The sequence below is a fragment of the Aythya fuligula genome, chromosome 25, assembly GCF_009819795.1.
Source record: "Aythya fuligula isolate bAytFul2 chromosome 25, bAytFul2.pri, whole genome shotgun sequence".
NCBI lineage: Eukaryota > Metazoa > Chordata > Aves > Anseriformes > Anatidae > Aythya > Aythya fuligula.
The window spans coordinates 4,172,313-4,310,962 of record NC_045583.1 but is presented as its reverse complement, the minus strand read 5'-3'; the positions used below and the strand labels follow the sequence as shown (position 1 = coordinate 4,310,962).

At 53.4% G+C, this 138,650-nt stretch overlaps 4 protein-coding genes across 26 annotated transcripts in view; 2 read left to right on the top strand and 2 right to left on the bottom strand.

Moving 5' to 3' along the window:
* The window catches only part of RBBP5 (RB binding protein 5, histone lysine methyltransferase complex subunit), an 11,533-nt gene extending 5,926 nt beyond the window's left edge, over positions 1-5,607 (top strand). Inside the window, exons 13-14 of one of the 4 annotated variants that reach the window (XM_032203232.1) lie at positions 132-209; positions 3,671-5,607. In XM_032203232.1, coding sequence (XP_032059123.1) covers positions 132-209; positions 3,671-3,696 — 104 coding nt within the window. In that variant the 3' untranslated portion in view covers positions 3,697-5,607. Of the gene's footprint in view, positions 1-131; positions 327-3,667 lie in introns of all 4 variants that reach the window. The other 3 variants (XM_032203231.1, XM_032203230.1, XM_032203229.1) reach the window with 3 other exon arrangements.
* Positions 5,608-7,075: 1,468 nt separating this feature from the next.
* TMEM81 (transmembrane protein 81) lies at positions 7,076-7,882 on the top strand. Its single transcript, XM_032203072.1, has one exon. It carries the CDS (start codon positions 7,076-7,078, stop codon positions 7,880-7,882), a length of 807 nt encoding a protein of 268 aa, XP_032058963.1.
* Positions 7,883-14,179: 6,297 nt separating this feature from the next.
* CNTN2 (contactin 2) lies at positions 14,180-43,801 on the bottom strand. The gene is made up of 23 exons (XM_032203316.1): positions 43,565-43,801; positions 33,781-33,901; positions 29,938-30,082; positions 29,137-29,312; positions 28,803-28,898; positions 28,312-28,521; positions 27,617-27,716; positions 27,198-27,373; positions 26,412-26,548; positions 25,755-25,884; positions 24,740-24,890; positions 24,339-24,466; positions 23,770-23,945; positions 23,511-23,631; positions 23,075-23,233; positions 22,782-22,931; positions 21,977-22,047; positions 21,516-21,750; positions 21,004-21,119; positions 20,482-20,668; positions 19,908-20,020; positions 19,663-19,831; positions 14,180-19,106 (listed from the first exon to the last, which is right to left on the bottom strand). Exons 2-23 carry the CDS (start codon positions 33,833-33,835, stop codon positions 19,000-19,002), a joined length of 3,108 nt encoding a protein of 1,035 aa, XP_032059207.1. The 5' UTR covers positions 33,836-33,901; positions 43,565-43,801; the 3' UTR covers positions 14,180-18,999.
* Positions 43,802-51,799: 7,998 nt separating this feature from the next.
* Positions 51,800-132,161, bottom strand: NFASC (neurofascin). 20 transcript variants are annotated; one of them, XM_032203294.1, is made up of 33 exons: positions 132,105-132,160; positions 99,793-99,977; positions 97,656-97,673; positions 97,270-97,375; positions 96,847-97,043; positions 96,385-96,507; positions 96,012-96,182; positions 93,493-93,543; positions 88,810-88,921; positions 88,006-88,190; positions 87,607-87,738; positions 87,165-87,308; positions 86,529-86,640; positions 86,264-86,430; positions 85,566-85,713; positions 84,819-84,943; positions 83,883-83,918; positions 83,011-83,112; positions 82,701-82,898; positions 81,639-81,709; positions 80,816-81,038; positions 79,052-79,167; positions 77,660-77,864; positions 75,880-76,002; positions 75,077-75,250; positions 73,239-73,253; positions 66,386-66,598; positions 64,428-64,544; positions 62,875-63,030; positions 58,171-58,302; positions 57,548-57,617; positions 54,486-54,497; positions 51,800-52,161 (listed from the first exon to the last, which is right to left on the bottom strand). In XM_032203294.1, the coding sequence occupies exons 2-33, from the start codon at positions 99,884-99,886 to the stop codon at positions 51,930-51,932; spliced, it is 4,080 nt and encodes a 1,359-aa protein (XP_032059185.1). In that variant the 5' UTR covers positions 99,887-99,977; positions 132,105-132,160; the 3' UTR covers positions 51,800-51,929. The 20 variants fall into 20 exon arrangements, with proteins under 20 accessions (XP_032059185.1, XP_032059186.1, XP_032059188.1 ...); XM_032203295.1 differs by lacking the exon at positions 54,486-54,497 and having other exon boundaries at positions 132,105-132,161; XM_032203297.1 differs by lacking the exon at positions 83,883-83,918.
* Between the last annotated feature and the right edge of the window lie 6,489 nt (positions 132,162-138,650).

The window sequence follows — 138,650 nt, the reverse complement described above, 5'->3', positions numbered from 1 at the left end:
GTTTGCTGGCGTTTTGCAAACTAGAAATGAGAACAGGCATCCTGCAACTAGTTTTTAATGTTGTTTGTATTTAACGTCTGATTTCAGTGTCCTAATGATGACTCCTCTTGGTAACACATTGCTTTCCACAGAAGTCCATCCGCTGCTGGGTGTGAAGGGAGATGGTAAATCCAAGAAGAAGCAAGCAGGCAGGCCTAAAGGATCAAAAGGTAAAGACAAAGATTCTCCATTTAAACCGAAACTCTACAAAGGGGACAGAGGTGCTTTACCTCTGGAAGGAGCAGCGAAGGGTAAAGTGCAGGCGGAGCTGGGACAGCCTTTGACAGGTAAGGACCCAGTGTGAGCGTCGTTGCTTGCTTGGTGGCCTTGCTTTGTACAGACCCTGACTTAATATAGTCATAGCATTTTATCTTCCCAAATGGCACCTGCTCACTAAATGTTTAGCTGCTGTCAAGGATAGGCAAAATTTTACACTTTTTTTTGCAGAAGGACTTTTAATAGTTTTAGTAAAACTGATATCCATGCATGTGGTGTTGCATAATGTAAAGCACGTGTAGGGTTTTTGATAGAGATGGAGCACTATTTCAAAAGCAAAGTGTCTTTGACTTTAGTCATTTAGTTATTAACTTCTTTCAGTTCTTACATTTGCAATAACTGTGCTCAGTTTGGCTGGGTAGGTTTTGACAGCAAAAATGTAAATAGTGAAGGGTTCAGAAGCTTAAATTGATGTTTTGTGCCATCAGTGGTGTAATGAACAAAAAAGTTCTGTAATCAGAACTAGGAAATGAAGCAGGTATCAAAAACTTTTTGAAGGTTAGAAATACTGTCCGTTGACTTAGGAGAGGTTTTATTTCCCTCTTCTCCGGGACTCAGCTAAATGACCTCGTAACTGGGGGTTTCCATTTCCTATCTGAACTAGAATATTGTTGTTTATGGTTTCTGCCAAAATACACACCTGTGACTTTCCACTAGGCAAAGTGTAGTGTTGCTTAAAGGAGTGTAGTAAAAGACTGAGCATTGCCTGTTTGATCAGTGGACCCTAAGATAAAATTTTTCTATACCTAGCTATGCAATAGCCTTAGTTAAATCCCAGAAAGCACAGATGCTGTAATAGAGGACAGGTTTTGTTGGCTCTTTCCACGTTTTTTTAAAATTGTGTTTTGTTGGTTGCTTACTCTAGAACAAGCCTTGCAGTCACCTTCGTTAGGGCCCAGCTGGTGACAGTGTTTCCCATCTGTCTCATTTGCTACTTGAGCATATTTGGGGAAAGTTCACTCAGGTGTAGCAAAGGAAGTACACATTTGGATTAAATGATGCGCGTCCCACAGAGAACGTAGGGCTGATACATAAATGGATTCAAAGATATGATATAATTGATATATCAAATTTTGCATTTCCTTGAACTCAGCAGCTGCTGCTGTGGATTTTAGACTGCACAGAGTTGATTTGATTTTTGTTTTTTAACCCCTTCCTTCCCTCACTGCTGGTCCTACGTTACCCACCTTGCTCATTGTCCTTCCTGCTCTGCTCCTGTTATGTTGCTTATTCCAGTACTGGTAACTGCTATATGCAGAAAAAGGGAATGTGATAAAAGAAACCTGTCTATAAGTGGCAAAACATGGTGAATGTTTTCTGGGCTTCTATTTAATCTTCTCACGATGCACCTTACAAAATCTAGAAATTAAACAAATAGCTGAAAATATCCTTAGACCTTCTGAGCAGCACAGATTAGCTTCTAGTGTCAGGGTTACCAGGCAGGGCAGTTCTCTCTCGATTTCTCAGGTCATGAGGGGCAATCCAATGTGCTTAGAAGTACAATCACAGGGAGTTGTCTGGGTCAATACAGATTCTCAGATGTCTGCTGGCATCTGTTAAACATCCTGACTTCTCTGTTGTCCACCCAGCATGGCACAAGACTAGTCTGAAGACCAGATGAGTATAACCCTTCATCAGCAAGCCTGTTGATTGCTTTCTTTTATCACAGTGCTAATTAACGTGGCCATATGCAAAAGGACATAAAAGAGAGAGAGGATTATGCACTGGAAACTTAACAGTGTGGCTTCCCAAACAAATTTCAGTGGTTAATTGTTTCAAAAAACAAACAAACAAAGCTGAGTATCTTAACTTGTACATTTTTAAGTAACTGTGTAAGCACTTCAGAGAACCGTGTGTAATCACTTTCAGAGAAATGGTTTAAATAGCAGGTATGTTTTTCCTTTTTTTTCCCCAAGGTGTATGTTTCTGTGACTTTCTTATCACTCTTTACTAATTTGCTTGGTCTGTCATTGTAGACAGATCTCAGTGTGCTTTCTTCTTGGCAGCTTGTAATCGTTGTTGCATCAATCTGCTCTACAGAGCTGTAGGAAAACACTCCCATTGCCTCTAACATGTTTCAAATGAAGCAAGATTCTGGACAGGCACCTGTGTGTTTTTTGCACATAATTGGAAATCATATTTGGGAGGATTTTTGTGTGGCTTTGCTTATAGTTTTCTGTGCAATACTTACAGTCTGACTTGCTTTAAGAGACAACTGTGCACTTTCACTTGTTATTGCTGCTGAGCTTCGGATGCAAATAATCATAGCAAATAATCAGTATTGCTGTGGTGGACTTCTCTCTCAGTAGCATCTGTCATTGTGCTCCCTTGTACAGTACCATTGACCAAACAGGTCGTGCAGTAGGTCCCGCCAATTAGTATTGGAAGCATCTGTATGAGGTGTGATGAAAGTAACAGTCCACTGAAAAAAACAAAACAAAACACAACATCACTTGGATCAAAGCTCAGTCATATTCTCATGAAGTTCATGTCTGTCTTCCTTTGTTCTCTTTATGGCTTGTGCTTATAACTTCTGTTTTGGGCAGCTAATTTTTCTTGTCTGCTGACGTTTCACCACTTGCAAACGCGTGCTTGCAAACTGAAGTGGCCTTCTGCTTGCAGTGCTGGAGCCAGACTGGCTTCTCTGGGTCTCTTGCATGAAGCTGTCAGTTCCGCTAGTTCCTTGTGCTGTTGCTTTCTGATGGAAGTGATCGGTCCCTAAACCAGCCTCTCAATGAGCAGTTTTTCTCTGGCAGCTGTTGTCTGAATTGCCGTAATACAGTGTCTTCTGCAGGCTGCGTGGCTGGGACCTGGAGCCTGCTGCAGGCTGTCTCTGTGGCTGGGCTGTGCAGCCTGGCAGTAAATGTCCTAGTGTTAAAGCAGATGTGTCAAAATCAGATTTCAGTAAAGACAAACTGGGAAGTTTGATCTATTTTATGGTCTTGGAACAAAATCGTGCAGCATTCTGATATAACCCCAAATTGGGTAAAACGTTCATTTCAGTTGGGTTTCTGCTTTGAGATTTTGGGATTGATGAATCCAAAAATTTTCTACCAGGTAAGTTTGCTTGTGCCTCTGTGGAATAAAAGCTCAGAGGTTCTTAGCCACCTTGTCCATGCCTACGCACATGATCTCAAATGCAGAAATACCAAAGATCTCAATTTGTCATAGGTACTATCTTGTTGATTATATCTCGTTCTGGAAAGAATAGCTTTATCTAGAAAATCCTATTCTCTTTTTTTTTGTTGTTGTTTTTGTCTGGAAATGCTTGCAACATTTGGTGGTCTCTGGTTTCTGGTCACATCTGTTTGAGCCTGATGATTTATTTTTCACCTGTCTTTGATCTCTTTAGCAGGTGGTGCAATCTCAGAATTGCTATGAAGACATTCTTCCTTATCTTCCCCTGTTCTTTCCTGTATTGGCACCATAATATGGAAAATAGATGAAATGCTCGGTCAGAATGGACTGACTATAATGCAGCAGCCTGATTGTTCATGGATTCAGGGAGTGACTTTTATAAGAAATGAATATTGAAGAGGAAATGGCCTTCATTCTTCCTTAATTGCCTCTTCATCGAACAGTGTAAGATGCTGACTCTCAGGTCATGCGATTTGCAAAGAGACTTAATTGGACTGCCTTTGTGTTGTCATATATCACTATTTCTCAACTGAGCTGGTACCCAACACGTTGCCACTCCAGAGCTTGTCAACCTTTTTTTTTTAAAAAAAGTAATTTCTTTTGTTCCTGGATTGAAGAATACCTGAAGTGTATGGTGTTTATTCCTGATACCATATGGCTTTGCATCCTACAGACTTCCCTTTCTCTGCTGTTCACTCTCATTTCAGCGGGCTGTAGGTCCTTCTCTGCTAGCTGCACTACCTTCCTAGCTTTTCTGTTAGTTCAGTGCGATGTCTTCTGTGCTGACATGCTTAGTGAAACACTGCTACTGATTATGTGCCAAGTTTGATTTCATCTCAAGTGGATAGAGACGTAAAGTGAAGAATCAAGACACCCTCTGAAGTCCACAAAAAATGAATCTTCATAGAGTGGATATTTCAGACATGAAGGATGACTCTGCTTCTGGGAAAAGGAACAAAGGAAAGTAGCTGCAGATAAAATACTCAGTTTATATGCTTTCATCTAGACTGTAATATGAAGAGCTGTGTTGGCAGTTCCTTTCCATCCTTGCAAATGTTTTTATTCTGTTTCTTTCCTTTAAGATGTACTACCAGAAACAATCAGTTTCCTCCTTTGCTGGTGTATACTAGCAGTTACAGAAGAAGCAGAGCCAATATTTATCCTAACTGCAACTGTATTTTTTCAGTAATCCTTCCAAGACGTAAAGATGAAATGAATAACAATGTGATTGTATGAAAAACAAAACATATGGAACTCGAATTTTTAAAAGCAATCTTTTGTTTTAGTTCTCTTCTATTTCTGGATCAAGAATAGAAAAACGATGAATGCTCGGAGCTTCTTCCCAGCTGTACTTCAACCTTTTATTTCTTAATGACATTTGTAATATTTTCTTTGTGGGAATGGCAAGAGACATTTTCTCTATCCAGTACCTACAGCCTGATCCTTCTGCACTAGACCAACAGCTTGCTAAAAGAAAGTTTTCATTCCTAATGCCCCTTGTTTTGTAGTGACTTTGACGGTTCCTATGCAATTACTTCATTTTTTTTTCCCTAGATGTAATTATTGAGATATCTCTATGTATTTAAATTTTCAAAGTACACTGCAGACATTAAAAGCCAAGAAGAGGAGTAATAAAGAGATGTGTTAATTTATGGTCGGAAGTGTGCAGTAATAGCGTGAGATACGAGCATGGGAAGAGAGGAGGCATTTTAAATCGGAAGGATTTTTTAAAACTGGTATTTTCATTTCCGGCTTTGGTACAGTGGTCTGCTTAATGAAATTTGTTCCCACGTGTACAGTATTAATTTTCTTTGTTCTTTCTGCTTATAGTACGATTCACATCTTTTCTAGAACGCTGTCATGTCAAATCCACCCGTATGTGGCGTGGCTGAGCTCACAAGCTTTCAAAGATGCATAGGCAATGGTTCTCTAGATTATTTTAAAGCCTATTATTTGCCACAGACTCCAGCCTTCGTTTCTGTTAAAACTTCTTTGTACAGTGTATATGTCCTTGGTTTATCTTCTTCCATCTTCTATTTTATTTTTTGGTATGCGTAGTTTTGTACAGTACGTGTCAGATACTGGCTTGCTGGTAGCACATAGTGATGTTAGTTTTTGTGTCTGTAAATAAAGATGTATGTTTTATTTCCTAAAGTCAATGGTTAAGTCTTGGCTTCTCCATGCTTCATGATCATTTATATTGTGACAGTGGCTGGGAATCCCACAGCACAGCTCTGGTGCAAATGCAGATGTATTGTACCTTCACCACAGCTGGTGTGTTGTGTTCCTTTTGTTTCAATTTTGTTTTTCTTTTTTTTTCTTTAATGGGGTATTTGGTTGCAGTAGTAAATCTCTAATGTAATAAAAAGCGCTGTGCACCTGAGTGCACATGAGACAGCTGTGCTGAAAGGGGGGCTGAGCACAAAGTGTGCTGCGTGTAGCTGGGGTAACTGGATGTGAAATATAACTGGATTAGATCTTCAAAAGTTATCATTTTAATAAATTAAGGGGTCTTAGAAAAAGAAGCAAGGATATTCATTAGCAAAGCTGTTTAAGAACAAGGCAATCTAGCCCTTCCTGTAATCCATAATTCAATTGCTGGTAGAGAGGCAATTGATTATTGAACTGACTTGACCATAGCTTCATTACTGCATCGAAAGAAACAACTTCGACTTCTTTTTTTCAAGGAGAACTTTAGTAGTGCATTATTCTTTTGGGATGCTTGAACACTTGGTGAGTTATGTTGGGATGTTTCCTCTTTATGCACTCTCTAGCTATGACAGCATACAAGGGATTTCAGTTTTACAAATTCATAGATTGAATGTGGAGATCTTGGCTCTGAGATTGCTCTTTGGAGTCAGTGGCTGTACGTGACCAGCGGATGGGGCTCAGGAGATCCCCGGAGGTCAGTGCTGTTGAATCCCAAGCAGAGCTTGTCTGTGACATCGTCACCTGGGAACGTGAGCTCACGGAATTGCTTTGCCGAGCCCTGTGTAGAGATGAAGGACATCGGTGATACAGCCCTGGTCACCTGGCCTTTGATCCCTGGGTAGTGTGATGGCAGTGAAGTCAAAATCTTGTTTTCGTGGTCTTGGTCGCTTGGGCATTGCCTTGGATTTTTGGGATAGGCATATGTGATAAAACCACAGGTGCTACCTAAGTCATGATTTCCTCACACTGAATAGTGCTCTTTTAAAAGTTCCAGTAATGAGTACTTCTGTTGTTTTATAGCTTCATAAGAAAATTAAACTGGAACAATAGAGTGGCAATTCATTAAAATAGCACATAAAATCTTAAGGAGGGAGGACTTCATCTTTTTTAAATTGTCAAATAGATCCCAGTTGCCGGATAAGGTGAATTTAAACGTTCTGCTGCTCCATTACGAGAACCAGAACTCAGATTCATTCTGACCGACACAGCGATGTGCTGCACCTTCAGCAGTGTTACACTTCAAGCTTGTCTCGTTAGAGGATTTCTCCTAATGGAAGGATTAGGTCTTAAAGGTGATGCTGGTGGCACTTCAGAAACACTGAGTACGGAGGCTTACAGAGAGTGATTTATTTTATTATCATTATTTTTTTACTGCTGAATTTGGGCAGCTTTAGAGTAGCACATCTGACTGATGACTGCCATGAAGACCTTAGGGAGCTGGTGCACCCTTGGGATGTTATCTTGTGCTTTCTACCTTCCACTGGCGGTCTCCTTTCAAAGAGTCACCATCCCGGCAGAGCTGAAGTCGGTGATCGCTAAAGTCGCCGTGAACGCCACGTCCTGCAGTGTCACCTGCGGGCTGGGCTTCAAGCTGGAGGAGATGTGCGAGATCACCCCGGCCGGGGAGAGGAGGAACTGCACCATGCGCAGGTCCCCCTGCCTCACCACCTGGGGCTGTGGTTTGCTCCATTTCACCGTCCCGGTGGGCAAACCGTTCAACTTCAGCTGCCTGAGCTCGGACACGGTCGAGTTCGTTAGCCGAGCCTATACCTACACGTGGAGGCTCGCCCCAGGGCTCATCACCATGAACGACGTCCTCTTTGTACCTTTCAAAAACCCCGGTTTTGTCGTGCAGTTTTCCCCCACCAGGGAGTCGGACGCGGGGACGTACCGCTGCGATGTGCGGATGCTGAAGACATTCAGGGTCATCAAGAGAGTCTACTTCGGGGTGAGAGTGATCCGAAAGGACTTTGTGGATCTGAACTTCCAGAAGTCCTTGACTCACGAGCAGCAGCTAGCAGCGAATGAGGTGGAAGGAATCAAAGGAAACAACACCAGCACAGAAGTGCAGCAGCACTTCTGGCAAAGAAAATCATTTTATACATCCCTGGTAGGAATTGGAAGCGGAGTGATAGGAGTTGTCTTGCTGAGAGTGGCTCTCCGCTCCTTGCAGAAGACTTTGAGGAGAAGTGATGCAGAGACACAACCTGAGTTTTAAGGCAATTGCTGTTCTCTGTCTTGTTTATTATAATAAATCTAGCAATATTAGTATCGACGCAGCATTTCGTGGTGAGGTTTGTTAATTTGGCAGTTTGTCTGTTACCAGACTGAGAAGCTTAATGAAAGAATTGGTAAGTTAGCACCGGAGTGTGGGTCTTAGTGGTGGAGTGCAGGCAGTGTCTCCAGGTGGGGCAAGGCTCTTGTTCCCTGCATGGTGTGAAAGGGTGGCTGATGTTCTTTACCCCTGCAATGGTCCAGACAGAAGTTAAGAGGGCACTGAGCCACAGAAAACTGCCCGACACTCCTCTAACCAGCCTTTATTTTACCTCCAGTTGCTTTCTTTGTTTTGTAGCTGATAACTTGGAATCCTGCTTCTGCCTTGTCGTTTCTTCTGCCTTGCCCAGAGCTGTGGCGATGCGGGCTGACCCAGATGGCTGCTTTTGGTAGGTGGTGTTCTCCAGGAAGAGGCACAAAGAAGCGAGGGTGCAGCAGCTGGGCTCAGAAACGTGGTTTCCAGGCTGCCTGCTGTCCCCATCAAACCCAAGCACTCCACCCTCGGGAGCTGGGTGTGCAGGGACGAGGTGAGCCACCGCTGCCTGCTGCCTCTACAGATGTTTGTCTCCTGCCGCTGGAGCTCAGGAAGCAAGTTTCAAGTGAGAGCTGGGAGCTTCCACTCTCCTTTGTAGTTCAGAACAGCGAGGCAGGGAGCAGTAGGAAGCAGAAGCCAATCTTCAGTTTGAGCACGGCTGCTTGGGAACGTAACGGGGTGTTTTTAATCACAGCTCCGAGCTGAGCTCACTCCTAAAAATCTTTAAAGGGGGAGGAGAGGGAAGAGTTCAGTGGGCTTGTGGATCTTTCATTTGTCCTGGTGACTAATAAGTATAAAACATGCAGCAACTCAGTAGGGAGTACTGGTTCCCCCTTGGTCGCAGAATCCACAGAGGGACCTATTAAGTGCCTTCTCCTTCTAGTTTCTGCCTCAATTTTAGAGTAAACAACTATATTTACCAAGTCCGTTTCCTTTTTTCCATGAGCTAAGGTACAGGAATGCGTAGTACCTCCAATTCTGTGGAAAATAATGATACAGCTCTAATATTTAAGATCAAAGCGTATTGGTTTTTTCCTTTCTGCCAGAACAAAAAAAATGCTTTAATGTAGAAAGAGTTGGGTATACAAGGAAATGCCTTGTTTGCAGAGCCTCCTGCGTAAGGAACAAAAACTGAAATGCAGCGAGCCAAGTCTTCATGTATGATTAAGTAGCTAATAAGTTTATTGAGACAATGAGCTGTAGAGCACGGGGCTGCCTGGCTGTGTCTGAGCGGAGAAACAAGCCCACGATCGGGCTGGAGTTCTCAGTTTGTAGCTCTGCCAAGCTCCCTGCTTCTGTGGGAGGACTTTGGTGGGCACAGGCGCTGCAGAAGTCTGTAAACGTGAAGGGAGCCGTTCAGCAGGGACAGGAGGTGCCTCTTTTCCTAGCAGCCTGGCTCTGGGGGGCACGTGGGAGCCCTTGGGAAGATGCGTGGTCCCCTTCTGGTTTCTTCTGTGCTCAGCGCTGGCTTTGTCCTCACTCCGCTCTTCCTTCTGGCTCTGCAACTCCTTCCTCTGCTTCTGGTCCTTCACCAGAAGCACATGCTGCTTCCTCTGAGCCCTACTCCAGGATTTCCCAGTCTCGAGCTCGCTGTGGGTGTCCTCATCTGTGGTCAGCCTGCTTCCACCTTCTGTGCCTCTCCAGGCCCTGTCTTTTAGCATTCTTGTGTTGCTTCTGCGAGGACCGCTCGCTGCCTTCGTGCAGCAGCCTCCGTCTGTTCCCGTTAGCCCTGCTTTGCCTCTGGGCTTTCTCTGCTTTTGCTGATGCTCCAGCCGGGTGGCCGAGGAGCTCTGCAGCAGCCGTGTCCTGCAGCAAGCTGTAGCGATGTGCCTGACAAGGAGCTCTAAGCTTTTTTTGGGCCATCAGGGGTGGCTGGTGGTGGGCACGTAGTCAAAAAAAGCCCTGCAGGGAAACTAAACAGATGCCCAGGTTCCTCCCTCGGCAGTGAGAGGGGCTGGGGCTGTGCTGGGCATGCTGAGGGTTAGGTGTATAGGTGTTTTTTCATTGAATGGCCAAAGCACAGAACCAGGACCTAGACAGGAGCTGGCTCAGGCTGCTTTAAGCTCAGTAGCTGCTGCTGTTTGAAACGCAGCTTGGAGGAGCGTGGGCTGATGCTGTGCTTTGCATGCCTTGGAATTGCTGCTTTTTAGGGGGTGTTTCCTTATCTCCAGTAACTCGTAGATGTCCATCTAGGCAGGGATTTAAACATGATTTGCTGCACTTCTCTTCCTTGTGGCGTTGCTGCCACAAAGTCCACCTGGGTTGCAGATGTTTGGGGAAGCTTTTGGGCAGACTTCTCTTGGTACATTTCCAGTGTAACGTGGTCTCCAGTGCTCTGGACTATCTCTAGGACCTCCTGTGAGCTGGCTCTGGAGATGTCTTTCCCCTTGACCTGGTTAGAAGGGCAGCAGATGGCAACGAGTCCGTTCAATACTCGCTAATTCATGGTTTTCAATGCAGAATTCCTCCTCCCTGGCAGAGCTCCCCCATCCCCGAAGCTGGTGGTTCTCCTGCCGAATTCACTGCTCCGAAGCTCGGCAACATCTCCCTAATTTGGGGACAAGGTCCATGTAGTTGGGCTTTTACTGGCTTCCTCATTCTGCTGCGGGGATAAGAGCTGAAATCGTATCTTTGTATCTCAAGCGTGCTCATAAGATCAACGTGAAAAAAATATTACAGCAAACTCCGCGATTTGCACTGATTTGCCGTTAAACTTCCCTGTTGATACCTGCTGTAGGTTAAACCGTTTCTTTTATCCTAAAATGGACCCTTGCACCCTTTTAAATAGAGCTGGGCAAGAACACAAACAGTTAATAAAAACTGCAGCAGGCACCTTCTGTGCACAGGATTTAGAGAGCTGTGTTTGCTCGCGAAATAGGAAGAAATGGGTAACAACTTTGTAAGCTGGGGATGCTCGTGGTAGGAGAGAGGAGGCTGTGGGGACCCCTCTGTGCTGAAGAACCCCCTGCTAGCAGGAACAGGCTTGTGCTGGGTTTGGGAGCTGATGGTTAAAACCAACAAAGAGAGGCTGACCCATCTGGAAGGGTCTCCTTGTGCTTTGTAATGCAAATGCAGGGCTTGCTCCTGTGGGCAGCTGTGTTTTAGAAATGCAGAGAGATTACATGAAAGGTCCAGGACAAGCCATTTTCTCCCTGCTTAGCTGAGGAGGTCAGAGTGGGAGCCCAAAGGGTCCTTCGTCTTTTTATTGCATCTTTTTTTTTTTTTTTTTGGCCAAGGGGAGCAGGAAAGATGAATGCATTTTTTAAAGTTAATTTAAAGATGGAAGGCAGCGATGGAGAGCGAGGCTCCAGCATCAGAAAGGATGGAATGAGGTCTCTTATTGATGTGGCTGCTGCCTGAAGTGGTACTTTCCCTGTAAGCTTTTGCGTTTTACAACAATCCGAAGTGTTTTTCCTAATGTTTGCTTTAGCAGGTCTGCTGGGGGATGGAGAGGAAGGGAGGGAGAGCAGGCTGTGCTGCGGGGTAAGAGGTTACAGAGTGGGGAAAAGGGAGCTCAGATGGACAGGGAGGAAGCAGCCAAAGCAAGGACCCTTTGAACCATCACTCTCTCCTCCTCCCTATGTGTTCCCATCTCCTCCCGTGTTCTGCACGTTTTCTGAGTCACCAAATCTGCTCTTCCCGAAGTAAGCATCAGATCTGTAGGAAAATGTTTTTCCCTGCCCTGACTTTGTAATACAGTGCCCAAACTTCTTCCTTCACCGTTTATTTCAGCAATTGTTTGTCTGCCTCACCTGGAGGAGAGGACTGCAGAGGCTGCATGCGAACCCAACGCTGCTTGCTGCCGGTTCCCAGCCAGAGATTTTCTTGTGGTACAAACTTCTGCTGCCTGCTGATGGTCCTAGGTATTAGGAAGCAATTAGCATTGTACATACTAAAGCCAGACAGATTGTGTGAGGGAGGAAGTCAATTTGCTAATGGAATTAGCACTTGGAAAGGAGGAGGTAATAACAGAATGGTGAGGCATAGGCAGCTGTTTAAATTGCTGTTAGCTACTGAAGCTTATCTAAATTGAATAACTAGATTGCCTTAACTGCTGGAATTTGAATGGCAGCAAAGAGAAAAACAACCCCCATATGCTGCTTTTACACCGAGGCAGTGCCTGGGCTCCCATTCTCTGCGCGCTGATCTCTGGCACTCCTCCTGCCTGGCCCTGCAGTTGCCTGCAGCAGTCGGGTGATCTGCTGGGATGCAGCTCTCAGACTTCAGGTGTCACAGAAAGGCAGCGAGCTATTTCCCCTCTGCATTTCTGTCTACAAAAAACCCTCTCCTGGGCCAGGGCCTGCCCAAATCCCGCAGCAGGGGCTGTCCTCGCAGCGACTGCAGCCTTAATACCTGAAAGCCATGCAAGAAGGCTTTCTGCAAATACACAGGTGCTCCTAGAAAAAAAAAAAAACAAAAAACAACACAACAGTGGTGGGTCTTAAATGCAGCTGGTGGTGGGGTTACAGCGTGTGGCTCTGGCTCCATGGGAAGAGCTGGGACGGGTGGGTGTCAGTGGTGCTCACAGCACCCTGCACCCAGCATCGCTGCGGCACGGCGTGCTCGTGTTCCCAAAGGCCCCTCCTGCTCACCAGGGAGGACACGTCTCTGCTCAGTCCTGTGATGCACGGTGGCATTTAATGATGGCTCTCGAGAAAGCAGAAGTGCCCTCGCAGAGGACGGAGCGGGGAGCGATTCATCTCCGTCCTGGCCGCTCCCTGCTGGGTGCTTTAATGACGCTTCCCTGCCCTTTACAAAGCCCTTTTGCTGCCCGACTCCCAGAGCTAATTACGGGGCTCCGGCACCGAGCAGCTCGCCCGTGGCTTTGCACAGCACGGGGCAGAGGGGCAGGAGCCTGCGAGGGTCCAGAGCACAGCTGAGCCCGGCCTCCTGGGGCCTCGTCCTGTCCTCCCTGCGATCAGCTTGTTATCAGGCACCTCAACCTGGGGCAGCTGGGGCTCCTTGGAAAAGAAGTGGCTGCTCTGCACCATCCCCCTGACAGCCCTCGGGGCTCACAGCAGCTCCTGGGCACCCGTCCTGCTGCAGCCACCGTGCACCCAGGGGTGCTGGGGGGAGAGCTGGTGCTGGAGGAGGCTCTGGGTCTGCCTGGGGCTGGGCAGGAAAGGTGCTCACTTGACAGCCTTGGAAATCCTTGGAGCTAGCAGCTTACAAAACAGCTTCGGGGGAACAGTTGGGGTTATTTACGGTGTTTTTGCTGAAAGAGGCCCTTCGGGTTTTGTTCCAAAAATGAGACTTGAATCTGCGGTGCTTTACCCTAAAGTGTATTCCTTTTTTTTTTTTTTTTTTTTTTTTTTTTTTGTGAGCTGTTTTATAGGGTTTTAGCCTGTAAATAGAAATGGTTAAACGTGGTGATTGTTTTACAGGCTGCATAAAAGCAAACGCATCCCGGATGGGCTGAGGGAAGGGGTTTGGGTGACATCTCCTACGGCCGGTGCTGCTGGGCCCCCTTCCTCCCCTGTCCACTCCTCAGCTCCAGCAGGGCCCGCAGGCCTGTGCCATGCACGGCTGCTCCACTTGATCTCTTGGCACCCTTCCTGAAGGTGGAAGGAAGCTAATAGATTTTTTTTAAGGCCAGAAGGGGGGACTGTGATGAATTCATCTGACATAACGTAGACCAGGTGATTTCATGCAGCGCCTCCTGCAATGATGGAAATTATTTTCAGTAATGTAAGTGAACCTTTGCGAGCCTGCTAGCTCGTGGCTGATCTCATGGATATCTTTCCTGGAAGATTTCCAGCCTTGGTTTAAAGGCTGCGATTGATGATGAAGCTTTTTTGGCAAGCTATTTCGAAAATCAATTACCCTTTTTGCTAATAAGCTGCGTGAGATTTCTGACCTGAGGTTTCCAGCATTACTTCCTGGGTGTTGGAATACCAGCCAGGTAAAGCACGTTATGTTGATGTATTTAACCAGCCCCTCAATAACCTCAATTCCTTGCCCCAAGGACAGTCTCTCCTCTTTCCATTAGTTATCACAGCCATGGGATAGAATTGGAGTTTACGATGTCTTAATTGAATTAACTTTTGCTGAGGATTTCAGCCCCACATGGATGGGGTCTCACCGGGCTCCTTGTTTGAGTTCATGCAATGGGCAGCCAGGAAAATACTCCAAGGCCAGGGGGAATCCTGAGCAAGCAAGGTACCCGGTGCATTTACAGCTGGACAGAAGCACTCCAGACTCCAGCAGTTGTCTAAAGTCTCTGAAGGTCTTTATTTATGAACTGCGTGCTACCGTAGCCAATAAATAACCATAATTACAGTAAATACAATATGCCTGCAATGTTTCCCTTTTTTTTTTTCCTTAAAAAAAATAGCGTACAACAAAGTTACGGAGAAGAAAACTGCCCTGCCCGTGTTTAGTGGCGTTGGATGAAAACATTCACAGCAGAGGGCTCGTGCGGATGGGGGAGAGCTCTGCACGTTCAGAGCAGGTGAGGTTGAGAACCCCCAGGCATTAACTGACGTGGGTGAAGGCATGAAAGGCATGGAGCATCTCCCGTTCTGGGCACAACACTTAATCTGTCCTGCTCTACATCTGAGCTGTTCCTGACTCAAACCCACATAGCCCAGTGCTGAATTCAACCTGAAACCACGAACGCAGAGCTCAGTGTGTGACTTCAGTAGCATCAGGTAGATTATTGTGTGTTAAATACAAATAAATCAGAACTGTTTAGCTCCTCATTTGGGAGTCTCAGAGCACTTCGCCCGTGTTGCTTACTCCTCGCAGCATCCTCGTGAGGTTGGTTTTGCTGCCAAGAAGTGAGGCGGACCCTGTGAAAGGAGCTGACTTTCCTTAGTGAGCCATCACAGCGCTGAGAGCAGAAAGCAGGCACTTAACTCATCCCTGTAAGTTAATCCCTAAAGTAAATGCTCTGAGCAATTACATGTAGGGGATTCTTAATGAGACAGGAAATTGATTTGCAGCTTAATGCGATGGTGTAAATCCAATGAACTCGGTTAAGATGTTGAAATCTAAATTTTCTCCCCTGGCTCCGAACACCTTTCCTTTCTTTCCTTTTAACCCCTGTGCTGCGTTTTAGGAAGCTCTAACTGGTGTCGCGGGAAGTTTTTCACATCTTTTTCTCCTGTTGATGGCTTTGGTTAGGCTTTGCATGTAGGGTTTTCTTATAGCCTGGATAAAGTTTAACTAGGTGCAAACGCTGCCTTGGCTGTGCCTTGCTAAATGGGTAGGGGTGTGCGCAAATCCTCTGAACGTCTCCTAACCCCGATGAGTAAACCAGAAAAATATTCTGTTGGAACGTGGCTTGTGTCTATGTACAAAAACTGAGCTGTCTGGTCTGGAAGAGGTTTAGCCTGCAACCGCCCTGGCCTGAATTTGGCCTCTCCCTGCAGGTGGAAAACCTTCACCATCCCCTCCCGCCCCTGTCCTTCACCCAGCGTGTGCCCCTGTGCTCACCTGCAGTGCTTTGTAGCGTGCTGCTATCTTTTCCTTGGAGTATCAGCAAATCCCTCCAGCATCCCTGGGGCAGAGCCTGCCCCGTGACCGTGCACAGGTTTTGGAGTTTCTTCGTGATAATGCTCGGGAAGCGCTGGGGTCAGCTGGGCTGTGGCTTTCTGGGTTAGGTAGTGGCCAGGTACGGCCAGCACAGCGACAAGGGCACATTTGCCCCCAGGGACTTGGCAGTGGCTGTCCCACCTCACTGAAATGTTCCTGCTGCCTGAGCTGGGCAGTTTAAATCAGCTCTGACACCCTCCGTGAGCTCCGATCACGCCTGTGGCAGGGGCGTGAATACACAGAAACGTGCAAAGAACTTGGGGATGCACGGTGACCTGCTCGTGCCTTGCTTTTCGGGAAGGGAAACTGAGGCAGCAAGTGGTGAGATAATTGCTTGGAGCAGTGGGTGGAGAACAGAGCATCAGAGCTGGGCTTAGAGCAGGTGGCTGGAAGGCTCTTGTGTCTATCTCCAGCTCATACCTTTTGCTTCTGTGCGTAATCCTCAAAACACTGCAAAAACCAACCAGCCTTCTGGTTTCAAATGCATGCTGAGGAGGCTGTGTGCGCTTCCCTTTTCAAAACACAGAGGCACAGCTGAATTCACGTTGAGAACCTTTAACTTTGAAGGGGACCTACGTGTCACTTAAAGGCTTTAGGTAATACTGGGCCACGAATTTACATCCTAGAATATATTCAGCCCGTTTGCAACGCCGGGCAGTGCTAACTGCAACACTGGAAATCCAACTCATGAAGTTTTCCACTTATATAAAATGTGTCTGTGGTCTAGTTTAACAAATAAACACGTGGAAGATGTATTCACCTTCCCAGGGAAAGGGTGCAGGTAGCTGCTATTTCAAACCCTGTGGCACTGCAGCGTTCAGACACTGCTTTTACCGTGCTATAAATCGTCTTGTTTTCCAACACCGTAAAGTTAAATATAACAGGCAGAGCCAGCAGTATTTCCAGACGCGTTTGGAAGCACCTGTTGAGGCCAGGTTCGTGTAAGAGACATCTCACAGCCCGTGTGGTTGCACCTAGGCTGATGCTGAACCTCCGTTCTTGAATTTCACAGCAGTATTTAGCTTTTCTTTGCGGACTTGTGTCAGTTTGTCCATCCAGGTGCATTCGTTTGCCCTGCAGGTGCCAAGTGTGCACCTCCTGAGGGGGCTCAGCTGTGCCCGTGGGTAAGCAGGCAGCGTGGTGAGGGCATCACGGCTTCTCTCACACAGTCTGTACCCGAAACTGGAGGGGACCTTCTGACCGCAGCCGTGCACCAAAGCAGCTCCTCCAGCTCGGCGATTCCTCCCGAGGAGCACAGAAGATGTCTTTGGGGTTAGGGCTTTGATTCCAGTCCCAGCCTGCAGTGCTGGGTGCTCCCCAGGATCCACCCGGAGCGCCTCCAGCCTCTGCATCTCCGTGCGGTGACGACCCTTTGGGCACATCACTTCATTTTTCTTCTTTCATTTGCTCTTCTCCCAAACCAGGCCCACGCTCTGCAGGGCTGCTGGGGGAATCGTTCTGCAGTGCTCTGAAGCTCCGTAGGTCTGGTCAGATTATGCCTCCTAAATATTTTCCTCGTGGCTACCACTAGTGCTGCATATCGATCAGGTTACTAATGCCCAAGCCCTAATTTGCTTTGCTTTTGAGCTAACGCTGAATTCCTCATTTTCCTTTCATCCCATCTTTTGTGGAAGAAAGGTTGAAGGCCCAGCAGGATGGATGGAGGTGGTAACAAAAATGCAGAATTAACAACATAAAATACTTTGCCAACAAATAAAAGCTTCCAAATGTCAATAGAAATATTTTAAAGTCTTCAGGAACTTAGATCATACAAAAATATAATTTATATTTGGCCGTTGTCCTTAAAGAAGCGTTTGAACCTGCCAGAGGAACCGAGGGGGTTCTTGATGGAGAGCTGCAAAGGAAGGTGGAAGCTGTGGGGCAGGCTCAGGGGGTGGAGGGTCCCTGCCTTCACTGCCTGCCTCAGCCCATCACGGTTTTTGGGTTTTTGGACGTTATTCAAGGTGTTGTCTATAAGGGAAAGTGAAGTGCCCTTTCTTTTTGCTGTAGCTGTCCTCTAAATGTTTATTCTATTTATTAATTTTTTTTTTTTTTCCTTGCTTGTTCTTTAAAACCCTTCTCTCTCCCTGAGCACCTAGGGACCTACCTTCCTTGCACCAGACCGTGCTGTTGGTGCTGCACACCCCGACCCTCCCGGAGCATTTGCCTTTTCACTTCCAGGGTAGGCCAGAAGCAACAAAGCTGTAAGGGGATGCTGTGGGTGTATGCACTAGGGCTAACTCCTCCGGGAGGCCAGGGATTTATGGCTGTAATCTCTTAAATGCTCACTAAAGCCTAGGACACGTTAGGTTTGAGATGATTAGCTGGAGCGAGGAGTTGGCAGCTGCATGTCAGGCCCTCCCCGTCGCGTGGGATTTTAATAAGCAACAACGCTTCCCAGTTCAGTTAACGGGGCACCCCAACAGCCCTGTACAGCTTGGGGGTGTCAGTCCCCCCACATACATTCTGTGCGAGCTTGGACCTGGCAGCCAGGTGGCTTATCCAGGCTGGAGCTCCAGGTTTTCTGTGTGGTCTCAGTGATGGCTCGAGTCTCCAGCTCTCGGTTACATTAAGCAGTATTCCTTCCTCCTCCTTCTTTAAGATCCTCTCCGTGTTGAAACTAAATCTGTTGAAATCTTCCGTACCAGGCAGAGCTGTCTCTCCAAACTGGTGGATGCTGGAAAATATCTCTTTGACTTACCCCTTCTCCTCCCCAAACGGAACGGACGGAAGCAAATAACAGAACAAAAACACCCCCAACACCACGTGGGATATGGATAACATTGAGCATTGCACCTCACAGCAAGGCAGTTGATACAAACAGTAGGCTGGGGCTGCAAGTTAACACCAGTGGCATAAAAAAAGATCCTCACCATCTAAGCTCTGTGCTCACCCATCTCCTCGGGATGGGGCAGAGATGGATTTCTCTCGTGGCTTTATCTCCTTGGGCTGGTTGCTGCAGAATTTGGCTCCTGTTACGGGGGAAATGATCCCGTCCCCTAATTCATTGGAAATGGCTGTGATGGGGATTGGTGTGGAACATGCTGAAATCCTGAAACTCATTTTGAAATCCTCAGTCCCCGTCCTCCCTTTCCCCTCCCACAAATACACTGTACGTATTAAAAAAAAAAAAAAAGTCAAGTTTAGCAGTCTGAGTATTTTAGTACATGGCTTCATAAGGCAGAAAACCTACTCGATACAGTGTGTGGGGCAGTTGGCTGTCAGAATTCACGTGGAATTCCTTGTTTTACTCAGTTCTTTAAAAAACCTTTGCTTGGTTAAAGACCCATGTCTTGTATGAAATCTTGTGTTCCTCCAAAGAAAAAAAAAAAGCCATTTCTTTTCTTCCTCCCTTAAAACATCGTTGTCAAATCCTTTCTCTGTGAAGCTGCTGGGACACAAACGCAAAGTTTCAGCAGCCCAAAATGGAGCAGTTCCCCGCTGCCTTGGGAGGAAGCGTGGCCAGGAGTCCTCGGCTGCGCTGGCCACCATCAGAGCTCCAGGTAGCCGATCAGGGCCAGCATTACGAGCGAGTTGGCGACGATGACAGCGTGCGGCACCGGCCTCGTCACCGAGTCCTCCACCATCATACTCGTCCCTGAAAGAAAGGGAGCAGGGAAGGAGCAACCTGGTGGTTGCAGTGCCAAAAGCTGGGGCTGGGCTGAGACTGGGGGCACATAAGAGGAGTCAGGATTTCACTCTTAGGCAGTGTGATTTGGGTGGGAGTGGGGGACTACAGGGCTTTAGCAGTAAGTGTTAATTCTGGGGTCAGACCAGACTAAAAGGTTGCTCGGAGTCTGGAGGGAGGTTACTTGATGCGGTGCTGGAGAGGGACCCTTCAGAAGTTCCTTTAAGCGAACAACCAAAGGGAACCACAGATCGGTTCCAGAGATTTGACATAAAACACCAGGGCAAGGTGTTCCCTGGGCTCCTGGAGGGGAAAGGGGGATTTTAAAACATTACGGTGCTGCTGTGCTGCGTTGGCCGTGGCGGGGAAGAGCGGTGACAAAGTCATCGCTTGTCAAAGAGCCCTGGCAGGAGATCATCATCCCCAGGAGGCAGTCCTGCAGGTGAACTGGGCTTGTTTTTTGGTGGTCTGGGATGTGCCCTGTAAGCAGTGCACGGGGTACGTGTGGTCAGAGAGGCGTACGTACCGCTGTTCCGCAGGATGTGAACTTCAGCAGGGACCCCATCTCCCCCGGGCCCCGTCACCCGGATCTGCACGAAGGCGTGAGTGAAATCTTCAGGGACCGGGATGTCGATCCGGCTCTTGCTGGCCAGGTACAGCGTAGGAGCAGAGTGGGAATCCTGCCGGTAGAGCATCTGTTGGGAGAAGTTTGTGTGTTCACCACGATTCCCTCGGGGCCACGTGTAAGAGGCCGGCTGCGCGCTGCAGTACCTTGTACCCCGTAACCGCAGACTCATCTGTGTGTGCCACCACGGGGTCCCACTTGATGCTGACTGTAGACCCCGAAAAAGTCCAGGAGATGTTGCCAGGTGGCCTTCTTGGAGCTAAGAGACACAAAAGGAGGCAGATTCAGCAAGGCAGGGGGCGAGGAGGAGCTTGTGCTGCCTGCAGGAATCTCCTGGGACTCTAACTGATAGGGCTGCTGGCAACACCCTGGTTGGCGTAATGGGAAGTATCCCAGCAAAATGTACAACGTTCTTGCAGAAGAGAAGGAAAAACACGGTATATATATATTTTTTTTTTCCAGGTGCTATTGGTAACAAATGATGTTTTCTCCCTGCAGGGCTCAAGGTATTTCTTTATGACTGTGACTCTGAGCACGGATCTCAGAGCGCAAGGCTGATCTGGGGACATGCAGGGAGCTGTGCTATTGACCAGCTGAAATGGCTTTAGGGCACCGAGAGGTAAAAGCTAATCGATTTGTTGATCAGTGGGGGTCCACTGGAGGAAACAGCTGATGGGGAGAGTAGGATGCTCGGGCTGGAGGTGCTCAGGGCTCACTCACGTGGCTTCGTGGTCGTGACGTTGGTAGAGGGGCTGGGGGGCCCGGTCCCAGCGCGGTTGTAAGCTCTGACCGAGACGTGGTATTTCGTGTTGGGGTTTAGGCCAGTTACGTGAGCTGATGTGACCAGCCCGGCTGTTCGCACTCTGTCAGCTGCCTCCTCCTTGTCGCCATCCTTCCAGTACCGGATCTAAATGGAAAAGCGTTCGGTAAGGGTAGAGGCATCTGCAAGTCTCCATCCAAGAGCAGTGCTGGACACCTTTGGTACTTGTTTCTGAGCATTTCCCCTAGCGTGTGCCCAGCAGGAAGGTTACAGCCTGTGAGCAAAGGCAAGTACCCTTAGGAGTACTAGCAGTGGCCCCATAAGAGCCTCACACTGTCATTATCCCGTTATCCCTTATCCCGTTATCCCGTCTTTGGAAACAAAATGCTGTTTCCTTTCATCTTGCTTAGCCTGGGAGAATTTCCCTTGCTGGGCCCTCCCTGTGCCTCTCAGCATCCCTTGTTCCCAGGGCAGTCTGGCACCTCGTAGCCCAGAAGCACGCCGGTCATGTCTCCCTGCTCCACCGGCTCCCAGGACACGTCCATCTCCGAGGACAGAACAGCCTTGGCCGTAACTCTGGACGGAGCCACTTTTGGTTCTGAAAAAGACACAAAAAGGGAATAAAAGCCTCCTTCCACCTCAGGGCAGCGTATTCAGTGTACTGAAAGGAGGGATTCGCCTGCAGCACCGATAACTCGCAGCCTGACAGCTGGCATTGTGTGTACGGAGCAAAGAACAGGGAAGGGATTTAGGGACTTAGTAGGTCAAGGAGACCCACAGCTGCAGGCTGTGAAGATCTCTGTCTGCTCTCGGTGTACGGTCAGGGGTGTGCTGAGGGAAACATCTATCTGGGTACTTGAAGTACGAGATAAATTCGACGCTTTGCTACCAGCTGCTCCTTGAGCAAAAGAAACCTCTCCCACCGGGGAGCTCCGACACCGTGGCTGATCAGGAGAGGAGCTGTGAGCTCAGAGCCACCACAGCCCTGCATTACCTTCTTCTGCAGAGTACACGATGGCAGTGAGGCTCTCGGGGCCCTCTCCTTTCCTGTTGTATGCTTTGATCTTCACTTCGAAGGGGGTGTAGGGCCCGATGCTCTCGTTGCGGTACACGTAGTGCAGGGACTCTGCGTGAGGCACCCGTGCGGTGAGCCACCCCTGGGTGCCCTTCTTGCGAAAGGACAAGATGTAGCCGAAGCCGTCCCCGTTCTGGTAGTCCCGTAGTGTGGGCTGCGAGGGGTCGGAAAGAGAAAGGAACGTGGAAAGGGGCTGGGCACTCACACCCCTGTGCAGATCCCATTCAAACGGGCAAGGCTTTGGGGCTGCCACTACACGCGGTGTTTGGCACGAGCGCACGTGGCAGTTGTGTTGCAGCACTGATTTCCCCGGAGAAATGCCTCGTGCTCCTCCCCCTGGCCCTCTCCCAGCCTCCGAGGCCGGAGCAGCACTGACTTACCGTCCAGTTGATGATAAGCTCGTTGGGAGCCCCTCCGCCGCCGCCGAGCCCAGATGGTGCCACAGTGGGTGCTGTCACGGCCCCAAACAAAAGCAGACAGCGCAGGTTGGGTAAAGAAAGGATAGCGGGGAAGACAAGCACAAAGACAGGGAGCAGCCAGGCTTTGACAGCTCATTAGAAAAGTGCTGGTCTCCTTTTTTAGCTCTAAATGTTTCAGATGTCTGTGGCAATGAGGTCTTGAACACTGGTTAGTCCCTGGTGTGCTTATTTGTAGGCAGCACTTCTAAGAGGGGATGAGAATCAAGCTCAAAAGCAGGGATATGTGAGAGAGCTTAAATTAGAAAGGAGTTAATATGCGTTCATTATGTTGAGAGCGCTTCTCCTGCTGGTCTTACATCCCTTCTGCTTATGTGTTCGAGCTACAGAAGATAGAATCAACATGCACAGCTGGGAAATTTATCTCGTGTTTGCACAGTTGTGCTCTGTGATATATATAGTAGGGCTCTCGTCCTCTTCTAAGCTTTGCTGCCCAGACTGCACAGCATTTGAAGCTAGGATTTATAACGGTTTAATATATTGTAACTAAGGCTGGGGAGGCTGGCTGCCAGTTCTGGCACTGCTTTGTCTTTGATGTGTAAACGGGCAGAAAGGCAGAAAATTTCATGGTGGGTTCACCTCTAGGAGCACTCAAGGAGAACACTAATTGCCAGGGCCCGGGGGTTGTTGCAAGCCAGCCTTCCCCTTCTGGCGTGTAGGGTAGGTGCCTCTGATTCCCCTTTCCTCCTCCGAGCATATCTGCACGTACCTGCTTCTTTGGTGCGGATTTTGCTGGAGGGTAAGCTTGGCTCCCCGACTCCCAGAATGTTGCTCGCTAGGACCCGAAACTCGTAATCCATCCAGGGGATGAGGTTCACCACCTGGGCTGTCTCGGCGTTGCCCTCAATGTTTACAGGATCTATATAATCCAATAACACGAGAGGGGAGCGACCAGAGCGAGTGGGCAGCGTGCGAGCACGGAGCAAGGACTCGGCAGGGAGCTGGCGTCCCTGAGCCCGACCAGCAGGGGCCACGCTGCAGCCGCTGCCCCAGGACACTTACTGGTGCGCATCTGCTTCCACTTGTTGGAGAGCAGGGTCCGGGCCTCCACCAGGTACCTGGCAATGGGGCTGTGGTTGTCAAAGCCGCGGCTCCAGCTCAGCTGGACGTTGGTGTCACCGATATCTCTCACCACCACGCCCCCGGGGGGACCTGGAGGTCCTGGGATGGTGGGGACAGACGAGTTACTAAGATGCCAGCGATTTGGAGGCTTATTGCTCTTTCTATTCTGCACATCATAAATTAAAATCAAGCCCTTCTTTTCCTTTATTTTCTGTAGCCTGGGAAGTGTCACCTCAAATTTGGGTTCTTTTAAAGCTGCCAAGACTTCACCATCTAATTCAAAAGTGAGATCACGACGTGACTGCAAGGGAGGAGCAAGCCGATCCCTGCAAGCACCGTGCTGCTGCTTCAGGCTAGCAAGGAGCAGGGAAATTACCTCTGACAGTCAGCGTGGCTGACTCCGAAGCGCTGTCCACGACAGTCTGGGCTGTGCACGTGTACCGCCCCGAGTGCTTCAGCTGCGTGTTGAGGATGGTGAGGTCCCCGACGGCTTCCTTCTGCGTGGGGAAGAGGAGACACGGTGGGGAAAGCGTTTGAACGTGCCCCATCTCAACCCGGCATCTGACGTGCAAACGAAGAGGCTGGTGTTAGTGCCACGACCTCGTTGGTGGCACACAATTCCCCTTTCTACTCACCACGCTGGCGCGCCGGTAGTGCCCCTCCGACTTGTCGAAGTCGATGGGGAAATCATCCAGCGACCAGGTGAAAGTCAGGTCCATGGTTGGATCGTGGGACGCGTGGCATTGCAGGGTGAGGTTCTCACCGACGTTGATGTCGGCGCTAGATGGTGCCAACGTGATTTTGGTGGCATCTGCAGGGAAAGAGGAGGGAGGGCTGTTAGCTGCAAGTGGCCTCCGTGTGCCAGAGTTACGTTAACGGGGTGGAGCATCCAAATGATCTAACACTTCCTAAATTGACGTCGTCCCTCTCTAACAGGAGCTGGCTGTGGTTTTGTCAGAGGAAGATAAGGGATTAGAGTGAATGGAAATTAGAAATGCTTTTCCCAAGGACCCGTTGGTGGTAGGTGTGATTTGGTGGGTCGGGCAGAAGCTTTGGTGCTGTACAGGCTGAAATGTCTCTGATTCCCTGAGTACCATACTGCTTTTGGGGGTGTAAAGAGAGGAGAAATAAGCTTTAATTCACATTGTGGCATTCTTAGGCGTTTCCTGCTTGATTGACCCCAAGTCAAGCCAAACATCTCTACCTCGTACGGAGAGGATTCCCGTGCTGTTGGCTTTGCCCATGAAATTCTCAGCAAAGCAGGTATACTTCCCCTCATCAGATTTGCTTATGTTCTGCAGGATCAAGGTGCCGTCTGCGGTAATAGTCACCCTGGAAATGAAGAAGAACCATAACAAGAAAGAAGGTTAAAAAGCCTGTTCACTCTACCCCTGCCAAACACTTTCCAGCTCTTGTTGGTTTCGGACAAAATGATGATAGAGACAGGACCACAAATACTATGGAAGAGGTGTTTTAAAGAAGGAACTAGAACAACAAAGCGTGTGTGTCGAGGGATGTAGCAGCACACTTGGATCATCGAGTCCAGTCTTCTGGCAAGAAAAAAAGCGATTTTAGCTATGGTTTGTGGGTACTCTGTGCTGCTACCTGCTACTGTTGATCAGAAGTTCAGTCCCTTTGGTCCAGAGCACAGTGGCTTTTGGTGCTGCTCTCGGTTGGCACGGGATGATGACCTTCCCGCTTCGGGCTGCAGGTATCAGTCGTTTCACTGGGTTTAGTCTAAAATCTGGTGCTAAGGCTACGGGGGGGAAAACAGAGGATTAAGGAACGATTAGAAAAACCCTGCTCTGTAAGCATTTTAACTGCCGTGTAGCTAGGTATTGATTTGTTGTTAGATGGCCTGGTAACAAAGCATGGCAGTATCTGGAGCGGGATGAAGGCGCGATTCCTCTGCTGCCGGCTGTCAGACGCCTGCCAAGGCAGGTGCTAGGTGGCACGCATCGTACTGAGCGATGGCAGTGTGACCCTAACCAGTGCAAGGTCTTTGAGAGGCACAAGAACAGCTGCTTCTGAAAATGTAGAGGATGTTCCCTTCAGTGTCCCGATCAAAATCCCCTGGTGTAAGTACAGACACCCAGCTTGCCTGAAACTCCTCCTGGAATTGGGCTTAATTTGATGCATTGCCGTGCATTAATGTTAAATAATTGCAGCTTAGGGCCTTTAGTTTGTCTCTGGTGTTACTGCCCATAAGGAATTAAACTGTCAGACTCACGGGGAACAAGTTTGGCCTCAGCCCAGTTCCAGTCCCCATCCATCTAAGCAGTCAGGATGGATACCGAGCTCTTTTTTTGACATCTTTCCTCCCCAAAAGGGGAAGGTTGTGTGATGGGAGGGAGCAGGTCGTGCTGCTGTCTGTCCTGTACACTTTCTGTAGCTAAACAGATGTCCTTGTGCTCTTTCAGCAGTACTGAGCTTACAGGAGATTCAAATGTTAAGGGCTTGTAGAGCGTCTTGCTGAGCCAGCAGCTACATTTCAATGGTGAGTGAAGCAGGATTTGTCTGCTCTCATCTCACTGAGATTGCCAGCAGAGTATATCAGGAAGAGATCTAAAATGCTTCAGTGTCCCATTGAAACCCAGAGCACTGGGGAATGAGAAATTACCTTGCACTGTTAATTCAGCACTTGCATATACCGTGCCATGCTTGTTCTCAGCCACACACTGATACATGCCAGAGTCCTCCAGGACTAGCTTGGAAAATCTCAGCTCTCCACCGCTCACTTCGATGCGGTTCTGTACAGGCAAACGAGAGGACGAACCCATTAGATGAGAAAAACACAAACGGAACTCAGGCCTCGTGTGTTCAGGGCTGAGTTTCATTACAGACTCGTGTGGCAGTTTGGAGCCAGCCTGGTTTTCTTTGGGAGAAAACGTGGGCCGTTTTTTTTTTTTGCGTCCAGCCGGCACCACGCATCCCTGTGCTGCCTGCTGAGACTTCTGAGTGCCTGAGCAGCAGCTTGCAGGTCATACAGCGGCAAGTCCAAGGTGCTACTTATCCGCCCCGAGAACTGGCCACGAGCTCCTGCAGCTGCATGAAACAATGGCTGGGATGGCAGCGAGACGGGAGGAGGAACCTGCTGCGGGTAAGGACCATGCCATCGCTTTGCAGCCTCATGGGGGCGCATGGAAGAGGGGTGATAAACCGGGGGGGGTCGAGATGGATTTGCAGCGAGGCAGAAGGGGCTCGAAGTGTGGAGCAGCAGCTTCGGTACTGCGAGGCCTGGGGCGCACGGAGGAGTTGCTGCTGCCCGTGCTGGTACCTGGGAGGTGAGCGGCTGCCCGTCCCGCAGCCAACGCACCGCCGGCCGGGGTTTGCCGGCCGCCGCGCAGCTCCAGCGCAGGTCGGACCCGATGTCGGCTTCCGTGTCCGTGATCACCTTCAGCCACTCCGGCTGAGCTGCAAAGGAGCAAGAGAGGGTGGCAGAGCCAAGAGGATCAGATGAGAGGCGCACCGTGCCAGGCAGGCAGAAGGACGCTCATTGTGTCATCTCCGCTGGCAGATGTATTTATCGCGGCGCGTTTCACCATGGGAACAGCCTTTTGCCTTTTGTGCAGCGATGCAAGGCTGAGTCCTCCGTGGGTCTGGCTGCTGCTGTGCATGTGGGCTGCACGGAATTATGGCAGAAGCCAGATCTGAGGAAGAATAGTGTGATTTCTCTTCCTAAGAATAAACGCGGCCATTCCTGACCTTCAGGAACGACCGGATTCGGACTGGGAGAACCACGTTAAGTTTGCAGCTTGTCTAGGTCTGATGAATAGCTCCAAGCCCTAACCCTTGTGAAAAGAGCCCAGGCGTGGAGAAGACTTTGGGTGAGAGCCAAATCTGCTTTTACTAACGCTGCGCTCCCGTCCCTGGTTACCTCATTTTTGCTACGATTATTTTAGGCCACGTTACGAGGTCTCTGTGCTTGCAATAGCCTTTGTCAGGGCTTTGCGATGGGTTTAGCTGGGGCTGATACAAGGCAGGAGTTCCTCTCCCAGAGGCTCACTCTGCTGCCCGGGCCATCTCGCTGTGCCCTGTACGGCGTGGGGTTTGTCTGCCTTACCTTGAATGATGATGCGGCCTTGGTAGGTGTCCCTCCCTTTGATGTTTTCAGCCTCACACTCGTAAGTGCCTTCATCCTCAAAGCCAACGTCCTGGATCTGCAGGAGGGGCTCGCTGGAGATCCACTTGGAGGCCTGCGAACCGTCCAGCTTCCTCCACTTTATCCGAGGAACGGGGCTACGGGAAAGCAAACCCGGTGAAGCCCAGCCCTGGGCTCTGGTGCAGCAGGCTGCCCGCGCTGTGCAGCGTGGTGTGACTCCAGCCCCGGTCAGCCAGCTCCCAGCCCAGCTGGGCCTCGGCCAGCAGGACAGCTTGGTTTCACCCCTCCATCCCTCCTGCTATTCCCCCTCCTGGCCTATATCCCTCAGACAGGGGCTGTGATGCCCTCCCCTCCCCGAGCAACGCGGTCGCTGCACTCACTTTCCAAAGGCAAAGCACTCCAAAGTCACCATCTGCCCGGCCAGAGCGTAGGTGTCCGCAGGAAACCTGGCTTTTATGCTGGGTGCATACTGCCTGGCGTCTGTTAAAAGGAAGGCACTGGTGAGGAGTTCTGGATGGCTTCAAAACCGCACGCGTGAGGTCTTAGAGGGCAAAGAGACCTGCAAGGTTTCACTGCTTTGAAGAACCTTCATGGGTACGGGTAATTCGTGGGTGGGCAGAGGCTAAGTTTCATTTTTCTTTTAAAAGAGCTTCTACTAAGGACTCTAAAAACCTCCATGTACAGCACCTCAAGACCATTTCTCCTTGATTTTCTACTACTTAACTCCCTTCTCTCTGACCGAGAGGTCTCTTTAGCTGCACCTCTGCGAGGTCACCAAAGGCAGAAAGTCACCTGCGGTTTCAGGGGTACAGGAGCCTGCCCAGGCTGTTCCTGGTGCTGTTTCTATTTTACAGACAAACAGAGCAACCCCACTGGTGGCAGCAATAGCAGCGAAGCCATAAGAGAGGGCTGCTTCCCCCAGGCTCCAGCCAATTATTGTTTTCATAAGCTCTTAAACTCCCCCGAGAGTCTGGTGGGTGAGTGCTTAGGGCCTCGTGGAGCCCGTGTGCTTTGAGGCAGTTTGTTAATTTTTGCATTTCACCCAGCCCTCGTAGGACACTCCAGGAGCACTGACCCTCTGCGGCCAGGCTGAGCCGGGAGAACTTGCTGAAAACGCTCTTGGTGATGAAGTCGATGTGGCTGGTGGCAAAGCACGAGTAGTTCCCCAGGTCGGAAGCCTCCGTCTTGGCGATGTAAAGGTTTCCTGTGGTCTGAGAGACGAAACGCCTTCCGTCGGCTGGGATGAAGTTGGGAAACTCGTTCAGAAGCCATCGGTAGGACAAGCCTGTGGGGAGCAGAGAAAGGAACGAACTGCACGCGTTGCCAGCGTCCTCTCGGGTGGAATTAAGCCAACCAGGCCGTTTTCTAGCCCAGAAACCGCTCCTTGGATGGCACTTATTTTCTCCCCGTGCTTAGTCTTATCTCCGCTTTCTTGCTTTATGGAGTCTGAATTGAAAAAATATCGCTTCCCTAAAATTCCCCCAGAAACCAAGGAGCGAGTCCCATGTCTGGGAGCTGCTCGCTCTGTCCCATCTCTTCCCCTGGCCCTGGCCCCGCCGCCCTTACCTGGGTAATGGGGCGGGGGGCTGCAGGCGAACATCACTCCCCAGCCTTCCGTAATCTTCACGGGGTCTCGCTCTTCGGCAGAGAATTCCTGCAAAACTAAACATGCAGAGTGAAACCTGGCCTTTATTTGATCTCCTCTTTATTTTATCGGATTCCTACGGCACCTCCTCGGCCATGGGAAGCGCCTGGGGACCTCTCCAAGTGCCGCTGCTGGTACCAGGTACAGGAGAGCTCCCCTCCAGCCTTTATTAACGGGGTACGGGGGGGCTCAGTTCACCCCAGTGTCACCGTGGCTGCGTTTCATTTACCTCGTGGGGACAAACATGGGACTTACAGCCAAAGCGCAGGGAGGCTTCCCTGCTCACCACCGTGCCCCTGGAGTTCGAGGCCACGCACTGGTAGGAGCCGGCGTCCTTGGCTTTTACGGGGTTGCTTATCACCAGGTCGCCTGCAACCAGCCGGTAACGGGAATCTGGCTCCATCTTCAGCTCCGTGCCGTTCATCTTCCACCTGCCAGGAGCATGCAAAGAGAGGGGAAAATGAGTACAGGGAGCTGTGCTCGTTCGTTCTTCCAGCTGTGGTGTTGGGATTGGAGTTAGATTTGTGGCTGGGACCTGGGGGCATGGCACACCGTGTGTAGGTAAGGAGGCTGGTTCCTGCGTGGTGATCTGCTTTATGTGAAAGTGGAGAAGAGAAAACGGAGCTCATGGTTGTGTCCTAGTCCTGGTACAGAGAGGGGAGAGGCTTTGGCCTTGGCTTGGTCATTCCTCAGCAGGGAGCAGCCCCGTCTCTGCTGGGACCACTGGGCTGGAGCCCTTTGATGGGCAAAACTCTCCCAGTGCCAGAGCTTCAATCTCAGCATTATCTGAGGAGCTCTGCTGGGATGTTGCCACCTCGGGCTGGGTTCAGGTGCGGGTGTTACCGAGCCCTGCACTGCCAACCAGACCTCCAGGACTCCTCCTGGGACAGTTTCTGGTTCCAACACACCCTGCTCCCTTTTTTTTTTTTAGTGCCAACCTGCCAGAGCCATGCTCACTTCTCCAGAACGTCTCCACAGGAGCTTATAGACACCCGTTCACACCGTGTTTAACCACGCAGAGGTTCAGACTTGGTGTCTGAGAGCAGGCGAGCTCACCTGTAGGTCGCAGGAGGACTGGCTCTTGCTCGACAAGCCAGCGTCACTTTCTCTTCTGCCGAGCCTTCAGGGAAGAGGGTGTGGGCAGGCTGCTCCTCGAACACGGGCCCGTAGGTCCTGCTGCTACTCTGGGCTTGGCACCAAACTGCAAGGGAGGGGAAAGCAGCTGAGCAAAACCGAGCTTTCTCTAAAAATCCCGACGTTTGGTTGCGTAGGGTGTCCCTGGCGGCATCAGAACTCGATGTAGAATAAAAGAGGGAGCAAGGTGCAAGTCGCAGCCCATCTGTCGCTGCGGCCCAGCCCCAAGCAGGGCTGGGGCAGACCGTGTGTGCCTCGCAGCGAGCATCTCACACCGACTCTGCTGCGCCACGGGGAGCAGACGTGCTGGAAGCTGAGCACACGGAGGAGCGCTGGCACGCGCCTCTCGCACAGCCCTGCACAGACGGGGCTGGGGCTGGGAATGCCTGGGTGCCCTCGTTGGTCCTGGCAGCGAGGACGTGCTGCTATCTGCTCGGCACAGACCTTGGCTGCTCGGTTCCTCCTTTGTCCTCCAGGACGAGGGAGGAGAGAGAAGCCTGGATCTTCGCAGTAAGCTCTTGGCTCTGCCGCTGCCTCCCTGCGCTGGGGTCTGACCACCTCCATCCCTGCCTCTGCTCTCGGTTCGACTCCAACCTTCTGCTTTCATGTTCAGACATGGGTTCGGTTCTGATCTTGAGCCTGCCTCAGGCAGAGGCACGAGAGGAACCTAAAAACCTGCCCGCTTTCTGGGGTGCTGTGCCCAGGCCGCCCTTTGGCACGGTGTTTCCCCGGGAGGTGCCGGCTGTCCGCGGTGACAGCTTCTGCATCTCAGATAAAACACAAACCCTAGCAGGCTCCCTTCCACGGGGGCTTCGTGGAAATGACAATGCAGAGAGGCGAGAACAAAGCAGAAGCCGCCTGGAAATCTTTGCCTGCAAAAACAACCGGCGAGATAATCGCTGCCGGGATGTTCTGTTCCCGGCACCTGGAGGAACGCCTGTCCCCTCGCGGGGACGGAGCCACCTCAAGGCTCTGTGCTTCCCAGCGCGGTCCCCTCGGTCTGCAGCGATAAGCCAGGAGATGCTCGGCTGCCCCCAGGATCCTTCATTGCTCTGTAATTGCATTAATGACCGCCTCCAAGCCGCCGTGCCAACCAGCAAGCTGCTTCCTTCCCTACCGTACGCAGCACGCTCGGCGGTTAAATTAAGCGACTCCAGCCAGGGTGATGTTTTATGCAGGAGCAACTTCCAGCAGGGAGCGGCCAGCTCAGCTCTCCGGGGCTCGGGGGAAGCAGCCCTGTACCTGTAGCTCCCGGGGTTTGTCTCATGTTCCTGCTGCTCCTGCGTGCGGAGACGAGGGCGAGAAGGGAGAGGGGCCCAGCTAATTGGCTCGGTGGGTTCCCAGCAGCTGTTTGCTGCCTGCCTCTGCTCCTCCTGTCCCAGCCTTGCCCAATTACCGGGGCTCTCTGCTCCTGCCAGCGTGGATGAGCTGCTGCAAGGGAGCCCCACGCAGGCAGCAGCCTGCTGCTCCCTGCTGGCACCCCAGGAGGGGGGCTGCAGCCTGCGGCTCAATCTTTGGGATAAGAGGAGTGGGGTTTTTTTGAGGGTCGTATTCCCTCCAGATCCGTGTAGGTGCCGTTTTCCTTCACTAGTAGCTATATTCACAAAGGAGAAGCTTGGCTAAGCTGGAAATGGTCTCTTGGCTGGTTCAGCAGAGGCTGTGCTGAGCAGGTCTCAGCTGGAAATAGCTCTCTGCTGACCGGCACTTAAAATAATCATGAGTTAATGGAGAATTAATAAGAACGTGGTGAGTTCCTTGTGTCCTGGTGGGTGGTGGAGAACGGATTAAGGATTAACGGCTCTGCATTCTGAGATTAATTGGGAGCGTATAATAAATAATTTCGACTTGTTTAACAAATAATCTGTATATTACTGACACTCCCAAGCATGCCTCTTCTCATGGGATGCTCTTTCCCGATGAAGCCACCTTAACTAACCAGCCCTTCTGGTTCCACCCAGAGCCTGCACCCCGCTGCTGTCCTCTGCTGTCCCTCTCTGCCTGCCAAGGTTGTGGACTCCAGCAGCCGGGCATTGATTTTCTCACGTGTAATCAATGCCACGAGGCCGGATGATTTTGTGTGGACGGCTCCAAGGTGCCCGGCTGGTGCTGGAGGTGAACTGCCTGCATCTGCCCCGTGAAGCTGAACAAGCGGCAGGCTGAAGCAGTAACCGAGCAGTTACAGGTTCGGGATAGAGTTAAGAGCTGAGGATTGATATCATCCAGGAGATCTGAGCACCTCCGAGGCTGTTCAGCTGCTGGTTTCTGGCCGTGTGGCTCCGTGCTTTTATTGTTAGCGTTTGGGGTGTGCTGGCAGCCAGAGCTGGAAGGCTCGGGTGTCCAGGAGGCTGAACACCGTGTGCCGAGCCCCACGCTGGCTTCAGAGACCAGGAAATGAGAAATGTCTCAGCTGGACGTGTTCCAGGATGGATTCCAGTTCACGAGCACAGCAGCAGCAATCCTTTTGCCCAGCCCAGGCAGCACACCCTTAGCTCCGGCACGCTGACCACAGCCTGAAGCCTGGCACGTGAGGGAGCCCGGCGATTAATTGGGTTTATAGAAAGTCTGAACAGAACACGTGTGCACAAAATCAAAGTGGTTATTTTTAAAGAAGCCTTCTGAGGAACAAAGGGACAGCGGTTTGGGTAGCCTTCAAGGGTTTTTTTTGTGGCCTTTAATGAATGAAGAAAGGCCAGAGAGATCTTTAGACTTCCCTAACAATTCATTAGACACCTTTCTATTCACTGTAAGCTTTAAACCTCTTTGCATCCTCGGGAAGTCATTGTTTTGGGGATGAGCAGAGGCACGGGGGGTGTTACCAACCCAGCCCAGAACCTTTTGGGTTCTGACTTCACCCTCTCCAGAGGGTTTCCCTGAGCCTCATCTAGAGCTGCCATTATTCGGTCCCTGGTCCCTCGCTCATGTTTCCAGTGAGGATTTCTCTGTCCCAGCTGGTTCCCGAGATCCATGGCATCATCAGCCAAAGGTCGAGAGAAAACAACCCTCGCAGGGTTTTGCTGCGAGCCGCTTTTTATGGGCTCAGCTTGGAGCAAGTTGTAGGAACTCAGCTGGTTAATGGGAGAGCCCAGCTCTGTCTTGCGGCCTCTACCAGATTTGGGTCAGAGTGATTTCCAAACAGGCTAATTGCCTCCCAATCTAGGGCAGCCACCCCTCCCTTTTCCTCCTCTGGGACCCACAGAACATTAAAAGGTAATCAGATATTTATAAGGACAGCCAAGCAGTCTCTTCCTGGGATGATGAATTAGCTTGAAGACATTATCTAATTCTCAGCTGTCTGAAATGAAACATCTCCCTGCTGAAAAGGGGCCTTCAAAATGTAGCCTGAGACTCCCCAAGATCCAGGAACGGTCCCCAGCGGATGCCAAATGGGAGAATCTTTGCAGCCGGGGCAGGGCAGAAGAGGCACCCCTAGAAGAACCAGGAGGGGAAGCAGCTTCACCGCGAGCGAGCTCTGCTGGCAGAAAGAATTCATCCCGGTGCAGAGGCCAGAGTGAAGCCGAGGGAACAAAGCTGGGCGACCACAGACACGTTCCCTGGCTACAAAAACCACCCGGGAGGCACAGGCAGTGCCGCAGCCACGAAAGCTGAGCATGGAGAGGTTTGTGCCCGGTGAGCAAAGCACCACTGCATCGTGTGCCCGGGGTTGTGTCTCATTTGGGACCCCCTACAGGGTCTGAGCACCCTGCTGAGCCCCTCTCGGCCACCCCACGACAGCTCCAGCCCAGAGGGGCCAGGGGCTGCTCTTACCCACGCAGGTGACGACAGCCAGGGACGCGCAGACAAATCCCACGGCGCCTCCCATCCTGCGCCTCCGGCCGGGTTGTGGCCCCTGTGGCCGTGTCTCTACGGGCGAGTGGGGACAGCGGCCCTAAAAGAGAAACACAGCGATTGTCTGCGGGCTTCTGTGGCTCCCCGAGGACCCCGTGTCCAGCTGCACGTCCCCACGGGCCCGGCACCAGGGTGTCTTTTCCTGGTGAGGAATGCAGAGGTCTGAAGGAGCTTTTTTCCTTGGGAAATTATTCCCCCTCCTCCTCCTCCCCTTACCATCCGCTCTTCTTCCTCCCTCCTCCAAAACTAATGCTTTCTTAGCATATTTTTCAACTTAAAAAAAGCCAGAAGCATGCAGGGTACTGGGGGGAGAAGGGAAAAATGATTTCTTCTTGTTATTTTGTCAGAAAGTCGTCTCGAGTTGACTCTCTCCAGGCAGGCTGTGGCTGCCTGCAGGTGTCCTGCCTGCCCTGAGCCGCTCCCCTGCTCTGGAGATCTTGGGGGGGACCCAGCTCATCGCTGCAGGCTCCCGGGGGTGCTGGGGGAGCAGGGGGGTGCCCAGCGAGGTGCCCACCTACTGGGTAATTTCCTGCCTTTCTTCAAAGTAAAAAGCATTTGAATAGCTAAGATGAGATAAAGGAGCACCGAGGCATCTCTGGTGCCGCGGGGGGGCACATCAGTAGGTGGAGGGGTGTTTTCCGGCCCCCTCCTCATTCTCCTGATTTCCAGGCTCTTTCTTAAAAGCAACCAAAACCAAACCAGAGCTGTTTGGGCAGCCCAGTGTCCCTGCAGCCAGCGTGGACAGCCCCAGCTGGGCCGTGTGTGCCCTCCTCCTGGCTAAAAACACCACGGGAGCAGCTTCAGCGCGCGCACCCCTTTCCTTGCAATCCTGACAAAGGCGCCGCGGTGCTTTTGCATCTTATCTCCCCCCCTTTTTGTGAACAACGGCATCTGAAGTAAGGCACGGAGGAGCCCCGCGTTCCCTGGTGCTCTCCCCAGCCGGCGGCGCTGCCAGGAGCCGGGCTGCGAGCTCTCCTTCCCCCCAGCTCCAGCTGGTGCCGCTTCCCCTCACTCCCTGCCCATCTGCCTGCCCGAAGCAGGCCGGGCTGCCCCTCGCCCCCCGTGGCTAGGGCTGCCTTTTTTCTGGCCCGTGGGACACGGCGAGCATCGCTGCTCCCCAAAATCCAGTGACCTGCTCGCTATTAGGAGCCCTTGAGATGCACCCGAGCAAACACGGGGACAGTTCTGCGTTTGCTTCGTGGTTCTGGGGGCTGGGGGAGCCACCTGGGCTCTGAATCCTCGCCTGTATAAGATCGTGCTACCCACACTTTAAAGGGAGGAGACGGCATCCCGCATCCTCCTCGATTTGCCCGTGCTTGGGCTGGAGCTGGCCCAAGGGGAGCAGAGCCCAGCCTGCCCCCGCCAGCTCACGCTCCGGCCAAACACCTCCTGCAGCACAGACCCCAAAATAGGGCCAGTGCTTGGCACACGCCGCAGCTGGGCAAGGAAAACCCTGCCCCAAAGCAGGGGCAGTCGCGGGGTGGCAGAGGGGAGGGTCTGGGGACGGAGCATGGTTTGCGCCAGCTGCCCTGGAGTGAGTCAGCCCTATGAAATCACTCGATGGCACCGGGAATCATGCCCCAAACGGCGTCCTGAACCCGCGGCCTTTCAGCTAACACTGCCTCATTGTTTCCTGGTGTCCCCCCCACCCCGTGGCTGCTTCCCCCTCGTGTGTTTGTGCGCCCGTCCTAAGCGCCCTGGGACGAGCAGCAGCCTCCTGCTCGAGTCGTTTCAGTCCCAGCTCCTCGTTTCTCTTTTCCTCTCTCTTTTAAAGCAAATCCGAGATGAAGAGGGGAAGGGTGCTGCGTGAAATGCAGGGGCTGTGTGTGAGGGGGAGCAAATCGCATCCCGCTTCTCCCAGGTGTCAGCTCCTTCAGGAGCCCCGTCCTGGGCAGGGAGAGGAGGGCTGCTGTGACAGCCTCCCCCTGTGGCTTCCTTCCCTGCGGCTGAGCAAAGCTGTTACTTGTAAGAATTAAGCTGATCTGAATTATTTAATTAGTTCTAGATCAATTATTTATTGGGTAAACTACAGCTTTGTTCCCCACTTCTGCAGCTGGCTTTGCGGCTCGCCTCTTTCAGCCCGGACCTCCACATCTACTCTGATCCCCAATTTGCACATTTTCTTTCCTTGCTTCCTCGTGTGCGCTACCTCTGCCTCTCCAGGCTCCTGCACGCTCAGATGTGGGTGCTGCGAGGACCTGATGCAGGTGGGCACCTTTGTAAAAATTAGGAAAGCGATACCCAGGGAGAGCTCCAGGCGTGGTCCGCATCACAGGAGAGTGAGAGAGAACAGAGTCATGTCTACGAGTGCTGAGGTTGTATCTGTTTGCAGCTGGACCAAACATCCCTCCCAGGCTCTTTGCACGCCCCTGGTTGTTGTAGTGCCCTCGTGCCACGAGCCAACGCTGCCGGGGGCCCTGGTGCTGCAGGAGCACATCTGGGGCTGCGGTGCTGAGTCTGAGTCGTGCTGCACACCCTGGGGCATCCCCAGGCACTGCCCCCGGCCTCCTTTCCTGCACCTGACTCCGAACTTCTCCCGAGCGTGGCCGTGCACTTTGCATCTGATCCCTCGGTCCCGCTGCCCGTCCTTAATTAGGAGAGGGCCCGCGGGGACCTGTTCTTTCCCCTCTTCGCAGGGTATTTTGACAGTCACTTGAGAGCCTGCTGTTGTACTGAAAGGGGATCTGTCAGCCCCGCTAATGGATGCTGTCATTAATACCTCCAGCAGCAAGGGAGGCATGGGCACACCAGGAAACATGTGCAGGGGCTGCATTAGCACTCTCCGCTGGAGCCCCTGGGAGCCGCGCGCGATCCATTATCAGGGAGGCAGAGCTCTCAGGAAAGAGCTGCTGAGAGAGTTCGAATCCCCCGGAGCCCCTGGGAGAGGAGGTGCTGCCTCATCCTGGGCTCGCTCGGCACCGCTCCTGGCTCTGGAGGAGCATCGATGGATGCTGAGCGCCGAGCCCTGGCGTGGGGCACAGCGCTGGCACCGCCACCTCCCCGCTGTCACCGGGAGCTGGCCTTCAGCAAGAGCTGGCACGGCCAGCACAGCCTCAGTGCAACGCGTTACCGGGATCAACGAGTGCCATTTAATCCCCCACGGGTATGAGAGGAGCAGTGGGGTGTAAGCGGGGCTGCTCCAACGTTTCCCAATGCCGGAGAGCTCCGGAGGGGCAGCGATGCGGTTTGTCCTGCGCTCTGAACGTCCCTTTCACTAAGGAGCGTCGCTGAGGCTGGGAAAGGCACACTGCTCGTCTTGGCTGGAGGCTGAGCTGCAAAACCTGCCCACTGTTAGGCACATTTTGTCCACCTCCAGAACAGCGTGTTTCAGCAAGCTGGAAGTGGTTTTATCGGAATGGGTCTGTCCTCCTGTGCAACCCGGCTGTGCTCAGGAGAGGCAGATTTCGGTGCCAGCTCCGGATTCAGCCTTTCCTGAGCTTCTCGGGGCTGACAATCTGCTGGGGTTGACAACCTGGCGGCCCCAGGACACGCGGCAGCAGAAATCCAGACGCCATCCCACAACGATCCTAAGCAGGGAAGTCCCCAACGCCCGGTGGCCAAAGCACCCCCAGAGGGGTTTGGCAGCCCCGTGGGGGATTTCAGGGGCTGGATGCATTTCTCGTTGCCCCCTGGGCTGCGGTGGTAGCACAAAGGGTGAAGGTTTGGGGTCAGCACGTGCTCTGCAGCACCCAGCCTGGCTCCTTCTGCCTGGGGAGGGGGTGAAGGTGGCACCTGCAGACTGGGAACTCGCACCCGGGTGGGGTGGATGGAGCCAGGTGCCTTCAGCTGAGCCTCAGCCAAGATTTGTGCCCGTGCTGTGGGCAGGGGAAGCGAGGTGCACGGCTGAGATGTTCATGGGGACGAGGGGAACGGCTGGAGGCAGAGGGAGAGGGGCCCCGAGCTCAGTCCCTCTCCCTCTGGAGCTCCCCACAGAGCTGAGAGCTGCCATGCGGGGAGCAGGGGGGGCTTGGAGGCTGATCCCGAGCCCCCAGAGGTCGGGGGTGAAGAGCCTGGCTGGCCCCGTGCCCCCAGGTGTGAGCGGATGCCATCAGCCCTCGTTAGTGTAATTGCACAGAGGGCTGAGCTCTGCCCTCTTGGCTCAGCACAGAGGCTGGAGAACGTGCTGGAAGGAGGTAGGAGAGGAAAGCAGATAAAAGAAAGACATTTTGGGGTTGCTTGGGGCTTTAGAGGAAGAGAGTGGGTGCTGTAGGGTGGCAGCTTGGGTTACCCACTTGATGTGGCTGGGGAGCCCGAGCTCCCCTGGTGCGGTGTCTGTGCCCGTGTCCCTGCCCTGAGAGCAGCCCCAGCATCCTGCCCGTCCCCTGGAGCTGCTGCCTCGGCCGTGTTATGCTTTTGGAAACTAAGGTGAGCAGGAAAAAAAAGAAAAAAGGTAGTGCAGCCTGCAAACAGCTTTGCTTGGGGCTGGAGGAAGAGTCAGTTGTGGTTGCTGGGCCCCCAAACTGGGCATCTCTGAGGCTTGGGGATGGGGTTTGGGTTTGTTTGGGGTCTTGGTTCCTGTTGCTTTTTGCTCCGTGGGCTGGGAGCTGTGGTTCCCCCCTCGTGCTGCAGGGCTTGGAGCAGTGCACCACGAGCTGATTTACATCTGGAGTGATTCTGAATCACCACATCCATGGAAACCAAGGCGCTTCTCTCCCTGGCACCCGCGTTTGGAGAGGTGCTGCCCTGCTCCCCTCACAGGGCTGGGGCTCCGAGGTGTGGGGCAACCCCGAAGGCAACTTTTGGGGTGGTACAGTTGGCTGTAGGATCTGGTCTGGGAGATGGGTGGAGGAAAGAGCCTCACGTGTGCATGGGGGCACCTAAAATAACCCCCAGCTGTGCAGCCTACACGGTAAATGAGGTGGCTGCTGTGGGTACGTGCACCTGTGGGGGTACCTGGGTTTGTACAAACTTTTTTGGGGGTAAGGTGCCACGGGGAAGGATCAATAACTGTTCTAGTGCTCTGGTTTCATTTAATAACCTCGGTGCTGTGGCTAGGAGGAGGCTTTGCACCCTCTGCTCAGGGAGGAAAGGCTTTGGGCAGCTCCTCTCCGGAGCTGGGGGACACAGGATGGGTGCTCTCCCCCTGTGCCTGCCCTTGGGCTGTGCTGCTGTGCCTGATTATCATTGGTTAATTATAATGAATTGATCAGGATCAGTGTTTGATCAGCAGCTTCTGCTCTTGAGGAGCTCGGAGCAGAAGCTCAGCTGGGTGCCAAACACCCTGACAAAGTTGGGAGAAAAGTCTGAAAAGGGAAGGCGCCGCTGTGGGGTGCAGGAGCTGCTCCAGCGTGGGGCTGCCCAGCGTGCAGCTCCTGCTAACGCCGGGGGAAGGATTATTTTCACCTGGGGATGGGATAAACCCATCTAGTGCTGCTCAGCCCAGGGCAGGGAACAGCAGGACTTCCTGATGGGATCCCAGCGGTGTTCAAGCACTGTTTTCTGTGTTTAACTCCTTTTTCCCTGAATAATTGGACGGTGCCTTTGTGTGCACCGCAGGTCACGGCACCCCGATGTAAGAGGGTCTCAGTGGGAGTTCTCTTTAGTTCAGCCCCTGTCCAGCAGGCAGAGCCTGGTGCTCGTGCACAGCTCATCCTCTCTTTGTGCAGAGGACAAAGCAGGGATCTGCTTTTGGTCAGGAGGCGTTGATTGAGAGCATGTGGAGGCACGGCTGCGTGCAGGCACACGGCTGAGGGGTAATGGCTTTGGGACCGGAGTCGCTGGCACGGTGAAATCTAATTGCCATACGCCAGCCAGCGCTATGCGTGGCCCCAAACAAATGCTTGTTCCTGCTCTTCTGGTGTGTCAGGCAGCTGGAGTTAAAAACCTGAGCTTCACAGTGAGTTGTTTTTTTTTTTTTAATTGGACCGGATCACGTCTCTGGCTATAATCACCCCAGAGCCTTGGGGTGCTTGGAAATCCAGCCCCAAACTCTGAGCCCCTGCTTTGCTGCAATCACCCCTGGATAAATCCTGGGGGCTGGAGCTGCTGTGGCTTAACCCTGAGCTGCCACAGGGGCAAGCTCAGTGCGTGGGGAAGTGAAGCAGCCCCGTGCAAGCAGCCAGCAGAGCTCCCTGCACCGGCTCCAGGCAGCAGCCGAGGGCGGGGAGGAAGAAATCTTGCTGGATTTCCCCTCGAGCTGGACGTGAGCGTGGTGTTCGACCAAGGCCGCCAGCATGCGGCTCCTAAGCTCTCCCCGAAGACTGGTATTTCAATCGATAGCCTGAGTCGATAGCAGCTGGAAGGATGCTCAAAGACTTTGAAAACAAGGCCACAAGTGACTCCAGTTTAGCACGTGGGTGTTGGAGAGATGATGTCTGCCTGAGATGCTTGTTAATGTGCTGAGTGTGGTCGCTCAAGTTCAAGGTATGTGGTGCTCCTTATGGAGGAGCAAATCCATGGTATGGCAAACCACGGCGTAAGCGCAGCGGGGTGCAACCCTGCAGCATCTTTGTGTAGGAAATGCGGGTTGTTGGGCTGGGGTTACAGCAGAGGAGAGGCCTGATTGCCCTGGCAGAGGGGATGGGAGTGGGGTCGGGATGTGTTTGTGCCCTGCGCCTGCTGCCGCAGTCACCCCAAACTAAAGCTTCCCCAAAATAAAGCTTCAGATCCCAGGTTTCCCTTTCCTATATCAGAGCACGACACCACCCACTGAGCACGCACAGCCCCGGGACATCCTCAGCCCCGTCAGCCTCACGAACTCACCCACTTCGTGCTGTCAGTGCTGCCGTGGCGTCACCGGCAGCAGCTCTTTGATGTGGCACCGATATAAATAGCTGCCTACCTGCGCCCGAGCCTATCCCCTCGCTGCCTGGTAAGTCACTTGGTGAGAGCTGGACCCCAGGAGAGGCTGGAGCAAGGGACGACAAGGTCCCTACAAGGCACCGTGCGCCTGTCCCAGCCCCACAGAGCTCCTTGGCCCTGCTGCACTGCTCGGTGTTTGTGCCGGGGTGATGGGGATGCTGGGGAGGTGGTGAAACAGTGCCAGGATCCTCTCCCTCTGAGCTCCTGGGGGAAGCTTGGGATCTCCCCTGTAATGATGGCGTGTTCATCCTGCTCCTCTGAGAGCAGCATCCTTATGTTCAGCCTTCTCATCTGTCTCTGTTAAAGTGTTGCTTAACATTCAGCCTCTCCAGCTAGTGCCAAGCTGCTCTCTGCCTTATAAAAACAAGCAAGAACCCGCACAGAACACATGTCCCACTTCCCTTCCCGAGCAGGGGCTCCCTGCTTTTACAGCTCTGCTGCGGGACTGACAGCTTGGCTGGGTGTGCAAGAAATGACACGGGGTAATTTAGGACGTAGGCTGCTCAGCAGGAATAACTCCTGCGCTCACTGAGCTCTTGGGGCATCTACATCGGGGTCATGTTGAAGGTCCCTCTGGTAAGGTCCTGGACCCTACAGCTGTGTTGTGGCAATGGGACTAAGGGTGTGTGTCAAAGGGGAAGGAGGGGGGGGAATTATAATCCTTTTTGGGTTCAAGGAAACAGCTTTTTATAGCTTGAGGTTTGACCTTGCTTCCTTGCCTGCCAAGACACCTGGTCTCTGTCTACAGCTCACCAGGTACCCAGAGCCATGTAGTGTCTGGAAACCCCAAAATGAGTTAGATTTGGTTTGCTGATCTAAAAGGAGCCTGAGAGCGCTCGTTAGGGCAAGTTTTGGTCATGTTTCTTCCCTTCCACCTGCACTGCCTGACTCCTAAAGGACTCTAAGGAAGCCCGTTACCTCCTCCTGTGCGTCTGGGCTTTGGTGCCATCCCTGGGTGCCTCTGACCAACACGGGGTTCAGCTTCGGTTCCTCATCCCTGGGAAGCCTGATGTGGTCAGGAAGGAGAGAAATGCCCTCAGCTGTGTAGGGAGATGGCAGGCAGTGTTACCTGAGCTTCTTCTCCCCTTGGCAGGTGGCTGCAGGGGCTCGCTTTGTGCCCAGCACCTTCAAGGGAAACCCTCAGAGAGCTTTCCATAAAGCTTGGGATGCCCCCTCACTGCCACGGCTGGGTTCTGCTTTCCACAATTTGCTTGTGGTAAGCCTGCAGAGGCAATAATCCTACAGGCTATGAAATTCTCTGCAGAATGACTTCCAGCGACCGAAGTGGTGGTTGCTGTGCTGGGCAGTAATGGATCAGGTGAGGCAGAGGAGCCCTGCGGTTCCTTTGTCTCAGTCCCTCGTAGTCGTGCTCCGGGGAGGGCACGCGGCTGGGCTGAGCACAACCTTGGCATCTTCCCTCAGGCATGGACCCTCCTCGCCTCTCCCTGGGAAGTGCGGTTATTTCTAGAAAGTTTGGGAGCTGTGCTAGCAAAGCAGGCAGCTTTTGGGGTTGTGGTTGTGCAGGTGCTGCTGTCAGGCACAGTCACACCTCTGCTTTCCCTCGCTGCCCCAAGCAGGGTGCTCAGCAAGGTATCCCCCAGCTCTGGGGTGCGTGTGGTGCCCTGCTCTAATTTTCCCCTGCCCCTGGGATCCTGAGCTGCCCTAGAGGGTGGCAGGCACGCTTCTGCCTTTACTGAGGTGCTGAGAAGTCAGGGACCGTGCATGAGGAGATGGCTTTCCACGGTTTGCTGCCAAATACACGGCCTTGGGGGGTTCCCCTGGGGCTGCAAACCTGCTCCTAAATCTCGTGCTTCAGCTTTGTGCCCTGCGAGCTCCTCGTGGATGTGCCTGGAGGTGGCCTGGGAGGAGCAGGAGCTGTGAGTCCGGCCAAAGCTTGCTGCTGGGGAGGGTTTGAGTTGTTCCCAGCCCTTGGATAGAAGCTGCTGCTTCCCCCCTCAAAGCAACCAGTGTTTCTTTAGGGAGATTACAGTCTCAGGAATGCAACGCCGAGGCTCGTGGGAGGGGTGCAAGCCTTGGGGGAGCAGGGAGGGATTGGTGTGGATGGGGTGCAGAGGGAGGGGGAGCTCAGGAAGTTTAAAACAGGGACCGGGAGCCCCCCCCAGCCAGCCCCGAGTGGGGAAGGAGCCACGTCAAACCCTGCTGGGTGCTCCCAGCCATGGGCGAGCTTCTGTCCGTGACTTTGCACTGAGCCCTCCCCGCTTCCAGCTGCAAATCCCCAGCCAGCCTCGATCGCAGCGACACCCCCTGTGCCCAGAGCAGAGCTCCCACCCCACCCGTGATCTGCAGCCCTCGTGGGAGGCGGTGGGGGGGGGGGGATTTGGGACACCACGCTCATCCTCATCCTCCCTGCCTGAGGAGGAAGCTCGGCTCCTCGGGCTGCGCCGCTCTGGAGGAGTTTTGTGCAGCCGGAGCTTTGCAGCCCCCCTCCGACCCCCCCCAGACGCAGCAGCCGAGCGAGCCGGGCTCTCCGAAGTGCCACCGGCCAGAGCGCACCAGGGAAGGCACAACTGCACTAATTAATAACTAATAATCCCCGACCTGCTCCAGAACGGCTATTTCCGTGCCGATCTCGCTCGGCTCAGCCCCTGCCACAAGTGACACCGCCGTAGCCCCCCCCGTTTCCTCCCAACTCCACCCCCGGCTCCTCTCCAGCTCAGGCAGAGCCTGCGTCGCTCCTGCGGAACCATCGCATGGCGAGAAACGCCCGAGCCCACCCCGCGCTCTCGCCTTCCCCGGCCCCGCGTGGGACCCAGCAGGATGCGGCCGCTTCTCCCGACCGCGGGTGCCGGAGGAGAATTGGCCGGGCTGGAAAACGGAGCCCAAAAATCCGCGGCCTCCTTCCTCCGGGGGCGGCTGGAGGAAAGGATGGAGACGCTCTTACCTCGTGCGGCTCCTCCGCTTGTGCATGAGCCAGGGCAGAGCGGGGCCCCGCTGCCTCCGGAGCCTGTGCTGCGAGGCAGAGCTCGGTGCTGCCTGCCCGAGCGTGGCTGTGTGCGCCCAAAGCCACTGCAGCATCTCTGCATTAGGATGTGCTCCTCCCTCTCCTCCCTCCTTGCGTGCGCGCTCCCTCGCTCGCTGCCAACCACCACGCCGGTCCCTGGAGAGGGTGGTTTTTTTTTTTTTATCATTATTTTTTTTTCCTTCTGCCTTTACCTCACTTGCCACAGTCCAAGGACCAGTCAGAGAGGCAGAGCGACTCGCAGCATCATGCATAATTCATGGCCAAGCTCAGCAGCCGTGGCTGCTGCTGCTCCTGGCTCCGGCAGAAACCCCCTCGCCTGCGCCCATCGCCTCCGGCTCGCCCCGTCCCTGGGGCCGGAGCAGGTGTGGGGCCTCGGGGCTGAGCAGCCCAGAGTCTTGGGGGGTGGGAGCATTAAAAAAGGGACCTTTCTGAGCCGGGGGAGTCTCAACGGGGACGCCCACCCCTGTGCAGCGTGAGCGTGTTCTTCTAGATACGCACGCCCCCGGGGCTACATGGATGTGTGTAATTATGTACGTACATAGCGGGGCTCGTGTGTGTGTGTGTGCCCCCCCCCGGTTAAAATTGATGCGTGTGGCTGTGTGTGAACACCGCCAGGTTTATGTGGGTGCCGTGGAAGTTGCTTTCTAGCAAAAATTTGGGGCAGCTCCGCTGAACCAAGCGCTGCCGTCAGAGGTGGGACCCGATCCGTGCGCTGGGGGCCGGGGGCTTTGCAGAGCTCGGCTGCAAAACGAGGGGTCTGCACGGGGGGGGGTGACGCTATGAGACGTGGCAGGGACACTCCAGGCCCTCCTCTGTGACACCCTGCGGGCGCTGAGGTCTGGGAGAAGGAGCCGGTTCCGATCGTATCGGGCCGAAGCGGGAGCAGAGCGGTGGGGAGGTGGCACGGCCGCCCCGAGCCTTCCCTCCCTCCCGGCCCCGGCACAGCCCTGCTAATGACGGAAGGAGATCAATGGGCACCGGGCTGTCCACAGGTTAATGGGCTGCAATTACGGAGGAGTAATTAAGGCATTAGTATCTCTATTGATTGGCAAAGCTCCAGCGGTCCGGGCTCCTCCAGCCAGACGGGCACAGGAGGGAGCGTGCCGGGGCGCACGGCGGGGAGGACGCCCGATGGTCCGCCCTGTCCTTCCCTCGCCCTGCGCTCCCTCCTCTGCTCTCAGCTGCTGTTTTGGGGTGAGATCAGCAGAAACTGGGCACGGCAACCTCCTGCAGCCCTTGCTGGGGTGGCCGGTGCTCCGTGCTGGGCACCAGCGCCTGGCGGAGGTGTGTGCGTGAACGTGCCAGCGGGCTCCCAGCCCTCCCTGCATGGCACACGTCGTTTTTTCCACTCACTTTTGGTGGACAGAAAGGAAGAACGGGGCGAGATCCTGCACGCTGCTGCCTGCCCAGCAGGACTGGTGGAGGCACCGAGCGGAGGGAACCCGAAGGAGGTGAAGTGCCCCTGCCCACGGATGGAGGGCAGAGGAGAGGGGGGGATCCTGCTGCTCTCCTCTGATCCTCTCCTCCCCTCTCCTCCCTCTCTGCTCTCACAGCTCCTCAGGGATTTCTCTGCTTCTTACGAGGGCATCGCTGCCCCTCGGGTGTTTGTCCTGATGCAGACAGACACCGAGACCACAGCGATGGCAGCTGGGGGTGAAACAGCTCCATAAGGGCTTCCTGGAATATTTTCCAGAGCTGATGGAGGATGCCTCTTAGCTACAGTGACGGGGATGGGTGGAGCTGGAGCTGTCCCCTCCGAGGGCAACGGGGGCAGGCTGACAGCATCGATCCAGGCCCTGCTGCCCCAGCAGGCAGGCAGAGGTCAGGGGAGAGGTGGGTGTTGTCAAATGCCATAAAAAGGGCCGAGCACTAATGCGTGCGGGTCTCTCCCTGCATCGATCGTGAGGATGAGGATGGGTCCCGTTCACTCACTTCAGGGCAATAAATTTTTTTTTTTCCAACGTGAGCGATGGGAACGGGCAGCGTCTATTAGGGAGTGAGCAGGGTGGGAAAACGAGGGGATTTAGGTTTTATTTAGGGTCCTCCTGGCTGAGCCCCCCTGGTTCAGAGGGGTTTGGTTGTGAGTTGGTGGAGCAGCAGCGGGTGCCCACGGGCAGCAGAGGTGGTGGCCGCAAGGTCGGTGCCTCTGCTGGGACAGGAGACACCGGGGTGTGGGTGCTGCAGGATGGTTGGAGCTGAAATCAAAATCAGGCCAGTTATTTTTTGGCAGCTGCTAATCCAGGTTGCCGGGGGGGCCGTGTTGGGCTGAGTCCTGGTGTCGCTTGGGGATGTTTTTAAAGCCCTGTTTGGCTGTGTCACCACCCGACACCCTCCTGTGATGCCCCAGAGCTCTCCGCCTGCACAGGACTTGGAGGCTCAGCCCTCGGTTCCTGTTGCTTTGGACACAGGACAAAGATTTTATGGGATTTCAGGGATCCCCAAAGGCTTTAAGGGATCCCTGGGATCCAGCTGGTGTGAACTTCTGCATCAAGGCTAAGTGCGACTCCTGCTTTGTCCTTCCACATCCCAAAGGACTTTAGGGTGGGGACCGAGGACGTCTGGAGCCTCCACTGCCCCAGTAAGTGCTGGGGAGCTCTCCTGGACCTGCAGGGATCCTTTTCTTCCTCAGGGGTTGGGCAGGGGGGGATAAAGCCTGCGCCGCAGCTCTGGAGCAGGAAGCATTAATACTCTCATCCTATTAGCGAGGACCGCAGCAATTACATCTTCATTAGCGAAATAGCCTTGCGTTTCCCCCTTCCTTCAGCCCATTCTCGGCAAGGCTTTGCACGAGGGAGCTGCTGCTAAGAGCACTCCGGAGCCTCAGGGGCAGGCAGGGAAGGCCGGGAAGTGCAGGAATGGCCCCGGGGAGGGACAGAGCTCCTCTGCCAGGAGCTGCCGGGTCTGGAGGGGGGCTCGAGTTAAACCCTGATGCTCCCCCATATGTTTGCTGGGCCGTGGGGGCTCCCTGCTCCAGCTTCTCTGGACTGCTTGAGGGTGTTCGTGCTGTGGTCAGCACTGGGAGGGAGGCAGAGCTGTGGTTTGCAGTGTGGTTGGGGACTGGATGTGGCTGCTGGGCTGGCTGCGTGGAGCAAGCTCTGGGCTTGGCACCCTCACACCTCCGTGCCTCGGTTTCCCTGCCTGGAAAGGCTGCTGCTGGCTGCACCTCATCGGCCTCCGAGTGGTTGGGGAGGGTTTTGTGCTCCCGTGCAGCCCGCAGAGCTGCTTCTGTGCTCAGCCCCTGGGCATGAGTCCTGGCACAGGGCTTTGCCGAGGTACCACAAGGGCTGGCTGTGCAGGGTAGCAAGGAGTAAGCTGAGGTTTTCAAACTGCTCGGTCTCATTTTCCCCAGCTGGGCCACCGAGACGTGGGAAGGACGCGGGGCGCTTCGGGCTGGGGCCCAGCCCCGTTGTGCCACCACCTCCCCTTTCAGACAATCGTAAAAACATTTAGGCTGGAAAAGACCTTCAAGGTCATGGAGTCCAACTTTCAACCTACAGAGTCCCACCACAATTTCAGGGCTCTGGTTGGGCTTCTGGGGAAGGGCTGGGGGCGTGGATGGGGCCAAGCTGGGTGGTGACACCGGGGGACAGCGTGGTGCCACCGGCTGCCTGGGGCTGGAAGCTGCTGGACACGAAGCGCAGGCTTAGCGTGAGTTTTGAACAATGTTTTATTATATGTTTAGTGTTCTCTATACAAAAAAATCCAGTCTTTTCTTTTTACAGTGATTCAAAAAAATGATATCTGAGTATTTTGGCCTTCTTTCACCTCTCATGCAGTCAGTTTATAAGTCCTTATATTAAACACTTTTTTTTTCTGGAGTCCATAAATCTTCTGGCTGTAAAGTGTTAATTTTACAGCTTCAGATACACATTTCTCATTGGGACGAGTGGGTTAACACAAAGGTGTTTGGGTGTTTTTTTGCTTTAAAAAAAAAAAAAAAAGGCAAATAAATACATAGAATACTTGAGACCAACCAGGTGGTTTTACAGAGAGGATGGATGGAGAGATATTTACAAACGAAAGAAAAACAAAACAGCCCAGTATTTTCTTTGTGGTGTGAGCAGAAGAAACAAACATGGAGAACTCTGAGCCGCAAAGGAAGAGGTTTGTGGTGTGTCTGACACGGGGTTAGACTGCGTTGGACAACCAGAGCCCGATGCCCACTGGCGAAGGACACGGAGAGACGGGTGGTGCTGGGCAGGGGGAGCTACTGACGCAGCGGGTGCTCTGTTAGGACCAGAAAAGCAGTTATTTCCCTCAATAAAACAGGTCGTAGTGCAAGAAAGAGAAGGTGGGTGGGGTTTTTTTATTATTATTTGTGATGTTTACAAGGTTGGTTTATTTTTTATTGCTTAACTGAAACCGTTTGCTGCTAGTACGCGATTAAGCCTGGCACGGCGACGTTACGCTGGGGACCTGCACCAAGGGGAGGCAGCTGCTGGAAAGGGATGGGAGGAATGGGATGGGATGGGATGGAGGGGACGGGATGGAAGGGATGGGATGGGATGGGATGGACAGGATGGGATGGGACGGGATGGAGGGGATGGGGATGGGACGGATGGGATAGGACAGGATGGGATGGATGAGGCAGGCAGGGGATGGATGGGGCAGCTGAGTGGTGCTGCTGCCTGGCTGTCCCCTCGCCCCGGCCCCATAGCAGGAGGCTGCCTCTCACCCAGAGGCTTAAAGCAGCTCCCCGTGGCCGGGTCCATCTCCAGGGGCAGAAGTGGCCGCTCTGCGTGGGCTTGGGGCTTTCCTCTGCAAGAAGGCAGTGCTGGACGGGGTGTGTGAGTGTAGGGGTGCTGGGACCTGGCTTGCAGACGGGTTGGGTGTTTCCATGAGCAGGGTTTTGGGGGGCTCGTACTGAATCGTGGTGGTTCCCGCAGCTTCTCTGTCTCACTGCAACGTCACTCCAGAGGGGACAGGAGCAGCCTCAAGACCACAGCAAAGCAGCAGCTGCTCTCTGCTGTCCCGTGCTCGTGCCCCTGTGGTCGGTGCCAGCTGGCCGTGCGCACGAAGGACGTCACAGAGCCACGTGCTGTGTTTCGGGGGGGCCGTGCCTGGATGCTCCCAGCAGAGCCGGTCTCCAAATCCACGGCACGGCTGAGGTTTGGGCTCAGGCTCTTCTAGAAACAGGCTCAAATTTGCTAGGTTGGAGTTGGACCCAAATTACTTTTCTCCAGCTTCTAAGAGTGCTTTGATTTGGGTCTGGCTCAACTCTCTATATTTTTACATTTTTTAAGTGTTTGCTCCTAATTCAGCTCCTTAATGAAGACGCATCTTATGCAGAAGAGGTCAGAGCGTGCCCTGCTCTGGAGCAGCTGTGCGGGTCCTGGTGAGGGACAGGGACCCCTCGATGGACATTGCGGGAGAGTCTGAGCCCTCCTGCACCTCCCTGCTGATCTCTGCTGAAACTTTAGGGGAAGTTGCAATGAAATATAGTTAAAAAATCATTATACCTTACAATTTTGATGTAATTTTACATGCAGCCAATACGAGCCCATAAGTAATTCACGGGCCCTCTGCAGGCAACGCCTTCCTTGCCTGCGTGCTCACAAGCAAGGCGATGCTCAGAGCCCGTCGGTGTTTCTGTAAGAGCTTTCTGGGGCTTGGCCAGGCCAAGCCCAGCTCCTTCCCTGCTCGCCGAGGCTGTGATGTGCTGGGCACGCATGGAAAGCCCATGTGGTGAGCGCTGCTCTGCTTCCAACAGGACCCGGAGAGGTTTGCTGAGTAAAGCTGTGGTTAACGGCAGGACACAAACGGAGGCTTTAGTACAGATGGCACATAACACAGACACACGGCACAGACCACCCTGCTTCCAGGGGTGCCTGACCAGCTTCCTCGAGGGTTGGAGATGTCGTGTGGTAGCCGAGAGATTCCTGGTCCCCGTGAGCAGCCGGTCTGCTAAGCAGAGAGACAAAGCAGGGAGAATTTCTGCGCCCAGAGCCCGCTGCTGGGTGGCGAAGGCTGCAGGTTGCTCTCTCCACGTTATGCAAACTCAGCGCCGCTGTAAGGACAGCCGTGGGCTGTCACGTTGGCGATTCCCGTGACCGAGAGCCGCGTTACATCGAGCTGAACGCATCTGCTTAAAAACTGAAGGCGACTGCTGGGTGGGCTGGGGGACGCACGCCTTAAAGCGCATCGGCAGCAGCAGTGGGGATGGGATCGCATCAACCCTGGTGGATGGCTCCTGAGCAGCCCCAGGGCAGCAGCACCCCAGCTACAGGGTCTCTGCCTCCCTTCTTAGGTGGTGCACCCACCTCGCCTGCTGCTCCCTTCCCTTCCAGCTCTCTCCCGTTCTCTCTGCATGGTGCTGCCCCGGCCCAGGCTCCCTTCCCCGAAGCGCAGGGTCGTTGTGCCGTTAGCAGCTTCAAGAAGGTGGCAAAGTACACGTGAGCAATCCATATTAGTAGAATTATTCTCGTTAGCAATACGTCTTCGTAGCAAACCAGCTTTTGCGAGCTAAAAGAATAATTGCTTTAATCCTATTGCATTTAATCCATTAAGCTGAACAAAACCCTCCTCCGTAGGAAAGAAACGAAAGAAAAATCCATCCTAACATCATTCGACGTCCGTGAAATGGTCCGAAGAAATCCGATCTCTCTCCGCGAAGGTACCTTTGGTTTCGAAAGTGCAGGAAGTGGGAGGATACACACGGCGTTGGCCACTACGTGCTGGCTGTTAGAAAACTCTACCCTCTACAAGGATCCATGCGGTCTCCGCTGGGACGGCTCCCAGTGTCCTACTCCTACGGGGCCGGCGGGTCGCCCACCGCCTTAGGGGCGCGGAAGCGGTGTGTGTGTGTGGGGGGTTAGGATCAGTTCGTTAAAACTTCCCGGGAAGTTCGAAGCTGTGTAAGGCATGTGAAGGAGCACTCCTACCCGAGACGCTTGGGTTGCGGCGTGCTAACGGGTTTGACCTAAATTGCGTTTTCTTGATATGTAAAAATAACGGAGCGGAGGCGGGGTCCGCGCGCGTGGAAGCGTCTCTCAGGCTGATTGATCGAGGGGGGGGGGGGAAAGGCCACTGTAAGACGGGAGGAGGAGGGCTGGGCTGGGAACACACGGCCTGGAGCATCCCCTGCTGCTGGGGGGGACGAGGAGCTCGGTGCTGTCCCCAAGGGACGCATGGCCATGTCCCCACCGGGCTCCGGAGCTGCAGCGCAGGGCGATGGCAGGGATCTGCCACCCGGTCCCCGCGGGTGCTTCTCGGCCTGACCGGGTGGTTGGGGCTGTGTGTGTGTGTGTTTGTGGTCATTTGTCCTGATTTTTTTTTTTTTTTCCCATAAATAAGCAATTTCTGGTCCCCTCGTCCTTTGTTAATACCGGTCCTGCTTCCACTCCCTCTTTGCTACATAAGGTTTATGGAGTCGCCTTTAAAAGAAAGCAGGCATGGTCTGGGGGGCGCTTTTCCCCCAGCTTCTCACAAAGCAAAGACTAAAAGGAAATGGTTTGCCTGTGGTTCCCCAGGCAAGCGGTACTGTTACCCTGGCGAGCAAGCCTCACCCGGGCTCGGTGGGCGAGCGGCACCCGGCCATCCTCCAGCAACCCCCCCCGGCTCGTCCGCAGCTCCTCGTCCTCCCCGAGCCACCCGGAGGTGGCGCGTGGCCCCCAGGGGACACGGACGTGGAGGCTCAGCACCCACACGAGGTACGGCGCGGTCCCAGCGGGTTCCCAGTCGAGGTGCTGCTCGGTCTTTCAGGAGGGAGGCTCGGGAGAGGCTATGGGCAAGGTGCTGCGTGAGGATGGACATCACCGTAGTACTGTGCCGTGGCGGTGGTGCCCAAATATCGACCGCTCTCCTTTTCGTTCATGCCTTCATGACACTCTCAGTGCTCTACTCAGCCCTCTTCCCTCCCCCAAATTCCCTTTTTTTTCCCAGTTATTTGGAACCTTCCTATAAATATTAAACAGAATTTTTGCTCCCTCCTGAAAGAACAAAAAGGACCTGGGGGAGCCAGCTGCGCCCTGCTCCTGCACCCCACACCCCGCGCCTCCTCCAGCCCCGCGCTTCAGCTCCGATTCCAGCTCCAGCCCGTCCGCGCCTCGGGAGTCCTTGCCATTTGCTTGTTTGCGAAGGATAAGATGGCGTTGGCAGCCACCTGGTCTGCCTGTTTGCTTGGATTATTTTTTGTTTTCTATTTTTTTTTTTTCCTTTTTTTTTTTTTTTTTACTGTCCTCGGCTGTTCACACGGTTGTGTCGGAGGTAGCGGCGGCGGCGGCTGTTGGTGAACCCCCCGCCCACTACAAACCCCTCGGGCTGTTCGTGGTGCCAGTGTCCTGCGCTATGCCAGCGAGTAGATAGCATTGACTGGGGACGTGGCTTCCGAGCTCTCGTTGCCTTCCGTCTCCTCCTTGTCCTTCTTCACCGTGTACTGCCCGATGAAGGAGCCGTCCTCGTTGAACTGCCCCTCGCCCCCCTCGCCGTAGTCCACCAAGCTGTCGTCGCTCTCCTGCTGCTTTATCGTGCCGTCCAGGGACGTCTGGCTGTTGGGCAGGGGCTTGTTGTCTTCGTCGCTGGTGGCACAAGACAGACAGACAGACAGAGCCAGGGTTGAGAACGGGGCTCGCAAGGGAGGTGGCCACAAGCCAAGGGCTGGATATTCACACCTACACCCAGCGGGCGGCCGTGCTGAGCAGGGGCAGGAGGAAGGTGGGCGCCTCCAACCACCCCGGGTGGTGGGGACAGGACACAGCCACCTCGCTGGCCAAACCTCACAGCTGCCTTTTGGTGCTTCTGCGAGCCCACCCTCCATGCTATTTTCCTTTTAAAAAGCAATTTTTTATGCCCGGATGACATCGGTTGCTCAGCTCAGCCCAACTGGGTGCGCGTTGTAAATACCCTTCCCTTGTTGTCGCTGCTTTTCTTTCTTTCTCCTAGCATTTTAGCTGACCTTGGGGTAACCTCAGTTTAGTGTGCTTCGCTCCCAGCCTTCCCTGCACAGCCCCGCTCTGCAGTTTAGGTAGCTCCATGCAACGGGGAGAACTCTCAAAGCACTGCGAGGGGGCACGCACGGGATGCCAAGTTCTGTGCAGCGTCCAAAACTCGTGGGAATTTACCTTTCCAGGCTTACTTCAGAGCATCTGAGCTTGTTTGCTCAATTCTTTACCCTGTTCTCTTTTTCACTTAGAAAGATTAAGGCAGGTCACTGAAAAATAAATAGTCTGACCCGCAGGAAAAAGCAACCTTTTAAAGAAACCTTTTAGCAAAAAATTGGGGAAAAGCTGTTTTCTCTCCGGAGGGCAAGGACTGGTACCTCATAAATAAAGATTGCATCGGGGATGAGTGGGTTGCTTTGTATAAAAATTAATTTTCATATCAATTAGTCATTAGTTCATGTCTGAGCTTGTTCAGCATGCAAATTGTGTAATACACCTAAAGAGATCACTTAGGTATCTTCAATGCTTTTTCCTCCCCACCGTTGCTGTCTCTTTGTGTATTTCATTTTGTTTTAGTCCTGGCCTCGCCAGGCTCGCCTCCCGGTGTGGCACTCTACCCTGCTCTTTGCTTTTCTCAAAAGTGGTCAAAAAATTCTATTATTTCAGCGCCGTATTAGCAGAGTCATCAATCACAAAAGTAATTCAGCCTCCTGTTTGTTTGCTTTTTGAGAAAAAAAAACAAGTCTCCTGTAGCCTCTTGAATTCGGGGCCATTTTTCATTAAAAGAGCATCTCAGGACTCTCCCCTTGGATCTCCATCACCCACACCAAGGTCTGTCTGATGGAGGCACGGCTCACATGCAGCCGGGGCCGAGGAGCAAAAAGCTCTTCAGCCACGGGAGCAGCCCGGGGCAGGCGTTACGTCTCTCCCTTGCCATTCCCTTAATGGCAGCAGCTCTACAGTGGGAGAGGAATTCGGTGTCCCACAGCACAGCCGGCAGCTTCGTACCGCGTTTCCTTACATCAGCACTTTGGAAATTAAGCCGTGATACAAACCCAGTCTCGGAGACCTCGTGTTAACTTGGCATCGCAATAAATAATAACTCATTAGCTTTGTAAGCGGCTCCTTCTGGAGGGCGGGAGGGGGGAGAATTCAGTCTGCAAGCAGGACTGGTGGTTAGAAAGTCCAATTAATGTCAAGCAGAGAGTGGCAAAACCCAGACCCCTTCATTTAAACCATCCTTTCCCAAGATTTGGGGTGGGTTCAGTCGAAACTGGAGCTAGAACCAGGTTTTTTCCCTAATGGGGGCTCTGCAGTGCCAGACAGCCCGGCACTGCATTTCCCGCACCTGCCCCTGGTTTTACCTCTCTCCAGCACCGCTCATCCTGTTAGTGCATTAGGAGGGCGAAGCAGATCCTCATCAGCACAGTGATGCGACATAACCCTGTTAACATGGATTTCTGTGGGATTTGCTGATGGGCGCATTAGAGGACCAGAGCACCCAGCTCGTGACCATTTGGGAAACGTCATCCTGAGTGCCATAAATCATTGGGATGGGAGGCTGGAGCCAGGGGGAGGATTTTCAAGGCTGAGGCAGAGCGTGCCGGGCGGTTAGGAGCCAGCATTTTCGCTCGTGTCCCTTGCCACCATCCCCAGGTCCCGCTGCACGTGGAGGGACCGGCCCGAGGGGGGGCCTGGCTGGTGCTCGGGGGTGCCCTGGAGCATCTCGGAGCAAAATGCAGCTGGTGGGGCACGGGGATACCCCCGAGCCCAGCAGGAGGTTGGGGGGGGGAGGGCTTGTTTAATGTGTTAGGTGGAAGCGGGTATATGGGGGTAGGGAGGGGAAGGGAGAGTTTCAGCTGTGAAAGAAACAAATTGCAAAAAGGAGTAAGGAAAAAAAAAAAAAGAAAAGAAAAAAAAAAAGCTAAATGTGCCGGATTTCTGGCAGCACGTGGTCCTACCTTTCAAGAGACCTTCATGGTCCATGTGGATAGACCAGGTGAAAAGGAGAAGAAAGAATGGGAATAAAACAGAGAGAAGCAGAAAGAGCCTGATCAGAGAGAGATATGATGAGGTATGCATTCACAGGGGCAGTGCTAAAAACCCAAACGAAAAGTCACTGCATTCCTCATGGAGCCGACTGCCTCGTTATACCAAATGGAGCCGGGTGAAGGGTCCGAGCTGGGTGAGCCGATCCGGAGCAGCAGCGCATGGCAGAGGTGGCCCACGAGCTCTTTGGGTCGCCAAAAGGACCTTTGGCTGCCCCAAAGGGACCTCCCGGTGTCCCCTCCATCCCTCTGCTGGGTTCCCGCACCGCGGTGACGTTGGTGCCCCTTATGGGGCTGGGGACAGCACCGTGTCCACCGGGCCTGGTCGCTGCTGCGCCGGGTGCTGAGCTGCCTGCGGGGCGTGGGACTGTGCCACAGGTCCCTGTCCTGAGCCAGAGCCGAACTGGAGCCCAGAAGGTAAAAAAAAACACAAAACTTTCCCTTCCTGGCAGCCCGGGTTTCCAGCCGGCTCCCCCACGTGCAGCCTTTGAGCATTTGGTATAATGAGGCACAGTCACGGGCACAGAGCATTGTCCAAGGATAATGGTCTCCTGCTTTGAAAATAAGCTTCTCAGCTTAGCCTCTGCCCAGGAAAACCATTATTCTGTTAGTGGAACAGAAAGATGTGACAGTATCTCTTAATTATAGGCTGCAGAGATTTGCAAGTCGCATGCACGGGGCATTAAGGACGTGAGATATGATGAGAGCGTCTCAGACATGCCATGTGGAGGTGGGGAGGGGAACCAAGGCAGAGCTCACGTCAGCTCAGATCCTGTCCTTGCTTGAAATACTAATTGCCACCCTCCTCGAGCCTAGCACTGCAATCATTTTGAATCTTAATCAGCCAACAGCGTTTCCTATCAATCCTCCAAGTTCACCTTCCTTTCTGCCTCCTGGCTGGGAGCCTCCCGGCGTTCTCCCAGGAAACCTGGTGGTCCTGACGGGGGGCAGAGCTCACGGACATGGTGGTGGTTTTCCTTTGGCTGCTTTTTCCCCCCGTCTTGTCTGTGGGATGGGGATCAAAAATGCTGGAGCATCTTGGAGGATCTGTCCCAAAAGCTGAGCCCCCTTCCCCCTCTGATGGGGGGATCTTGCCCTGCTTTAGCAAGTCCATGCCTCCCAAGGCACGTTCCTTGTGTGATATTCTGTGATATTCTGTGATATTCCTTCTCCAAAACTTGTATCCACTGCCAGTAACGTGGCAAAAAACCCACACCTGTGGGTAATGACCCCAAAAACCCAAAGCCAAACCCTGCAGCCTCCTGCACCTTGGTCACTACTGTGGGAACCGTGCCCACGTTCCCTGTTGGTGCCCTTCCACTGCCTGCACGCGGCGGGGCTGCCAAGAAGAGGCTGAGACTCGGCCCAGCAGGAGCTGCAGTTGTAGGATGAAGGCTTCACCCCACTCCTTCCCACTGCCTGCGCTGTTGTGCTGCGGGTGTCAGCCCATCCCACAAACTGGGGGGCCAAGAGGATCCCTGCCATGACTCAGGGATTTAAGGGGAGCTGCTTTGGTCAAAGTATGGAAAATAGCAATGCATTTTCTGTGTTAAATTAATGTTTTTCTGTATTAAGGAAAGCCGTTGTATTCGTGGCTTGAAGGTTTTGACCCCACAGTGTGGCAGGCGATAAAGAAAGGTGACCCATTCCTGCAGCGTGCTTATCTGGGTTCCCACTGAGGGTTTATATCTATTCTGCATCATTCCCGTCACAAAACTGGGGAGCTTTGGGCTCATGACTTCCTCTGAAACAATCAGTCCCTACTGAAATCTAGTTAACACTGCTGCCCATACAAACGGGGCGGCGTGGAAGCCTGCAGCTGTCCCATTTCCCTTTATGCCCTGTGGGCAGGCAGGTACGTTCATTTTGCTCCCCCCAAAGTCTGGTGGAACACGTGCCCCATTACATCCCTTCCTGAATCCTAAATAACTTCTTCCTTACCCTGGCCGCATCAATTTGGGTAACGCCACGGCGCTTAATTAACCCCTGCTGGAAGTCAGGAGGGAGAACTCCCACCAGCCTCACTGGGCTTTGGGCTTTTCCAGCTCCCGTGGAAAGGCTCCTTTTAGTTCTTGGAGGAGAAGCACAGCACGCTGGGGGTGCTCAGAGGCTGCAGAGCATCCCTGCTGTCTGTGGGGTGCGGGCAGTGCTCTGGCGTTCCCCGTGCCTGCTCCTGCAGGATGCTACCCCCAGCAGCGGAGGCACGAGAGCTGTGTGGCACTGAAAGGGCTGGGAGAATGCTGGTGCCTCTCTGAAACCTCCCAGCAGGTTTTTATCCTGAAGGAGAAGTGGCTGCTGCCCTTCAGAGGATGCCGTTTGGCCTGAAAGTGGCTGCTCAGGGGCAATCAGAGCGCTTTGGGCAGGAGCAGGGCTAATCTCCAAGCTCTGCTTCCGAGGGGTTCCGCCGGGACCTTGCGGAAAAGCCTCGATATGAAGTCAGGCAGACCCCAAGTAAGCGAGCTCACGTGCTTTCAGAGCTGATCTGAACACAACTTTGGGCGTTTTTCCCCTGGATTCTGCCTTACGAATAGGAGAGTGGCTGAGCTGTGGGGCGATGCCCCCGAGATCTCCTCAGGCTGCTTCGGGAGCTGACTTTTGTGGTTTGTATTTTTTTTTTTTTCCGTGTGTGCCATGAGGGTTGATCTGCACTTCCTAAAAGCCGCGTCCCAGGTCCCAAAATCCCAGCTCTCCGCCAGGGCCGATCCTGCCAGGCTGAGGGACGGGGCAGAAGGAAACCTTGCAGCAGGCTCTCGGCTCGCTTAAAGCTCCGGGGCTTCGGGCAGGACCCAGCCCCTTTGGCACAGGACTTGCGGAGAGAAGGAGGCAGGAGGAGGAAAGGGGGGAGAAACAACCGGGGAGGCTGCGTGGCCCCGGGGGGCTGCGGAGGGGTAGCGTGGTGAGGTCTGTGATGGCTGGGGAGCGGGGCAGATGGGGGGACGTGGTGGCGGGGGTCCGCATGCCGCGCGGGAGCGTACCTGTAGTCGAAGGAGCCGTCCTCCACGTTCTTGTCTTCGGGGTTCAGGTGCTCGTCTTTATTGTCTCGCACTGGAAGCAAGCACAGCCCCGACACGGGCGTTACGAAGCAGCAGGGAGGGTGAAAGCTTCACAGGGGAGCAGCAGAGGCTTTGTGAAATGCCCACAGGGCTCAGGGACCCGCTAAAACCCCGCAGCCTTGCGGGCTTGTCCCCAAAAGCCACTGCCGCGGTGGCACCAGGGCACGGGCACTGAAGGTGGCCAGAGAGGGGTGTGTAGGTTGGTGGCTTTTCTTAGGCCTTGGCTGCGCTTGGCAAAAATGGAACAAGGCTTTTGTCTGAGAAGGCCTCTTTCTAGACGGGGACAAGCAGATTTGCAGGATAGGGGTCAGGTCACGCAGAGCAGGGGCGTCCAGCTCCGCGACGTGCCTCCTGCGCAGCCCAGAGCCCTCGCTGACCTTTAATTAACTAAAATGCTTCCCACTAATAATAATGTTCCCACTACGGAGGGAGGAAAGTGCTTGTAATCACAGGCGTGTATCTGAGCCCAGCACAATTGCATTAGCCCCCGGAAACCTGCGGATATTGAATCCACGGGCACAAAAGCTGCCATGTGGTGCTCTTACCTGGGTACTTCCCTCCTCTGCTCCGCTTAATGAAGCAAACGATCAGCAGAATGAGGACCAGGAGAGCGATGGCACACATCAGCCCGATGAACCAGCCCTGGGTCGCGATGTCCACGTGGTTCTTGGTGTAGGCTGGGAGGAAAATTGAAGGGAAAATAAAAGCTATAAGGGAAGACCCGGACAATGGAGAGAAATAAATGAGCAGAAGGATTCAGTCCACGGGTTTGAAAAGGACCTGGCTTTAGCACTGCGTTTGTGTGTGTGCTGACTGGGTTATTTGAGACTGTAGCACGGGGATCTGGGGCTTTTTTTTTAATGGTAGGCCAACTCAACGTTTTAGCAGGAGCTGCAAACAGCAAAGGGTCACGGCGTAAAGTAAAACCTAGCACAGACCAGTGAGAAAAGGGCGTGGAAAATAATGGCAAAAGAAGCTGGGTAACAGATTTGATCTTGCGTCCCTGTGCCTGAAAGCCGCCTCGGAGGCAGCTTCTGCAAAAAGGGCAGAAAGAAAAGCGCCCGGACCGTAGCTCAGGATGCGATCCCTGGTGTGGAGTGATGCTGAGCAGCCCTGAGGAGCTCAGCAGCAGCCTGGAGCTGGAGAAGCCCGCATTGCCACAGCGAGGAGAGCTGCAGAGGGCACGGGCACCGCGTCCTGCCGTGGGCACGGGGTCCCAGCAGCCACGGGAGGCTGGGCGAGGAGACGGGGAGGCCAGCGGGACGTGGCCAGACACGAGCTGGGACATGAGGTGGGCACAGAGCCCTGGCCTCAGGTCCTCGAGGGACGTCCCAGCTTGCTGCGCCGCGGTCTGGTAGCGCGTGAAAGTCTTTAGAGCAGCTCTCCATCGCCCCGCCAGGCTGCCGGGTGTCCGCGGGGCTGACGCCAAGCAAGGAGAGGTGTCCTGTCCCCGAACGTGCTCTGCCTTGTTGCGTGCAGCTCCCGTGCACGGTCAGCCAGACAAATCTGTGTCCTATAAATAGCACCGAGCTGCCATTTTCTGGCTCTCATTGACATGCGCTTCGTATTCAGCAAGACAGAGCAGAGGAGAAAATAACCTTCAGCGCAGCGGGGGGCTAAATTTAACCAGACCGCGCAGCAAACGGAGAGAGGTCGGCCTGGCATGAGCAGGGGAGGTCAGAGCTGGATGGGATCGAGCTGGGACTTAGTCGGGTTTGTCCAGAATGGGAAGGACGGTGCAGCGAGCATCCTTCATGGGTGTCCATGGGGCAAAAAACTACTTGAAATGAGCTTGCTGCTGCTACCCGAATTGGCTGCTTTGGCGCTGCGGAGTGCTGAGAAGGGCTGTGCTGCTGTCTTGGATGCTTTGCCTTGTTTAATTAATTAAGTCAAGTCCAGCCAACAAGACCGCCCAGGCAGAGCTGAGGCAGCACAAGCCACCATCTCATGTACCTGTCTTGAAATAATCTGATTTTAAACCCACCACCTCCTATGGATAGCGGAGGGGCGGCCCTGGCAGACAAGGTTGTGCCCGTGTTTGGCTGATCTGACACAGACACAGCTCGAGAAGAGGCTGGAGAGGCAGGGCAGTGCTTGGGAGAGCTACAACCAGAGGTGAGGGTTTGCAGCTGGTTCCCATTGCCAACCCCAGAGTGCCAAAAACCCCGGAGTCACCCCCGGAGGGTGCCCAGCACCGCCTGGGTTGGCTCAAAACAGCCCCAGAGGACAAGGAGCTGCTCACACAGGGAGCAGGAAAGGCAGCCCCCCGGTGATGTGCTGGGAATGGAAGGCCCTTGGCACAGAGACCACGACATTAAAAGTGGGTTGAATCAGTAAACTTCCCAAAGAACAGCACTCGGGGCTGCACTTGGTCCTTCAGACTGCCCCCAGGTACCAGGGGCTTTCCTGAAGGTGAAACCTAAGCCCTGCTGTCAGGAGGGACTTGAAGTCAAAACACAGCCTGGGGACACCCCCAGGTAAAGGAGAAGGACAAGGAAGGGCCGTTTGCTAAAGAAATGGTGTCGGATGCAGACCGCTCTGAGCTGGTGTTGCTTTTTTGGTGGGGGTGGGCTGCCTGGGGGTACCCCGGCTCTCCTGTGCTGCTTTTCCTTTTAACGCTGCCCCGCTCAATATTTGCCTTTAAACCAACCTGAGCTGCGTGGTGCAGGAAGATGCGCTTTTATAAGGGGGAGAATGAGATTAGAACAGAAAGGAGCCGGGATCTGGATTCAATTAGCTGAGTGCCCAGGGAGGAAGGGGGAACGAAGCTCTAATGGAGAGCTTGGAAACGGGAGGAGGTCGGGTTAGCAGGCCTGGTGGGGTGGGATTTCTGCATAAAGCAGTGCTAGGGGACAATGAGGGGGGTCTGCAGGGTCTGAAGCACCAAAGCAGCCTGAGAGGTACGCTTTGTGCCACGGGGTCGGGGCTGAGTTGTGTGCAGGGGGGCGGCTTCAAGGTACCGAGTCCCCAGGGGGCTCTGCAGCAGGATTGGGGCACCGGTAGGGTAGAGGTGTAATTGCCATCCTTCCCAAAAAAGCAACACATGCCGACAAAATTATAGGCACAGCAATCGTGTATTGAGAGTAAACGAGTGACTGTCATTGCAGCATTCAGCACGGGAGGATTAAGGACCTGGCTGTCAGAGGGGCCGTTTGGATTTGCTCTAATGTAAGGCCAGCGCCGAAGGTAAGCAGTGGAAAGCAGCTGCGCAATCAAACAGCTATGGATTTGGAATGCAGCTGAGGTGACTTTTTAAAAAGTAATTACAATCTCGTGGCAGAAAAAAAAGGGTTACCTAACAGTCACAGTTTATATGCCAATTGCAAAGCTGCCTGAAGAACAGCAGCAGGTCAGCGACATCGGGTGTTTATTGTTGGTGTGTGAAGTCTCACTAGCTCCAGTCCCTCACGGCTCCCCCTTCCAGTGTTTTACCTTTTTTTTTTTAAAGAATATATCTTTACATTAAGCTCTATAAGCTATATTTGTACTTCTGAAGTGTCATTTACTGTTGGGAAGAGCCCTGTTGGGAGATGGAGCTGTCAAGTTAAGCAGAAGAGAAGTGGTGGTGCACACGGACTGCGTATTTATCCGCGTTCACGCTGAAGAAACCATTAGAAGAGCTATTTGCAAAACATTAAAAACAAAAAGCAGAATGAACAGGGCTTTTTTATCGACAGCATTCCTGACAGCATATGATTGTCAGCGGGGGCCGAGCGCTCGTGTCAGCAGAATCCAGCCAGCGAAGAAATGGATCTGCAGCGCTTGTGCCTGCAAGGACGGCGAGAGCTCTGCGGCTCCCACGGTGCCGGGGCTCAGGTCACCGCTCAGCCTCCATCACGGGGACAAAGGCAGCCAAGGCTCTAGTTTCAATAGTAGCAGTAGGAACCCCTAAATTACAGAAAATAGACACGCCGAGATGGCCAGCATCAATCAGCCGAGGATATTGCTGCTTTTTTTTCCTTCCTAATGATTCCCTGCCCCTTGGTGCCTGTGGCGCAGGGGGCTGCCTCCTCTGCCCCGGCTCCCAATGTGGGGGAAAGCAAGAAAAGAGAAGAGACGGGTCCGAACCGGGGAGCAGCAATCCCAAAAGATGCTGCACGCTGTGGGTGAGGAGGCTGCTGGTGATTTCTGAGTCAGGTGAGGGGCTGGAAGCAGACACAAAATGCAACACATCTCCCCGGAGAGGCTGCGTGCCGTGCCCAAGGTCAGCGGGCGCTGGTTTTTTTATCAATGCTGGGCAGCAGGAGGCAGGGAGGAGGACTCGCAGCCGCCACCTGTCCCTGTGTCAGCCCAGTGTATCAGAGAATTATTGCTGGAGTCACGGCTCCGAATGCGTGGGGTGGGGTGGGGAGGGCTGCTGCTCCCACTGCAGCCCCCCCCACCAAGGACGAACATTTTGCTTTTCAGCAAAGAGCCCAGGAAGCGCTGGAGCTTTCCATCACCACACGGCTGGGGCTTAGCAAAACAACTCCAGTTCTTTGCAAATTGCAGCCTCTACCTACTGCATTTGTCAGCGTGGGCTGCTGCGGTGCCGCTTGCTCCTTGGCTTTTCAGCGTTCAGACCCCACTCTGACAGCAGCGCGCACAGATTCCTCCGGCAAAACCCGCCGGTGGCACAAAGCAAGTTCTGGTTGTGATTTATTGAACCTCGAGTGTGAACAGTGGAGCTCCAGAAATGCAGAAAGCCTGATTCAGCGCCTGTGCAAGGCGGTAAGGGCACTTCTGTGGCATCCAGTGGGCAGTGTAGGAAGCCCATAATTAGGGAGCTCTGAAAATCACCGAGGTGATAAGCCTGGCAAATTGCTTGCGCAATTAAATGCAAAGTTGCCGGGGGAAGCAGACCTGCTTGGCATCTCGCTGAAAAGCCCTGTGCATGCGCCGTGCGTGGCTCTAAAGGAGGCTGCCTGCAAAAACAGCACCCTGGTGCTGCCCCTCACCTCTGCGTGGCACTACCCTGGGGTCCGGCCGTGCGCCGAGGCACCAAGAGATGCGATGTGCGCGTGCAGCTGCGGGGCTTCAAACGCAGCAAGGTGCTGACCCCAGCGTGGTCCCTGCCCTCCTTCCAAGCCCTTCCTTGCGCCCTGACGGGGATTTTTTGGCTGCTTGGGCAGCTGCTAAACCAGGGCAGGGACGGGATGGTGGGTGAGGGCTGCGCCGTGCTCGATCCCCTCCCACCACCACGCCGGTGCCCCCGTGGACACGCAGTGACATGCCGCGGACACGCGCCCCGGGGCTGGAGCCCCTCTCACCTGAGCTGGTGGTAAAGGTTATGTACGAGTGCTCGCTGGGGCTAGACCATATGGGGAATACCCACAGCTTGTACACCATCCCCGGCGTCAGATTCGCCAGCTGCACAGAGGAGGGGGTCTGAGCTTTAACGGGGATGGATTTCTCTGTCTTGTTACCTGAGAAACAGAAACCGCACATCAAACCCAGCCGCGGGAGGCTCGGCGAGATTACCTCGTTGGCACCGCAGGTGATGCGTTGTGCTAGCCCCAGGCACCGAGCAGAAATAACACGGCTGGCTGGTCAAGGAGCTATTAACGGCGCCGTGATTAGTACTCACTGGGAATAGGATAAAAACAGCAGTGCAGGAATCAGGTGGGGGCTTGGCTGCATCCCTGCTTGCCGTACTGAAAAATACACCAGGAGCTATTGAGGAGATTGCTCCCTGCCTTGAAGTCCTGACAGATCCTTTATCTGCCCAGCCTCAGGTCTGGATACTTGGGGTTTTACAGCAAACGGGCTGGAATTTGCCTGGTGCCTCTCAGCTGATCAGAGGGTTTTGCCTGTGGGTTGAGGTTGGTGGGCAGCTGGACGCTGCAGTGAGCACATGAGCCCGCTCACCCCAACTGGGATGTGGCTCAGGGGCATCACCAACATCCCACGGGGCTGGAAGGGAGCCTTGGGAGCTCGGGACTTGGCCTGCAGGCTTTGAAGTGGAAAATAGTTCAGAAGGGGGAAAATGGTCCCCTTCCCCAGCACATCCTGCTCTGTCTGCAAAGAGACCGGGCACTTGCTGTGCCGTCAGAGCTGTTTTAAGTCATCAGCAAGGTATTTCTTAGCATTGTAAACAGCCAAAAGTGGTTCACTGTTGATGGCTAGGTGAAGTTGGCTTATTTTAAATGCCAATTTAAAGCCAGCATACCAGACGATAAGACTGAAATGGCTGGGAAATAAAGTCAGAGATAAGCAGCGTTCATCGCTGCCTATCTATTAAAAAATAAAATAAAATACAACCAATAACATGTAAATGCCTTTTCCAAACAAGTACTAAGCAGAGGCACTGACTTGGAGTTTCCAGACTACGTACAGCCTTACAATTGCAAGAGACAACGATATCCGATACGCCAGGAGGTTTGGGATCAGAGGGGATTCTGCCAGCTCCAGGCTCAGCAAGCCCTTCAAGGGTATATAAAGCCCCTCCAATTTGTGTCATTTGTTTGCTGTGAAAGCTTTGTCCCCGTTCATATACACACGTTTATATTTTCAAAGGCTCTTTACGCTGAGCCCACATGGAGCCCAGCTCAATGAACTAAACACATTCGTGGTTCGTACATACGAGCATCTCATGGCCATCAGCTCAAGGAGGGGGAATCTCTTGTGAGTCACCAGGAATACTTCTGGTGCTTTCTAAACGGCTACGACCACATCCTGCCACCTCCTCTCCCCTCCACGTGGCCACAGAGCATCTTTCAACACTCAGTAATTAAGACTGAGTTACAGATTGCAGCCTTGAGAGCTGGCAGGATCTCTAATGGCATCACAACCCTATAGAGTCCCCACGCGATCTGATGCTTACTGGTGATATACTTAACCACAAAGTCAGTTCCTGCAGAGTAATTGTGGCTCCAGGTGATGTTTGCCCAGTTACTATTAGCCAAAGCTCTTATGTCCCATATGGACGATCCATTGGTGTCTGGTGGACAGGTTAGAAGAGGAGTTAGTATTGTGGATTAGACAGAAATGAGAGCTCACCTAGCGTCCAGTATCAGTAAAATCTTACAAAACCATTCCTAAAGTTAATGCTTTGACACCTACAGACGTATCTGAGGCCACATTTGTTTCTTACAAGAGCCTTAAGGTCAAAATTTTGGGGGGTGTTGGCTACCAATAGCTCATTGCTTGTTGGCATTGAAGTCCAACTGCATCCGGTTTAGCTTGGAAGTCTGAAGCCCTCCGTGGCACTTCTCTGAAGACCTCGGTCTGCAGGGAAATCTCCTGGCTAAACCCCTGCCTAAACGAACGCAAGATGCACGCATGAGCGGGCACGGACTCACTACCAGAGCGGGGAGAGAATATTTTTATGTTACTGGGTCTAGAGACAGCCAGTGGGGCAATGAAGTCACTCGTTTCTGATTTTGAAGTTGAGGATTGTCGACATTGCTTTGGAGAGTGGATGAACTTCTATTTCTGGCGAGGTGGAGCTATGCCACCAGCTCAGTGTGCTTTAAGAGCTTCCACACAAATTGCGCCTCGATTTTAGCGTTATTATTTGCCTTGGGACGTAGCTTAGGATTTGGTTTGACAAAACACCAATGAGTAACTTCCGTCCCTGGAAGGAGGGCAGCTATGCGACTTTTGGGAAAGGGCAACGGAGCCCCTAATGCCGGGGGGGGACGGGGACGTGACCTGGAGCCCTCCCTGCAGCCCCAACCTGCGCTGCCACGCAGGCCCCCTGTCTGCCTGCATTACAGCTCGGGCTCTGGGCTCGTGTCCCCGGGGCTGTTCGGGCCCCGTGCTGTTCCTCGTGCCGCTCCCCGACTGCTTTTTGCTTCTCTGCCTCTTGTCCTCCCGTTCCCCGTGGCTGCAGCGCGCGCAGGTAATTGCCCCTTTGCAATTAGCAGCGCTTCCCATGTGCTCGCTGAGCTGTGACTGCGTTGTGGTACCGATCTCGTGAACCTGCTTCATTACCGAGCCCTCGTACGTGGTGCTGAGGCTGCAGCTTGCTCCCTTGCACCAGTTTTTAAACTGATTTTGCTAGGGCAGCGCTTGTGAGTGCGTCCTATCCAGCTACGTAACTGAACTCCTTCGATTGCGTTCCCTTTTGCTCCGAGCTGGGTTCCTTTCTGAATAACCTGCCTACCACTCCGCAGTTTATTCACTGCAGGTCCTGTTGCTGCAGTGTTTTTAAAAGCTCTGAGGGCTGCCTCTCTCTGTAGCCACCAGTAAAACACAGAGCAGGGACCAGCCTGCACCAGACCCGCTGGATCCCCTGCTCCAGCTGACCGTGTGCTTTCTCTGGCCCTGCTGAACCCCAGGAGCAGAGCTCCTGTGGCTGCCGACACCCCCCCAGGTTCCCTGGGGGCTCTGACGGGGTCGCGTTGCAGAGAGCGGCAGCGCCACGACCCAAAGGGCTCCTGTGAGCCCTGACAGGTCTCTTAGCTAACAGACGATGGGCTAAATCTGAAGTGACATCTATGGGAGTAACCGAACCCCATTTTAACGGCAAAAATAGTACTTTGGTGGGTCTTCTACATCTTTCCTGACCCTCACACTAATTCAGAAGCGTGACACCCCAGGGAGAGCTGTGTTTGCCCAGAGTCGGGCTGGGACCAGGAGGGTGGCACAGCCTCCCCACGTCTTAATCCCCGAGTCTGTGCCACCTCCGGCTTGCAAAGCCATTCCCGGAGCACGGGGCGCCTCTCACCGTGTGGGTGAGACTTCTCCTGCACCCGTTACCAATCCTGGCTCTGAGCGAGAAGCGGGGAAAGCCCCCGGAGGTTTTGTAGGGGAGAGAGGAAAAGGAAAGCTCAGTACCCAGCTCCTGCTTTGTGGTGGCTGCCGGAGCCCTCTCTGTAGTTGTTGTGGTGCTTGCGGCGGTGGTGGCGGGCAGAGTGGTGGCGGCTGTAGTGGTGGTGGTGTCGGTGGTGGTGGTGGTGGTGGTGGTTGTGGTAGTTGTGGTAGTTGGAGTGGTTGGGGTTGCCGTAGGGCTGGCGAGATCGACTGCGGTTGGAGGCAACCAGGTGGCGGCTGGCAGAGGGAAACGCAGACACTGGCTGTGGAGAAGCGGTTACGTCTCCTCGGGCTCGCCCTCGCCATTCCCAACGCCGAGCACGGCACCATGCAGACCTGGAGGTCTTTCCCCTTCCAGAACCGGGGCGAGCGGGGAGCAGGAGGGAGGTGAGCAGCACCCAGCCCCTGCTCCTGCGCCCGCCCGGCGTGCACCAGCCACCCAGCAGCTCCGCCGCCTGTGCTCTGCCTCCCAGCTCTCTGCCAGCTCCTCCTGGGGCACCGAAGGGCAGCACCAAGTGGGGTCCGTCACAGGGATGAGCAGGGTGGGCTGCCCAAACCCATCGCCCCCTTCAGCTGAGAGCTCTCCAGGCTTTCCGAAATGAGGAACCGGACCAGACTCTTAAAACACCGCCGTCCAATTTGTGGTGGAGCAGGCGAGCCCCGATTACACTAATTCAGCAGCCCCGGGACGACACCTCCAGTGTCTCTGAGCTGCCAATTTGGCCTGTGGCTTAGCTGTGTCCTTCCCTGCTGATCTCTGTGCTGATCCTGCAGCCGGGTGATGAAGCAGCCTTTACACTGCCGGGGCCTTAGCTCTTTGGTGGGTGCTGGATGCTACCGTGCCATCACCGCCCCTCGCCATTCACATTTAAATTAGGACAGAGGGATTGGCACACCCTAAGCTTTCTAGAGAAAATTTCTGCACAATTTGGTTTCTTAACAGCCCTTGTTTGCCCCCACCCACATGGGTGAGCCAAAGGGTAGAGGTGCACATTGCACACACCTCTTGGTGTGGTTGCACAGGGTCCTGAGCGCCACCAAAGGAGGGCGCAGGGCTTGGGCTGGCTGGAGGAGGCAATAAGGAGCCCGATCTGCCTTTTGGCTTTGGCTTGGCTCAGGACTGCAATCCTTGCTGTGAGCAGGAGTGCTTGGGGCTGTAGCTGGCTGTCACGAATGGGAAACAGGAGCCAGCAGCAGCACCAGCCTCGTGGCTGGGGCATTGGAAACTATTGCTGAATGCCCTCAGGTATGAAAGGGCATCGCTCTGTAAAAACTGTTTGCCCTACTGCCTGAAAAGCTGCCAGCAGAAAATGCATCTGGAGAGCTGCTTAAACTGCCGAAGGTAAATGAAATCCTGTGGTGCTCGCATTAAATTGTATTTACTTACTCTTCTGTAGATCAAGGGATTACAAAGCCCCATCAGGCAAATGAAGATGGCTATTGCAAATATCACCCAAACAAGAATAGCTCCAGGAAAGTGTTTTAAAAAGTGTCCCAGAGCAAAGCCATGCCCTGCTTTATCACCAAGCCAGTCCCAGCTCAGCTTGCACGGGAGCGAGCGTCCCTTCAAGGCTACCAACACACCAGAGACCGTTCGGAAAGGCCAGAGCTAAGGCCCCAGGGTGGCTCCCACAAAATCCGAGCCCTTCCAGCAGTCCCAGGGCAGAGGAGAGCAGCAGGCGAGGCCGTCCAGCTCCCTACCGCGCGCGGCTGCAATAAAACCACGGTTACCAGCACGTCCCCAAGGCATGGCCAGCACGACCCCGTGGCGTGCCCGGCACCTCGCCGCCACAGGGACCGACCGATGGCACCTCGCAGAGCCTCATGCAGCAGCACAGCGCCCGATGGAGCAGCAGGGGGATGGAGCAGCCGCCTCCCTCCCACCCCGGCCTCGTGCGACGGAGCCAGCCCGCGACAGACGGCAGCGACGGTGATGGGAGCCAGGCTGGGGGGGGGAGAAAATTGCACGACTTTGTCCCCCGGGGGTGCACGTGGTGTCACAAAGCCGGCCCTGACCTGGCTGAGCCGTGGCAGTGGGGGGAGGATGGGGGGGTGCTGTTGTGCATTGCTTTCGCTCACCCAGTTTTTACCAAGCCTTCGCTTTTCTGTGTCCTGAGGCTTGAGTCTGCTGATTCATGGCATTTTTTGGGAGGTTAAGTGATTAGTGGGGCTACTGTGAACGCGATCGTGCTGCAAGTCCTCTACTTGGGCTTGCAATGCCCACAACAACCCTGCACAGTGGAGACTCCTTACTAGCTAATGCAGCTCCTCTGTGAATCCTCGATTCACAGCGAAGGAGAAGACGACCCACCGAGGCACCGAGCACCTTGCTGAAGGGCAGGAGCTGCAGGAAGAGCTGCTCCAAAGCCCAGCTCCCAGCCCTGGTGCACGTCACTGTGCCATGCTGCTCCCGTGCAGCACCCCAGCAGGCTGTGGGCATTGCCTGGTGCTGCTGCAAAGGCTTTAGCAGAAGGCGAGAGCCCTTGTTAATGCACCCCTAGAAGGGCAGAGATGATCTGGGGTAAGATATCCCTCATAGAGGGGAGCATCATCCTGCCTTATGTGCAGAGCCACGCTGCCTGCAGGATGTATCCCGCTGCATGGAGCTCTCCTGGGTGCCACGGTGCCGGCAGCCCCCCTGTGGTTGCCTGATCCGGGCACCTCAATCCTGGCTGATGGTGGTGCCAGGAGGGATTTGCCCACGCTGCTCCAGCAGAGCACGAGCTCTCCTGGAAAGGCTCCCCACAAGCAGAGCAATCTCAGCTCATCAGGGTAACGCGGGCTCACCCCCAGCAAGTCCCAGTGAGATCGGCTGCGTGCGTCGGCACCGGGATAGGAAGGAGCCTGGCAGGACTAGGAACGGGTACAAGGTGGGAGCTTTGGCTCCAGAAAGCAAGAGGTCAGCGAGGGGCAGGAGGAGAGCCTGCCTGCGGGCAGCACCGGGCAGGATGAGGCCAGCCCGGGCAGCGGGGCTCCCGCTGGGCTGGGGGATTTGGTCCTCATCTGCCCCGGGAACCACAGCTGCAGCCTCATTTGTGTTTGAATACAAAATGTATGCGGAAGAAAAAGCTCAGCTGGTAGATTTGGGGGAGAGAAGATAAGGGGCATTTACCGGCCTTTGAAATCCATCCCCTAATGAGAGCCGAGTTCGGTCTGGGGGATGGCAAAGCCGGTCTCCGACAGAAGATCAGAGCTCCCCCCAGACAGCGAGGGGCAGGGGCCCCAGCGCTGCGACCAGGGCAGGGCTCATTAAGGATGCTCCTGGCTGGCAGCTCCAGACCTGCTCGAACCAAGTGCTCGGTGTTACAAGATCATCCCCAACCCGAAACCACGCGCCTCCTCCTAAAAACGCAGCTCTGACACCTCCCTGGCTGCAGCAGTTCGGAGCTGTGCAGAGCTGCTGGATTTATCTCCCTGCATTCCCCCCTTGCAGGTTCACTCGGGGACTTTGGCAGCGTTTGCCTCGTGTGCGGATGCAGGACCACGCACCCAGCCTTCACCCGAGGGCTGGGGGAAGAAAATTTCTCTGATACCTGAAGGCAGGAGGTGCTGCAGACAAGGGGCGGCCACTTTTCAAACTGCAGGGCAGAGCAGCACCCTGAAAACTGGAGCATCCAAGGAAGGAGGCTTCAAACAGCCCCAGCGTGCCCAGAAAAGCCAGAAAAAAAGCCAGCAGCAGCGATGTTCATTCTCTGGCTCCCACAACAGCTGAGCCCCCCTCTTCCTGGAACACACAAACCGCCGCTTAGCTCATAAATCGGCCCTGGCTTTGCAAGGCACAGATTGCTTTTTCTGTCTGCAAGATACATTAGCCTCTCTGGTGGAGGAGACTGAGGGGCACGGTGGGGAGGAGACGCTCTCGTAATGGGCAGGGGCTGCAGCAGTCTGGCTGTAGCAATTAATAGGCTAAGTAATGAGGGAGATGCTTGCAGCAGGAGGGCTGCTCGAGAGGCTCCTTTTTGCTGCGCCCTGGCTTCTCGGGTTGGGAACGGGCTGGTAAAAAGGAGCCCGAGCCCTGTGCAAAAACTGGGGGATGCTCAGAGTGAAGAAATCTGCGGATAAGAATCGTAAAAGCAAAAATTCGAGGCATGGGAGAGGGAGGGAGCCTGCTCCGAGACGGGCTCGAGCCCTGCTCCAAGCGGTGTGGGGTATCACCGAGCAGTCGCGTGTTTTTGCAAAATACAAAAACCAATGCACAGCCATACTGCTCGTTAATTATTTAAAGATGCTTTTAATGTGTTGTTAGGCTGCAGTAACAGCTTTCCCTTGGGTGTGTCTACAAAATAATTAGGCTTGGAGAAATTTGATTAATTTTTCATGAATTTAGATGATTAGCCAAATACATTTTTGGACTTTTTTTTTTTTTTTCCCATCTCCCTCTCACGGTTTCTAGCAACAGAAGGAGATTGTTGAAGTCTTTATCAAAAAGAAAAAAAACGGCTCCAAATCTGACAGCTATAAGAAATTTGAGACCAGAAAGAAGCGATTGAATGGCATCTAAAAGAGAGGGGTCAGCAGTTCTCCGTATCTCTGCTGCCGCCCATTTCCAAAATGAACAATTGAGCCTTTCTCCTCCGCTTCCTAGCTATGGAGCGACAAGAAGGGAACAAACAAATCAATGTTTTCAAAGTCCAAGACCAATGCTGTTTACGACCCTGACAAAAGGACATACACAAGGGTAGTTTGGGATCCCGTTTTTGTTTGTTTCATTCGTTGTGCAGACGAGAGCCCTTTGCACGGCACCTGTTCCCCAAAGCACCTCTCCCTCCATCCAGCTCTGGCTTAGGAAACGTAAAGGCTTCCTAAGGTAAAGCCTCTGCCCTTCACTTTGATTTCATCAAGTTGCTCCAGTTTCTCACATGCCTACAGAACAGCTACGACCCCACGTATGTAAGGTTTCCCCTGGAAAAAAAAAAAAAAAAAAAAAAAGGCCATTTTTCAGTGCCAACAGCCGATGGCAAATAGCGCTTTACTGCAGTTTAAGACAACTTTCACTGTGAATCTGTAAAATCTACAAAATCTAGGTCACTGAGCGGAGATGAATCTTTAGAGAAAGGTCAAACTGCATTTTGCTTGAAACCCCTACGTGTTTGGAAGAGGAGCAGCCTCCCAGGACCAACACTGCTTCAGCCGCGGAAGCAGCGCCCGCAACCTGCCCACGCTGCCTTGCCAGGACGTGCCCTAACACGATGCGACATCGGGCTCGATATCAGGATGAGGATTTGTTCTCTGTCTTGCTACAGCTTACACTGCCTCGATTCCTCCCGAAGAAGCGTATTGCAGCCAGAAGGCTCTGAATGCTGAGAGTTAGTGCTTAAAGACCTGCTGCTCCGCTTACTGCTCTCCAGCCTCCTTCCAGTGCTTGCGTGTCTTTGCTCTTTGCCATTTCTCCTAGCAGAAGGGAAAAATAGAGGAACAGCCCCTATTCTTACAGAATTTAATGAACGTGTCCTTTGAACGGCAACTCGTCCATCTAGCTTCCAGGAGCTTAAGAAATTATTCCTGAATCGATACGATGCTGGATGGATAAAGAGATCGCGCCGCACTTTCAAAGTTCAGCAATACCTGCTGAAAGCAGAAAACGACTTCAGAAGCTGATCCCGATCCACAAAGAAAATCTGGATTCTTGTGGGTGGGATAAACCCTGGCTAAGGTACGGCTGCAGCAGCAAACCAGCCCTCAGGGGTTCCCAAAGGTTTCGCTTGTTTTCGGTTTCCCGACAGCCAAAGCAGACCAATCTGTTACCCCCTAACGTTTGTAGTTTAAGGAAGAGAAACACAGTAAGGAGAAGATTGGCAGCTCTTCAGAAAGGGAAAATAAAAAGCAAAATAATGTTGAGTAGAGACGTCACGGCAACAAAATAAAAGGAGGAGAAACGCCTTAGGAGATAGGGAAGCACAACCTAGAGGTGCACAGAGCGGGTCCTGCGCTTCGGCAGCGCTCCAGCCCTGGGGCTGCAGCCAGCAAGGGCAAAGCACGACCTCTTCCAGCACCCTCGGTGCAGGGCAGAGGGTCCAAAAAGAGAGACCAAAAGCTTTTCTGCAGCACTAGGGGTGTGCTGTGGGTGGACACATCCCCTAGTGCTGCCCTTGCCCCTCGAGCACTGGGTTACAGGGCTGTAACCCCTGTGGGAACGCCGCATCGGGGGGGAAAAGTCGTGGCTGCAGCTCTTGGAAGAGGTGGGCGTCCTCTGGGCACCAAGTTATGCTAAGGCTTTGCACTGTTGACCTGGATAATTGGACGCTGGATTAATTGGGGATTCAGGTTTCCTTGAAGCAGGTGGATACCCTGCCCCCGCTGTCACGAGGAGGTTTCTGTGTGCTTCAATGCTGCTGGAGAAATGTGCGATATAGAGGGCAAAGACAGCAATAGCCTCGCATGCAGACATGCACAGCTGGGGCACAAACATTGTCCTTAACCCTTTCAATGGGCTTGGAAGCAAAAGGATTGTCCTGCGTTAGAGCCCTGGCAGCCCTAAAAGGGAGAGGTTTGGAAAGGTTTTGGGGTGTTTCACAGGGCAGCGATGCCGAGGCTTACAAAGGGAGAGGGCTGGAGCGAAAAATCCTCATTAACAGTGCAACTTGACTCTCATTTCTGCTTGCACAGCCCGTGGCAGCTGCGCTGTTTGGCCGTCATTAGGCATCTCGGAGGCTGTTAAGGCTGCTCGGAGATATTTTGATCCCTGCAGACCCAGCCCGGGAGCCTGCCGCTGGTCCCCATTTCACCTGCACTCCTTCCACGTGCCCAATTCAGGCCCCCGGTGCTTCACCTTCCCATTGAAAGGGTTAACGGAGTGCATGCTTAATTGCCAGCACGCGCGAGCGAGCGTGGAGTGAGCCTTGCCCCATGCCTGTTACCTCCTCCGCTGGTACGGTACCTGGGGTTGGCGTGGCTTCAGGGTGCAGTGCCAAGGATAGAGAGGGGAATACGAGGACAGCATAGAAGAGAAGGGAAGAGAAAACAAAGGAATATATAAAACAACCAGCACACACCAACGGGAGACTGGGGACCACTTGCACACAGTCACCAGAGATTCGAGAGAGAGAGAGGAAATAAATGCATTAGCTCCAACCCATTGCCCTCCTGCTTGCACGGGGCAGAGAGCAGGGACGAGCCCTTGGAGCTGGAGGTTAACCACACACGGGCTCAGCTGCAGAGATGCCAGCGGTGCTGATTAAGCAGAGCACTGAAGCAGGTGCTTACACCTAATCCCTGCAAGGACTGGTTTTGACACCAAATTTTGCCTTCGGTTTCCTGGTGGGACTCTAACATCAGGTCTTAGCCTGCGTTGTGTGGGTGTGAGCCCTTGGCACAGGGCAGCAGAGAGCTGGGTTTTATTCAGACTGCTCAGGTGAATGAGCCTGGCAAGCAGAAAATAACCCCTGAATGTTAATGGGTTTAATTTTCTTAATCTCCTTTTTTTTTTTTTTCAGTTCCAGATTCCCCTTTCGTGCAGCTTTGCAGCGGGTTCCTCCGTATCAAACTCATTTAGAGCTGCTAATTGTGCTTGTGCGCCTGGCATTGACACCACTCGCCTATGCTGCGTTGTACCTCAGGGCTGCACGTTTTGAGGTCAAATGCTGTATTTCTGTAACTTTGCTTGGGGATTTGACATTTCAACGTTTTTCTCGGAATCAATGCCGGCTCCTTGTCCTTCTGCTGAGCCCCAGCAGCTCCTGGGGCCGCTGCAGAGCCCGGCGGACAGAGCCCCTTACCTTGGCACGTGGACGTTGTCCTCAGCTGCTGTTTGCTGACACAAACCAGTTAAGCACTACACAGGAGCTGGTGGTCATGGCTGTTTGTCAGCAGTGCCCTAACAGGCACCGCTACCCGCATGTAAAAGCAAACCCAGTAAAAACACGTGTGGGATAACCAGAGCTGCTGTCGGCCCTGATGGCTTCAGCCCCATCCCTGTGCTCCGAGCAGTTCGTTCAGCAAAGCCCCTTTTTTTTAGCACTGATGTTCCCCCTCTCGTGTTTGCCAAGGTGCAACCTAGCTGCTGGTGTCTTTGTGCAGCCCCATCTCGGATCCCGTCACAGCAATTAGCGCTGCTGGAACCCACCTAAGACATGCCAGGAAGCATTTCATTTCCTCTGGGCCATCAGTAGGAATTACTTTTCCTACTCAGAGCCATTAGCTGGGGAGGGGGAGATGGAGGAAAGGAGACAAAAACCCCATTAAATCATAGTGCTAACTAAATCATAGGTCTTTTAGCAAATGCTGAAGAAAGGAAAGAGCCAGCTTTTGTCTCCCCGAGTTCCCTCAGGGCTCCTGAACTTTCACTTAGTTTGATGAATGCCTCACAACGGGCATTTTATCTCGTTAGGGAGCTGGGGCTCTGCTTTGGGTCAGGTCAGCTGCTGGCTGTGGGGTGATGGGGCAGCCTGGAGGATGCAGCTGCAGCACCTCCTGCCAGTGCCCCAGAAATCATCTGCCCCGTGTCCAGCTCTTACCGAGGAGCTGCAGAGGTGGTGCCTGGCTGTCCCTACTGCTCCCGCAGAGCTTTTACGGGACGAATTTGGGGTGATTTAGCAAGAGTGCACAAGGCCAGTCGTCTGCCCATCTCCGCAGCAGGTAGCAGATGCGCACCCATCGTTATCTCGCACCGCTCGCTCTGGGGACCTCCAAATTCCCTGACCTGCAGATTTTGGCTGACACGTGCACATCGCCCCCCCAGCCCCGCAGCGAGGCCAGCAGCTGGGGCTCTGCACATACCTTCGTTCAGCAGGGCTGGCGACTCCTCCACGATGGTTTCTCCGTCCCCCACCTGGGTCCGTGCGCGCAGGAAGAATCGGTAGCGCGAGATGGGGTCCGTCCTCTGCAGGGTGAACCTTGTCTGATTGGGAGAGAAGTTCTCTACCAAGGTCCTGCCCGTTTTGGATCCGTTAACTGGGGAGGAAAGGCAGGCGGTGGCGGCTTCAGCTTGGGTTCGGAGGTACGCTGTGCTACGTCACCTGGCCCCAGGGCAGGACCTGGGGGCAGCCCGGGGCCACTAGGGCTCCGAGAGCTGGATCTGGTGTTGGGTACGCCTTGTCTAGGGCAGCGGGTGGCTTACTGGCTGGCTGACCTGCTGCTGGTGACACTTGGTGGTGTGCACGGCCAAGGAAAGCCCTAGCATTAGTGCCAAGGTCTCAGACAGAAAGTTGTCCTCCCCCCAGCATCGCGCAGAGCGTGCTGCGCTCCGGGCAGCATCGCTTACGGAGCCGGGAGCTTGGTTTGAGTGAGCACAAAACACTCAGACGGTGCTTAAAGGGCTTTCTAAACCTGAGGCCAGACTGATTTCCCTCCTCCTGTGCCTGGCTTGAGAACTGCTGAGCACCCCCAGCCCTTTGGGGCCAGCTGCAAGCTGCAGATGCCCAGCACTGCTCCAGGACCCCCTCCAACACCAGCGGTGTGGTTTGGTGATGGAAGTCTCCTTACGGAGAGCTTTCTGTGTTAGGCACGGAGGTAACTCAGCAGCAAGGAAAACACTGAATGACTTAGCTGTTATCACTAAGAAGATAAGATGTGGCACGTACAGGCTTGATATCTAAGGTTGTATCCTGTGAGGACTCCATTGGGATGCTCTGGGTGATCCCACTCCAGATTGATGCTTTCCAGGTTTGGCTGTCGGATCCTTAAATACCTGGGGGAGCTGGGCACTTGGGAGGGGGATGGGACCAGGGAGGAGAGGGAAAGAAGAAAAAAAAACACAAGATAACATACCTTACAACACCCTACACATCGCAGGCTGACTGATAACACCCAAGACACTCAGAAACACACGCGCCAAAGATCAGATACCCACTGAACAAGAACCTGTGCCAGGAACCATGCACCAGCCAGGGGGCTCAGCAGCGTGTGCAGGGACCCGAGCAGCTCTGCATGCACCGCGTTTACCTCCCCTCTATTTCTCTGCTGGAATGGTACAAAAACTTCTCTTACTGCAGGGCGGCTTTGTGTTAGCAATGTCTGGGGACCTGCAACAGGGATCTGGTGGATACAGTGGTCCTTACCCCGAGGAACGTCTGCTTTTATGGCTGCTTATTTAAAGCTAGTAAAGGCAGGGAAGCATTATACCTTCTGGAATTAAAGGATTCTCCTGGTTTACCCCTAATTGCAGCGTCTAGCTGGGGAAAGAACTTGGCTTACTGATCTAAGACATCAATGATTATTTTTTAATGCAAATTTCGCAGGATATCAATCCCCTAAGCATCAGTATAGAGCCAATAAAACAGCTTAGTGGTGTAGGAAAAAGAAAATCAATAGTTTACGCATGACCAGAGTATAACCTGCTGTGATTGTTCAGTGCCACCCCATGGTGCCACACGCCTCCAGCATGCAGGAAAGGAGCTAAACCAGGATGCACCCACTCACCAAACTGCTGGGCTGGAAAAGAGTCCTTGCTTTTTAACAAGCTGAATTGTAGCTGGTCAAGGAAAGTCACCCAAAACTGGTGACAGAGCATCCAGGAAAATGTTACGGAAGAAAGAGAAAGGGCTGAGAGAGATGCTGTTCTGGTGCATCAGGAAGAGGAGGAAGAGAAAGACGACCCCGCGGTGTTTGTGTTAGGTGAGAGGATTTGCTTCCAGCCTCTCCTGTTTCCTCCCACTGCATTTCTGTACCGTGAAGTGCCAAAAACATCTGTGCTAAAGAAAGATTCAGTGGCAGGCACGGAAAGTGCAGCTCCGACAAAAAGTTATTGGCGTGTCTATAAATAGCTCCTGTGACAGCAAGAAAATTAAAATCTCAAATTCATCCTTGACACAGGCTCTTCAAACAGGAGGAGGAGGTGCTCCTGCCTTAAAAGCCCGATAGGAGCACTAGGGACGGCCTCCCAGAACAAAAGCACGGAGGTCTTGCAAAGATTTCTCCACTTTTTACCGAGCAAGAGGAACTCCTCCACCCCTATTTCGCAGAGCTGCGGGGACACTTGGAGGTGACGCAGCCATCCAAGGGCACAGTGCTGTGCCTCTGCAGGGCCTCTGCAAGCCCTTGTCTCATTCAGCCTGGTCCCAGGTGTGCTAAAAGTACCAGAAGTGGGCGACGATCAATGAAGACGGTGCCGGGAGTTGGCTCCAGGGGTAGTGGCAGAGATGTCACCTGCCCCGCGGGGACAAGTGCACAGAGCAGTGCCCTGTGACAGTGCCTCTGTCTGGCTGCTGCCGTCCACCTGCAGCTCAAACCCATCCCTGGAGCCTCTCCCCAGCAGCATCACGGCTCCACACAGCTCCTGGCCGACCCTGCAGAGCTGGGCTGGGCTGCCCAAAGCCATCCCAGCCCCTGCATGAGGTGCCGGGAGCCCTGGCGAGGACGTACCTCCTTCTGGGGTGGGGAACTCCTTAACTTCGCTGCGAGGCCCATCTCCTCTGCCGTTGGTTACAACCATCTCAAGCTTGTAGTTGCTGTAAGGAAACAGCCGGGACACTATGCCCCGGTTTCGGTCTCCAGGAAAACTCACATACTGCCGTTTTTTGGAGACCCACAGGTTCTTCAGCAAACTACTGTCTCTCCAGAAATAGGCCTTCAAGAAACATGCATGGCAAGTGAAGCTTTTCCTGTTTTAAGTTCTTTTTTTCATTAACAAAGCACAGCAAAACTTTGCCTTTTCAATGAGAAGCCTTTTAGAGTGATTAAAGAAGCTCCTCGCCCCCCGGGCAGGTACCCGAGGAGGAGGCTGAGGCACAGGGGTAGGAGCTTGGTAAGGGGTGCAAGGTGAACCCAGCAGAGCTCAAATTGCAAAGAGCTGCCCCTGGCATCCAGCTCTCAGTGCTGGGCACCCAGTGCTCCCCCTTCCTGCCCAGATTAGTGGCTGTGGGTTAGGCGAGGTGCGACACGTCCGGCCACAAAGGAAAGTCTGAACTCGGAGAGCCTCCGACGCGGAGCCCCAACTGTAAATCTTATTTCATGGAGAAATAAGATTCATTCGGAAAATCAACCAGGATAACAGAGCAGAGGCAGAAAAAAATGAAAGTGGCACCCGGAGAGCTTCCTTTACGCTCTGTGAATGATTGGATTTGAAATGTTATAACAGCCTGCGGGACACACGCCTTTGGTGGAGTCATAAACCCTGCTAGAAGGGCTCAGTCCAGACTTTTGCTTGTTTTGAACAGGGTCTATCCTTTAGCTTTTACCTTAGCAGAAAATCTCAACATTAAAAGTAAAAAAACAGGATCAGTAAATCTCAACATTAGAAGTAAAAAACCAGGATCCACGCTGCCTTTAGTTGCCAGTTAGTGCACAGGACTGGGTTTAGACTTTGCAAGGCTTGGCGTCTGTTAGAAGGTGATGTAGGGACTTTGGGGATGACACAAAATCCAGCCTGTTTGTACCTCTCCAAGGACGTTTCCCCCCAGAGCCAGCCAGTCTGCACTTCTGAGCAGCTGTAGGGCCAGGGGATGCCTCTCTGCACGGGCAGAGCCACCGAGGGCAGGTCCCTTGGTGCTCAAAGGCACCCCAAGGTCTTGGGGAGCCAAGGAAGATGTCCCCAGCCCACCCAGACCCTGCACAGAGCACCCCAAGGCTCTTCATCCCTGGTGCTGCCCCAGAGGGGGCTCAGCCCCTGCTCTGCACCCCAAAAAGGGTCAGGGTGGCCAGAGAGAAGTTTTCTGTCATCCCCACTGCAGACGGCTCCACCAACGGGGCCACCTGGGCCGGCGAGCAGGTTAGCCGTGTTAATAGTCCACACCGGAGAGATTTGCTTTTGCTCACTCTGTACTCCTTAAGCTGTCCCTGGATGGTGTCCAGGTGCACGCGGGTCCACGTCAGGGCAATGGCAGTGCTGTTTAAAACTCTTATCCTAACATCCGTAGGCGCAGCCTTGGGATCTGGGCGGTCGGGGACAAAGCAGAGCGCGGTCAGCACACGGCGCTCCCCGCTGCCAACCCGGGCGAGCGGCTGCGCACGCCGCCTCTGCCATCTGCTGGCACCCCTCATCTGCTCCAGGAGTTTCATCCCTGGGAGATGTGGCTGTTTTCTCCCTCCTTCCACGTGGTTTTGGAGGATTTCCTAAAGCAGCAGGGGCAGGCCAGCTCTGGGCTGCCCTCCTTTAGGTTGAACGGCCCCATGAGCACACATGCCCGCAGCACACCACCACTCACCTCCATCCCCACATTTTTATCTGACATTAGTTTTTTGTTTTTTTTTCTTTTAACCTCCTTTTCAGATCACCTGCCTGCATGTAGAAATCTGCTATTACTTGTGAAGCAATTCAGACATGATAGAGCTACTTCTGCTGTGTTGGTTTTTTTTCCTACATGTCCCACCCTTTGGGACATGGGCAGGAGCACACCTGTGACCTTCTGGGGTGGGAGACACAAGTTTGCTCTCCCTGGTTCACCTCTACATAAAGCACACAAGTACAGGCTCTTACAGGTCTTCCCCCAAACCTCAAGGCCATTGCACGAGGTTTCATCTGAAACCTCCCCCAAAAACACCTCGTAAAGCACAGGGACAGCCGTGCAGTCAGGTCATGGTGGAGCTTCTCCAGCAGCAAGCTCTCAGCTGGGCACCGCCAAGTTTTGGTGCTCATCCCCAAGCACTCACCCCAGGTTCCTGCCCTGTCTCCCACCTTTTCTGCCCATCCTTCCACTTGCCCCGTCTCTTCTAGGAGATGCCCAGCATGAGGATGTGCTGGGTGCTATCTCAGCACCACAAACACAGAGTTTCTTGTAAGTGCTGCACTCTTCTTGCGTCCCCTTGACTTCAAGCCTAAAGTCACAGGTGGCTTGCTGGCTTATCTGCTTTACTTCTTGGTACTCCCTGAGTCGTTTGGCCAGGTGATCCATTGATCTGTGGCACTGAGAGGAGCTCATTTATATGTCTTTAAAGATAAAGGTGTTGGCAGCAAACCACATGTTCCTGGCAGGATAAGGATCATAGGTTGGAGTGCTGGATGCTACAGGCAGAAGGGGACACCAGCAGACCAAAAAGAAAGGGAAAAAGTTAAACAAGCTGGCCACTGCTGTGCACGACCAGGTAGAGAGGTTTAAAGGAAGATGAGCTGAGCCAGTGGTGTGCTGCAAACAGGAGCCCAAGCTGTGGCTTAGCTGGGGCTGCATCAGAGGCACAAAAAGCCAGTCCAGGATGAACCAATTGAACCAACACCGTCTCAGCCAGTGGTAGCACCTCTCATCCAAGATGGACTTGGTGCTGTGCGGATGTCAGGGACAAGAAATTTAATGCAGGTCACTGGATGACAGCCAGAGTTGTTCTTAAGGAAATTTTACCACCTTCCAGACTGGAGGTATTATCTGTTTTTTACAGAAGGAGAGGCTGAGTGGTTTGGGTCCTGCAGGTAGCTGCAGACAGCCCAGAACAGACCCAAACCTCTTTCTCCCAATGCTTGGAACTGGATTTTTGTACCAAATCAAGCAGTGCCGTGAATGTAGCTGGGGCGTGGGTGCCCACCCCTGCTCTTGGATGGGCTCTTGCCCTCAGGAAGCACTTACGGGCTGCGGCTGAGAAAATACTCACAATCTTCCCCCGAGTAGCCGATGACGGTGTCAGGCTCTGGTGCTCTGCCGAAGTCGTTCTCTGCCTGCACTTTGATCTCATAGGGGACGTAGATGGGGGTGTTCCAGACCACGTGCCTCGGGGTCTTCACCGTCTCGTTGTACCAGCTCCCGCGCGGGTCCCTGCGCCTCCATCTCACGATGTACCTGAGGTTGGGCCCGTACGCCTGCGTTGCGTTCAGGGGCTTAATGGAGCAAAACAGAAAGAGAAAGTGAGGGGGGGGAAAGCAGCTGCATTTCTCTGCTATGGGGCTCCAAGAGGTTCTGCTGGTTCTTGGTTCATGCTCCAGCAGCAAGCCTCAAGGAGGGTCTGTACTTCTGCTCCCAAAAGAGTTGTACCTACTCCCAGCCCTGCAGACCCTAGGCAGAACCCCAAACCATACCCCCACGCCTTATTTCCCAGCCCATGCTCCCCCGGCAATTCCTAGCCTCCCTGCACACTTTGGCTTGTTCCTGGATGACACCTGCTGGTCGATGGAGAACAGCAGGAGCTGCTCTGTAAGCCCGGTGTGTATCAGGCTCCTGAGCATCCTCCCCAGCCTCTATCTGTGGTCCTTCATCTTTCCTTTGTCTTCCATTGTTGCAAATTATTTTTTCATCACAAGTCTTCTCGCAGGCACTAGCAATAGCCTCTCTCATAGGTGTATCTTCTGCTTTTTATTTCCTTTATGATAATCAGGGTTAGGGGATTCTGTGCGGTACATCGCATGTGCCTGAGTCCCCTGCATTTGAGGATTCAAATCCTGAGTCCCCTACCTCTGGATTGCTGTCAAAGGCAAACTCACCGTCCAGGTTATCTCCATGTTGTTTTTTTGGGTCCCTGCTCCTTGAACTCCTGTTGGGTTAATTTCAGGTCCTGATATTCACAATAGGGAGAAAAAGAAAGAAAAAAAAAAAAAAAGCAGTTTATAATGCTGAAAAATGACCATTTGTGTGGTTAAAACCCCGTTGCTGCTCAAGCCCAAACCGCTTCTGGACCAGCAGCTAATGGCCTGCTTTTTCGAGAAGTTTTAACTTCCCATTCAGGTTAATGGAACATGAGATTCTCCGCACTCCTGAAAACCAGGCCATTTATTTAGGAGCCTTTTTTTTTCCCAAAAAAATGTCGTCCTAAATCTTTAAAAGATACCCATTGTGAAGCATCCCCGGGAGCCGAGCCTGACACTTTTGAAATCAGAAGCAAGCAGAGCGATGTCACAGCCCAACACTAGGTGCCAGTAGATGTTGCAGAAGCATTTCTGCAATGGCCAAGAAATGCAGCAAAACTCCTGAGCTTCCCCTCAATTCCTCCCCTGACTTCTCCCAAGTTTTCTACAGCGCACAGGGCACTGGGCACACACTGCAGAGCCAAGTCTCGTTGTGGACTGGAGGACACTTTACTCCAGCATCAATCTGGGCCCCTGCCCAGCTCTAGCAGTGGACAGTGAATTAGCAGTTTTGGAACAAAATCTCTTCTGCTTGGGGCCACTTTACACTTGGAAGTCTAATTTTCCAAGAGACTTCTGAGCTTCCTGTGGCCAGAAAGGATGAAAGATTTTCTTTAGAAAGCTTTCTTGACAAATGGCCTGCCTTCAACAGCTTCTCCCAGAACAACCACTGCAGGAATTTTTCCGTTCAGGCTCTGCTGCTCTGCACAGCACCGCTCAGAGCCTCGGGGATGTGGTTTAAAAAAAATCACAGCCCGGCACATGACTGCATGGCGCAGCTCATTCACTGTGTGAGCCCTTCGTGTTCGAGGAGCTGGGTTCCCACCCCATGAGGGACAAGTCTGGCATTGCCCAAATCACTATAAACCATCTCCAGCACACCGGGGATGCTGGTGGCCAGCTGCTGGGAACGGTACTCACGTGCCCCGTTGGTCTGGTATCGCTCGGAGGGCACGCTGGGCAGGCTGCTGCCCACATCGTTCACGGCAATCACCCGAAACTGGTAGTTGACGTACGGGGAGAGGCTCAGGACGGCTGAGTTGACGCTGCCGGGGTACCTGGAGTGGTTGTGCCAGGTGCCAGGCTGGAAGCGATCCTCCTCGAACTGCACGATGTAGTCTGGGGGGAGGACGGAGGGCTCAGCCCGGTGGCGAGGCACCCCGGGCAGCTTGTGAGGACACCTCCCTCCGTCCACCCCTCTCCTAAGAGACAGGAGAGCCCGGCCGCTGACCTGTGATGGGGCTGTTGTTGTCATCGCCAGGAATCCAGGTCAGCCTCACGCTCCTCTCAGCCAGGTCCGTCAGCTCCAGGTCCCGCGGCCGGTCGGGGCGCTCTGCGGGCCCAGCAAGGAGATGGGTGAGGCTGGGTGGTCCCGGGAGCCCCCGGTCCTATTCCTCCTTTGGGGCAGGGAAGCCCTGGCCATGCCAGCCCAGACCCGCAGGAGGACAGGCTTCATGTCCTTCTGCTTTTATTAGGCCAGTGCATTTTTATTTATTTATTTATTTTTAATACAAACGTGCTCACGTCCTAATTGCGCCTCGCCTTGAAACCCAACCCGCATGCACTGACATCGTCTGGTGCTGCAAGCACAAAGGTGGCTTAGCAAGGGGATAGATGATCTTACAACAAGCTACATGCCACCGTTCTGAAAATAATCGCAAACAGAGTGGAAAGGACACCAAACCTAACCGAAAATACACACTTGGTTAGAAAACACCCCGGGCACAATCGTGGTGTCTTTATGCTATCACAAATCACATAATCCTACAGATCCAGCTCATGCAATAATAACAACACCTTTTCCAGGTAAAAGTCAGGGAATTCAATGTGATTTATTTTCTCTACCCTCAGGGCTCACCATTTCCAGCTAGGGGTAAGGTGATTCGTGCACTCAAGAATCGGCACTGTGTGACACGAAGGGATGCGTCCTTCCTACCCGTGCCCATCTGGATGGGACTTCAAGGACAACTTGGGCAGGACTTGGAAGCATCAGCTCCCAGCTTGGTCAACCTCTACGCCTAGATTTCTGCTGGAGTTATTGACAAGGCAAAACAAAAATCAGCTTACAAAATGAAATAAACCAAATGAATTAGTGATGATTACCTTTAGGTAAGTCTCTCAAGCGGTTAGCAGGGACTGCTGCAAGGTAAGACATTGGTTGTTAACGGGGTTAGTTTAGTCATTAAGCCTGGGTGGTGAAAGGAGCACCTGGTAAATATAAAGTCACACACACGGTCAGATTTCAGCAGGATCCAAACCTCCCTGGGGACCAGAGGAAGCAAGTCCTGCCCGAGAGACCCCCAGCACTCTGCACGCCTTTCTTCCTATTTCTAATACACTGCGAAGGGGAAACATCAGCCCGGTACAGAGTTAATTAGCTATTAGGGGATGAGGAAGGGAAATAAGCCCAGTCAATTTATTAGGGATATGGGATTTATATCACACTCCTGCCTTTGTAGGGCACGGTGGGTCTATGCCAGTATTGCTGGTGGGGTGGGGCGCTGAGATGAATGGGGACCCTGCACAAGAGTGGAGGGGGCCGAGAGCAGGAGCTGCTAAAACTGGGTGGCTTTTGGAAAAGATCTGTCATAAATGAGTGTGGAATGGGTTTCAGTTTGTTGCTCCTTATGCTGCTTCACTCACCCGCTGGGTGTCACACGGTTCTCAGCACCCTCAGACTCGGTTACGTTGGCTCCCAAATGTAGGGCTGCTCTCTCAGAGCTTCCACTACCACCTGGATATTTTTAGCTGCACATAATAAGTACTTTTTATTTTTTTTTCCCTCTCTCAAATGCAAGTTCCCTTCTGCTCAAATCCGGTGGCATTGTCTGAGTGAGTCTGAGGTCAGGTTGCGTGTCCTTGCTGAGTCCTGCAGCAACGCAACAACTGCTCTGCCAGCAGCTCCCTGAGCACCACCCCTGCGTTAGAGGCGAGCTCTGCGCCCACTGATCCCCCTTTCAGCCCGACCTTGAAGTCAATCTATTGCAGGGCAAGCACAGCACCTAGCTGTGTGTCAGCACACTGCCACAACGGCTTTACCTAGGACAGTGAGGTAGGCTTTAGCTGAATCCTTGTCCAGCTCCGTGCTGGCTACGCAGGTATAATCGCCTTGGTCCTTTTCCGCCACGCCATATATTGTCAGACCGTCGTCTTCTTTCTTCATCCTTAAAGGGTAGAAAGCAATAATACAACAGTTCCTAAGAGCTTTAGGCAGCAGGATTGAAGCCTAACTGTTCTCTGATAAACCACACAAAACAGCCCAAAGAGAACGGGAGCACTTCACCAATCTCAAGATTTTATCAGCTAAGGACGCATTGAGTTATTCTTGGAAACCTCATTTCCGAAGGAATCAGTGAATCTGCTCTGGGTGTACATCTGGGAGAATCACACCCTTAGGAAGCCTGTGTCCTGGGATCAGATCTCATTCCACGAGAAGCAGATCAGACTATGGAAAGGAAATTACAACTGTACCTCTCACAGCTGATAAACATTCATTTTGGAGTAGCTCGTTATTAACCCATGCATTTTATCAAGGTGTCCTAAAATATCTGTAAATAAAACCTCAGCTCAATGCCTTGTTTTACTGGCAAGTCAATTTTAACTGCTAGGCAGCCTCTGTTGGAAGGAGCTAAGAACATTGAAAGCACCAAGAGCAGCAGATGTTGCCTAGGTGGGAACTCAACATTTCTCCTTATTATCCCCAGTGACTTCTGAAGCAGTTTGCAGCGGGGGGAGTAAAAATCCCAGCGATTTTGGAGAGCCAACACAGGAATGGTAAACATGAACCTGTTTCCAATGTAGAGGGGCGCATCGTCTTTCAGCCAGGTGACCGTGAGCTTCAACGTGGGGTCGTGCTTGACACGGCAGTGGAGGCGAGGCATGGAGCCCCTCTTCACCACCTGGTCCTCGGGGCCTCGCACAATCCTGGTGGGGTCTGCAAAAAGTCACAGAGGGGCTGTCAGGGGCTGAGCTGCGGGGTCTCAGCTCAGGAGCTCGGTCAAAGCTTAACTGTGGTGTCCCCTGGAAAGGACAAGCGTGCACGTCAGCTTCCTAAACCATCTCTGCTACAAATGCTTGGAAATAAACTCATTTAACAAACCATTAATTCATGCCGACCCTTTAACAAATACCCACTTTTCTGACTCAGCAAACAGCTTTGCTGAACAGGGAAAACCCAATCCAAACCTGATTCTGAAAACGTTGTATTGCCAGCGGTTATTCTTGATGCGCTCTTGGTGTTTCTTTTTGCAATGCTCATGGCATCCTGCAGCTTGATATCCACACCAAACCCTTCTACAGCTTCAGTGTACCCATAGCCTTGTTTTCCCCATAAAGAAGGGATCTCTGCCCATTTCTGTATCCCAGCTCCAAATGTCATAGTGCAGACTGCTGGAGCAGACCATCAACCCTCCCTTTACATAAACATTCATTTCTGCTGCGAGTTTCGGAGGATCCAAGAGCACATTTTGCTCCTGAGCTCCCACCTTTCACTTCCAGGCGAACCTGGGCCTCCGCTTTGCCCAGGATGTTGGTGGCGACGCAGGTGTAGATGCCCTGGTCCTCCTTCCGAGCCATGTTCATCTCCAGGCTCCCGTTCTCGTGCGCCTTGTAGTTCCCTCCGTCCAGCGTGTTCCCCTGGCCGTTCTTAAACCTCACAGCCGTACAAAGAACTCTTGTAAGGGAAGAAAGAGCAGGACACCGCCCCGTGCCAGCCCTCCCCGCCAGCAGGGGAAGCGCCGCCGTGCTTACCAGCGCAGGGTGGGGATGGGGGAGCCGAAGAAGGGGCAGTCCAGCCGGGTCCTGTTGTACTGGATGACTTTGATCAGCTGGTTGCGAGGGGCCAGGATCCGTGGTGGCACATCTGCAAGCACCAGAGACCCAGCTACCGAACGAGAGCTCAAACCAGCCCCTGCGCTTCCCAGTCCACCCATCTCCTTTTTTTGTTCACTGCTCCTTATTGAGGCTTTCAAGACTCAGCAGAGCTGCTCCATTCGCTCCTGTTTCTCTTTCCCTTTCCAGCTTCACCCACACAACAGCTCATATCTCAGCTCCAGCAGCACTTGGCTCACCCTTTGCCTGGCTTTGCAGGTATATGGCAATGGACTTTCAATCCCAAACCCAGCTGCAGAGGTCGTGTATACGCGTACATTAATCTCAGAGCAGCTAACAAAAGAAAGAGGAAAGCAAACAGGGAAAACCTGCAGGGTAAACTTGTGCGTGGGGTGTTCGCCTTCCTTATTTACAGAAGCAGGAGGCACCGTTCTGCAGGGGACACTTCCATGCCCTGGCACCCTGCGGGGTCCTGACGGCCACTTCTGGGGTTTTCCTTCCCCAGCCAGGTGTGGAGCAGCTGCACGGGGCTGCCCTGTCCCCATGAGCACCTACCCAGGACGCTGACGAAGGCGTTGGCCAGGAGGTAGCCGTGCTCGTTGGAAGCGTTGCACTGGTACACGGCGCTGCTGCCGATCTGGGTGTCTCGAAACACGATGGTGTCTCCAGCCACCTCGCGGCTCGGGTTGGGCGGAGAGGCTTCAAAGAGGACAGGCAGAAGGGACGTGTTAAATTCAATATCAAATTAGAATTCACACGACCCTGTGTTTTATCATGCTTCTTTCCTTCTCAGCCCAGATTAAAGGAGATGGTGGCACATGGTGTTCCCAGCCTCCAGACGGGGTTCAGCTGGCCCTGCCCCAGCCGAGCAGGTGGTTTGTGTGCTGCAATGCCTGCACCCCGCGCAGCGCCCGGCGGGTGCCTGGCACCCTGATGGCAGCTCTGGCTCGTGCTGGGCTCCGTTTCTGCAGAGGAGGTGCAGACCCCCCCAACTCACCTTCTATGGGTTCCCCGTTCACCAGCCACTGTATCGCGGGCTTGGGGTTCCCGTTGGCTCGGCAAACCAGCCTGCCGTCCTCACCAGGGGCCAAAATGAGGTTCTGGGGCTCGTCCAGCCAGTACGGAGCAGCTTTAAAACACACAAACGTACCGGTTACACACGTAGCAAACCGGACCAGATGGTCCCCAGAGGTTCCAACCCAAACCATTTCGTCTGCTGCGAACAAATGCAACCGGAGAGCGGAGCCCACGGCTCCCACTGCCCGTAGGGCGGGTTGGAGGAGATGCTGGTGGGGCTGGATGCAGCACAGCCCACGTGGGAAGCCCCCAGACCACGTTTGCCCCCCTCATTTCTGGCTGTGAGAGTGAAGAAGATGGCAAGGTAAAGGCGACGTACCCTTCACTCTCACCGAGATCGTGTGGCGGATGCTGCCCATCTTGTTGGAGGCCAAGCAGAAATACTCCCCGGAGTCTTCCTCCGAGACGTTGGAGATCCGAAGAGCCTTGTTGAAGTTCTCCAGCTTGGTCTTGCCTGCGGGGAGCTCACCTCCCTTCTTGTACCACATGATGTCTGGTGCTGGTCTAAGGAGAGGGAAGGAGATAAACGCACTTGCAAGACGAGAAAAACCTTCCTAAGAAAGCAGGAGGTGATCCTGCACGTGGAACCTCTCGAGCCCAGGGAGGAGGACTGCTGAGCCACCCCCCTTCCTACCACAGGCCCTAAAACTGCACCTGAGCTGGTGAGGAGTGGGGTTCGTGTCCCCCCCTTGTGCCTGGGGATGCTGGAAGGTGTGCAGCATGGTGCAGCACACCACGGGAGGGCTGCCAAAGTCCCACCCTGTGCCCAGGACACTCCTGCAGGCCCATGGACCCCCAGCGTCCTCACCTGCAGTTATACAGCGTGGTAAGGAGCACCTAAGAGACCTGCAAATAGCTGCAAGGACAAATCAGTGGGAAACTATCCTTGCTCAGCAAGTACCCAGAGATGCTTCCTTTTCCGAACAGTGCTGCAAAACTCAGCTCTGTCCCCTTGCATGCTCTTATCCCTCCTGTAGGTTACGGGAGCACTGTCAACAGCAGTTAATAGAAAAGGGAACGCTCCCTTCTCGTAGCCAAAAGCGTTTCCAGTGGCGATTCAGCATTTGAGCTGTAAGAGCACTGGGGCTGCTGGTGCCCGCCCGCTCCCGTGCCCGGTACGTACACTCCTGAAGCGATGCACTCCAGCAGCAGGTCCACCCCCCTCAGCACCATCTGGCTGCTCGAGGTCCCGTACGGGTACATGAAGCTGGGCGTCGTTTCCGTAACCCCTCGGGCTGAAATCAGCAGGAAAGAAAAACAAAAAAAACAAAACCAGGGTGCTTTTAAATTCTCCTTCTCTTGCAGCAATAAGGAGGGCTCAGACAGGGCCAGCGACGCACGGCGCTTTTTTGGGGAAGCTGGCAAGTTCCTGGCCAAGCCTGGCACACAGACCTCACCCCAAAACATACCTGGAAACTAGAGAAGAGCTTAAAGTCATTTCTAAAGGAAAAAGACTGGGTGTAGAGAGGATGCTGGGCAGACAGAGGGGTGAAAGAAGGAAGAGAGGATGGGCAGGGGGAGCGGGGATGGTGCACCAGGAGAGCCTGGTCCCCGTGGGGCAGCACCCATCCTGCCCGCCCCTGCCTCCAGCACAGAGACGTGGGCTGGAGTCGGATGAGAGGTGGAAATGCCAATGGACAGAGCACTCAGTGGAGGACAGCCATGAGAAACGGGCACGAGAAGGGTGTATCGGGCAGCTGAGCTGCTTTGCCACGGAGATGTCCCCACCACGGCGGATCCCAGCAGTGCCGGGGGCTCTGGCAGCACCCCCAGGTTCCCACTGGTACTGGGAGCTGCTGGGTGGAAGGACCAAACCGTCTGGAAATGGAGCTGGAGGATGGCAGAAGACCAGAAGGACAAATTTGAGGACTGGACAGGAAAGTTTAACAGGAAACAACCGGGGGAAGAGACAAGACAACACCCTACAGACACACACAGTGGGGGTCTCTTTGTGAGAGAGAGAAAAATATATCAACGGAATAAATTCCATTAATAACTGGAATTATTAAACTTGGTCAGTGAGGGCAACACAGGATGAGATGGGTTTGAAAGCAGCAGTAGCAGAGACAGAAGTTATGAGATTAGGAAATGGGGCAGGACAGGCAGATTTGGCACGGGACCACTGCAGATAGGGGGGGAAAGCCCACCCTGAGGTAGGGGCAGGCTCTTGGGGAGCAGACCTAGCCCTTTTCTGCTGGCCCCGAAAGCTTCGTTAGCCAAATGAGCCGGTGGCAGCCTGGCTGTTCCCTCACCCACACCGGGAAGCCCCCAGCTATTTGGGAAGTCTCTGCTTGGGCTCTGGCACAGGGAAAGGGCTGCGAAGGAAAAGGGGACAGAGGGCAGAGATGATTTATGGAGTTCAATCGGGAAAAGTTTGTGGCCATTTTCGAAGGAAATGGAACAAACCAAGCAGGAATTGAATCAAACCATGCCTTTGAAATGGCTCCGCACCCCCCCGGGGCATGGCCACACTCACGCATCACGTCGCTCCCACGCACCGACAGTTAGTGGCCAAGATGGGCTCGTCAGAGGGTTAATTAATTATTTGGTTACTGGATTACCAGGACAGACACATCTCGAAGGGACAGGGTGCCGGGCAGATGTGCTGCTCTGTGCTTGCCTGCTTCTGGAGGTGCTCGCTGCCCGGCTAAAAGCCGCTCGCCCCCGCCAGAGCCCTGCGGATCGGTGGCAGAGGCAGGGGCAGGATTTCTAATCAGCATTTATCAACAGCTCTGACTGGACCCGTGAACTTCTCTTCTATGTGATCGGGAGAGGGGATGTACCATTTTATAAGTCAATATTGGCTTTTATTTGCCAGCAATCTGCAGCCTGTTTGGACAGGCTGGGTGCCTCACTGCGATGAACCCGTTTGCTCGGGAGCCCAGGGCGTAACTGGAAGAGAGAAGCAGCAGTGCAAGCCAAATTTTACGAGCCGTATATTAATGATGAACATTAAAAATAAGGGAGATAAATTAGTATGCTATCCACTTGTTTAATAAACCTAACAACGACACTGCGTAGCCAAGAAGCTTTTGCCTTAGCAGAGGTCTACAGAAAAAGGTTTTGCTGTTTCTAATAGGGCACGGCCAGAAATGATCTCGGGCAGAGGTACCAGCTCTGAGCTCCCGGCAGCTACAGCTGGGAGCTGTCAGACAAATAGCAGCGTCTCACTCCTCTGCTTGGATGGAACAGAAGAATAAATCCCACGGCTGTTTATTTGTGCTCAAAAATAGGCTCTGCTTCCGATAGATTGCTGCTGTTGCCCCCACTTCTATGACATTGGCCCCGTTCAGCTGCAAACAAAACATCTCAAAAACAGCCACTTCTTGCCGCAGAGGAGCCAAGTGCCCCCTCCCCAAAGTCCCGACCTGACAGCACTTAAAAACTGCGCATCAGCTCGCAGATCGTTCCCACTTAGAGGCGATAACAGGAACGTGCACACCCGGACACATCCCATCTGCTCGCCTCCCGCACAGCCAGCCAGCTTGCAAACATCCCCCAGGTTTGCCAAAAAGAAGAACAAAAGGCTTTCGCTTCCATTATTTAAAAAGGTGATGAACTCCTGCTAATAAAATTCTCAATTAATCCTTGGAGATCCCTTTTTTTTTTTTTTTCTTTCAGAGCTGCAGACGGTTTGCCAGGGTAATTCCTCTTTGCAGGGGGGAATCGACTGCTCCCAGTCTGAGCTGTGGGGTGAGGGGGCTCAGCCACATCCCCACCATCAGCCTGGTCCCATGGGTGCTGTCCTGGACATCACCCACCCATATCCCCAAGGGGTATGACAGCTCCAGGGCAGGCTGCAGGGGAGGGGACGGTGCCTCCCAGCTTGCCTGCATCCTGCTCTCCAAAGCCTTCAGCTACCCCAAAACCTCCCACATTCCTAAATACCAGGGGGACAGAGGTTTCTGTCCCATACTGCCCTTCCCCCTAAGGCTCTTTGCCATGCTGCGCTGGGTTTTAGCAGCCCAAGAGATCATTGTGGACAGAAACATGGGGTTATCAACAAGAAAAAGGGCCGAGGATCACAATTTTTCCACCGGCTCATGAATTATTAAGACGTTTCTGGTTTGCAGCCCATTTTTACACAGGTCGTTGAGAGGGCTTGGGTTGGGGATTTGAATCCACCAGCCCCATAAAATGTTCCAGGGGATGTTAAGTGCCAACAGCCCATCCAGCGCCAGGAGCAGCTACAAAGAGACATCAGTAGAAATCTATCAGCCAGTGCAGATAGGGTCTCTATTTCCTACCTGACTGCTACCTTCCCTTTTCCCTGAGCACACATGTGCAGCGGGAGGTTGAGGGACCCCGGCCAGCACAGGACTCTCCCCCGAGCCCACAGGGGCTGCAGACACGGAGCCGTGCGTTCCCTTCGAAGCGCAAACACCGCCCGCGCTGCTCCCGTCGCTCGGGGAGGCACAAGCTGGATTTACGGCTCTCGCCACCGTGCGCCTCCCAGGGAGACGTCTCCTCCCACGGGCCCCTATTAAACGTGATTCAATTTGTGCTCTTCCCATTGAAGCTGGTTTTGCCTGCAAGCCCCTTTCGCAGCCGTTTCTGCAAACGCTTTCGGACCGTGCCCAGCCCGTTCGCTGCCCCCACCTCGTCCAGGTCCTCAGGTCCTCAGCACGCTCAGACCCCTCAAATAAGCCTCCCACTCAGACCCAAGCCCCATCTCCAGCCAGAAACGTTTTCCTTTTGCTGCCTATCAGCCATCTCTGCCTCTCAGAGGAGTATTTGCAGGGGGAGAGAAATCCCCCGTGGCTGCGTCACTTGGCAACACGCGCAGGAGAACCTCGGATCTGGCTCAGAGTCAGATCCCCCTCGCCCCAACCTTTGGTAGGCAGCAAGATCCCAGTTCCTGTTCCCAAACCGAGCATGTGCTTCTAGCAAAGACAAAAGCCAGGAGGCAAATTGCTGCTCAGCACCATTTGAACTCGTATTTATGCTCCCATGGCACCGAAGCATCCCTGGCCCGTCTCTCCTGCCTGGCACAGAGCAGGAGCACAAAAAAAAAATGAGGCTCTGGGGGGGAAAACAGAGGGAAGGGGACGAGATGTGGGCATAGCGGGATCCCCAGCAGCCCCTGGTGATGGCTGCGCTCCCAGCATCGTGCTCAGCCCCATCTCCCCATTCTGCTTCCCAAAGCCCCAGCCCGGGCTGCTTGCCCACCTCACCTGGGTTGTCCCATCGCTTCCCATCTAATTTTGGGGACAGGATCGTGCCCCAGGGAGCTGCACAAAAGCAGTCTCCAAAGAGAACCTCCCTGCTCAACACCTGTAACCACACCGCACAGACACCACGCGCTGAGAACACCAAGCACTGCTTTTTTAACTCCCAGCCAGTGCCCGTGTTTGGCTGCCAGTGCAATAGATGCTCGTTCTGAGCACAGTGAAAAGAGGGATTGTGGGTCTTATCTTTAATTCAGGAGCCTTTTCGAAGAACAAGGCGCTGGACTTGCTCACCCCCTGACATTTCCACTTGTGCCAGATCCTATTAACTCAAATACCTCTCAAGCTGAGCTCTGCGTATCCAGTTAATTAGCTTAAACCTCGATCATTTCAAGATATCAAAACTTGGAGGGGATTTGGTCACCGCTGGGTTGCTCGGCTCCCTTCCTCGCGTTGGTTTTTGCAAAGTTTGGGTGACAGACGACAGAAGGGACCACACGCATCCAGCGGGGGCGCGCACACGGGAGGCACAGGGATGCTGCTCGCAGCCAGCCCAGCGCTCGGTTAGCACGGGGTGAGTCGGGTTAGGCACAGGGGGGTTAACACGTGAGGGGCTCCAGAAGCCAGTGTAGACTCACCACTGTACATGTCAGTGTGATTTCGTAAGGACGTTTCGTTATGGGGTTTCTCTGCAATAAACAAAAGAGCGTGAGCATACCGAGTGGCACGGAGCGTGCGGCGGTGTGCGGGGGCACGGGGCAAGGTGACACGGGGACCAGAGCCACGGCCCCAGCACAGGGACAGGGCAGCAGCAGAAGCGATAGAGAGGCACTCGGAGCACGGCTGCCTTGGGAGACAAACAGCAACATAACACAGCAACACGGGAGAGGAAAAGAAGCTTGTTTTCCTCCTAAGAAACGGAGAGACAGTTAAATATATGAATAATGCCACCTAATCGTATCACAAACATTTCCTCAAAGTGTTTTTCTCTTGGTACAACGGCATCTGTATCTTCGCAAAAAAAATCAGTTCAATTTTGAGAAGAAAATGATTTTTCTCTCAGGGAGGTAAGCGTGTTCCTGCTACTTTATTCCAGCACAGAGCAGGCTGGACACAGCTAGGCAGCGGCGTAATGGTGCAGAGAGGCACGGAGAAGATGAACAAATAAAAAATAATAACAACAATTAGGCTTCAAAAACATAATCTACTACAAAATCCCTTTTAATTACCAGACAATTAAAGTAGATTGAGTTCCATGTGAAACCACCAGGCCCTCAATAGCACGCTGCTCTCATTTATTGCCAGCCACTGCCAGCCCATCCGTGGGCTCCTATGCAGGAGGGTGAAGGAGCCCGGCAGCCACCCGAGCCCTGAGCCACCAGAAAAATGCTCCACAGGAAAATAGGCAGGGGCATGTCGCTCACCCCAGCCCTTGTGTTTTTCTCTCCTTGCATCAAGAAGACAGATAGCAAGCACATGCGATTGTTTTCCAGCAGCCTGTGACTCTTTTAAGACAGCTGATGCTCATGGCTTAAAGCAGAGATCACCGAACAGCTTGAGACAAACTCATCTCCTCTGAACGCTGTGCATATAAAGATTTTTTCAATCATAACAGACAAAAAATCGGAGCCTCGGTTCTTTAGCTTGCAAGGGTTTCTTGGAGGGGTCTGAGGTGGCATCTGCATCTGGTAATGCAGCAGAAATTTCCAAAGGAAAGCTTACAGAGAGGGCCCGGTGCCACCCAGCTTGGGAGCTGATGCTGTGGAGGCATCAGGGTGTAGCTGCTTGTGTCTGCCTGCACAGAAATCCCCCAGCATTTCTCCCTTATATTTTTCTAGAGCTAAACCAATACATCAGGCTGAAAACCTCAGAGGCCCCAACGAGCACCGATCTTTGTTTGCTGGAATTTCTGCAGCTCCTGCTAACTCAGGACTCAGCCCTTCAGCAGGTGGTAAACGTTGGCATTATGCGGCCAGCTCTGCAAACGGACACGCAATGTTCAGCGTGAATTACATGCGCACACTCCTCGCCACCAGCAAAATGCCTGCTTACAGCATTTATATTGCTGATTCTCCACTTGTGCTCTGCACGGAGGGCAGGGTGTTACGGCACAAGTGCCAAACGCTCCCGGCCCTGTCTGTGTCTCACATCGTGCTTCACTCCCTGCTCTTGGGAGGCTTTAATAATGTTACCTCCAGCCTCAGTTGCTGCGAGATCGGGTTGAGCTCCTAAAGCTGAGGCTCAGGAACGATCCCCACACCAAAAGCAGCTCTCACACCACTCGCAGCCGAGGTTGTGCCGGTGCTGTGCATGCAATGAAAGGGCCATCACAAGAGCTTCGTGCCCTGCAGCACTCCGCTGGTGGCCCCCTGCCCGTGTTCCCACCAGCTGGCTGGTGGAAAGTGCCCTGGCATTGGGAACCAGCCTCCTCCCAAGCAGTCTCCCTGCTGGAGGGGAGGCTACCAGGGCCCCCTGCCCGTGGAGGGGTCAGGGGGAGCCGTGTGCCTGCTCCTCCTGCTCCCCAGGGATGCTCCTCACTGAGCATCACTGGCCATCCCGAGCACATCCTGAGCATTTCTGGCCATCCTGAGCACATCCCGTGTGTACCCACTCAGGCCCAAAGGCTCCAGCCCTCCTGTTGCCACGTCCCAGAGCTGAGCCTCAGCTCCTGGACAGCCGCTAAGTCCCGAGCCTTGTGTGAGGCTCGTTGGTCAGGCAATGGACACACACTCAGTCCCCCCTGTGCAGCACCACCGTGGCTGGGGGTTCCCCATAAATCTAAACCTGGAACAAACCAAGGCTATTTCCAGTGTTTCAAACTAGGGAAAGATCACTCGACATTGTGCTTCTCCCTAAGGATGAGTGAACGCCCCATCTGAACTGCAGTGCTTTCCAGTTCATCCCAGTTGCACGGACACTGCGGTACCTGCACCGAGCATCTCCCCTGGGCACTGGGAGGGAACCAGCTTCCCCTCACTATGGGGCAGCAGCCCAGGTCTTACCAGTCCTCATCCCAACTTCTACCACCCTGAACAAAGGGAAGGAAGCCACTCTTCTAGCTGGTAGGCTGTCAAGGACTGAAACGGTGCCTGAAAGGAGAACCCTTCCCGAGGGGGGCTGGGGAAGACCCACCCGCAGCGATCGCCGTGACACTTACTGGTTTTCACCTTGAGGGTGTAGGGGTTTTTCTGCTGGATGGTGTGGGTGAAGTGGAAGCGGGCGTTGCAGCTGTAGTCGGTCTGGGCGTCCTGCAGCATGACGTTGGAGAAGTAGAGGTCGCCGTTCTGGCCCTGGGAGACGCGCTTGTCCTGGTGGATGGGCTCCATGGCTGCACGGGGGAAATTCGGACAAGTCAGAGCCTCCTGCGGGTGGGTGACCCCATGAGGGCAAAAAGCAACCCCCTGACCCAAGCCATGTGTGGGTGCCGCCACGCTCTGAGCTAGCGATAATGACTCTAAACATAATTAGGGTAAGTAAACCCTGCAGGTGGGTGATGGAGGGGAGCAGGGGTTTGGGCTTCCCCGACTCACAGCTGCTCATCCAGAAGATGACGGGAGAGGGCAGGCCGGGCGGCGGGTTGCACTGCAGGCTCAGCGGAGCACCTTCATCGACCTCGATCACATCCACCTTCTCCTTGGGCCACAGGGGAGACTCTGCCACGGGAAGCACAGGCACTGCGTGAGGAGGGCAGGGCGGCCGCCTTGCAGATCCCTTCCCTCCTCCATCCCGCTGGGCCCGGCCTGGTTTCAATGGAACAACCCCGATGCAAACTTAATTTCTGTGCCTGCAAGCTTCTCTTAAACCTACACCGAGCATTTGCCATTGGCTACAGCCCTAATCCCTTGGGTTTTATCTCTGCCCTGTGGCTGGATGCATCCCGATGCAGGCAATAGATGCAGCAGGCTGAGATGTCTGAGCACCAGGTGTTGTCCACGTATCCCCTACAAAGCAGCCCCTGCTTTCCTCGGACCAGCCTCGTGCCCCCTACTCACTGGACACCTGGAGGTGGATTTTGCTGGAGAGCGCAGTGCCGTAGTCATTGCGGGCGAAGCACTGGTACTCGCCCTCGTAGTCCTCCGGCCGCCCCCCGCTGTGGAAGTCGATGACCAACGTCCCCGACCGCCGCCGCATCGACACCTTGGGGTCCTTGGCCACGTTGAAGAACTTCCCGTTCCTCGTCCAGGAGAAGCTGGGAGGAGAGGGGAGAGGTTTGCTCAGTGACCACAGGCCGTACGAGGCTGCTGAGAGCTTGACCTGTGCTACACAACAGCTAAATCAGTGCCAACCGGTGCCAGTGGCACAGCTCTGCTGGCTTTGGGGACAACGTGGCCAACGTGGACCTGCCCTGGCTGGAGCCTCAGCTGCTCCAGGGCCAGTGCTAACAAACTTCAGGGGTCCAGCACAGAGGCACTTACGTGGGAACGGGGTTCCCTTTGGCTTCACATTCAATGAAGATGTTGTCCCGCGGGTCCACGATGTAGTCCTTCACGGACTGCTTGGTGATCGTGGGGGGCTGAGGCACTGCAAAGCAAATGACAGTGGTGAGGAAGGTCGTGCCGAGAGGGAGAAGCCTCTTCCTGCTGTCCTGCAACAGATCTGGGCATCTTCCCCAGGCCAGATATGAAATTTGTGGTTCAGAGCCCTCCAACACCTGAGGAAGCCACCAGGAGCATGCGTGCAGGCAATGCCCCAGGCACACCTTGCACCAAGCCACAGCCAGCACCAGCCCCGACCCCTCATGCCATTCCGGACATGCAGAGGAGATTAAAATGCACAGACAGAAGACGAGGGCAGCACTTACATTCACTCTGAATATTTGCTGTTATTTCCAAAGTGCAAGCGTAATGAAAAAGAAGAAAAAAGGTTAAGTGCAGAACAAACATTAAAAGAACATTATGCACACGCACAAACGTAATACTGTTACTGGAGGCTCTGCAAATATCACACACAATTCATTTTACAGTTCCAGCATGTTCTGATCTACCTACTTACTGTTATATGGGAGAAGCTGCTGCCGAGCATCCCATGAGCTGCTAACTGCCTCGACAACCTCTGTTTTTTTTGGCAGGGTTGATCAGAGGGCACAAGGCACTGGGTGGGCTCACCTGGGGAACTGGTGTCCCCATGGTCCAGCAGGTCAGCCGCAGGAGCTGGCAATGTCACCCCCTACCCTCTGGCTAGGCTGAAGCCAATTTCTCCATTTCATCCCCCTCAAATCAGAGGCTGATAAACCCTGAGCTGGCTTTTTAAGTGATGGTCAAACTTGGAGAAGGTGCCTGTAAAATCCAGCAAAATAGGGATGTACGTATATCTGGGACAGCAGCAGGTGAGGTTATATCCTAAGAATAAACCCTGTTAGGGATGGGGCAGGGAAAAAGCACCTAGGGAAGCTTAAAAAGACAACGATCTCCATGGAATGCCACAGAGTCTCTGCAGGTTTGGGGCTGTGTATTTACCAATAGCAGCCCCTCAAGGCATGGCAGGAGGAGGCTCATTAAGTGCTGGAGGTGATGGTGCTGGGCAGCAGGGAGGAGGAGGCTGGAGAAATGGTGAGCTGCAAAGCAGGACTGCCTTGAGCAGTTCTCCACCAGCTGTCAGCACTTCTCTTACTTTTCTAAGGTCACATTACATGCAAATATCAAAACTACTCCGTGTCTGATAGGAAGCACAAGCAGCAGCAGCATTGTGCTGTTTGTAAATGCCGTCAGTTTTGGCCAGCTGCACTGGCCCCTACTTCCACGCTGGCTGCCTTCATTTCTGAAATGTTATGGATGTGAACAAAGCCAGGCCTGGAAGGAACCGCCGGGCTGTGTGCACTGCATAAATTCTCACTGCTGGGAACAAGAGCGCCGTGCTTCTGTCCCAGTGACCCCAGGACCAGATTTGTTCTTCCACAACCATCTGGAATGGAGCAGAGCAGGAACTCGGACTCCAGTCGTGCACAGACAAGTGACTGTGCTGGGACCCCCACCTTCTGCATTTAAGTCCCACAAGTACCTATTCCCCTCGGCAAACCTGAGCTTTCCTATCCCTTCTCTTCACTAATTTCCAAATTGCAGCCAAAAGCCACTGCCTGAAGACTTTTCCTTCTCCTTTCGCTGCCCAGCAGAGGTACCCCGGGTACAGCCAGCACCCTCAGGGCTCTGCAGGCAGCAACCCACACAGGAGAAATTTCTGCCATCGAGAACAACCCCGGCACTTCAGCAGAAAGCTGGGCTTTTTCTGCTAATGCACTGCTCGCTGGAGGATTTCTGTACATTGCGCTGTCAGAATAGATTCCCTGCAGCTACAGCCTGATTGTTATTAACTGCCTCTACAGGAGGAAGCTGGGACACCAAGAAATTATGAAACTGGTTTCCAGAAGAGTAGCTGGACCGGAGCCTCTGAGCCATGACTTAGCAGCACGCTCTCGGTACAAACCCTCGTCCCAGGCACATCCAAACAAGTCATCCATTCCCCGTGTGCCGGCTTGAAGATGCTCATTCAGCAGAAACAGCATCCCATGACCCCCTTCCTCCTCGCTCCATAACCCCAGCTCCTGTGCTTCTGAATAAAACATCACTCCTCTTACATAATTAACCAAAAAGTCCCAACAGAGAGAGAAAAATCCTGGGATGCTCCACTTAAACCAAGGGGCTAAAGGCTTGCCAGGGCCTGGTTTGCTCCCCAGCGTGGCCCTGCTGCTCCGTCCCATTTCGGTGGGCGGCTGCAGGTCCTTTGCTCAGCTGTTGAGACAGACTGACTGCAGCTGGCAGTGACCGAGGTGACTTCCTGAAGGGCATGTGGTTTAAAAGGAAAAATACCCCAAAACAAAAAACAGAGGGAAAAAAAAAAACAACTTAGGCTGGAGCAGAAGAGCTGCCTGCTCCACGCATTTCTCTGCTCTGCCTCGTATCCCATTCAAGCAGAGGTTATTAGAGGGGTAAAATGTAACTTACAATCCAAAGGGACTTCGATGGCGCTGACGAGGTGCTGGAGGTACAGGGCGAAGGCTATCCCTGCGCAGGTGAGGTGGGGTCTGTGCAAGACCATCTTGGACGTTGGGACAAGGCCACGACCTCAGCTGCGTCCCCCGAGGCGAGCTGGCCGCTGGCACGTGCAGGAGGGCTGCCTGGGTCCTCAGCTGCAAAACACACAGAGCAGAGGTCACCGCGCTTTTACGGCCCCATTTCCTGCCTTCCTCCTCCTGGCAGCTGCAGGGAGAGAGTGTTTGTGATCCAAACGCGTTTGTGCAGAGGGATGGGGCTGGTAAAGGTGCCAGAAATAGTTCCCTGGCTCTGGTGAGTCAGGTACCAGCCCATGGTTATTGTCCTCCCAAGCCCTGCTTTGTTCTGGGGATGAAGTCAGCCCTTTGGGGCTCATCCTTTTCAGCCTTATAGCTCTCCCTAGGGACTGAAGGAAAGTTACCCAGGGCAAGTGAAAAAACCACTGACCACTTTTCCAGCTGGGCTGGTGGTGGCACTAAGGGGCAGGAGGCTGCCCGGGGTCGGGCACTGAGCTGATGCCTTCACCCTTGTGTGTAGCATCCCATCCTGGCTCTGCACCTGTAGGTTTGGGGCACGGCAGGCCCTCTCCTGACCGAAATGAGCTCATTTTGAGCCACTCTACAGCTGCTTCTCTCCCTGGGTGCACCAGGCACTCATCCTGACCCCTGTGCTCCAAGGACTCCCCAAAGCAGCCATCCCAACTCCTGGGGATGGGCAGCACATCACTCAGAGTCTTCCTGCCCATTCATTTTTATTTCGCTGTTGATAAACCCATAGAGTCACTGCAGATTAAAAGACAGCAGAAAGGAGGATAAATCACCCTTATCTGCACGATAACAATCCCCTTAGAAAGGCGACCGGAGCGCAGAGGTTGCGTCGTGGCTGAGTTACAGCCCTGTCCGTAACGGAGCTATAAATGCCGGGCAGCAGACGTGCAGACAGCTCTCTCGGCTAAGGACAGAAATAGTGCCAGGGCAGCAAGCAGTGGAAAATCCCCAGCCTGGCTCCTCGCTGCTCCTCCCCGTCTCCGCGCGCAGCCTTGCGCCGTGTCGCCAGGCAGGAGAGCGGTGCGCTGAGGCCATTTGGCAAGCACGAGGAGCCCGTCTTCATGAAATATAAATAACCCGACACGGCTCGGGATGCTGCTGCCCCTTCAGCTGTTCCCGAGCCCCAACCGGAGCAGGAGCAGAGGGGAGGGGGGCCCGGCACGACAGACAAAACCCGGCGAGCACGGGGCTCTGGGTACCGCGGGGAAAGCTGCTGGGGGAGCCGGCGAGGAGCAGATGTCACGGCAAATAAAGGGCCCTGACACATGGCTCTCGCAGCTCTCCCGAACCCCAGACAGCATCAAACCCGGCACGAGACAACTTTTCAGGCCGCTTTCCCTGTTACCCTTCCTGGGGACTGGCAGTGCTGTGCTGTTTCTCCATTCACCCCGGGTTTCGCTCTCCCTAAGGGAGATTCTGTTCCTGCGTCGCACCCTGGAAGTGCAGCGAACGTCTGAAAGCCATCACATTTATCAGATTGGAAGGGATGGGGAAGAACCGTGAGCATCCTTCCTACCCCTCTGCAGACCAAACATGCAGGCCAGGATTTTTAAAGCATTTTTAAAGAGAGCAAGCAGCTCAGCTTCCAAGGTTTCCCGTGCAGCATTCCTGACCCTGCAGAGACGCCTGCGTTTCAAGGACGGGTCTGAGCAGAGCCTCCTCGCTGCCCTGCTCAGATGGGCCCGGGCCATCTGTGTCCCTGCTCCTGGGCTGAAGCCCAAACGAAGTCGCCAGCCCGCTGCGTCCCAGTTACACCAGATTACAGACCACAGGTTGCGAAGGGGCCGGGAGGGGGAGTGTTGCTTTGATCTTTTTTGCTCATTCAAAGGATTTTCCAATCCAGCTGTTGCAATAAAAATAGTTGAAGGACAAAATAATTATAGGACCGGGCCAGTAATTAAAGTCATGTCCAGGACTTTCGCAGTCCTCAGAGACCAGGTCATGCTGAACAAAGCTTTTCAAATTACTTCTTTAGCTTTCTGTCTAAGGGAAGACATCATTTTGATCTGTAGTTTTCATTATTTGGAGCGGTTCATTTCTCCAGTTACGGCTTACACTGAGTAATGGATAAGCTGGTTTTATGCCTTTCTGTTACTAAGCAGAAGTTTGACTTAGGAACTAAACCAGCCAATACTGCAAACAGAGATTTAGCAGGACTGAGATTCTTCGTGTCCTTACTCTGCTTGCAGTGTGGCGTTTCACAAGATCCCAAAATGCTTTAAAACCTGCTTTGTTCACCAGATACAACACGGGAGGGAAGGTGCAAGGCAGCAGGCATTTAGGTACCTCTACAAACTGCTTTGAGACTGCATTGGCCAACGTGAAGGAAATGTTTGTGATATAAAATAGAAGATTCCTGGCACAGAGACTTAGGAGATATCTCCATACATGTATCTGTGGGTGATTTTGCATTAAATGGCAATACCGAAAGGACTGAGCTTCAACACTGACCCTACAGGGGACACAAAGCAGGGATCTGTGCACCCAACTGGTAAAAAAAACACATATCCTACCCACCATCACCACACTCGAACTGGAAATACAAGCTGTGTGTGTACCAGAAGAGAAGTTCACAGTGCTGCAGTTTGAGTGGATGGGAACAGCGGGGACCCAGCCGCTCAGTACCCAAGGACGTGGGCAGGACAACGTGGGAAGGACCCGGACACCTCCGGGGGGGACAGCCTGTACGGCACGAGCAACCGCGCCGAGCAGCACCGCTACCCGAAGGAACACGAAGAAATATTTAACCCCACAACGAGGCACGCACAAAGCGCATCCCCGCCTTTGGAGCAGCGAGAGCTGGGCTCCCCTTTGTTCCGGGGCAGCTGTGGGTGCGACTCGCCGCGCAGCACGAAAGCTGCTGCCGTGCCTGAGCGTGTAGGTGGGCTGCCGGGGCCGGGCGGTGCTGCCGAACACAGCCCCCATTGTCGGGGCTGCTCCACAATGGGATCCACAATGGGATGGGACGTGAGGGGACTGCCCCAGCACAGAGGGATGGGGCACAAACCAGCGTGCTTCTGGTGATGCTGGTGGTGCTGGGAGACATCAAAGTGGGAGTCCAGGCTGGAAGTTCACGGAGTGCAGGGCTCTGGCTCCTGTGCAAAAGGGGAAGATGAGATTTCTTCTTCCCAGACGTGGTGTTCAGTACTAGCTGCTCCTGGCCCTGTTGCACAGAGAAAAGACTTGATTCACGCCAGAGGAGCTCTGCAAGCCTCTCAGCCTCATGCTTGCAGCTGTCTCCTGGGGTGGCTGCAGCCCCAGAACTGGGTAGGTTGGGGCTAGGGCTGCACCAAAAGCCTCTGAGCTGGCTGGACCCAAAACCCATCCGAAATCTGGACCTGTGGTGTTCGGTAAAAACACAACACAGCCTGAAATGTCACACAGATCGTTGTGATTCCATCAGACAGGAATTTAGCTTCTTAAACACAGCCCTCATCCAGCACTGAGGCTGCAGCCGAGCACCAACAAAACCAGCTCCCTGCTCCACTTTCCTCTAGCTACAGGAGACAGACTTGGATGCCTTTTCCCCCAAATACTCCTCCAGAGTTCAGAAGCTTTCTGGCCCGGTGCTTTCCATTTCCCTGATGACCTTCTGCAACGCCGCTTCTCACAAGCTGCTAGACTGGGTTGAGAAATACATCCCCAGTATTGCTCCAGACCTCCTCCCAGACAAACCAGCTGCCTGCATAAATACATCAGCTTTCACTGCACAAAAGCATAACAGACCCCAGGACAGGACCTTTAAACTGGAGACTGCTCCTCCTCTTGGCAAAACCCAGCCCAAGGTCCCCACCAGCAGGGACAAGCCCCTGGGACACCCTGAGCACCCCCCAGGAGGACGCGCGGTGCTCATCCCAGCGGCCGTGCTGGTGAATCGGATGGTGCTGAAACACTGCCCGGCCCACGTTACGGGTCATTGCCCTGATGTGTTCGGCTGCAGGTTTCACACTCTCGAGTTTCTCCTGATGCAAAGACAATACTCGCATATCCATAATTAAAACACAAAACATATCCAAGCACGGCGTTGCCCTGCGTGTGTTCGGCTGCGAGCTTCATGCTCTCAAGTGTCTCCTGATGCAAAGACAATGCTCACATACCCATAATTAAAATACAAAACATATCCAAGCATTTTGCTCGTAAGCCACTCAAAATCTGCAATGAAAGGGGAAAAAATCAGCTTTTAAAATGCTTTTAGGTCCTTCTCCATCTCTTAAAGGCTCTGCTCCAGCAGCAGCACTATGGATGATTTCCCCAGGGAGTGATTTCTCTCTAGACACCACCACGTTCTCCCTCTCCCCTTCACAGCTCCTCAGAGGTTCCTGTCCTGCTCTGGCCAAAACCTGGCCCTTCAAAGGACTCCCAGGACCCCGTCCCTGCTGGCTGCAGCGCACCCGACGCCCAGCACCACTCGAGGAGCCCCAGCTCTGCTTCACCGCTGTCCTTTGCCCTCATCTGGAAGACAGCTCATCGACTTCCCCTGGGTACAAATAACCCCGGGAAAGGGCTGGAGTAATGAAATGAGGGCTCTCAGAGTGGCCATTGAAACAAATTCCTCCTCCTTGGCCCCAGTCCTGCAACTCGACCCCAAACCTGGCCTCTCACAGGCAGACAGAGCATGGGCATGGTTAGCGGTGGCAGGGGGAGTCTCTGGCTGGAGTCAGATACAATTAAATAATTCCTCAATGAGGGATTGTTTGTAATCAGCTCATTAGGTCCAGCAGGACACTCTCAGTAGCAATTAGGCATTTATCCTTATTTACGGTTGTAAGAGGAGCAGTAAAACTCGAGCAGCTAGTGTTCCCAAGAAGATTCCTACAGCACCATTTAATGCGTTGCAGTCACTTAATTAAAACTGATTGAATAGTGCAGAGCAATGTTTCCACAACGAGAAAACCCTTTCAGTTTCAGATAGTGAAAAACATTGATTTAGAGGGAATACATGCATGTGATTCCCTAATTTTGACTCTTCTTCTCCCTGTCCAAAAATCCCCGTAACCACCCACCCCATGCTTCAGACCCACGTGTCCTCTGCTCACAGGCAAGGTGAGAAGCCAGGCTCGTCATGGGAAAGGAGTTTAAGATTTTTGACAGTCTGTGCCCACTGCAGCCCCAAAGGAGTCCCCGTGGAGATTTTTGCTCCCATCCTCGGAATAAAAAGTTAATTTCTCAGTGCAAGACCTGGGGCTGCAGGGGTTTGGTGCACGAGGCAGGCACCTCCTGCAGCATCCCCGCCAACCCTCCCTGAATGCTGCAGCCCGAGTGGTTTGGGATAACTGTCCTCATCCTTCTCCTGTGACATTCCTGACACATCTTTAAGGAACACGTCCATGGGCCGTTTCTTTCAGCTCCTGGCTTCTTGCCTCACCGCTCCGTGGGATTTTTGCCACGTGCTGCATTTTCCTTCCACTCCCTGCAACTCTCCTGCGGCACACGTGGGTGACTTCTCCATCTCATGCCCCGCAGGCAGTCTGCATTTTCAAAGAATCGAGCAAACAAACAGGCATTGACAGAAAGCGTAGTGATAGCACCAGAAACGACGACGGCTTCCGAAAGTCACCCACCAGCAAATGCCAGCAGGAGAGGCGGCAGCATCCCTCCGGCTCCGCATAGGGCAGGACGTGGGAAGTGGGAACAAATCCGTCAATCCCCTGAACTTTAAAGCCGATGCTGGCGGTAAGGAGATTTGTGCTCGGCTCTGTACCTGCCGGGCAGACAGAGCTCACCCCACCTTCCTCCTGCAGCCCTCCGGAGCCAGGGCCAGCCGCAGCCAGGCTCCCATTTCAGGAATATTTAGAAATATTTTAAAAATTACAGGAAAAAGGGGATAATTGCACTTGCTGCTACTCGGAGCTGGGAATTGCAGGTTTTGGGTAAGGACCATGCTTACACTTCCAGGAGGTAATTCACTCCCTTGGAGAGCTGTGTAATGCTGCTGAAAGCGCAGATAACGCCAGGGAGAGGATCTATCACAGTTGTATCTCAGCACTACATAATGTGAATTAATTCATCATCCTGTCCTTCTGGTACCGTAAGGAAATGCTGCAGTCCTATTACACGGAGGCACTCTCGTCCAGAGAGGTTAAGTGCTACCCCAAGGTCACACGAGAGCTATGGCATGAGCGGGAAATGAGCCAAGCTCACCAGAGTACTAAGTTTAATCAGAAAATAGCGTTCCACCTTTGCAGAACGGTCACTGAGAGGGGGGAAAGAGAAAGGTGGAAGCATGAAACTCTGTGGAAGGTGACAAAGTGACCTCCAGCAGCCTGCCCAGCACTTGCGAGCACTGTGCAGGGCAGCAGCTGATCCTTTCGCTAGCGAAAGGAGAAAACCAAGTCCTAGAAGTTATCCTGGGCAGGAAGCAAAGGGGCTCTGTGATGCGGCACTTCAGGCAGGTGGGGCAGGGTACAGCTAAGATGAAAAAGCAATTAGTTTTACTTTGGGGTTGAAGGGGAGGTGTATTCATGAGCCCTCCTATTACAATTTACTAGGAAAAATGCACGGTTTGCTTAACTTCGATATTGTTTTGTTTAAGGAGAGGGACAAGGAAGTGAGTTAGCATGAAAAATATCAAAGGAAAAGGAAAAAATATTCAGGCAGGGAAGTATCACCAGGAGCAGCTTCAGGGCACACAGCACCAATGACACTGATGCAGGCAGCCCGTTTCCATGCTGCACAGAGCCTGCGGTCCCTGCTGTCCAGAGGCTGGTCCAGGAGCTCCTGGGTCACCACTGCTGACCCAAAGCAGGACCCACGGCCACCAAGCCCCATCCTGCCTACAGGAGTCAACCTGGGGCACCCTGTGCAAACCCAGTCCCAACAATGGCCCTGCCAAGGACCCCAGAAGCCTGAGGAGAGGCCCGAGAGCAGCAGGCACCAATCCCCCCCACACAGCAAAGCTCCTTTCCACGGGCATCCATCCCACACTGCTCGGCGTGGCGGAGCAACGGGGGGCACGCGGTTAATGCTCGCCCTGCTGTGTCCCTTGGCCACCCATCCGAGGGACACAGCATCTGTCCCCTAGTGATTAGCCAACTGCTAATCACGCAGAGGGAGAGCTATAAATAGCAAGCGCTTGGGAAAAGCTGCCTTTCCCCTGCTGGCTCTCCCACCACGCCGGCTTCCCTCTGCAGGGTTTGGCCCCGAGGAGGAGTGCAGAGACCTGGGGCTTTGCGCCAGACACCCACGTGTGCATTTGGTCACATCAAGATCCTGGGTGGAGAAGGGTCCTGCATGCTCCCATGAGCTAGGAGATCTGCCCTGCCCATGTTAAAGGGTGTCCCAGAGCCCACAGTATCCCCCAAGGCATAAAGAAGTGACGGCTTGTGTCCCCAAAGCCACGTCGGGATGTGCCACAGGAGCTGCCTGCGCGCCCCAGCATGTGGTGTAAGTGACATGATGCAAATTGTCACAAAGACGCACACCCTGACACCCCAAGAAGGGTTTTCTCTTTACGCAGAGGGAAAAGGTTAATGAAGCAAAATGGCCCGACTGGCATCATGTGGATGCCTAGGGGTTAAAAGGCTCCTACACCAGGAAACCACTTCTGTAGCTAAAAGACTTGGAGAATTGGTGTTTACGTCTCACGTTACCAAAGCTCTGGCCACTAGTGATCACTGAAGAACTTGGGAAGATGCCATCAGCCCTTCCACCATCCTCCAGTCCCAACCCAGGGACCCCAGTGCCTGGCTGAGTCCCGAGTACCACAAGCAGAAGGAAAGCAAACTGGATTTCGGAGATAAAAGGCAGACGTGCCCACCCTAGGGGTCTCTAAGCTTTCCAGCCCTACACCACAGCAGGATTTGCCTTCAGCCCTGAGGCCCTGCAAGCAATGGGGCCAGGCAGGGAGTGGGGCTTTTGGACCCATTTGTGATGGTGGCTGCAGGATGCGCTCCGAGGGGGCGTTTGTCAAGCGCTGCACGTTCCCTGCTGGAAATTACAGTACTCAAGGGTGAGGAAGGACTCGAGCACCAAAGCTTTAATTTTAGTCAAGGCACTTCTTGAGTAAGCACTTTATTTATCTCTGCCCTTAAAAATGCTTGTGAGTCTACGACTTAGTATTAAATTTTCTTAGTGGCTGTTCTTCTGCTACCAAAAATCTGAATTTCCTGGGCAACTCCAGCATTATTCCTCCTTTAGATGCTCCCCCACCCTTCTGGCTTGTCCCATTCCCAAAGGAAAGTTCCCGTGCTCTCCTTTCCCTGCTTTCTGATCCTTTTGCTGTCCCTGGAGCATCACCAGGGCAGCTGCTTGGGCACGATTCAGGAACCAGGGCAGTCACCGCTCAGAAAACACAGGATGATTTTGTTCCAAGCCTGCAGGACACAGGGCCCGTGCTCCCCTGGGTTTGAGAGGGTCAGCCTGGAAATCACCAGAGCCACGAGCAGACCTCCCACCCACCCCAACACCATCCCCTGCCTCCCATCTCCGAGCCCCGTAACCGGATCGCACGCAGGTGTCACCGACAAGACAGGAACACACCTGCTGGTGGTTAATCCTGTAAGTGAGCTGTATTTACACACACCAGCTCTTTCCCCCAGCCCGGCTGAGGGCCCTGGAGCCGTGATATCACCTTACAGCCAGCTGAGGTGTGCAGGCACCGCGTCCCCCATCCATCCCCCAGGAGGGCTGGAGACCTGGCTGTGGCCACGAGCTGGGTCTCAGCCCAAATCCCACCACCCATCTCCCCAAAAAAAGCTCGTGGAGGTAACGGAGCTGCTCTGTCCTCCCCAGACACAGCCGTGGAGCACATCTGGTTTCCGTGTTGTGCAAAATGCCTTTGACATTTCGTTTCAAACCCCAGGCATTTAAACGGCGGTGACGGAGCAAAGCAGCAGCAAATCTGACATTTCATCGCTGAGCCCTGATACACAGACTTCAGACAGCACTACGACATGGAACAGTGCAGGGAAATGCGAGGGGACCCAGAGAGACACAGCAATTCTTCAAAACCTTACATAAAAATGTAAATACAGTTATCTGGAAAATTAGTTGAAGGATTAAGCCTGCTTCTCTCAGCGGCACTGGAATTTCCTCTCGAAATGCTGGGTAACCAGTTGTCCTTGCCCACCGGGATCCTAATTACAGGTGGGGAGTCAGGAAGGCAGTCATCAGCTCTCATCTGCACTCCCTAACCAGTCCCTCTGCACTGTAATCGGGCTCACGGCTGTGAAATCCAACAAAAAAAATACCTTTTATTGGACTATGCTCTCAGCATAAAGTGTGTCTTATAGAGATCTTCCAAGAAGGGCAAGCCAAATATCACAAGCCCCCAGTGTCAGCCAACTATCCCGAGGAAAACCACCTCACTGCCCCGTCTGGGCACTTCTAATAAACCCTTTTGGCCCCCTTCAAAGCCCACCTGGGACATCTTTGCTGGAGATGCTCATTTCCTACAAGTTCCTTTGCTCCCCTTCCCTCCCATTTCCCCACACCACATATTTAACCAATTTTTTTCCCCAGCCGCAGCAGCCGTCAGTGCAAAGTGGTCGACGTGTCTCCCACCCTCCTGTGTCATTGCCTTGGCCCCGTCCCCACCTCCTGCCCTCACACCTGCAACCCCGAGCGGCAGACAGCACGGTGCAGCAGCGATGCTGTGAAATCAGGCTTTATTTATCACCCCGAGCAGCAGCCTGTGCTCGGAGCTAGCAGGGAAACACCATCCCCTGGTATTCCGCAGCAGCACCGCGGGGAACTTGCTTTTTCACATTCCCTAGCACATTTTTACATTACTCCATCTGAAATTCTCACCCTTCGCGAGGCGGTCATTAATATTGCCAGCACAGCCGCTCCATCTGCCTTCGGAGCCCCCTCCAACATGGCAATAAGTTAATTGGTAGAAGCATTTGGCTTCCACATAACGAAGTTGGCACAAAAACAGCTTTTAACCTTCAGGACCGAGTACAGGATGCAGATTACTTGTTCCCTGTGCTGGAAAAATAAAAATAAAAGGGTTGCTTATGCACGCTGAGGGCCAGGGCTGGCGCCTGCTGGTTATCTGAAGAGGCCAAATGAGTGCAGAGACAGCGGGGCGCAGCCAGCACCGTGCTCAGCACCCTTCCTCGGAGCTGTGCCTGGAGCACTGCCCTCCCACGCCACCCTGCTGCCACCCGCACCCAGCCAGTGCCATTGCCAGCACCTGGGAATGGGAAGCAAAAGCAACTGGTTTGTGCCCTGGGGAGGTGTGGATGGGCACCCAGACAGCGTAGGTGCCAGCAATAATTGATGGATAAAGTAACTGAAGATAAAAACCCACTGCCACAGCTTCAAGGCTGACCATTGCTTTGCGATCTGTGCAAGCTCACTCTGAGACCGCACGCAGCATTTAGCCAGGAGGTCGGCTTCAAGCAGGGGATGCACGAGCCAAGGAGCCTTATCTTCCTTCTCTGGGCTGCAAAAACATTTCCGACATCCCACAGGCTGGAAGACGGGAAACACATGTCCTACAGACCCTGGTGAAGGCGAACCTCTCCCTGACAAGAAGTGGAAGCGGGGGGAAATGTTTGCTGGATAAACAGTGGGATTTAAAGATAAATGGAAAACAAAGGAAAGGATGCCTTGAATATTCAATTCTTCCACTGTCTCATCTCGAATTCATCCTGCCAAGCTCTGCACTGTGGAGACAAACTGCTGCAAGTGTTAAGTGTGAAATATCGCCCTAAAAGCCATTAAAACACTGCAGCTGACAAGAAACAAGGACTAATTAGGAGGGATTGGGAATGAAGGGCTAAATCAGCAATTTTCTTGAGTTCTGCAAGCCAAAGCTTGAACCGAAATGTGACACTGGTTTTCTAGCACCCCACCGCTCCTGTTTCCCCCCCGGCAGCACCAAGGGAGGGAGAAGCCATCAGGGAGCCCCCAAGACCACCAGCACGGGGCAGCTCAGGGCAGCCTGGAGCCGCGGCTGTGTCCCCGTGCGTGGCCCTGGTCGGGCTCCAGCTGGCGGCTGCTGCAAGCCCTGGCCCAGACACTGCTCGAGAGGAGCCCGTGCTCGGCCAGGGCTTTTCTAAAGCCATTCCCAGGCTCTTTCCTTGACTTCTCTCGGACAGAAGTTCATCTGGAAATGCAGAGCATGTCCTGCGCTGGCTGAAGCAATACGGAAAATAGTAAACGTTTTTCACGTGGCTTTGGAAGGAGTCGTGCTCTTTTCTTCCAGCACGAACCCCGCCGAAGTTTTCCAGGTGGGGTTATCCTCACACTGAAGGAGCCACCAATCCAAAGGAAAGCTGCACACTCCCTTTTGATTTTAAAAGCAGAGAGAATTTGAGGTTTTTTTTGACCAAAAATGCGCAGAGAGAACCACGTGGACCTGGATCACCATTAAAGGGGGAAAACCACAAATCGCTGGTTCCAAGTTTCCCATTTTTCTGTCTCATGCAGCCTGAAGCTTTCCCTGGTCTGCAGCTCTCGAGGCAGCAGCAGAGCACGTGCACCCATCCAGCCACCCATGGGACCCCAAGGCTGGGGCTGGCTTCTCCGTGCCGCCGTGCTCAGCTCCCCTGGGAATTAAGGGCACTGAAGAGCCCAGCCTGTTCAGGCATTTCCCTGCTTTAAGACTTCATTACAAACCTTGATAAGGCAAGCGTATGCTCAAAAGATAGCCACATGAAAAAATCATCTCTCCCCAGAGATATTTTCACAGCTCATTTATTAAACCCCCTCAAAGAACAGAGGGGGAAAGCCAGCTTCGATTGTTTTCAAGCAGTAACAAGGGACACGAGAGTTCATTTTTGCCTTCTGGTCTTGCTGCTAGTTTCACTCCTAACAAGCCGAACTTCAAGGCAACGCAGTTATCGCATGAGCAGCTTGATTTTAAAACCAGCACGAACAAAGGGAGAGCTAGCCACAAGTCGGATCACTTCTGGGCTGATCCTGTACTCCCCGTCTGCATCTTCATATCCGATTCTACCAGGCTGCTGGCTCCAGAGCTACGCTTTAATTTCTTTAATTTAAGGATAGGATTTTCACGCTCATTTGCGGACAAGCCCGTGCTTGGTACTACAAAGCCATGGAGCAACACCATCCCCACCAGAAAGCGCTAAGGGGCTTCTGTTAATGAGCTTCAGCTCGGTCCCATGCAGCACCAGATGGGATTTTTGCCTGGATCCGTGAGGGCAGCAAGGGGGTTTTCCAGGTGCTCTCGTCCCACTTGCAGCATCTCTCACCTGGCTGCAGGAGGAGGTGGCCGATCCCGATCCTTGCTCACTCGGCCAGCACTTCCCAAAGAAACTCCGTCACTCACCCAAATCTGCCAGAACCGAGCCCATTGAGGCAGCTCAGCAGAGCCAGAATATTTTTTCCACTGCTCATAAAACACTCCTTTTTATGATCTTACGATTACAAACAGCTGTTTATTTTGCCAGTTAGCTTTTTTAGAAGCATTCTTTCCAACGCATAATGAAAAGTGTCAGGCATTTTCCAGGAATTTTCAGAGCAGAGAAAGTTTGGCACTCGCTTCTTTGAGAATCGCTGAAAGGGGGCAATTAGCTTAAGAACAAGCATCTATTCTGGGTAGCAAGCTCAGGATCCGTCATCTGGCATCCAAACAGGCACCATGTGACAAGTGGATGCCGAGCAGTCAGAGCCTCCCTCCCGCTCAGGCATGCATACAATTCCCATAATGTCTGCCTCCCAGCCTGCGCTCAGAGCTGGGCAAACCTGCAGGCAGCTGTAACCCTTGCTTTTCTTCCTGTCTTTTTGTTGAGAAAGCTGCAAACGAGCCGGCTGAACGCCACAGCCTGCGAGGTGTAGCCGGGTCCCCCTGCCTGGGCAGGAATTGGGGGCTCCAAGAGGCTTTCACCCCTCTGCATGCAGCATTTTCTGCGAGATTAGCACATGTTTTGTCCCCTCCACCGTGCAGCAGGTGGGACCAAACGCAAAGACTGCCACCACGGTCAGTTCAAGCAGCAAAACAAACCCAGGGCGGAGGAACCAGGGGCACAAACACACCCCCGGGTTGGCACCACGGCTGTGCTGCGAGCATCTCCGCGGCATTAAATCGCGTCAGCCACCCCGACTAACACATTTCCACCATCAGAAGCTTCACACCTTGAAAAATGCGAGAGAGATGCGAGCTTTGATGCTTTAACAACCAAGGATTTCCACGCAGGAGGAACAAACCCTGCCCAAACGTGCCCAGGCAGCCCTAAATCCACTCGGGGCTTTGCGCTCCACCGTGCAGCGGGATCGGAGCGGGACGGTTCTGGGCAGGGGTTTGGGGTCACCACCAGCCCTCCCAGCATCACTCTGAGCCCCCCAGCCTCTCGCCAGCACCCTGCGGGAGAGCAGCACTTGTGTGTGCCCATGGCAACCCGCGCTCATGCGCACAGCTGCCTGCGGGAGCAAAAAGGGGGGGAATTTGGTCCCCACCTCAAAAAATATTCATGAGAAATTAGAGAGAGCTACAGCAGCCCCCCTCCCCTCCAAGGGTCCTTTCCCCCAGCCCTGCTGGGGAGCAGCCAGGCAGAGGACCTTCCTCTCTGCTCCCCTTGGCAAAAAGCAGTTAATTTAGAATTAAAAAAAGGGCAGGAGCCTTTTCTTGGGATGTCGGCTCTCAAGTGCAAGTTTGCACCTCTTCCCCCTCAAGCAGGCAGAGGGTTTGCTTTGAGCCAGCCCTGCTCAGGTCCCACTCCACCTCCTGGGAAGCCAGCACACACCCCTCAGCCACATCTCAGCCATTTTCTGCTAATTATCTTACACACACTTGCATGCAAATTCTTCCTACAGCGAGAGATGTGTGGAAACGTATTTGCCACCCCCAGGGGCGCAGCGGTGCGAGCATCCCCCACCATCTCTGTTCACCCCTGCTCCCCTCCCGTTAGGGCTGCCAGGTGCTGCTGGGGCCTGGGGAGGTCACCGTGTGCTCTGCCCTTCTCGCCTGTTCCTCTCCAGTTGGCCACTGGATAGCCCACGGTGGCTAGTGGCTCCTGCCTCTCCATTGCCACAGCTCAGCGTGAGCCTGGGGTTTATAACTCAGGGCTGTGCGGTCGTGGCATGGAAGGTAAAATGCCAGGGCAAGGGGAGAGGGAACCCAAGATGCAGCCAAATTGAGCTTATCCAGAGACTTTGCTTCCCGCATTCCCAGTATCAGACTCCTCAGGGGCAGAAGGGAGGTGGGTTTGTCCCACACCTGGGCTACCTGCAGTTGTGGGACCAGGAAGGACGCTGCCCCTAACAGATTTCTATGGGATGTGCTCCGAAAACAAGCCAGCAGCCAACACGGCTGTTGTTATTGGGGTAATCGGGTGGGTTTCCCTGTGAATCGTTCAAGAGGTTTCCATTTTAATCAGACCGAATTACAGCCACGGGTAAGTCTGGTGCATGTAACTCACCACGGCTCCTCCTCAGCAACCTGGCTGCAGCTACACCCAAACCATCTCACCTGGGGGCTGCGTGGAGACCTGGAACAGCTCAGGGAGGAGGAGAGGACGCATTTGCACGCCAGGAAGGGACAAGCAAGAGGCAATGGCATCCTCCTCGTACACCCCAGCTCCCAAGAACACCTGGCAGGAGGGAGGAGAGCGGAGAGGCAGATTTCCAGGTCACCAGCTAGCGCACGCCTCCTGCGTTCCTCCCAAGGCACTCAGCGAGGTGCACGGAGATTTCAGAGGGCTGCTGGAGCCTGAACGTCCCTCTGCAAGGAGGGCTTGGGCACAGCCGACAGCAGACAAAGCCTGCCATTAAAAGGTAATGAAAAGGCCCGGCACAGTTAGTGGGGAGGACTCTGATCACCTCCCCGAGCAGTTCTCTCCTGACTCACGCCCGGAGGCTGCAGGGTGCTTCAGTGCCTCCTACCATGGCCTTGGGATGCGGTGCTCTGCTCCCACGGCTCAGCACCCGCACCCTGGGTGGCTGGGGGGCACCCACGGGTCCTGGGGAACGACCCCTTCCCACGTCTGCACAGCGGGACCCAGACAAAGCCACGGCACCGTGTGAAGGAGCGGGATGGACCTGACTGCACTAAGCTTACACCTGGACTGCTGCTGCTCCACCACCTGCAAAAAAAAAAAGGCTTATTAAGGACCCGAGCAGCCAGGATAACACTTCCACATCTTGCTTTATAGCTCTCTGGATTAAAAGTGAAGCATCCTAATCAAATCCCACACATTTTCAATGAACTCGGTCTCTGCACAGCCTCCTCCCCCCGCAGAGGATCGGGCTGTCTCCATCCAGGCCCAGCGTCAGCGCCCCGGTGACGAGCGGCGCCGAGAGCAGGGATTGAGGTGTTCGATGCGCACGTCAGCCCTGCGTGACTTGGAAAGGAAGGGAAGGCAAGAAAGTCAAAAGAGACGCTGCGATGACAGATGAAAACCCAGTCAGCTCGCCCCTGCAGCATCCCAACCAGGCCAAAGGCAGTCGGGTGCCCCACGGAGCTGCAGGAGCCCAGCCCTGCTTCAAGGTGACTCCCCTAGTGCCCCAGGGGGGCCCTCGAGCTGGAGACATGAGCAGATTTTCCTGCCCATCCTACTGCAAACGCCTTTTGTCTGGGTGCCCGAGGATCTGCCCGGGTGCCACCTCCACCCCAGCTCCTTACAGGCTGCTCCGAGGGCAGAGGGAGCTGCCTACCTGTGCCTCTCCCATTTTAGACCTGATTTTCCCCCCTCCAGAGCTCAGCTGAGGGTGCTCAGGCTCCTCCAGCCCTCACAACCGTGTGCCAGGCTGCCAGCATCTCCTGCACTGCTGCAGAGCATCCTTTCCTTGTCCCCCCCCGTGCCCCTGCCTGACACAGGGCTGTGTTATCCCCACCCTGGTGAGCAGCAGAAGGCACAATAGCAGTTATTAATAACCCCGACTCTCTCCTCCCTGCTCTTGCTGGATTTCCCTCATGAATAACGCAGGAGCTGCGGCTCAGGACACTGCCCACTCTGTCCCCTGCCACCCCCACGCCAGCAGGGAGGGGGCTCAAGTGCCAGCCAGGGCCTGTCCCCATGTCCTGGGCACCAGCACCGCCAGGACGGGGAGGGTTTTGTTCCCAGATGCAGCTTCCTTTTGTTCCAGCCCCGCCGGGAACGATGTGACAGCCTCACGCATTGCAGGGCCGGGAAGGCAGAGAGCAGAGCTCCCACGGGTGCCGGAGAGCCCACGGATGGAGACTTCCAAGCCAGAGATTTTAGAGCATTTCACCAACGTTTCAGCTTTATTGCCCCCCTCGCCGGCAGCAGCTTCTCATTTTACAGGCGTGCAAACGGCACCAGTAAAGGAAGGGTGAGGAGAGTCGCAGGGAGCCTCAGCATCTGGGCAGCTCCCGGGTTGCTCAGCCCCAACCCTGCTGCTACCCATCCTGAAGTGCCAGAGAGCGATTTCGATGAAGCTCCCCGCCCTGCCCTGCAGCCACAGAGCTGACATCCCCGAAACGCAGACCTCACGGGTGCTGTTGAGGGTGTTCTTTGCTGCAAAGCACGAGATGAAGGCTCAAAAGCTCAAACTGCTCCAGGTCAAACAAGGAAGCCGAGGAGGAGCTGGCCCACATTCGGAGCGCACACACTTCATCCCAACCCACGGACAGCACCGGCTTTTCTGGCCTCTCCCAGCTGTGGCTACAAACAACAAAAACTCACTTGGAGCTCTCAAGCAGAGCAGAAAATGCAAGGCGTGCCCCAGAGCCAAGCTCCAAACACCTCTTGCGAATCCTTCCTGCACCCAAACACCCGAAGCATCCTTGAGTCTGCGTGCCTGGTGCAAGGTGTCCCACCTTGGTGCCCGATTACACCCACCCAGTGGCCACGCCAGACCCGTTCTGCACACCACAAGACCACGGCACAACGCCCTGCGAGCACAAGCAAACGGAGCAGACCCGCTTTGCTCCAGCCACCCTGCTGAATCACTTACTGCATTGCTGGCGAGGAATTTCCCTGATCCTTGTGAGGCTCAAGCCCGAGACCCGGCGTGCAGCCGCAGCAGCTGCATGCTTCACTCGTGCAGCATCGCGCACCAAAGGCATTCGGAGCCCGGGAGCTGATAATTACCTCCCAGCAGGATTCGGCGCAGCCCGCACCAGCCTTGCCCTGCATATAATTAATGGCACCTCGCGCAGCTAAATGCTTTGCTGCCAGCCAGGCTCGAGCTGCCAAGGGAGAAGCTTTTTCCCCCAGGATGGGGTCAGCTGGGGCGCAGCGGTACCCGGGCTGCAAGGGGGGGTGACTCAGGGAAGGGTCCAAGCTCGGCTCCGTGCACCCCAAGCACCAGCAGTGGGTGCTGAGCAGCCAGACACGAACGGTTTTTCCTCATCACTCCCCCCATGGCACAAAGGGACTCAGGGCAGGGTGGAGGGGAAGCCGAGGTAAAACAGAGGGCAAGCTACAAGGCATGGGGTAGGCAGGCAGGGAAGAGGACAGGGAGCAAGACCCTGCACCAAGGGGGCTTTAACCCCCATGAGACCCCCACTGCAACAGTGTTGTGCTCCCCCCAGTAACACCAGTGCCGAGGCACCGTCACCGAGAGGGGCCCCTAACTCTGCAGGACAGCCTGTACCAGGGCACGGGGACACGTGGGATTTGCCTTTCTGAATGGAGAGCTGGGAGATCGCTCCCCCCACCCCAGAAACGCTTCCCTGGCCCACGCTTCCACCAGCTGTGGGTGGAAACCACTGAAAACTCGCTTTGAGACGTCAGGTCAAAATTCCCATCCATTTCTCTGGTCCGAGATGAGAGAAGGGCTGAAATTTTTCTCCATTCCAGCCCTGATGTGAAAAAATCCCCCAAATCTGCACCTCGGATCCTCTTCAGGCTCCTTCGCCCTCGCCGTGCATCCTGTGTTTCGCTATTTCCCCAGCAGCTTTTAAAGAGCCGGCCACAAAACGTCGAAGAGAGGTGATTTAATTAAAAAATGAGCACAGCCCACATATGCATCCCAGTTCCTCTGGTAATTAGGAAACAGATGGGGGAAGGAGGGGGGGGGAGAGGAATCTTTGTTAGGTTAATTGTTTGAAGTCACTAAATGAAATATAGGTGGCCTGATTTCCCTGGGGGACTGTACGCAAACTTAAGTATAGACTTTTGCAGGGAATAAAAAAAAAAAGGGGGTTTTCCCCATGAAGGGCACCAGAAGATTATGACTAATCAGGCAAGAACAGAAGTGATAAACCCCAGGAAAAAAAAAACAAAACCAAAAACAACAACAAAGCTCCCCTTTGTAGCTTCAGATGAGGAATTGACCAATCTGATCCACAACTTCATTACCATCTTATTAAAACGCTATTTCCATTTTCCTGATTAAATGGGTGCGAGCAGAAAAGTCTTTGCGGTGCTGGCCGTTCTCCAGAGGCGGCAGCGCTGAGGGGTCAAAGCCCCGGGGGAGCTCGGGTGACACTTTTTAAGAAAACGCTTTGGTTTTGCTTCCCGGAGCCCGAAGGTGCCCTCCAAGGGTGCATCTTCCTCACAGCTCGGATGCACCAAGAACCCGATATTTCGGAGCAAACACAGCAATATCTCCACGGCTTCCCAGCTCCCCTCTCTCAGCTCTTGTTATTAATGCTCTCTGGATGCCATATGCCAAAGGGTGCGTTCTTATCTCCGCAAACAAGAGGGCTCAATCCTTCCCCCCCCCAAAAAAAAAACAAAAACAGTGCTCTAAAACTTACCCTTTAGACAGTTACAGCTCCAGTAACTGTAAGCCTCAGCCAGCTGATCAGTGTTACTAATGACGGCTAATTGAATCACAAACCCAATGAAATCTTGGATTTGGGGGGTTATTTCGACTTTCTCCCCCATCAAAAGGCATCGTAGGCACCACCAACCAATCCTGGTCCGACTCCGCTGCCTGCAGCCCTCATTAAGCCCGAGTTGCTGCCGGGTTAATTACACGGCCAGCCCTGCTGATCTGGATTATTCTGAGCAGGCAGCACCCACGGGGAAGCCAGCAATCCCAACCAGCTTTCAAACCCCGAGAAAATTAGAGGGGGGCTGGAAACAAGATGGATAAGGGGTAAGTGCAACGGGACAATGAGAGCAAGACGGGGCCTCTGGATTTGAAACCCTAAGCTCCACTCCTGCCATCCGATTAGAATTTCGGTCTCTGCTTTGCTCAGCACCCAGGCAAGGCTTTCCTGCTGTCTAGTGAAATTAAACCACGATCCGGCCTCTCGTGGGGTAAGCACTGGAGAAGCACAAGTAAAATCTGAGTTTAAGAGCTGAAATTTATTTTAATCTGCAAAGATGCCTGGGGCAGGTCCTGAGCTGACCCATCCCGATACCAAAGAAAATGAGCACGGCGCAGGGCAACGCTGCAGGAACAGTGAGCAGAGCAGCCTGCTGAGGACATCAGCAACATTGCCATGGCTGCTGGGGTCATTCAGGCACACTCAGTCCCCGTGCCCAGCACCAAGAATTATGAGGTTTGACCTTGCCATTGTGCCCACCTCCTTTGGGAGCAGGGTCGTCTCTGCCTTGCTCCTCCTGATGGGGCTGCGGCTGCTGGAGGCTGCAGTGTCCGTGTGGCATCACCTAGCGATGCTCCCAGGACATTCCCCTGACCCCAAATCTTGGCTGATAATCCCCGATCCTGACCTTTACAGCAGCACACTCGCATGAGACAAATTGCTGAAGGTTTCCCAGCTGCTGGTGATGGGCAGGCGAGAAGCGTGTCAGGAGGCATGGAAGGGAGGCGATGGCCTCGGCGTGGTGGTGGGTGGTCAGAAGCAGGGCTTGTTGCCAGCAAAAATTCATCCCTGCTTGATGACTGAAGCCACCGGGGATTAGCTCAGCCCAATATCTCTATTGCTTTAAGTCGTGGACAGTGCTAGCTGCAGGCCTGGGAGATAGGGAGTAATGAGGACAAACAGAGGCTCCCCAGGGAAGACGAGCCATGCTCTCTTTTCAGGATCCATGAAATCCCATTGATTGCTTACAGGCTTGCTCTGAGCAAGGAGAGTCCACTGTAGCCAGTTCCTCCTTCCCCCCAGAGGAAGCCCAAAGAGGCTTTTAGAAGCCGTGACGTTTCAGGGATAATTAGCTGCTGGAGAGGGGCTGGCAGTTTGCATTCATGGGGTGAATGCCCACAAGTCAGCAACAAGAGCAGGGAAAATCCTCAACTCCTTGCACAGACCTCACTTGGTGCTTTATCAGGGACTGAACATGCCCAGGATGGCAGCTGGGAAACAATTCTAGCTTAGCACAAAGCTGTTTATCAAACAAGATGCATTTCTTGTTCCCTGAAATGGCAACACGCAGGAGCTAACTGCCTTCTGCTTGCTTGGCCCTGCAAACCTCCCGCAGTCACACAGGACAAGTTTGGGGATCCTGCAAAGTTTCTGACCAGAATAAATTAACCAGATATCTCTCCTGCCTTTGTCGTGAAGGAAACTGCAAAGACAAAGTGGCTGTTATTTTCTAGTACTTGTACTTGGTGCAGTTTCTCGGTATTGCTTTCCTGCCTGCTGTCCCTCCTTATGGGGCTCCTTACAGATTGCCATGATACAGAGAGAGCAGGAGGCACGAGGAAGGGGTGGGAGCACAGAAGGAAACCCAGGAATCTCATCTTACCCATAACCGAAGGCAAATCATCTCCTCTCCAACCCCAGCTCCTCTCCAGGAAGAAGACGCCTTTCATCTGCCTCATTAATACTTCAGGCTATATTCTAAAAACCCTCCGAAAGTCCCAATTAACAGTTTAACGCATCTTCAGCCTGCTTGTGAGCCATGGCTACTCTGCTCCTGGGCTATTCTCATTTCAGTTATCTTTTCTAGCTTAGAAACTCCTCACACACCAGCTCTGGCCACATCCTGCCTGCACCCCGAGCTCCGTGCAGCACATCCAGCTGCAGGGTAGGACCAGAGGGTGCTTTGCACCCAAAAAACACCTGAGAGCGGGGCTTTGGCCACAGCCCAGATCTGCACGGGGGTGCTGAGGACGTGGTCTGAGCAGCAGGAAGGATCCCGTGCTCTGGTACTGGGTGGTCTCGGGGCTGTGCTGCTGCAGCCAGCAGTGGTGGGATGGAGCCACAGCTGCCAGCACCAGGCTATAATTAGGCACAGGCACATGCTGATGGCAGCCAAACTCCAAAAAGCCTTTCTTTTGCCCTCTAGAGCCCAATGTTGAAGACGACCATGGATTTGTCACAGATTGCGATTCAGAAATAGAAAGACGACGGCACGCGTTGCTCTGAGCTGCACGGGGTCCCTCGGCACTGGGACAATTAGGATTTTACTCAGGTGTCAGATTCAGTTTGCCTGAGCTCAGAACTGTGTTTATCCCTAAGACAAATCCCCCTCTGCAGCAAGCTCACGAGCAAAGGCTCATAGCAGCCCGTAGCCAGAGCCAGCCCGGCTGGCCCTGAACCGCCACCCCGTCCCCATAGGACATCTGGCCAACGCTGCCCACCCCATTGTGGGAGGTAATTGCGCCCTGGGGCTCCATCTGCCTTCCCACATCTCAACATCTGCTCAGAATCAATAGCAGGGAGCATCGCCAGCACCAGCGGACCCTGCTCGGTGGGACAATAGGCAGCGTCAGGCCGTGCTCTCACTGCTCTTCTCGGCTCCCTGGCACACAGCTCCCATGGCTGTGCATGCACCACATCCCTGCTGCTTCCCCGTGCTGCTTTATTTTGCCAGAGCCTCTGATTGAGAACCAGGATTTGCTGTGAATCAGTTGGCATACGTTGGCTTGAGCTGAGCAAGAGCGGTATTTTAATGTACTCAGCAGCCACACACTGAATGTTTTGTGCTAATCCGGTACTTTTAGAGAGCCTCCAGGTTTCTTGACATGAGGAGAAACACAGGGCAGTCTCTGTAACATGGATAGAGGTTGGGAATTGGCACCCAGCTCATCCCCACCATGCCAGGAGGGAAAACATGGCCTTGGCCTGCCAGGGCAGGGGAATGGGGCAATTTGGGACCTCACGTCCCCAGCTGGCTATGAGTGTGCTGCCCTGGGCTGCTCACCCAGACACCACATTGCTCCAGCAACAGGCAGCACGAAGGCAAAGCCTCCCCGTGCAGAGCGTGGGGAATTGCTGCTGGGGACAGCCAGGAGGTTGCAAAGGGGCACAACCACCCAGTGACCCTGTGCCCTGGTTTTGGGGGCTGGCAGCTCTGAGGGTTTCCAGAACACCAGAGACCAGCTTGATTTTCTCCTGGATGAAAGTTCCAGCTTGATTTTCCCTCTGTCAGGCATTTCTGCCTGTTGCAGCAGAGGGAGCACAGCGCATCCCCCCCCCCCCCGATGTGACTGCACACAGCTACGCCAAGCACTTCTCAGCCTCCAAGCCTCCGCTAGGTAGCATTAGCTCCACTGATGCTCTCTGCCACCACCAGCAGCCCAAAGCCTCCCTTAAGTCAAGTCACGCCACCCCTGCCTAAGCATGTCAGGGATTAGACACTGAAAAGTTCATTAGTGCCATTTCCCTGCTTATCACAGGCTGAGCCCAGCACAGAGGGGGGAGAGCAGGGGCACCAAGGGCTGGTCAGCTGTGAGGACGCTGTCCTGGGCTGTGCTAAGTGGAAGTGACACGCTGCCCTGTGCAGCGGGTGGCTGGAGCTGACGCTGTGTATGTGCTGTCTGCCTCAAGGGATGATGCTAATCTCTGCCCATGATATGCACCCGCTGGTCAGCGTGGGTTAAACATCCTCCTGCGCCAGCAACCTGCTGCATCCCTTCCTGGAGTGCTTCCCCCATGGGAGGCAGCGAAGATCCCGATGGCACAAGGGGGCTGCTGAGGGAGTGGGAGCCAGCTCCTCGCCCTCCCCGGGGGCAGCATGGCGCTTGGACACCCCCCTGCTCCTTGCCCACGGGCACACTGCAGACTTCTCCACATTTGCTGGGTCTGGCTGCCTGCGAACCCTCACGCCCTCAATACACCCTGCAACCACAGGATAAAGTCATACGGGGAGAAGTGGGAGTTCCTCTTTTCCTCCTCATTATCTCCTCCTGTTTGAGGACATTTTCTCCATAGAGCTCCTGCCTGGCCAGCTCACCCCAGTACACACCAATGCTTCGACAAAGGATAAACTGGGAGTTTCTCTTTTCCTCCTCATTAACTCCTCCTGTTTAAGGATGTTTCCTCCATAGGGCTCCTGCCCGGCTGCTTCAATCCCAGTACACAGCAACGCTTCAGCAAAGTGGCTCCAAACATGTCTCTATCACAAGGCAGCAACCTCTGCACAGCCAAGGGGCACCGTGCAGCGGGAAGGCCCCAGAAACCCACCCCAGCACCTCCTGGTCTGCCCTGTCCCCCAGGAGGACACCAGCACGCAGACGTGGCCCAGTTCTGGCACAGCACCTCCAGGCCCGCAGGGACCTGCGGCAGGGAGCAGCTGACTGCAGCAGAGCGTGGCAGCCGCCCCGAGATTTGTCCTCGGGACTGCACCAAGCAGCTGGGGACAGGCCATTTTGTGCCCCACGGCCGCAGTAACTACAAAGATACCCGCGGTTCCTTTGCCACCAGCCCAGAGCAGCTCTTGCACAAACCCGCGTGCTGTAAAAGCTGCGCCCAGGCCTGTGAGGTGCCAGCACAGGGGCTGGAATCCCACCACACAGCACATCACTAAAGGGGCAGCTTCAGGAAAAGAAAAGGGCTGAGAAAAGAGAGAGAGAGGGCTGTCACCCCTTCTCTGTCAAACATCCCCTTCCTGCAGGGTCACACATGGTTACCCTTCTTTTACCTTAACCAGACGTGTTTTTAAGAGGCCACGCTGTCACTCAGAGGACTGGCGGGGGAACACAGAACTTTCCGGCCACACACCAGCAGTGCATTCAGCAAGCTGAGGGAGCCCCACGAATTTCCTTCCCCCCAAGGCATCCCCGGCACCCACCCTGACATCAGCAGACAGAAGCCGACCTCACAAAGCGCAGGCTCCCTCGGAGCCCTCCTGGGCCCTGCGAGCTCCAGCACAGCACCCAGGGGCCATCAGTGGTGCTGATGCAGGAGGAAGGCCACCACCCCCCTGCTCCAACAGCAGTGCATTTACAACAGACACCCACGTATTCCCAGGAGCCCTGATATCATGCAGGACTCTCCTGTTGGTTGCAGTGGTGGCTTTCCTACCCCCAAAGTTGTTTTTTTTTTGTAACATAACTCAGCACACTAATATCAAATTCTAGCAAGCAAAACCACGTCTCAGCTGCAATAAAACAGGAGCTGGGCTACCAGAGGTTCCTGAGAACAAGGAAGAAGATCCTTCAGCAGCGCGAGGAAAGGGAAATGCCATTTAAAACCAGACACTGCTCTGGCAAAGGCCAGATTGAATGAAGACTAAATAAGAGCTGACAAGCTGACATTTGAAAATGCAATTAGCTGCCTTGTAGAACCACCCTGTTATCTTATTGTTAATTATATGTTTGCTCAGTCTAAGAGGCAATACATTTATTTAAAATTCACTCTCAGGCTCTCCTGCTTTGACTGGTCCCTTCAACCAAAGACTCCCGTCCTCCCCCCTCCCAACCCAAACGCTACCTCGTGGGTTACAGCAAGATCGATTCCCACAACAGGACCATGCTATTGTGTGTTATGTAACTGCCATTATAAACATGATTTTGGGGAAGGCAGCGAGTTAATTCCCAAGGTAGGAGGTGCTTGGGAACAACTGGATGCCAAGGAGAGAGCTGAGGCTACATTAATTCCCCACTTGCACATTCCCAGACAGGTGCCAGCCCTCCCCAGAAGCAATGAGCCCGGTCCCTGTGCTGAACTCAAATAAACTCTTCCTGCAGCCACTTGATCTAAGTTCCGCAATCAGAGAATTATTTGTTGTTACACAGGTCCCTAACTCCTCTCCTAATTGTGATAAAGATGTCTTTTAAACATATTAGCGCGATCATGGCCATTTTGTGGACAGAAACGTAGTTCACATCTGTTTGTCTTGCAAGCCAAGCTAGGAGGAAGAAAAAAAAAAAAAAGCATGCCAGCTGAGCAAACATAGAGACCTCCTGAGTAAAAATCTGTCAGAAAGAAAGCAAAGGCTCCCCAGCTCCTCCAGCACTCACAGGAACCAGTCCCACCTCCATTCAAAGACCAAGGCCCTGTAGGAAGGTTGGTCTTGGAGAGGGAGGTTAGAGCAGTGAGGCAGATGAGGAAACAGTGGCACACGAAACGTGACATTAGAGAGAAGCCTGCTGGACTGAGCTCCTGCCAGATTAGCCTCCCAGCTGTCACCACAGTCAGAACTCAGAAGAGGTCAACCAGAATACATAGCCGTGGACCCAGCTGCTGATATAGCTGGGGAACATAATTCTGTGGACCTTGGCATCTGGACGCCAGACCTGCCAGTGGGAGATGTCAGGCTGGGACGTGCAACAGGACTTTGAAGGGCTCTTTTACTGCACAGATGTTGTCTCATAATAAGAGCAGCCCCTGCATTTTGTATCAGCTCATGCGTGAATTAACTAAGTTTAGTTTTGCTGGGCATAAGGAAGGAACCACTTAGTTTTGACAGAAAGTTCAGCCTTAGATATTTTAATACAAAATTTATATTCATTAGATGCAGCGGAAGGAGAAAATAAGATTATCAGTTTATTAAGTAGGTTGATTTGACACAGCTTGCAGGATGTTGCTCTCAGTGCATGTTCGTCTGAATAGCTTCGCTGCAGAGGGCATCAAATCCTACCTGGCCACACCGCTGTGAATTTGCGGTGGGAGAAGTGAGAACAAGCCACGACTTCAGTCCCCAGGCATGCTGCGGGACTTGCAACTCAACTACAGGAGACTGCTCCAAAGGACAGTGCCCAGACACGGTCTGGGGCATGCCAGAAGCATCATGAAGGCAGGGCTGGCCTGAGAGGAGCGTCAGGGGTCCCGTGCATGCTGCCACACGTGCACGGCTACAAAGCCTCGGTTCTCTCACCCCCCTCCCTCCCACTGGCTTGCACACACATCTGTGAGCACGTCACAGGGACTCGCACAGAAGCCAATGAGTTTGCAACAAGCAGGCTTTGTTGCTGGGTCTGTTGGGAATCTGAAAGCAAGATTTCACGAATCCTGACACCATTTAAGTGACAGCAAGAAAGAGAGCTTTTTCTGTGCCCTTAACTCAATAAGGGCACAGCTCAGCATACAGATGTGTCTTTATCAACTGCAGAGCCACGCTGTGCTGCTCGGCGTGTTAGTAACTCTCCCAGCTATCACAAACAGGGCTGTGTAATTAAATGCAAGGCGGCTCGTGGTACCATACCCTACTGAGGAACTGTTAAGAGCCTGTGGAACAAGATGCGGGCTGTCTCCAAGTCGTAATCAGCCAAATTTCTTTATGAGGAATGGCATTTTTCACCACTCACACACCAGAGCACAGGCAGCTCCTCATTCATTGAGCAGACTACACAAAGCTTCCAGGGGCAAGTCAAGAGTCAGGGCTGGTCTTCACTTTTTCAGCTCGTTGGGCGAGAAGAGAGCAATGTAATTTCTTTCCCTCCCTTCACCCATCCCGCCCTCAGGCTGTGTGAATATCCAATAAAAGCTACTTGACTGCCATGCCCATAACTGTAAATCTACGTACATGAGGAGAGGTGCTCAAAGTGACTCAGGGAGGGAGGGCTTCGGTTTGGCTCCTGCTGGTGGAAACCCTTAAGGCAGCAGGATCAAAAAACAATTCTCTGTGGAAGGGACTACAACAGGTCATCTAGCTCAGCTGTCTGCTGAGAGCAGGACCTGCTGTAAGGTGCAATCAGGCTGCTCAGCTCTTCGCCCATACTGGTGATAGGACTAAAGGCAGCGAGCCCCCGGCACAGAGCTCAGCACCCTGGAGAGCGGCGGCCCCGTACCGCTGCGGCTAGGAAGGCTCCGAGCCCCCGGACCCCCAGAGCTCAAAGGGGTCTGAAACCACCCCGACCCCCTGCCTGCAACCCCAGCACCCTAACTCCAGGTGGGATTGGGTGCCGGGCACCAAGGGCTCTTTGGGACCTTGAACTAAAAGCTCAGCCGGGTGATGCTGTGAAATCAAACCCCCGTGGTTCAGCTGGGAAAGTTGTCTCGTAGCCACATTCATGGGATTCTTGTCCGGAGGTTGCTTTGCTGACTTAACTTGAATTTCTTGTAACAGAACACGTATTCACTTATCATCAAGTGATTTGTTGTCTTGAATAGTTTCCTCTGGGAAAAGCTCCAGATCAGGTCTTTTGCGTTCACTTCTCACTAATTCCCTGAGTAAATCATTCTTTAAGCATCGCTCCTTGTTGAAACGAGGGGCTGGGATCCTCTCTCAGGCTCACACAGCAATGCGTGGGTTTGTGCACGTCCAACAAACATTTACATGGGAAGTGGAAATACTTACATGGGAAAATCTTTTCTTAAAAATCTTTAAGAGCAGGGAGTGTGCATCCTACTTGTGCACCCAGACAACATCAGGACACCAAGCAAATTAAAAGGAGGGCTTGAATGCTTGGTCAAGAGCACTGCTCTTTGTAATGCCCAGAATGCCAAAGCTGCTTTTCCTCCATAAGTACAAACCATATCATATGGAGGAAAAACATTAAGGCACTAACCCTTGTACTTTGGTAGTTTCCCTATTTTTTGAGGCCCTGCATTCTGTTTTTAACTTTGAGATGCTCAAGGTCATTGGAATAATTGGGAAAAGTAAATATTTCCTAACAGGAAGGGGATTTCACTGCATTTTATGTCAGATTCAAGGAGAATCCTATCCACCTCACAGCTCACGCTGCAACTGCCAGCCCTGCCCATCCATGCCAGGGCATTTCAGGAGGAACAGAATATGCAGGCTGACAGGGAGACAGTATCACGCTTGCTGTGACTTAGAAAGTCTGTAGGAACCCATCACTCCCCATGCTGGAAGCCTGCAAAATCTCCTGTCAAGGAGGCACGAAGCAGGAGAAAACCTGCCAGGAATTCAAATGAACCTCCAGGATGGAGCAGCTTGCACCGAGGCTCGGGGTTATGCTCTCTGTAAGGATCAATGCTGCTTCCAAAGGTGGCAGAGCAGCATCTAGGACAGCTGGTGCTAGGTAAATATCAACTATACCTACGCCAGGCTTTGAAAATGAGATTATTTGCTGCCTGTGACAGAGAAGGGCAGTGCCACTGGAGCAGGGCTGCAGGAGGTGAGCCCCTCGCAGCCTGCAGGAGCTTTCATGTATGAACCTGCCAAAGCCTCCCAGGTTCTGCTGGAGTCACTGAGACTGGAAGGTGCCTGGTACCACATGAGATTGAACCTTGACTTTACAAAGCACCCTCTTTACAGCATGGATACTTCTCTGGCAGCCCTAGAAGTAAGCAGCCCTCAGATTAGACTTAACTGAGCAGCAGAGGCAGAGCAATGCTGGCAAAGGTCCTCCAGGTGCTGCTTTTTGAAGCAAAGCCTCCGATCCCTCCCCGAGGCCTGTGTCCTGCTCTGCCTGCAGTCAGGGCACGATGCTTTGCTCTCCTGTGCCCTTGGGCTGGGCTCTGTAAGCTGCATTCCTAGGGAGCAGTGGAGACCCTTAGCAGGTACTGCAAGAGGATGGGACAGGTCCCCAGGACTGCAGACTGAGGAGAGCAAACGAGGCAAGGCAAAGACTTGTCCCTGCATTTCATCCTCGGGAACTTCTACCTGGTTTAGCCACGCAAGCCCATCTCTATTTGTTCCGTTGTTAATCCTTTGTCTCCTATCTCATTGACTAGGAATTGTGATCCCCATAAGCAGGGCTGAGGTCTAAATCTTCCTCTGTTCTAATCCATAACAACACAGCAAGGTTTCTTTCGGCTTTGGGTTTAAAAAAAATAAATAAATAAAAAAAGAGGGAGGATTATTTAGCATAACAACAACTTCAAGCATGTTCATTCTGAGCTGGGTCTTTAGAATTATGTAACAACTATCCTGGATAGCAAAGGTGAAATAAATAAATGAATAGAAGTTATGACCTGCTTCAGCAGAGGGGAAAAAGGAAAAAAAAAAAAAAAAAAAAAAAAAAAAAAAAAAGAGAGCAGAAGTCATCCAACAATATTTAAAATAAAGAAAATGGGCTTTGAAAGAAGCTACCCACAGGGCAGGGAGACAAGCTAGACCTCTCTGACAAGCTTTGCTAGAGCCTTTCAGAGACTGTACCTGGATACAGCGCTGGGCTGGGGCTGCCTGTTCAGTTTTAAGATACAAGGGAATATTTTGATAAGGGCAAACTAAACCCAAGGAAGTACAGAGATCCTAAGGGGAAGCACCAGCATTAAAGTTTCCCTCTTGAATTTTTAGAAGCCGCCTTCCAGGTTCTGCTTCTATTCAAATGAAAAGCGATTTTCTATTATATGACTCAGATAAATTAATTGTAAACAACTGTAATGGATTTAGATCCTCGTGATGTAGCTGCAGTCTTTTTTCACTCGCACAAGCCGCCCTCTGCATCCACACAGAAACCAGGCGATTTCCCATCTCTCTGAAGCCCTATAACAGTAGGGCTGGAGGAGCTCTGCCTCGCCAGTCAGGTTTATCTACGTACGAGGTTAAGTGCTGATGAGATTTGATAGCCTGACACTGCAGAGACAACTACATTAAAACCCCATAAAAGTCAACACACACACACATACTAACTCTGTGCAGAGAGGGAAGCTTCAGCAGCTCCTGCTGGAGTCTCACAGCTTCACATCAGCACCACAGAAGTGTCCTGGGGATCTGGCTGCTTAATTTCCCCAGGCACCCCTAACAACCTGAAGTGCAAACCTTGCACTTGCGGGCTCCTGCTTGCCAGAGCACACCAAAAGGAGATGTGGCCACAGCCCTCTGCAGAACCCGTGCGAGCCTTTGCTCTGCCTACAAGCCTCAATCTCTTGTTAGGGACACCCCGTAATCACCACATTTCCACTAAGTGGGGTTAAAGAGATGGCAGGAAAGGATTCAAGGTACTTGGTGGACATGAATAATTCACACAGCAAGCCTTGTCCCAAGGACACGAGGTCACCCGGTCAGGCCAAAACCAGAGCACTGGAAGCAAGGATTGCTTCAGTGGAAACTTAGCTCCTTTTTATCATCTCTTTACCATTCCCCATCAGCATACGAGCTCTGCAGCAGCAAAGGCATTTTGCTTCTCGTCTACATGCATTCTTCCTTCTCTCCCAATCCCCTCCACGTGCAGCTTTTGGTTTACACTCAGGCTCAGCCCCCAGCACGTTCCTGCTCAAACCTGGGCTCAGCACCTTCCCCATCCACCCTGCACGGGCTAAACCTGGAGGCTTACCCACAGGACTCCGAGCCCTCCTTCATTTAGGGGGTACAACCACACCGAGACCTGCACGCAGGGGCTCCATGGAGTAGTAGCTTCCCCTCAGACAGCTGGCAGAAGCACAGATACGAAGGGTTAGGCCTCGTTTCTTGCTATTCTAGTTAAAGGTACCCGACCATTCCTGATGCCTGTGCACTGCAGAAAGCCTCAGCAGTGGCACTTTGCCAGCAGGAGCATCGATTATACACAAGACCCACAACACGAAGACAATTAGATCGCAGCTCGGCAAATAATTCATTATGAATTAATACCGTTTGAGAGCTTGGGATATTTTCCATTTAATCATTAGCTGTGAGATGAAATGATTGGATTGCCTGACTTGGTTTAAATCAGATCCCTAGCCACAGCCCAGGCAACAAAACCAAGGGAACATCGCAGCCTCTGGTAACCTCCAGCGGGACTTGAAGGGTGATTTTGGAGCTTTGTTGTCCCGATAACCAGCACTATCACACGGCTCGAGCTCAAGTGAGACAAAGCCAGTCCCCAGACCTCAACCCCTGCAAACAAAGTCCATTTTCAAATTTCACAACTTGAGCCCATCCTCATCAGCTGACGAGACCTCCATGCATTATTTATGCTGCACTCATGTTACAGCTACACAAAAAAAAAAAAAAAAAAAAAAAAAAAGGAAAGTCAGCAAGGGCCTGGCCTGAAGCTGTTAAATAGAAAGAATGTGATGCTGAATTTGGGCGGTTATCTTTCAGGGTAGGCCACGCAAAGAACTTTTCTGGAAACAAAGCAGTCACGCTGACAATCAGTGTAGCTGCCTGCCAAAGGGTGGACATTTTACACAAACACGGTCAACAATAAAGGAGTCGGCGTCTCAATAAAAGTCACTGGATTCTTGCTTTTGTCCTGAGCATCTGATAGGGGCACCCCAGAAACACTGACATTGCCACAGCATCCATCTTAAGACAGTCAGGCAGCTGGGCTGGGTTTCAGTCTTCCAGGTTTTCGGTTTTCTGCTGTATGTGCATCCCCCTGACCTTTTATACGGCCTCCCAAAAAGCAGCCAGAAACATCTCCAGCTGAATTTCAGAAAAGCCCGATAACCCACATGCGATTCCAGAGCTCCGACCTTGAAAACAATCTCAAAGACAGCATTTGAAAGGAAAAAAGAAAAACCAACCCAAGCAGCGAGTCTCACGTGGCCTTGCCCAGCTTTAAGAGGAACGGGATTTTCTGGAGAACCCCTCCCTCGATCCCCCCATAACCTACTTAATGCACAACCCAGCCAAAAGCAGAGGCCTCAGCAAGGTGCAGGCGTGCATCCTCCCCGTGCCCCATCATCCGAGGAGCAGCCGAGGCCACCTTAGGAGATGTCACCCCACCGGCTGGTGCCTCCTTCGGGCCCAGGGTGCCCCCACCTCAGCCATGCACCCCCAGCAGACTTCTCTTCGGCCTCTGCAGGTCGTCTCTGAGCATCTCCCGGGGACTGGGAGCAGCTGAACCGCCAGCACAGCCGGAGTACAAATGATTCAGCACTTTCCCCACCTCCAGGAGCCTGATCGATAGCAGCGAGCCCTTCTGCAGGCGCAGCCCGAGCATGCGGCCCCGGAGCATCCCCAGCGCTGCGCCCCGTGGGGCCGGCTCCATCTCACGCAGCAGCAGCCCAGGTGCTGCCACAGAGGCCTCTCGGTGAGGCCAGGGATGCATTTTACCAACACGGGGTTTTTCAGAAGGAGAACACGAGCATGGCCACGAGCGTAGAGGGAAGGAGCAGGGCGCAGCATCGCCCAGGAGATTTTGGGGCCAAAACTTGCCCCGTCACACCAACCTCCGTACCCCAGCTGCATTTCCCTGCCTGCATCCTGTCCCCCCAGGGCTGACCCATCAGGGTTTTATCCCACACATACACCATATCATGACCCAAAAGCAAAAATCCCAACGCACACCCGAGCCCAGCGCCCAGCACCCAGCTCCCCCCGCATGCGGCTCTGGCCCATTTCTGGGAGACGGGAAAAAAATGGGGGGGACCCAGGCAGTGGGGCCCCAAACCCGCGATGTGGATGAGGAGCCAAGAACCCCCCCCAAGCCCTGGCTGTGCCCTGGGGGTGCCCGTGCCCAGCATCCCCCTAGGGCCCCTCTTACCTGCTCCGGGAGCGCCGGGGCTCGCCGCAGCCGGGGCTCGCCGCGCCGCACTGCGCGCTCCCGGGCGCGGCCGCGCCGCACTGCGCGCTCCCGAGCGGCCGAGCGCGCCCCCGAGGAGGAGGAGGAGAAGGAGGAGGAGGCAGGGAGAGAGGGAGGAGAAGGGGAGGGATTTCTTAGCGGCGCCGTTAATTAGCACCTGCACCTCCCCAGCTCCGGCTCTGCCCTCCCGGGCACCCCAAGCGCAAGAGGGGACTGGAAAGGGGGAGGGGGGTGCCAGGCTCCGGAGCCCATCTCGGGCTTTTCGGGAGAAAAATCGGGTTCTTCCGAGAGTGGGGGGGTTACCCAGGTGCAGGGCTCCCTCCCTGCCCCATGCCGGGTGCAGAAGTCCCGCAGCTTGGCTTGGGGCACGGATGGATGCAGCTGGGGGCTGCCTGCAAGCCGGTGTGCCCCCGCCGGGTGCCAGGCTGCTGTCAGCATCACAGCCCTGCCATCTCCTCGCTGAGTTGTTCATCAGAAACGTCAGCTTAATTAAAACCTCCCCCGTCTAGGAAAGGCTCACAGTGGGACCTGCCACTTTCCTCGCCATCCCCATTACGGGATTTCATTACAAATGTTCTGCTGAGGTTGGGGAGCTCAGGTCCAGAGCACCACGCTCGTCCTGACTGGTTTAGCCTGTCCTCTAGACGACATGTATTGAACATGCTGCTGCACATCATGTATTTGAGCCCTTTATAGGGTTTTTCACAAAAAGCTTAGCCCAAAAGACACACTTGCATTTACGCACGTTGCTATCCTGTGAACATCAGAGAAGAAGTCACCTGCTAAGTTGTGTGTGTGTCCTACAGGACCTCCAGAGGAAAGGACCTTCCTCAGGGGGTTGGGAAAGGAGCTGTAGGCTGCAGTTTTACTATCGGGTAGTAGGCACAGTCATACAAAACCGGACCCAGAGAGCAGGTGCTGCAGGAGAGCAGCAGCCCAGCTGATAGAAATTAAGGAAGATAAATTAATTAAAACTAGCTAAGCCAGAGCAGAGCTCCAAGCACCCAGCCCCAGCTGCCAGGAAACAGGGGCAAAGCCAAACCACACAGCAGAGCAGGGAGGGATCAGCAGCAAAGCACAACACAAGTGCACTTTTAAGGCCCTTTCACTATTAAGGTCACTGAGATGCAGACCTACCTCCCTCAGGAGCTGCTGAGCACCTCTGGAAATATTAGATATCACCAGGCTTTGCCATTTCTGCCAGGATCCCATTGTGCAGCTATATTTAGGGCAGGAATTTGTAAAGTCATTCTTCAAGAGTTGCCTTTCAAGCTGTGTGGAGTGCTTCTCCAAGATGCTGATTGCTGCTAGCTCCAGAGGGGTTCGAGGGCATGCTGGGCTTCATAAGAGCTGCTCCTTGCCATCCAAAATTTACCTCTCTGCCTTATTCCTACAAGTGTCCCATCCTGTCAGTGAAGCTGGTTGCAAAGCAGCCTGCCATGAAGGGACTGAGGCATTCCTCCTTGGTTTTGGAAGTCTCTCTGCAGAGAATTTGTGAAGAATCCTAGCTGGAGGAAAGCACTGCCTGCCTCCATCATGCAAATAATTCTTTGGGGTACGAACCAACGTTGGTTCACTCTTTGTAGCTACCTCAGAGAGGTGCACTGGAAGAAATGGTGAGCTGAGCTCTGATGAAAAGCTTTTTTTTTTTTTCTTTTTTTCTTCCTGATATAAAGAGATTGCATCCTGCACACGCAAGACATTTGTGACAGCTAACAATTAAAATTAGTGTGAGCCTAGGCCCAGGTTCTTGGTGTTTCCCAGCAAGTATCCAGTTGAACTAGGAGGACATCCCTTACCAACAGAGAGAGGCATATGTACAGCAGTTATTGAGCCAGATCTTCCTGCAGGGCAGATCCCAGACATGGCAGGCTCTGACGCAGCAGTGGTGTGCTCCCTCCTTGGCTCTGATCCTTGCCAGATCCACTCTGGGTATTTGCCTTCGCTCTGGTGGGTTCCTCTCTTTGCCTTCTCCCTGGAGATCCACGGCAATCAAATTAACGGGGTTAACCAGGGAACGGGCAATGTGGAGAAATTAGATGAGATCCTCTCCTCCAACCAATTTCTCTGAAGAAAATATTGATCAGCCTTAAAGCATTTGCACTTGGAAAGATGGATTCGCGTGTGCCCTACTGTGACACCCAAGCCCTTCAGGAAAGGCTGGTGATGGATGCACGTCCCAGGCACTTTATTTTAATGGAACAGCAGCCCCTCTTGCCCCTAGGACATAAATCATGGTTTCAGCCAGCCTGTGCTTCCCCAGTTGCGAGCACAGGACACAAAGCCCTTCCTGTCTGTGGCTACACCAGCCCTGGCAGAGGTGCCTTGCCTTGTTAATGCACCTGCAATTTACTTTTTTTTTTTTTTTTTTTTTTTTTTTTCCCAGCATTGGTGCAGAGGATTTAAATCCTAGCCTACAATTTAAATCCTCCCATCCTTTTATTTGCTCAGCCAGAGCAAAATGTGCGGGCCCTTTCGATGCAAGCACAGACTTTGGACTCGACAGTTCAAGAGGGGAAAGGATCCTTCTGCTCCGAGCACCCAGTTTCAGAGACCTCAGCCCTCCCTTTCCAGCTTCACCAAACCTCAGCAGCTGCAGCAGGACAAAACCCCCGACCTGTTGCTTCCAATCACCCCCCCGGGGCTGGTGGGTGCTGCTGAGCCCAGCCCGGCTCTGCGTTTCGCTGTGCGCTGCTGCCATCTGCTGCTGCCGGCAAAAAAGGCATTTTCTTTCCTCTCCAGGACGGTCGCATTCAGCATCCCACAAAGCCCCCTAGCACAACGCAGGGGTATAGTGCAGCTCTAAGTCCTGCCCAAGAGCCTCTTGCATATCCCCTGTTGTGGGCGCACTGGGAAGGGTCCGCAGCAAATTGGGAGAGCAGCTCCCCCATTCCCTGCAGAATTCCCCCAAAAGATGATCTCCTTGGCTCTGAATTGAAGCTTTCTGTGTGCACATTGCAGGCATGGAAGAGGTGGAAGAGAAAGCAGGGCAAGTTTTATGGCCCCTGTAACAGAGAGAACCAGCAAACCCGAGCGAGGCCGGTTGCTGCAGGGCGCTGTGGCCAAGCAATCCTCCACCTTTGCCAGACCCCTGTGTCACCCTGATCCCCCGGAGCATTTCAGTCGATTGCCTTCCTTGGAGAGGTGCATGGACTGGCTGGGTTTGGATTTTGCTGTTTTCTGGGCTCTGCAGGAGCAGCCTCTGTCAGTGCCCAGGCTTCCAGCTCAGGCAGCCTCCAGCGCCTCGCTGGTGCTCTCCAACACCTCATGCACTGAGCAGGAGATGTATTTCTGTGGTCCATCTTTAGTTCTCCTCTGTAGGGCCTCTAGTATTTAAACTGATAGCAAAGAGCCACAGCTGCCTGTTGGGAAGGATGATTTAGTTCCCAAGAAGTTACACGCGAGCAGCCCTGGAGCAGGGATAGGAGGTTTCTGGGCTCAATTAGTTGCCAGCTGGGGGAGTGCTCTGCACCCCGTGGAGGGATTTACGTGGTGTCAGCCAGGCGTGCTCTAGCCTGATTTCCAGGACAAGGCTTCCTTCTACCTTTAGTTCCACAACAGAAGATCCTCATGGCTGTGCACATAAGGATCTGCGGAGTTTGCAGCCCCAGGCTCACAGCTCCTGACCTGACGGGAGCCACTCAGTGGGACGCTGGCTGCAGGGAGCCTGCTGGGGCACCCAGGGGTGCTCACAGCCTGGTGAGGATCACACTACTGCTGGCACCGCTGAGAGCAAAGCCTGCTGCAGACTGGCAGGTAGGCAGCCACCAGCCCACGGAGTTGTCTCTGTTGCACAGCTCCAGGCATTCTCGGAGACTCCTGTGTCTAACACCAGCTCACTATGAAATATTAAGCAGCTCAATGTGAACAAAGCTTCGCTCTGACATTGCTCTTCCCAGACAGATTTCAAGATCACAGAGACAAGAGCCCAGCATCCTTCCCTCTCTTGCCCCTAGAGCTTGACCTTCTGGGGCCAGGCAGGGTGGCATTGCCCCCAGCTCGATAGCACCACACCCCATAAGCACTTTATAGACTTGAGGAGCACTGAATGCTTCCCTTTACTCATTTATTGCCAGCAGGTTAGGAGTTTGCTCAGCTGGAAAAGCCTAGGCCTGCTTGCCTGAGCTCACATCACCTTGGTTTCCTATATGAGCCTGCTGCTCTCGAAGCAAGAGGTCAGTCGTGTTGCTCTGCCATAAAGCCTAAGATAATTTCCAGCACTCTCCCGATGGCAAATTTAAAAGATCATACTTCCTGAAACACCTTTCTACAGCTATTCATGTCATACCCACGTTCTCTGCTGGTTAACATGAAGAATAACGTACATTGCTTTTGCTTTCTCTCATCTGATGTAGGAGCTGTTGGCCCAAAGCACACGTACACAAATCTCTCTTTATTCCTGCAGAAGTCAGGCTGTACCTGTCAGAGCCTGGGAAAACCCATGTGGGAGCCTATCCTCAGCCAGAACTGTATCCCCTGAATGTGTTCAGAGCACTACGCCACTAGATTGCAGCAAAACACCAATTTCTGCTGCCAGCTCGCCTGCTGGATGGGAGCAAGGAGCAAATAGAGCAGCTGAGACATCTTGCAGTCACTCAAGCAAAAATATAGGTGAGAAATCCTGCAGAAAGTGAGCCAAAGCAAATGAAATCACTGCCTTTAGGATGCCCATAACCCCCAGGAATCCCTCCCTCACCCACTCTTGGGCTGGAAGCACAGCCCATCGCTGCAGCAGGCATCCATCTCAGCCAGTTTGTCCCAGGCACTGCAGTGCCGTGGAGGTAAATGTCCCGAGCCAGTCCTAGTGAAACCAGGCCATGGTTTTATACTGAGCTTGCACAAACATTTGGCCAAGTTGAAACTTGGCTGTGAATCCTCCAAGGAAGAGGTGACCTAGGAGGAACTGATGAGCTGACAAAGACAGCGTGGTCCTAGAGGCAGAGGGACCGTCAGGCGGCAGTGCCCGTCCCCAGGCCACTCTTCTGCAGTTCCCTTTGCATAACCCAGCACATTCAAAGAGCAAACCCACAACCAAAACAAGCAAACAGACAAAACAACAAAAAAAGCTGCTCTAAGGAACCTGCTTTGGCAGGGGGGTTGGACCTGATGATCTCTCGAGGTCCCTTCCAACCCCTGCCATTCTGTGATTCTGTAACCAAAGGAGCCCTTCCTAGTGACCAGTTTGGCCATATATTAGTCAAGGTCTCCTGCATTTCCACCACAGCCCCAGAAGGCCCAGAACTTTTACTGCTATCACCAGCCCAGCAGATTTCTCGTGATTACAAGAAACTATTTTACAGTGTTGTCTGGAAGGAAGACATTTAGATGTGCAAAACATTCATTAATCATGAATAATTAATAATTAACAATTATTATTTAAAATACCAGGGCAGGAAAAATCCCGGTGTGGATATTTTTTGATTTATAAATGCCATGCTTTTAATTAAAAGAGAGGGAGCATAATCATCAGTCAACTGTTTTTAACAACGAGCAGCCTGGGCTTTGGCTGCTAGATGCCCTAGATAGAAAAGGGCAGCAGTTCTGCTGGAGCAGGGAGAAGTTTCAAGCCTGAAGGATGTGCCCTGGTGGAAACATCAAGTCCTGGGGGGGAGCCTTAAAGGATTTGTCATCATTTAGGCCATCACTCAGACAACCACTGCCTTGTCCCTAGTGCCTTCCAGTAGATTTGCCTTTAGAGGAGAAGTGTCCAGCTGGATACACTGTTTGGCACACGTCAGTCCTAAAGCAACCTTGTTTTGGGATTAGTGGGAAACTGCATAAACCACAGATGGATTAAAAGGCACAGAGAAGACAGCAGAAGCAAGGGGCAATAGGGAAGGCCCACGTTAAAGTTGCTCAGGGACTTAATGCCAGGAAAAACAAGGAAAGAAAAAGGGAGGGAGGCATGGTAATGATTCAGGGTCACACAAAGTGTTTGGCTTCCTTCTTTATACAGCCATATCTAAACAAAACTATTTTTCTTGTGACTCGAACAACACTCAGCGGTGTTTTTGCTTGACTTGAAAATAGCCCTCCTGCTGAATATCCTTTTTATATGAAAGCAAACAACCGAAAAAAAAAAACACAAAAGTTCCCCCAGCCCTCCCTAACCAGGCAGTGAGCTGAAACAGATTCCCCTGCAGAAAGGCTTCACTGCCAAAAACACGATGCCCTTTCAGGGTCACCCTCTTTAAAAATTAAAGTTCTTGCTGAAGAGCAGCAGAGCGCATGAAACCGCAGCTGTACCCCATGCCCTGGGGTCAGCTCTTGGAGTGGAGACAAGAGCCCGGGATGTATATAGGGTCTCTACACATGTACTTACACCCTTGTGATCTGGTGCATCTCTCCATGATGTTGAGGTGTCCTGTACCCCACACCTGAGAGCTGCTCTCACCAAGCATGGGTGACACCGCTCTCCTCCAGGGTGCTTCACGGACTGCTTACAGTGTTTGAGAGCCCGGTGAATTTGCTGACTCCTTCCAGCCATCAGCCCTATAACGTTTGTCC

Coding starts and splice junctions, on each gene's coding strand:
- TMEM81 (XM_032203072.1), top strand. CDS start 7,076: ATGACTGCCATGAAGACCTTAGGGAGCTGGTGCACCCTTGGGATGTTA.
- CNTN2 (XM_032203316.1), bottom strand. CDS start 33,835: ATGGGAGGCGCCGTGGGATTTGTCTGCGCGTCCCTGGCTGTCGTCACC. Junction 30,083..33,780: donor GGCTGTCGTCACCTGCGTGG/GTAAGAGCAGCC, acceptor CCTCCCTTGCAG/TTTGGTGCCAAGCCCAGAGT. Junction 27,374..27,616: donor GAGTGCTTTGCCTTTGGAAA/GTGAGTGCAGCG, acceptor GCTTTCCCGTAG/CCCCGTTCCTCGGATAAAGT.
- NFASC (XM_032203294.1), bottom strand. CDS start 99,886: ATGGTCTTGCACAGACCCCACCTCACCTGCGCAGGGATAGCCTTCGCC. Junction 88,191..88,809: donor GAGTGCATCGCTTCAGGAGT/GTACGTACCGGG, acceptor CCCTCTCCTTAG/ACCAGCACCAGACATCATGT. Junction 84,944..85,565: donor CCCCTCTACATTGGAAACAG/GTTCATGTTTAC, acceptor CTACCCTTTAAG/GATGAAGAAAGAAGACGACG.